The sequence below is a fragment of the Vicia villosa genome, linkage group LG7 (genome assembly GCF_029867415.1).
Source record: "Vicia villosa cultivar HV-30 ecotype Madison, WI linkage group LG7, Vvil1.0, whole genome shotgun sequence".
NCBI lineage: Eukaryota > Viridiplantae > Streptophyta > Magnoliopsida > Fabales > Fabaceae > Vicia > Vicia villosa.
This window is the reverse complement of record NC_081186.1, coordinates 85819512-85963690: the sequence shown is the minus strand read 5'-3', so window position 1 is coordinate 85963690 and position 144179 is coordinate 85819512. Positions and strand designations below refer to the sequence as shown.

The 144179-nt window shown below is 34.1% G+C and overlaps 12 protein-coding genes, 2 long non-coding RNA genes and 1 pseudogene across 29 annotated transcripts; 12 read left to right on the top strand and 3 right to left on the bottom strand.

Annotated features, from left to right (window-relative positions):
• Window positions 1–13480: 13480 nt before the first annotated feature.
• LOC131617695 (glycine-rich protein DC7.1-like) lies at window positions 13481–17754 on the top strand. 4 transcript variants are annotated; one of them, XR_009288658.1, is made up of 2 exons: window positions 13481–13727; window positions 14921–15845. XR_009288658.1 is itself a non-coding variant. In XM_058888958.1 (2 exons), exons 1-2 carry the CDS (start codon window positions 13616–13618, stop codon window positions 16207–16209), a joined length of 471 nt encoding a protein of 156 aa, XP_058744941.1. In that variant the 5' UTR covers window positions 13482–13615; the 3' UTR covers window positions 16210–17754. The 4 variants fall into 4 exon arrangements, 3 of the variants coding, with proteins under 3 accessions (XP_058744941.1, XP_058744942.1, XP_058744943.1); XM_058888958.1 differs by lacking the exon at window positions 14921–15845 and adding an exon at window positions 15856–17754 and having other exon boundaries at window positions 13482–13732; XM_058888959.1 differs by lacking the exon at window positions 14921–15845 and adding an exon at window positions 14279–14914 and having other exon boundaries at window positions 13494–13732.
• A 5376-nt stretch (window positions 17755–23130) lies between these two features.
• On the top strand, window positions 23131–28682 carry LOC131621062 (receptor-like protein EIX1; annotated as a pseudogene).
• A 3092-nt stretch (window positions 28683–31774) lies between these two features.
• On the bottom strand, window positions 31775–33118 carry LOC131621061 (cold and drought-regulated protein CORA-like). Its single transcript, XM_058892269.1, has 2 exons — window positions 32894–33118; window positions 31775–32068 (listed from the first exon to the last, which is right to left on the bottom strand). Exons 1-2 carry the CDS (start codon window positions 33003–33005, stop codon window positions 31854–31856), a joined length of 327 nt encoding a protein of 108 aa, XP_058748252.1. The 5' UTR covers window positions 33006–33118; the 3' UTR covers window positions 31775–31853.
• A 3111-nt stretch (window positions 33119–36229) lies between these two features.
• LOC131617694 (dormancy-associated protein 2-like) lies at window positions 36230–39309 on the top strand. The gene is made up of 2 exons (XM_058888957.1): window positions 36230–36527; window positions 38950–39309. The coding sequence occupies exons 1-2, from the start codon at window positions 36410–36412 to the stop codon at window positions 39144–39146; spliced, it is 315 nt and encodes a 104-aa protein (XP_058744940.1). The 5' UTR covers window positions 36230–36409; the 3' UTR covers window positions 39147–39309.
• Window positions 39310–52806: 13497 nt separating this feature from the next.
• On the top strand, window positions 52807–58517 carry LOC131619580 (cold and drought-regulated protein CORA-like). The gene is made up of 4 exons (XM_058890666.1): window positions 52807–52987; window positions 53193–53630; window positions 57692–57772; window positions 57869–58517. The coding sequence occupies exons 1-4, from the start codon at window positions 52873–52875 to the stop codon at window positions 58285–58287; spliced, it is 1053 nt and encodes a 350-aa protein (XP_058746649.1). The 5' UTR covers window positions 52807–52872; the 3' UTR covers window positions 58288–58517.
• A 9661-nt stretch (window positions 58518–68178) lies between these two features.
• LOC131617693 (protein MAINTENANCE OF MERISTEMS-like) lies at window positions 68179–69402 on the top strand. Its single transcript, XM_058888956.1, has 2 exons — window positions 68179–68438; window positions 68527–69402. The coding sequence occupies exons 1-2, from the start codon at window positions 68238–68240 to the stop codon at window positions 69277–69279; spliced, it is 954 nt and encodes a 317-aa protein (XP_058744939.1). The 5' UTR covers window positions 68179–68237; the 3' UTR covers window positions 69280–69402.
• A 1037-nt stretch (window positions 69403–70439) lies between these two features.
• Window positions 70440–71377, top strand: LOC131617692 (dormancy-associated protein 2-like). Its single transcript, XM_058888955.1, has 2 exons — window positions 70440–70618; window positions 70759–71377. The coding sequence occupies exons 1-2, from the start codon at window positions 70504–70506 to the stop codon at window positions 71133–71135; spliced, it is 492 nt and encodes a 163-aa protein (XP_058744938.1). The 5' UTR covers window positions 70440–70503; the 3' UTR covers window positions 71136–71377.
• Window positions 71378–83318: 11941 nt separating this feature from the next.
• On the top strand, window positions 83319–84705 carry LOC131617691 (dormancy-associated protein 2-like). Of its 2 annotated transcripts, XM_058888954.1 has the most exons (3): window positions 83319–83447; window positions 84108–84197; window positions 84270–84705. In XM_058888954.1, the coding sequence occupies exons 1-3, from the start codon at window positions 83360–83362 to the stop codon at window positions 84461–84463; spliced, it is 372 nt and encodes a 123-aa protein (XP_058744937.1). In that variant the 5' UTR covers window positions 83319–83359; the 3' UTR covers window positions 84464–84705. The 2 variants fall into 2 exon arrangements, with proteins under 2 accessions (XP_058744937.1, XP_058744936.1); XM_058888953.1 differs by having other exon boundaries at window positions 84108–84705.
• Window positions 84706–90575: 5870 nt separating this feature from the next.
• On the top strand, window positions 90576–91582 carry LOC131617689 (dormancy-associated protein 2-like). The gene is made up of 2 exons (XM_058888952.1): window positions 90576–90763; window positions 90952–91582. The coding sequence occupies exons 1-2, from the start codon at window positions 90649–90651 to the stop codon at window positions 91467–91469; spliced, it is 633 nt and encodes a 210-aa protein (XP_058744935.1). The 5' UTR covers window positions 90576–90648; the 3' UTR covers window positions 91470–91582.
• A 16827-nt stretch (window positions 91583–108409) lies between these two features.
• LOC131621060 (uncharacterized) lies at window positions 108410–118421 on the bottom strand. 2 transcript variants are annotated; one of them, XR_009289435.1, is made up of 6 exons: window positions 118093–118421; window positions 117667–117752; window positions 109885–110007; window positions 108997–109116; window positions 108782–108891; window positions 108410–108687 (listed from the first exon to the last, which is right to left on the bottom strand). It is a non-coding gene; the product is annotated as an uncharacterized LOC131621060 (long non-coding RNA). The 2 variants fall into 2 exon arrangements; XR_009289436.1 differs by having other exon boundaries at window positions 118096–118421.
• On the bottom strand, window positions 110726–115533 carry LOC131621058 (uncharacterized). 11 transcript variants are annotated; one of them, XR_009289430.1, is made up of 8 exons: window positions 115486–115533; window positions 114827–115250; window positions 114138–114344; window positions 113879–114052; window positions 112766–113503; window positions 111950–112263; window positions 111644–111720; window positions 110728–111047 (listed from the first exon to the last, which is right to left on the bottom strand). It is a non-coding gene; the product is annotated as an uncharacterized LOC131621058 (long non-coding RNA). The 11 variants fall into 11 exon arrangements; XR_009289432.1 differs by lacking the exon at window positions 113879–114052 and having other exon boundaries at window positions 110734–111047; window positions 112766–113047; window positions 113354–113503; XR_009289426.1 differs by lacking the exon at window positions 113879–114052 and having other exon boundaries at window positions 110778–111047; window positions 111950–112047; window positions 112208–112263.
• A 1432-nt stretch (window positions 118422–119853) lies between the features above and the next one.
• LOC131619579 (uncharacterized) lies at window positions 119854–120877 on the top strand. Its single transcript, XM_058890665.1, has 2 exons — window positions 119854–120040; window positions 120612–120877. Exons 1-2 carry the CDS (start codon window positions 119926–119928, stop codon window positions 120875–120877), a joined length of 381 nt encoding a protein of 126 aa, XP_058746648.1. The 5' UTR covers window positions 119854–119925.
• Window positions 120878–132589: 11712 nt separating this feature from the next.
• Window positions 132590–133848, top strand: LOC131617687 (uncharacterized). The gene is made up of 2 exons (XM_058888950.1): window positions 132590–132776; window positions 133349–133848. The coding sequence occupies exons 1-2, from the start codon at window positions 132662–132664 to the stop codon at window positions 133615–133617; spliced, it is 384 nt and encodes a 127-aa protein (XP_058744933.1). The 5' UTR covers window positions 132590–132661; the 3' UTR covers window positions 133618–133848.
• A 1194-nt stretch (window positions 133849–135042) lies between these two features.
• LOC131619578 (peptidyl-prolyl cis-trans isomerase FKBP65-like) lies at window positions 135043–137169 on the top strand. The gene has a single exon (XM_058890664.1). The coding sequence runs from the start codon at window positions 135043–135045 to the stop codon at window positions 137167–137169; it is 2127 nt and encodes a 708-aa protein (XP_058746647.1).
• A 1110-nt stretch (window positions 137170–138279) lies between these two features.
• On the top strand, window positions 138280–140406 carry LOC131619577 (peptidyl-prolyl cis-trans isomerase FKBP65-like). The gene has a single exon (XM_058890663.1). It carries the CDS (start codon window positions 138280–138282, stop codon window positions 140404–140406), a length of 2127 nt encoding a protein of 708 aa, XP_058746646.1.
• Window positions 140407–144179: the final 3773 nt, after the last annotated feature.

The following is a 144179-nucleotide window of genomic DNA, read 5'->3' as shown; positions in this document are numbered from 1 at the left end:
CCACCACACCGAGCTTAAGTGATCCTTTGGTTTGTTGTTGGCACCGTAAAAAGCCCTTAGATTCACATCCGCATACCTCGCCTTCAACACACGGTACCACAAAGGATTAGAAGCACCTAGAATTCTCCAATTCCATTTCAATAGAAGTGCTTTATTGAAGTCTTCCAACCTTCTAAATCCAAGCCCCCCCTTCTCTACCGGTAAGCATAAGTTATTCCAACTCACCCAATGAATTTTCCTTTTCTCCTCCGAACCTCCCCAAAGGAAATTGCTTTGCAATTTATTAAGATGATCCACCACTTTCTTTGGAGCTTTGTAGAATGAGAGAGTAAAAATCGCCAAGCTACTCAAAACCGATTTAAGAAGAGTAATTCTACCCCCAAAACTAAGCCACCGACCTTTCCACGAAAATAATCTCCTCCTAACATTATCCAAGAGAGGCTTCCAAGAGGAAATTCTTCTCGGATTTATTCCTACATAAATGCCGAGGAATTTGAACTCCTTATCTTCCACCCTACAATCAAGAAAATTGGTTGCCACATCCATAAAGTGGGAATTGATATTAAAACCGATCAATTTACTCTTATGGAAATTAATCCCTAAACCCGATACCATTTCAAAACCCCTTAGAACCGCTTTAATAGCCCAAAGATGGTTCCAACTCCCATCTCCTATTAAGAGGGTGTCATCCGCAAATTGGAGAATATCAACAAAACATCTCCCATTTACATTAATCCCAACAAAATCACCATTCTCGACCGCTTTACCAACCATAGCCTTTAAGCCCTCCGCTTTACCAGACTTTATCTAATAGAATAAAATTTTATTGTTGTTATAAATTTCTACGAAATTCTTCTATAATAATTTATTTTTATAAATATAAGTTTGTGTGCAATTTACTTAGTATAATTATTTCTTTTTAAAATATATCTTTTTTTAAACAAAAAATTATTTTAAAATATTAAAATTAAAAATATTAATATATAAAAGATATTTTTGAAATATTTACATAAAAAATTAGCATTAATTTATTGATCAAGTTTTTAAATTCTTAAAAAATTATAAGTATTTTAAATAAACGACAGAGTTGTTTTAAATAAAATTTCACTTAGAACAAAAAATAATTAAAAACGGCCCCTCAAAACTTATATAAATTTCTAAAAACTATGCTAATTTATTTTTATTAAATATAAGTTTATTTACTATTCACTTGATATATTTATTTTAATTCTTAGAATATATATTTTTATTAAAAAGATAAATTTAGATTAAACTACAAAAATCAAAAATATTATTCTATAAATTATACTTTGATATTTTAACATGCAATATTACCGCATTAAATTTTTTGATTAGTTTTTAATCTTATATAAAAAAGCATAAGTGTTTATAATAAACAAAGGAGATACTTCAAATTAAATTTCAGTTCAAACAAAACGTAATTGAAAACGGGACGTCCCTCCAGGCTAAAAGCAATGCATATAGAAACCCACTTCACCAATCTTCAGTGTTGTCAATGTATGACTGAAAAATCAATTAATTGAGGGACACCTAATGACCTGTCTATTTCTCACATCTCTATTATTTAATGTTCAATTATTTAGTCATGTTTGCCCCCTTATATATTCATGAAAATTCCCATAAAAGTTAGGGCAGTCGCTACAACTTGTGTTTTAAAATCTAAAGCAATCAAATCGATCATACCATGAAGTGAAGGGTATATGACAGATTTGAAAGGTTAAATGATTGAATACGTGATTGATTAAAAGGAAATTAGTGTGGTACGGCCGATTCATCGGTCAAATCAGTAAACTAGTGAATTTATTTGAATCGACGACTTGTAACTTTATTTGTGTTGTATGATTTATTGGATGAAAAGGACAATGAAGGTTTCATTATTCGACAAGCACACAATGATATTAGTAGAAGCTATTGGAATAAAGGTGCATGGTGGGTGTGTATGTGGTGTTAGTCAGGGTATCGACCCGAGACAATACTTTGGATCATCTTAAATGACTGAAGTATTGTGCATGAAACAAATGGAAGACCTCTTTAATAAAAAATGTGAAGTAAAAATTAGCCAGGGAGCGATATAAAATAGAAGATCGTGCGATTGCAATATGTATAAGTTTTGTTTTGGAATTTTCTTTATTGTTTATCTGATTAAAATTATGTGTTGTGTATTGATGTTGTTTGTAGACTTAATAATATGTGTTGTGTGTGGTTGCCGTTTTTATGATGCAAAGATTGATAGTGATGTTCAATAATCAAAAGTAAGTATTGTGTTATCGTATCCACAGAGACTGATGTAATACTAATGTCGTTCAATAGTCAATATGACTTTAAGTGAAGCTTGTGATATGTTTTGATTAGGAAAAAGTAAAGGAATATAAAAACGATAAATGATAAAGTATCAAAGATATGAAACCTTGTTGGAATTAGATTTCGTTAACCTAATGCATACGTATCTACTAGATCAGTTATATAGAATCTACTTTTTAATCAATATTTTAGTGTATCGCTCACCAACATCGTTTATGTCTAAACCTTGCTGAGAAGTCAACCGTATTGTTTATCGACGATTTCTCTGTTAATTGAACAATAAGGTAGCATTAAGTAACGATACTCGTAAATAATATTAGATCCAAATGTATTTCTAAAATTTAGCTTCTAATAGATAATTACCCTATATTGAGATTTAAAGAGTATTTCTCAATCACAGTTTAAATCAATAAATTAAATAATTGAAATAAGGATAATATCAATATCAATGAATAGTTGATTCATATATAACTAATACCAAAAGAAATACATATTGAAGGTGCGGGAAACACAAAAAGTGGAGGATTTGAATTGGGTTGCACCAAATATAATCTTTTTTGCAACTAAAAAACAAGGTTAACAAATGAATAAAAATAAATGAACATAATTATTTTTATCTTGGTTCATTGTTAACGAAGTTACTTCAGTCCATCCACCAAGGTGATTTTGCCTTCTCAATTAGGACTTAATCCACTTTAATCAAACTGATTACAGACAACCACACTAACTGCAACCAATTCCTTCTTGAGACTCCTAACTAGCTCCTAGCCTTCTCAAGGAAACAAACAACCACAATAAGTTCCCGATCAACCATGCTGAAAATTCCAACAAGTTCAGCTGATCCTTATCGTGAAACCATCATGACTGCAGCCACATTCTTCTCAAGGCTTATGACTAGCACCTAGTCCACTAAGCAAACAGTCAACTAAGTTGATCAAATGTGTGTATTACAAATATGCTTCTAATAAGGATATTACACAATATTTAAGTACAGCAACACAAAAGTGTTGTTAAGCAAGATACGAACAAAAGCTGCTTGCTTAAAATACAAAACTATACAAATATTTCTCTAACAGAGTTTTTGCAGCACTATGATGCAGTTTTGTAGAAGTGAATCGTTGATCTCAAATTCTTCCAATGGAGGGTAGAATATGAAATGCAATGTACAACTGTAAAGTCCCCAACGGTTATGGTTGTAATGGTAGATAACAAGTACAGGTTGGACTATCCTTACGCCACCCTATAAGAGTAGAGGTCACACTTTACGTTAATACTTTTATGCTCACCATTACACGTAAGTCGTACTTGATATTCTATGTCTTCAAAGGCTTCTAATTGTATGTTGATTGAAGCATGTGGTAGATGATCAAAACATGAATCTTCAAACCTAAGTATTTGAGTCTTCAGAGCTTGTTCAGCAGAACCTTTGTCTTCAGCATCTTCAAAACATGGGACACAAAAGTAAACCTTTATAAGGCCTCCAAAGTTTCCCTTACAAAGTCATGATTAAAAGCTCTTCTACTAACATTTCTTGAAACCGTTGCATAAGTAGCATTCCAGAATCATAAATTCCTTTGTAACACAACACTAGTATTCTTCTAGAGTGTTGAGTTTAAAATCTGATGATGTCACACGCCTTCTTACCAAAGTCAGAATGTATACGGAAGTATCCACACACTAGAAAGAAAAACTTTAGTATATAACTGTTCCTTAAGATAACATGTAAAGTTATCATCAAAACCTAAGACCAGATGCATAATCATTCTTGTTCTTACACATATGGTTTCAGTCAATTATATATGTACATCCTTAATTTGTGGTTCAGTTAAACAAAAACTTAGATTGGGGTTTTGTTTGAATATTGGTAATAAGAAATACGTAGAATAAAGCAAAATATACAAATGGCTTTTTAACAGATATGAGGAACATGCTAGGGTAAAGTGTATGATTTGCCCTATAACAATCTTGAGTACAAATTTCTTCAACAAGTTCAAAATACTAATTACTGGACCGTTAGGTTATTTCCCCAATTCCTCAACAGGAAAACCTTTGAGAATTCAATCCTAATCCCAATGTCCTTCGAGATTAGTGATGAATCCAAGCATTTATTTTATGAAGAATTAATCGGTAACTATATGCTATCACTATTCCTAGGCAATATCTACTATAGTATAATCGTACAAAAACGCTAATAACCGTGGTCTAGCTAATTGTTAATAGTATATCAATCCTCATTAGTCCGACAGAGAAAGCCTTATAAACCTTGTACGATCAAATTTCGTATGAAAACATTAAATTAAAAAAATCTGAAATCAAAGTTTTTCAAGTCCCAAGGTGTGCAACACGGCCCGTGCCAGCTTACACGGCCACCCGTGTTGCACCACTGCTTTCCATAATTTCTGAATCTTCGTCCCAGCCTTCCTCCTGACACGGCCCGTGTCAGGAATCACGAACAACCTGAAGCATGCTTTTTTCACTTACTCTAAAACTCTGAGTTTTGCACTGATTTGTCATGATTTATTCATTTGATCCTAAAAATTGTAAAACACACAACCAACACATAAAATGGAGAAGAATACAATAAAACCTTTAACAAAATAAAGTAAAGACAACTAAAACCAATGGTAAATAAAGGTGCAAAAAACAACTGGTCAACATCGACCACCTATAAACGGTCATAGTCTAATTGTCGGGTTACTCCTCAGATTTAGAAATGTCTAATAATGGCATGTTCAGTATAAAGGATTGATTGAATAGTCATGAAGTCGTTGCAGATAATTACTAAGCCTGTTACAAATGGTTAAATATACAGTTACGTTTATTATGGCCATAAAAATCTATAAAATTATGACTATTCATAGGGGACAAAGGGGTACATTATAAAAGGGTCCTTGAGACCATATGAAAGGGGGTTGAGACAGAGACGCATGAATAACCCAAAAAGGAAGGTACGTAAAACCTTCACCCTCCTTCTAACCCCCCCCCCCCCCAAAGCCAAAACTGTTAAAGTCTAAGCTGATTAATATTGGGGAGGCTATCCAAAAATGTTTTTCTGGAACATTTGGCACCCATCGTGGGGTTCCGGTAATACTCTCTCGGGCCACACATCGCAATATCAAAGAATCAGTCATGAAATTGGAGCTCAGTGTTTGAGCAAAAGAGGAAATCCTTGAAATCTTTCCATACTTTGATTATTGTTAATGTTTTGGCCAGTTGGTTCAAGTAACCAAGGAACATTCTGTCGTGAGTGTTTTCCTGAGGTTTTGTTTGAACTCAGAGATTGTGTGTCTAGTTTCACTTACTTCTCAAGAGAGAGGTATTAAGCAGACCACATAGGCCTATTTGAACAAACTCACATATAATCCATTGCCTAAGAGATAGGGTACTCTGATAAAACTACAACGTAAGATCTCTCCGAGGGGCTAAGCATTAAAATAAGATTATTGTAACGCCTCTCTCCTTATATTATGGTACTGTGTGAAACCGGTGGCAAGTCGGTGTCAATTCTTATGGTGTATTAATTTGATGTATTAATTTAGTAAGCAGGACATTTGGAAAAAGACTCCACAAATACTAAACTTTATGTCTTGTATGAAGATATTGTAGGAAAATTTTATGTTTTTGATCTTGAAATCATGATTTTTACGGTGTTCTAATTTCTATAATAAATAGTAAAAATATACCCGGGTCGATATCGGTGATTCTTGTTTCAATTGTTGATTCTAGAATCGAATTGTTCTTTTCTCTCTTTCTTCTTCCTTTAATTTGTATCTTTATTGATGAGATACTTTCTACGTGTTTATGACATATGAGAAGGAATGAGAAAAGTTCGTGTTGCTTTCTTAATTGTGCCTTTTTATTGGCATTTTATTCCAACGGTCGAACTCATTTCCAAGAGTCATGTCCCTATAGTCATGATGAAAAAGAAGAGGGATTTAAATTTTTATTTTATATTTCAAAATAAAAATCCTATTGGCTTGATTATCCATCAACCTAAGTAATCATCACATTAAGGTATCTTTTATTTAAAGCCAAACTTTTAATTACAGGAGTCATATTTAATGGATTAATAAAATAAGCCACCAGTCTCCCACTTGACCCATGTGACAACTTGATGTTTCAATATTATACTATAACTGTGCACCATTCATTGAAATCATCAAGTCATTATGTTTGATGAACTAAAATGATCGGATCATGACGTCCACAAATTATTCATCAACTTGATTTCTTCCACGTATCACGAATCAATCCAATTCAAATAACTTTAAGGGATACAATAATGTGTTTGTCATGTCTTTTAAATAAGAACACCTTTGTCATCACATATTTACAATAATGTATTCAATATAATATGGATAACAAAACTAAGCAGAAACATAACCTCAATTGAATTCACAAGTGTCATACAATACGAACATTAAGCTTTTCATGTATATATATATAGGGACGTATCAAATGAGAACTTTGGTTATTATGAATTGAAGGTGGAGAAAAACACAAGAAAGGGGGGGGGGGGGTTTGAATTGTGTTCTTTCATATTTTTATTTCTCTTTCAATAAATCTTTTTCTTTCTTCATGTATCTCATCTTCTGGATATGCTTAGATTATTGTTGCGGAAGCACGACATAACCAATGAGATATACATTCAATTTAACTTCTTAAATTCATCAGAACTTTTGACTTAGTCTAGTACAGTTTTGAAGATAATTAGTGAGAATGTTCTGAGTTAAATGAAAGGTACAGAAGGTAAATGACACATTCATTTTTATCATGATTCACCTTCTCAACAAGGCTACCTCCAGTCCACCCTCCTCAGGTGATTTTTCCTCTCTCAAACGAGGACTTAATCCACTATAACCAAACTGATTACAATTGCCCGATCAGCTGTTGTGACTAACTTCCTACACAAGCTACCCGCGAGTGACTAACCCTAGATGATGAACCGTTCAGTGATATCAGCAAGATATAACGTTCATCAACCTAGTAACTCCTGCACAAGCCAACTGCACGTGACTAACCCTGCACAAGCCAACTGATTATGACTAACCCTAGATAATAAATCGTTCAGTGATCTCCACGATATATAATGTTTATTGACCTAGTTCCCTCCAAGAATCTAAACAGATCTCAAGGACTTCTCAAGTATCCATAACAGAAGATACCCAAGGAACAACCATTGTTTCAAAATTGTTCTTATGGAGATTACTAGTGTGCTTCTTAATTAAGCAGATGTTCTCCTATTCTAAGTACATATGTTTACGATACACTGACTAGAAGTCACTTTTGGTGCCCAAACAATCTATCAAAAGTTTCCTAAGATATCACACAATACGAGCAACAACTCTATGTGTTTTACATATTATTACAAGAATTGAAACGTATTCTTACAGTCTTCTTTTCTTCAACTTCTGGATGTGATCTTCATCTTCTTCTGAAAGCAGATTAAGAGCAGCAACTCTTATTTCAGGTTGCTTCTTTCAGTTTGGTCTTCTCTTGTTTGAGTAAGGAAATTAGAGCTTCAACTCTTGAATATAATTCCTTCTTGTAAGACCATATTCTTTTCTTCTTTATTACCGGATATGGAGCAACAACTCTCATGTTGATCATAAAGCTTGTTACAGCTGATAACACATTTAATGATCATAAGTCAACATGAAACACTATCGAGCAACAACTCATTGTATTCAGTTTCTCTAGTCATTCAACGTGAGGAATATATGAATTGATCAAGTATTTGTGGATTTCTTATAACTCCATTGGAGCATACTACAGAACATGCAGGATTTTCTTTTTCACTCTTTTTAATTTTCTTTTCATAGGCTTATGTGTGTATTTCTGTTGAATGTAGTATAGGGCAAGCAACAAAAAAAAAAGATTTGGAAATATTGATCCGGGATTTATCGTCCTCAGAGATGGAGAGATGCCATTCAACAGTTTCTACGGTTTCGAGCTTGGGTTTGAATGAGCAAAAAGTAAACAAAGATATAGACAGGAAAAGAATAAACACATTCTTAGAAGAGAAAGAACTTATCAGGAATGTAAATATATTCACTCTTCACAAACATACACTTACCAACCCGTTATACTCAACCTACGATACTCATCTATGTCATCACGTATCTCTCACATAAGCGTCCATCTCTGGAGCACAAACGAGGTCATCTCACAACTAAGGTTATCTCTAACGCAAAGTCGCGAGAACATCCGTGTTCTCGCGTCGACGGTCTCTCGCGCGCCGCTCAAACACGAAAGCATTAAGTACGGATACCCACAGTGAATGCTAGCTCTAAATTTATCTCTAGAGTTCAGAACCAATAGATTATCATCCTAGATAAAGATTCAAGGAGTTTATCTCTAAAGCAACTCAAATCTCCAGCACAGAGCAAAAATCCAGAACAATATCAACACAGATTTATAAAGCAAGTTAAATATAACATTATAATCGGTAAATATACATAAGATTCGAGTAACTATACAAACAAACCCAACACAAAGAAATACACAGAGAATAAAGAAGATAAACCAAACATCTCGCGGGTTGTCAGCTCCGGTTGATGAGAAATCCACCTCCGATCTTCCAAGTGCATGACCCGGTGTTGTTTTCTAAGCTAATCTTGATCTAAGAATGAAAATGATGGAGTTGGAACCAAAAACTCTCCAAAACCATACCCTAGAAATGTTACAAATGAAGAAATATAAAGACAATTTCTGCTACGGCCGCTTAGCGGCCAAACCTCGCTGAGCGGACTACACGTATTACAAAAATATCTAGAACAGTAAACAGGGCTCCGCTTAGCGGCCAGAGCTGTCGCTTAGCGGCCAGGAAAATTAGTTCGCCACTGGAAAGGGCGCTTACACGCCGCTGAGCGGCCCTTGCTGCACACAACTTCTTCCTTTGGCCTCCAAACTTGCTCCAAAATGTCTTTTAACCTCCTAATGCTTCCCACAATGCATAAAACCTACAAAAAACATAAGAAAAGCTTATAAATACTATATAAAACATATGAAAACTAAATAATGTGAATATATACACAAAAGTGGGGATTTTATTACAAAAACGGAATGAATAGAATCGATAAGTGCCACAATGATATACTCAAAATAACAATATTTTGGCACTTATCAATTTCAACATAATTGTTTCCTCACACACTTTGTGTATGTTTCCTCTAATGGAGTAGCTTAATTAATCTTATGCTTGTTTTCTTGCTCATGCTGTCTCACTCTCATCTTTCCTTCATTCGTACTCTCACACGACTTCTATCATAGTTTTTCTCTTTTTTTATAGAAGTCTGTTATTACCGTTGGAATATTACCGTTTGAACTATATTTGAACATAGCATTTAATGCTTGCTGTAGACCGAATGATGACACACCTATTTCCAAGGCGAATCTTATCTGGTAGCGTGTCTTCCTTGTTTTCCTTCTTTCAAGACAGTTTCTCTTGGTATCATGTTTTTCTCTATTTTGTCAAGATATAGACGATAATAAATGTCATTATTATGTCTTTGCATTGAGTATTGTGATTGCTTGCATGTGATTTAATTGGAGCAATTTATGCTGTTCTTTAAAGCTTTTGAATACAAAGTTAAAACTTTTTTGTTGTGAACGTTGATGTTATTTATACTTCTGAGGAAGCTTAATATTATTTGTAATGTCAAGCCTTTGCTTCTATAATGACTTCTGATCTTCTGTCACTGGTTGTTGAATTTTTGTTGTATGTTCAGAACTTCTGATCATTTACTCATGTGATCTTCTTGTTGTAATGAGACTTCATGTATCTGATATTTTAGTTTAATTCCTTGAAGCTGGTCTGAATTTTTTTAAGATGCCGTCGTATACGGTTTATAGCATGATATCTGCATACTCAATGAAAGCATTAGTAGTAAAATTGTTACTTCAAAACATATATGCTTGTTATCATCAAAACTAGATTCTGAACGAAGATTCTCAATCTTGTTCTAACATGAATCATATTGAAGTAAATACGCAGCGGTCATTAATGTGTACATCCATAATGATAATAATATTTTACTATAATTTAACATTGACCTAATCATCCATGAGAGTACATTATGCTTTCTATCAACAACATTTTGTTGTGGTGTGTCAAGCAAAGTATATTGTTCACATTTATCAAAATTTTTGCGAAATTTTATAAATGGACCTAGACATTATCCTCTCTAATCATGTTCAAAGACAACCTATTGGACCTTTCATCTTTTGTAATATCCTTTGTAATGGTTGCATGTTTGTCATCGATTATTAATGTCATGTCTAAGTTCATAACACCATACTAGTAACTGCAAGGATTTAAAACACACTCATACCATAATGCTTTGAATAAATTTCATGGAGTCAAACTAATCATCTTTAAACATGTATCTAAATTTACCTTTGGATGATGCATACATACATTTTAATAAAATTCTAATGATTCTACTTTATTAGACAATAAAATCACTTAAAGCATGCATGTATATAAGCAACAAGTTTGTTAACATGTACTTTAATTTCTTTAATTATAAGTCATGATCCAACTTTGGATCATCTATATATATGTCTTGTAATAATAAGTCTTATTGAATCCAATATGATATTTGCATAACATCTCAATCTAACTTCAACCGTAGAGTTTGAAATCATAAATTTTAATTAATTTGATCAATTTGGTGATTAAAAAATTTAAACTTAAATAATTTCAAATTAGACGATACACTTTTCACTTCAAAAATTGAAATTCATAATTAAAATTCAATTGTAAAATTAAATAAATTTCTTTTTTAAATTTTTTTTCTATTTTTAATTCTTTTTTCTAATTTTACTCTCTATGGTTCTATTTTTTTCCCCTTTTTAATAGTTAATCTTTGAATGAAATATATTTAAAAAATTTAAGTTTTTTCATTCAACATATACTTAATATCAAATTATTTTGACAACAAAAAAGATAGATCACTAGCTAATTAAAATATTATACTCTTTAGCCAATAACATGTGCGAACCTTTTAACAAAGTTATTTTTGTATTTAGAGACAAGCCTACCATATTTCTTGTAAAAATATTGAAATTCTATATGACAAATAGAATTGTTATATTTTGGGACTTTATGTCTAAAAATGAGGAAATTATTGGCCAAAGAAATTGTTATTTTAATTAGTTAGTAATTTATCTTTTTTTGTTGTCAAAAATAATTTTCCATTAGAAATATGTTGAATCAAAATATTTAAGATTTTCAAGATATTACATTCAAAGCTTAACTATTAAATAGAGAGAAAAAAAAAAAGAGAAAAAGTAACGAAAAAGAATAAATTTTTCTACATGTCATTAAAAGGACTATCAAAAGTAAAAGGTGACAAATTTAAGGGTAAAAATCAAATAATTAAAACTTGGGGATCAAAATCAAACAATTAAAAAACAAGAGGGACCAAAATCAATCAATTAAAATATTTAGGAGACAAAACAACATTTCAACCTAAAAAAGAATGCATTAAGAGAGTATTAGGGTAAGGGTAGGGTTGTTTTGGATCTGGTCCGGATATTTGCTCTTCCGAGTACTGGACCGAAATAGTAAATCGGGACCAGACTGAAATAGTGATGGACTTTTTTTTCGACCGAAATCAGACCGATACTTTTGGATACTTACCTGGTACTTGATCCGAACCGGACCGAAATTAGAGATAGGGATAAATTATCAATTCTCAATTCTATTGGATACTTGGTTCTCTTCTATTGTTGGATATCGAGCAAAAAGTTATCCATTTTCTAAACGAATAGCATTTCGGTCGGAGCATCGGTCCGGTTCTATTGAACAGGTTCCCGGGTGGTCTCGAATAAACCCACCCAAATACATCCCTATTTAGAAAGAAAGGAAAGGAAAAAACATAACACAAAAAATTAATGAAAACACCTAAGCAGATATAAAATACAATGCTTTTTAGAAGATTAATCTCTAAGACTATGTTTAGAAGATTTAATACAACAGAAAATAAAAATCGTAACTTTTAGGCCGCATATTCCATGATTAGACAATCGAGGGCTAAAGACTTACGCTACGATTTTCATATATCTAACCACAGGTTTTCGAAGTTGCTAAACTATTTTTGTTGTAGTGCTCATTCGTTGTTTATAACTTTGGACGAGAGATGGATACAAATGCTAGATCAGTAAAATGCATTTGTAGTCTCTATTCTTTGAAATGACTCCTATTAATTTATCATATTTAAAAAAAAAATCTCCATTTAATAGTAATTAAATTGACCAAATCACACTTGTTTGGCACTAGCATGACATAGCATGGCAAATAAGAGAAATACTCGCATGGATACAAACCTAAATTCATATATTTAGGCACAGTCAATAAAAAGTGAGAAAATTGATATTTGTTAAATATTTAATTTAGTTTTTAATTGCTATTGTAGGGATAGTTGGTTTAATGGAGGAGAGAGATAATTTTATTTTAATTTTTTTTGATTAATAAAAAAATATGATTGATTGTGTGTAAATCTATGTGTTATGGTTGTGTCCATATAATAATTTTCCATCGAATAACAACCCCTTTTTCATTTCATAGCCTCCTATCTTTGGAAAGAGAAATACTTGCATGGAAACGAACCTAAATCTAATTTTTTAGGCACAACCAATGAAAAGAGAGAGAATATAAATTTATTTAATATTAATCTCGTTTTTAATTGGCATCATGGGGGTGGTTGAGATAAAAGAGGAGAGAGACAATTTAATTTTTAATTTTTAATTAATAAAAAAAATATGATTGGTTGTGTGTAAGTACAGGTGGTATGGTTGTGTCCATCTAAGTATTTTCCGGAAAGAGAAATACTTATATGAACACAACCATAACACCTGGATTTACACACAACCAATCACAATTTTTTTATTAATTAAAAGATTAAAATAAAATTGTCCTCCTCTTCTATTAAACCAACCACCCCCATGATGCTAATTAAAAAAGAAATTAAATTTTTAATAAATTTCAATTTTCTCACTTTTTATTGGTTGTTCCTAAAAGCATGGATTTAAGTTTCCATGCAAGTATTTCTCCTTATTTACTTCTCAAAACCAATCAACATCAAAAAAACAACTATTTACTTCAAATTTTAAAGATAAGATGGAATTAATACAGACTAGCTACCATCCCAACTACCAAGTAAAGGTTCCATAATGCTTCCTCCTTCCTCCATTGTATATAAACAACACTTTCTTACTATTTTTTCTCAAACTTAACTACCAAATATCCCTTTTGAATCGATTTGTGAAGTTTATACTCTTGACTACAATGGATTCGAAAAAAGCCATCCTCCTTTTTAGTATATTGGTCATGGTTCTTCATATCTTCTCAATGGTGTCCGCACGGAACTTATCTGGGACATCCACTAATATTAAAGAGGGTGAGGTAGCTATACATTAATTTTCTTACTTTTGGTTTAAAATATATATTTTACATGAGCAATTTTGGTAAGTTTATATTAATTTTTCTTACCCCAACATCTTTTTGATCAAAACATAATACAATCAATAAGTACAACTCAATCTGTGGTTAAAAAGACATATGCAGAAGTCTGAGCTTGAATGATATTTCTACTTTTCCTCACTTAAAAGTTTGGGCGTCTAATTTGATATAATAAAATTTACTCTTCAATACATGATTCCAAACATAATATGTATATGTATGATATTTAATAAGTTATTCAGTGGAGTGACATATATCATGTTACTAAGTGAAATTGAGAAGATATCTAATATAAGAAGGGACACAATTAGAAGTTCCTTAAACAATTTATGACTAAGACATGAATCATTTTTACTGTCATGTATAATTGTAATAATTTGTTTTAAAGATTTTATAATTGTAATAACAGAGACATGAATCATGAAACAAGTGGATATCTATACTGTAAAATTAATCTAATATGTATGTTCATATAATGTTTATTATCAGAAGTTGGTGGTAGTCATGGTGGTGGTGGAGGTGGTTATGGTGGTCACCGAGTCGGTGGTGGTTACCATGGTGGTGGCAGATATGGGAGAAGAAGGAATCGAGGTAGTTACTGCCACAACGGCTGTTGTGATGGGTTATATGCCAATGGTTGCGGAAGGTGTTGCTCATATACTCGTAAAGTTAATGGTGTACATATGTAATAGTGATATTTCAGAAGTGGAAATCTTGTTTAAATGCATCATCATTATAAAATGTTATTGTGAAAAATCAAAGAATTCAATAACCACCGTAGGATAAAAAATATTCAGAACTAATTCTATTTTAAAATGACATATACCTCTTCTCATTTGAATAAATTTGATATGTACCAAGGATAAAAATCCGTTCTTAATAATCCAGAAACCGTTGGTAAAGATAAAAAAAATCTAGGGTTAATAGTAATTCACCCCTTTAATGTTAGCGAATTTTGCTTTTTCCCCTCCCTACCTTTTGGCAACGGTTTTTTCAGAAAAACCGTTGCCAAAATCTGCCTTTGGCAATGGTGGGGAGTAAACCGAAACACGTTCATATTACAGGGGGTAAACTACTATTAACCCAAAAATCTATATAAAAAGATGTCCAGCTGACCAATAGCATCTACAGGGTTCGGGAAGGCGTAACACACAAACGCGTCCAGCTGCCCGTTAACCTCGAGGACCCTCCTCCTTGTAAGGTTCCTTCACCTTCAATCCTTCGAGTATCATGGAGTCTACGCGCTTCCGAAAACAACGTGTCCCTCCTGGAACTTCGGAGCGGTTGACCCAGGATGGAGACCACGTGCTAGACTCCACCACACTCATGGATCCTGGTAGTCCATGTTCTGGGCTTCCACAACAAGACCAGAACGAGGATCTGGCCCAGCACTGGGGCTATAAATACCCTCTTTCACTAGAGGGTCAGGTATTCATTATTCATACTCTCACTCTCTTGTACTCACGCTCCTTTGCTCTCTTTCTCACGTTGTCATCAGAGTACCTTGCAGGTGCACCCCCTCATTCCCTTAAATTAAATAAATTGCAAGTCAAGATAATCCATTCTGATCAGGTAGTATCAGTGGCACCGTGTGTGGGAATATTTTGCTTCCCCATCCTCTCTTACCACAAGATCAAAGTGAATTCCAATCAACTTACTGATCATCATGGCTAACAATGACAATGTTAACGCAAACGGAGACCCGTTCCACCTCAAGGAATTTATATAGAAAAACCAGCACACACAAAGAAAAATAACCCAATGCCTTGGAGTAAATTCCAAGGACTTCCAAAATATCCACAAAAAAATAATCAAGGTATCAAGGTCTTAGTCCAATAGTCCATCCTCCAAGCTTAGGGCATAGGAACTAAAGTCTCAGTCCACATTAATTTTTTTATGGTTCTGATAAGTGCCAAAATGTTGTTATTTTGAGTATATAATTGTGGCACTTATCAATTCTATTCATTCCGTTTTTGTAATAAAATCCCCACTTTTGTGTATATATTCACATTATCTAGTTTTCATATGTTTTATATACCGTTTATAGTTTTCCTTTGTTTTTATAGGTATTGATGCTTATTGGAGCCTCGAGGAATAAAGTGTCGAAGGCACGGCTCCGATTGCGCGATTTTGGATCAAATAAGCAAGATTTGTGCAGAGAGGTCCGCTTAGCGGCGTCTAAGCGCGCTTTTCAGTGGCGAACCAATTTTCCTGGCCGCTATGCAGCAGCTCTGGCCGCTAAGCAGAGCCCTGTTTACTGTTCTAGATATTTTTGTAATACGTGTAGTCCGCTCAGCGAGGTTTGGCCGCTAAGCGGCCGTAGCAGAAATTGTGTTTATATTTCTTCATTTGTAACATTTCTAGGGTATGGTTTTGGAGAGTTTTTGGTTCCAACTCCATTATTTTCATTCTTAGAGTAGGATTGGCTTAGAAAACAACACCGGGTCATGCACTTGGAAGATCAGAGGTGGATTTCTCATCAACCGGAGCTGACAACCCGCAAGATGTTTGGTTTATCTCTTCTATTCTTTGTGTATTTCTTTGTGTTGGTTTTGTTAGTATATTTACTTGAATCTTATGTATATTTACCGATTATAATGTTATATTTAACTTGCTTTACAAATCCGTGTTGTTGTTATCCTGGATTTTTGCTCTATGCTGGGGGTTTGGGTTGCTTTAGAGATAAACTTCTAGAATCCTTATCTAGGATGATAATCTGTTGGTTCTGAACTCTAGAGATAGATTTAGAGCTAGCATTCACTGTGGGTATCTGTACTTAATGCTTTCATGTTTGAGCGGCGCGCGAGAGATCGCCGACGCGAGAATACGGATGTTCTCGCGACTTCGCGTTAGAGATAACCTTAGTTGTGAGATTATCTCGTTTGTACTCCAGAGATGGACGCTTATGTGAGAGATACGTGATGACATATATGAGTATCGTAGGTTTAGTATAACGGGTTGGTAAGTGTATGTTTGTGAAGAGTGAATATATTTACATTCCTGATAAGTTATTTCTCTTCTAAGAATGTGTTTATTCTTTTCTTGTCCATATCTTTGTTTACCTTTCGTTCATTCAAACCCAAGCTCTAAACTGTAGAAACTGTTGAATGGCATCTCTCCATCTCTGAGGACGATAATTTCCGGATCAATATTTCCAAATCTTTTTTGTTGCTTGCCCTATACTGCATTCAACAAAATGGCGCCGCTGCCGGGGATGGTTGTGAATTGCATCGCAATAGTTTTCGTGGTTTTGAGCTTTGTATATATATCGTATATATTGTATAGTTTCACTTGTATATATATTTACTTGTACATGGTTACTTGTTTATGTTCACCATATAGATTTACTTGTATATGTTTGCATACAAGTATACTTTTGTTGGTGAATGTTGGTGAAACACTTTGAGATCGGACTAGTTCGTTATTCAAAATCTTCACTTTTCAACTTGTGAATCCAACATTCACCAGCTTTTCTATTTTTTTATGATAATAGTTGTTTGTGTTCCATACTTGTGCATATGTGTTGGTTTGTGTACATAATTGTATACTTGCGTTTTCTTTTATGTTCGTATAATTGTTGTATATATTTGTACCCGTAACGTTTGTTGAGTGGTTGGTTAGGACACTTTCTTTAGGCTTGTGCGGTGAGACGTCACCATGGCATGATTGGAGGAAGCTACTTTCCAAACACCGAAACAATAAAGGCGTCGAGCTAACGACGTAAAACAAGCGCTTGTTGGGAAGCACCCCAACGGTTGTAAATGTTGTTTATAATTAGGATTAAGAAGTATTTATGTGAAGTGGAGGAAAGTTGGAACAACTGTTTCTGTTTTGATTTTTCAGGTTTTTCTGTCATCCGCTAAGCGAGCCTAGCTCCGCTAAGCGATGACAGTAAAATTTTGTTTTCTTGCTTTGTACCAGTGGGATTCCTATTCCACTTGGTTCACTCCTTTTTCCCACTTTCACCAAGGCTATTTAGTAGTAGATACTAGTTTTATTTTTCTAATTCTTTTATTGGTTGTTTGTACTCAAATTTTGTTCGGTAATTCGAAGATTTTTGAGGTGATTTTCCAAAGCTTGAGTGTTTCAACTTGCGGATGTATGGTAGGATAATGTTTTTGAAGTGTATAATTCAAGGTACTCATTTATCGCTTTCTATAGCATAGCATGTTTAGGAAACTTTTCATTTGTACAATTATCATGCCATTCATTCTTTTGCATTACTTGCTTATTGATTGAATCACTTTAGTTCCCAAACCATAAATGTGAGGAAGCTTTCCATTATTCACATATGCTGGAGGCCACAATCATTGTTTTAACTGGATTTTATTATGCTTAATCTTTTGTTTGTGTTGATTTTATGAAAGCATGAAAAGGATCAAGGCATTTTGTTTCATTTTGAGCACAACCACCATAACCAAATAGTCAATTCACCTTGTGAGTGTGTGATCATTTGTTAACCCTTTTGAGCCTTTTTGTCAATGTCCATGTTGTTTTTGCTAAATGCTTATCTTTGAGTGTTTAGTTGTCATTTTTGCATGGATGATTGATTCTTTGTTTTCTTGAACCCTCAACCATGATTTTTAGTATGAATTCTTACCTTGCCTTAGAAGTAGGGAGTATTCACATGATGATGTGGTTGAATTCAAGTTGGGGAGAAAATGGTTGCTACTTATGTGGTTGTTGCTATGAGGTTGAAAAGAAAGAAAAAAATGTGAAAAGAAAAGAAAAGAAAAAGAAAGAAAGAAAAATGAAAAAGTTTTGAAAAACAAAAAGAAAAGAGAAGCTAATAATTGTGCTAATAAGTATTGTGATTGGTTTGAGAAACTTGTGGTTAAGGAAGAAGTTTAATCGATATTTTGTTGCTTAGGACTTTGGTGGATTGATCACTCACTTAGGTTTTAGCAAGTTTTTGTTTGATTAGCCTTAAGAAATATCCCTTGTTTGTTAACCAAGCCACATTACAACCTTGAAAAGTCCTTGTGATTCTTGCTTTTGTATCTTCAATGTGATTTTTGGATGAATGTATAATTTAATCTTTTGTATGCAAGATTGTTGGATGAGTGTTAAAAGTCCTTCACCTTTGTGTGTTCTTCATCCATTGATGAATTTTCGCTAGGTGTGATTCATGATGTGAGCATGTATTGTGTTATAATGTTTTGCATGATTTTTGTACTTAGGACTCGTTTCGTTTACATGTTGTCGTTGTAGGATAGTGGTAAGTATTTACTTAGTTTATACGTTTTTGTATTGAGCCATACATTTGTTTTTGGTTTTCTGAACTTGTTGATTCACAATTCTTTGGTTTATTACTTTTGATTCTTTGATTTATTTGACATTGTTTGAGAACAAACAAAGTTTTAAGTTGGGGAGAGTTTGATAAGTGCCAAAATGTTGTTATTTTGAGTATATAATTGTGGCACTTATCGATTCTATTCATTCCGTTTTTGTAATAAAATCCCCACTTTTGTGTATATATTCACATTATTTAGTTTTCATATGTTTTATATACCGTTTAATAGTTTTTCCTTTGTTTTTATAGGTATTCATGCTTATTGGAGGCTCGAGGAATAAAGTGTCGAAGGCACGGCTCCGATTGCGCGATTTTGGATCAAATAAGCAAGATTTATGCAGAGAGGTCCGCTTAGCGGCGTCTAAGCGCGCTTTTCAGTGGCGAACCAATTTTCCTGGCCGCTAAGCGGCAGCTCTGGCCGCTAAGCGGAGCCCTGTTTACTGTTCTAGATATTTTTGTAATACGTGTAGTCCGCTCAGCGAGGTTTGGCCGCTAAGCGGCCGTAGCAGAAATTGTGTTTATATTTCTTCATTTGTAACATTTCTAGGGTATGGTTTTGGAGAGTTTTTGGTTCCAACTCCATTATTTTCATTCTTAGAGTAGGGTTGGCTTAGAAAACAACACCGGGTCATGCACTTGGAAGATCGGAGGTGGATTTCTCATCAACCGGAGCTGACAACTCGCAAGATGTTTGGTTTATCTCTTCTATTCTTTGTGTATTTCTTTGTGTTGGTTTTGTTAGTATATTTACTTGAATCTTATGTATATTTACCGATTATAATGTTATGTTTAACTTGCTTAACAAATCCGTGTTGATGTTATCCTGGATTTTTGCTCTATGCTGGGGGTTTGGGTTGCTTTAGAGATAAACTTCTAGAATCCTTATCTAGGATGATAATCTGTTGGTTCTGAACTCTAGAGATAGATTTAGAGCTAGCATTCACTGTGGGTATCTGTACTTAATGCTTTCGTGTTTGAGCGACGCGCGAGAGATCGCCGACGCGAGAATACGGATGTTCTCGCGACTTCGCGTTAGAGATAACCTTAGTTGTGAGATTATCTCGTTTGTACTCCAGAGATGGACGCTTATGTGAGAGATACGTGATGACATAGATGAGTATCGTAGGTTGAGTATAACGGGTTGGTAAGTGTATGTTTGTGAAGAGTGAATCTATTTACATTCCTGATAAGTTATTTCTCTTCTAAGAATGTGTTTATTCTTTTCTTGTCCATTTCTTTGTTTACCTTTCGTTCATTCAAACCCAAGCTCTAAACTTTAGAAACTTTTGAATGGCATCTCTCCATCTCTGAGGACGATAATTCCCGGATCAATATTTCCAAATCTTTTTTGTTGCTTGCCCTATACTGCATTCAACAGGTTCAAGTTAATTATTAATGTCTTAAGAACAAAATAAAATATCAAATGGACAAAGGAAAAAGCGCATGAGCATAAACATAGGTCCAAATGGACAAAGGGAAAATGTACATAAACATAAACATGATAATGAATGAGAAATAGTAGAATGTTAGAAGTTATTAGCCAACATGAATGATCAATAATGATTGACTAATGGACTTTAGGTCAAAGTTTATGAAAACTCATTACAGGTTTCGTAAGACCAAAGTCTCCGCACAATAAGTTTTCAAAGTTATTGAGCCAATTGTCAAATGATAAACCATCATCGAGCTTAAAAACATAGGTTTAAGCCACAAATGATCATTTTCCGATACGGGACATTTTCTGATATGGGACTGTAGCGGGGAAAAATTGAGATCAAAGCCATGGATTGACTTGACTCATTATTTTAGTGAAAATCGCCACCGCGCTTTATTGTTTCCAAAGGAAATGGGAAAAAAGCAAAATAAACCCTAAGAAGTTTTTAAAACAAAAACAACAATAAGTAGAGACTCTAGGTATGGGTGTTGATTACGTAAGGGGAAGGTGTTAGCTCCCCATACATCTGTGGTACTCCACATGAACTTTTTTGTAAATTTGTGTGTATAAAGAAATTGTGTGCAAAAAGAAGAAGAGTTTGTTTTTTAAAATTATGCTCGATAAGACATAACATCTTCTGCCTACATACCTCCTGAGTACAATGGAGAATTCAGAGCAACTGTAGTTCCACTTAAAAAGGGAAACAAAATGTATTTTAAAAATTGAATTAACATTGTCATTATGGGGGAAAATACTTAGCCAATTGCCTTGAACTTGAGAACAAATGAATTCTTTGCATCACAAATGAAAGAAACGCTCCAACTTGGATAACTCAATAAGTATGTCACTAACTCTCTTAATTGGAAAAGAATCCTTTGTATCAATCAATGTCAATACTTAGGGGAATTACATTTCCACCATACCAATTACTTGACTTTTCTTGACCAAATTTCCAACAAAAGTCAACATTTATGGAAATTGACCTGACTTTGACAAAAATACTCAAAAGTCAACACTTTGACTTTTTCAGTCCAGATGTGATTCCTGATTAATCACTCTTCAATTCAACTTCAAACAAATCATCAACCGAATTGAATCACTGAATACATCCATATGGAACATTACCACACCTCATAAACTCAATAAAGAAGCATCACAATACACAACAAATGGTTGTGCCGGAACAGAAAAAATCAAAATACGAGCGATTGTCAACCTTCTCTTAAGCTGTTGAAAAATAGCTTCACACTATGAAGTCCAAATAAAAGATTGACCCTTCCTAATCAACTGCGTCAACGACAAAGATAACTTAGAAAATCCTTCAATGAACTTCCAATAATAACATGCTAAACCAAGAAAACTTATAATCTCAACAACAGATTTTAGAGATTCTCATTGAGATACAACCTCAATCTTCGATGGATCAACAATAATACCACCACTAGATATCACATGACCAAGAAAACTCATTGCCTTCAACCAAAACTCACACTTAGAAAACTTAGTGTACAAATACTTCTCATTTATCACAGACAACACAATCTTCAAGTGCTCAGCATGATCCTGTTCACTCTTGGAATAGATCAAAATATGATCAATAACACAACAACAAACTTGTCCAAATACTAATGAAAAATCCTATTCATGTATTCCATAAATACACCAGGTGAATTAGTTATACCGAATGGAATCACAAAACACTCATAGTGAGCATACCTCGTTCTAAAAACAATCTTTTGAATATCTTCAGCTTTCACACAAATCTGATGATACCCAGACCTCGAATCAATCTTACTGAATTTAAAACTTATGGTTGAAAAAGAGATTGATTGTCAAATTAAAAAGCTCAGATATGATAATGTACCCAAGTATACAGTAGGAGAATTTAAAACTTTTTATGAGCAATCTGGTATCGAACATCAATTTACTGTTCCTTACACTCCTCAACAAAATGGAGTGAGTTAAAGGAAGAACAAAACAGACATGGAGATGGCTCGATGTTATGTCCTTGTTCCAAATGTGAAAAAAGATAAATTGGGAACTAATTATGTTGTTTATATATTTTTGGGGTATAGTAGAAACTCCAACAGGCATCGAATTTATAATTTGGAGACCAAAAAAATTCTAGTTAGCATAGATGTGAAGTTTGATGAGTTCTCTAAATGGAATTGGTAGAATAGTCAAGTCGAAGGTTCACGTAAGGTATTTCCAACCCGAGGTACTATAATCTTGGATGATATTGATGCCACGTGCAATATAGCTACATTTGAGCCTATATGGTATTTTGAAACTGCTAATGTTGAGGGATGGAAAGCTGCCATGCATGAGGAGATGAAGATGACACTACTACAATTTTAACATAAAATAGCACTAATTTAATAATGCTTTTTAATAAAGTGCAATTTGAAATATCACACCGAAACTTATAATAGCATTTATTTTTTTGGCGCTATTATAAGGTGCTAAAAAAATTTACAAAAATATAAAACAGGAGTTTAATAGCGTTTTATGTGAATGCACTATTATCGAAGCACTATTTCAATTTCACTTTTTGAGAAACTGATATGTTAAAGGTTTTTAATAAAATTAAATTAAATTAAAAGCACAAATTTTCTCCATTTTGTGGAGCCCTCCTCGAACTCCCAAACCTAAGAAAACACTACTTCACGAACTCTCATCAAACACGCCTTCTTCCCCTCATCTATCTCAAATACGTCTTCCATCTTCTAACACAAATTCTTCTTCCCCAAGACTCAGAACCCATCTTCTTCCCTCAATGAATTCACTTAAAAACCCCAAAATTATCCTTGTCCCCGTCAGGACCGACCTAATCAAAGCAGAAGCCCCGTTCTAATTTAAAAAATGGGCCAAAATCTAAAATATAAATACAACTATAATAATTTAAAAAGACACATAAAAAATAAAATTATATATTAATCAATAATGTATTTAATTATAATTATTTTGAATTTTGATCTATCTCAATTTTTGTATGTGTTAAGTTTTTATCATAGTATTTTTTTTTTAATTTATTGAATTTTTACTATAAATTTTATTTATTTAGATTTATATTTATGGAAAAAAATTGGATCTTTTAAAAATTTGGGGCCTCCCAAAATTTGGGGCTCTATGCTGTAGCACTTCCAGCACATGCATAGGACCGACCCTGATTATCCAAACATCTCTCTTGGAAGGAACATGAGAGTTCTCAGCATCAGTTGATCAACCTCCACGATCAGACTATGGTAACAAGCAGACTATCCAGAATAAGACTGCTTCTCCCAAACCTTCAAGACACAAGGATGCCCTTCAATCCTTGCAAGAACAAATGTTCCATCATGTGAGGACACCGCATAACTGAAACTCAAGCTTAAGGAGAACCTTCCCATACATATGACAGGGAGGAAATAAACATACTTCCTTTCTTAAGAACCATGATCCTTTTTTCCTTAAACGTATACCAACTCCTCATTTCTCCAGATAAATTCTGAAATGCTGATTCTAGGTAGTTTGGAAGGCATTTCATTACTGTAGGCATAAATCAACCACTTGCCTTAGGTTGACACATCTCTATTACAGTCCACCTCTTGGATGTATCCTCCAATTCAACAGAACAAGAATTTCATGTTCTCATAGACTTGATAGATTATATCAAGTTTGAGTAAACAACCTCCATCCTGTTTGAAGGAAACACCAGTCAAGCATACTGAGAAACATAAATTCTTAATATAGTGATGTCAAGACATTATATCCGACATCTCTTTAAGACACTTCAACTTTAGATCAAGAATTCATCTTCACCACTGCTAGGAATACCTTGAAAATCAATCATTCTCCCCCCTAATAGCAGTACAAACTGTGGTTAATGTACACCTACACAAATCATCTCTGTTCCAGCTCCATCATAACCTGTTCTGATTGAATAAGATCACACAATTGATCACTTTATTCTTTCAGATAGCAGAGATAATCTCTTTGACATTAGAGCCTGACCACCATATGCATGAATATGTCAAAATCTTGAAAACACCTAATCCTATTTTCTTAGCCGCTCAATTTTGACATTATCCTTATCAGACCTGGCGGAAAATCTGAATTATAAAAGAGGTGTCATGTTTTCAAAGGCTGTACGTACCATTCAAGAATTCATTTTCTTCTATGGGTCCTCTCCACAAGAAAAAATTGGCACTGCATTTAAAGCGACGACTAATTAAGTCTTTATATTTATTATTCTTGTTTCTGAATGTTAGAAGTAATAACAAATTGAGTTTTTATCACTTTGGCAGAGCAAAAATGAAGAAAATGAATACTGTTGTATGTATTCTCAAGTTAGTTGGAGCATTCTTTGTGCTGTTGCAGTGTGACCCTGCTTGTGGTGGTTGCATGGAAAATGAGAGAAAGGCTCTCAGTGAGGTGAAGGCAAGCTTGGTGTTGGATGATACTTCCCTTTTGTCTACTTGGGATAATAAGAGTGATTGCTGTGATTGGGAAGGAATCGTATGTAACAATCAAACTGGCCATGTTGAAAAGCTTGTTCTAAATGCTCCTCAGTTTGGTTTTGCTCCTTTTCGAGGAGAGATCAACATATCATTGATGAAATTGCGGTATTTAAAGCATCTGGACCTCAGTTGGAGTATTTTTTCCAGCCATACCTTCCCAAAAGTAACTTGAGAATACTAGTCCTCCAATCGGTATTCTTTGGTGGAAGAATTCCAACAGATCTTTTTCGTCTTTCTCACTTGCAATATCTTGATCTTTCACGGAATGGCCTCGAGGGTGAAATTCCTCATCAACTTGAAAATCTCTCTCATTTGCAATATCTTGATCTGAGTAATAATAGTCTTGTTGGAACTATTCCTCGTGAACTTGGATATCTCTCTCATTTGCAGTACCTTGATATGAGTTCAAATAATCTAGTTGGAACCATTCCTCATCATCTTGGAAGCCTTTCAAATGTACAGAAGCTTCATCTTGGAGATAATGACGGACTCACAGTTAATGGAGGAGAATGGATTTCAAATCTCACTCTTTTAACACATCTTGACTTGAGTGACGTGCAAAATATTAATTCTTTTGATGCATGGCTACAAATGATCGGTAAGTTTCCAAAAATAGAAGAATTGAAGCTATCTTATTGTGATCTTTCTGATATTTCTCTACCTGATTCAATATCAAATATTTCTAAGTCTCTTAGAATTCTTGATATTGGGGGAAATAACTTCTTGTCATCAAAAATATTTGAATGGGTGTTTAATGCCACCTCCAATTTGATCGAGCTTGATCTTAGCTATAACTTCTTCGAAGGCCCCATACCATATGATTTTGGCAACATCGGAAATCCTCTTGAACGACTTGACTTATCTCATAATGACCTGCATGGTGGGACTCTAGAACCCTTCAGAAACATATGTACCTTACAGTCATTACACCTTGAGTCTACCAATTTGAGTAAAGACATTTCAACTCTTCTGAAATCGTTTGGCTGTGCAAGTCATTCACTCCAGGACTTATCGTTAAAAGGTAACCAAATTACTGGAACATTTCCTGACCTTTCAATATTTCCATGTCTAATAGCAATTGACCTTTCAAATAATTTGTTGAGTGGAAAAGTCTCCGACGGTGACATAAATTTTCCATCTCAATTAGAGTCTTTAATAAGTGGATTCAATTTTTTAGAAGGTGGAATTCCAGTATCATTTGGTAACCTATGTTCATTAAGGTCACTAGACATGTCAAATAACAAGTTGAGTGAAGATATTACGTTGATAGTTTATAAGTTATCTGCTGGTTGTACAAAGTACTCACTGCAAGAGTTAGATTTGACTAGAAACCAAATTATTGGCACTCTACCTGACATGTCAGGGTTCTTATCTTTAGTACATTTGTACCTATCTCACAATCTAATAAGTGGGAGAATACTAGAAAATTCTACTTTCCCCCGTAAATTAGAGAGCCTCTACTTAGATTACAATAGTTTTCATGGTGTGATAACTGAATCCCATTTTAGCAGCATGTCCTTGCTTAGGTATCTACACTTAACTCACAGTTCACTGGCCTTGAAATTTAGTGAAAATTGGGTGCCACCTTTTCAGTTAACTACCTTATTGTTAGGTTCTTGTGGTTTAGGGCCTAGTTTTCCCAAATGGCTGCATAGTCAAAAATATTTGGAAAACTTGGACATTTCTGATGCTGGAATCTCAGATGTTGTTCCAGTGTGGTTTTGGACTCAATCGACAAATGTAGTTTCTATGAACATTTCATACAATAATCTTACTGGCACAATTCCAAATTTGCCCATAAGATTTTCTGAATATTTTCAAGGAATTATGCATTCAAATCACTTTGTAGGTTCCATACCACAATTTTTCCAGACCGCAACATTGCTAAAATTGTCCATGAACAAATTTTCAGAAATTCACTTGTTCTTGTGTACCAACACTACAGTGAATAGATTACACATATTGGATCTTTCAAAGAATCATTTATCCAAGAAAATTCCTGACTGTTGGAGTCATTTTGAAGCATTGGAATTTCTAGATTTGAGTGACAACGCTTTGTCTGGGGAAGTACCATCATCAATGGGATCATTACTTGAACTTAAGGCGTTGATATTGCGCAACAATGGTTTATCAGGGAAGTTACCTTTCTCCTTCAAAAGTTGCACAAAATTGTTCATGTTAGATCTTGGTTACAACAGATTTTCAGGACCCATACCAAATTGGTTAGGGCAAGAATTGAAAATGCTAAGCTTACGAAGAAACCAATTCTATGGAAGTCTACCAAAAAGTCTCTGTCACTTAACAAACATTCAGTTGTTTGATCTCTCAGAAAACAATCTATCAGGTCATATTTTCAAATGCTTGAAAAATTTCTCTGCAATGTCTCAAAGTGTTTCCTCAAATAGCTTGGTACCAAACTTTTTAAATTACTCTGTTGTATATCAAGTGCCCCTAGCTTATCAAGTTTATGATTTGACCGCATTGTTGATGTGGAAAGGTGTACAACGGTTATTCAAGAATGATAAGCTTATTTTGAGGAGCATTGATCTATCAAGTAATCAATTGACGGGAAACATTCCAGAAGAAATTGGAAAGTTGATAGAATTAGTGTCTTTGAATTTATCAAACAACAATTTGACTGGAGAAATTACTTCAAATATTGGAAGCTTGAGATTACTTGAATTTCTTGACTTGTCAAGAAACCATTTATCTGGTTTGATACCACGTTCTCTATCTCAAATTGACCGTCTTTCCATGTTGAACCTGTCCGACAACCAATTGTCTGGAAGAATTCCAATTGGCACACAATTACAAATTTTTGATGTCTCAAGTTATGAAGGAAAAGTTGATCTTTGTGGAAAACCACTAGACAAAAAATGTCCGGGAGAGGAAGAAGGTGTACAGAAGAAGCCGAAAACACCTGAAGAAAGTAGTCCAGAAGATAAAACACCAATTTATTGGGGTACATCTGTGGGATTTATCACAGGATTTTGGGGACTCTTGGGATCATTGATGCTCATCAAGACTTGGAGACGTGTATATGTCATGTTCTTAAACAACATAATTGACACAGTGTCCATGTTTATGATGTTGAATGCAATTAAACTTCAAAAGTGTCTTAGAGGCTTACAGGTAACTGTTTCTGTCCCCTCTTTCAGTATTGCCTTTATGCACCCAAACCATGAATTACAAATATATAAATTTTGTGTTCAATAAGATAAGATTAAAGTTACAAAATAACTGCTACGTCAAAACAGATACATTTTGTGTCTAAACAAAATATTCATATATGATGTTACCGTATTATTTTCAAGGTCAAATATATATTTCATTTTTTCTATTTATTATACTCCACTGTATATCAAGCATGTCTTTTGATGAATTTGTACTTTCAACAGGAAAAGTTTGTGTAAGCAACTCCACTACAACCATATTAGACAATTCGGTCAAGAAATGTAGGAGAACAAGTAACTGTTATTATTAGACAGAAATAAAGGAGTTCAGTAGTTCATAGTTCTCTGCTATATATCAATAATTTGAATAATAAATTTGTAAAGGATATCTGTTGTGAGAATAATTATAAGCATGTCATAATGATGTCCCTATTACTGTTGCTTCACTTTTCTTGTATTGTTGTATGAAAGTTATTTCAAGAATAAGTATAATAATTCAAAGATGTACTCTTTATACCTCTTTATTTTTTTGGTATATATATATATATATATATATATATATATATATATATATATATATATATATATATATATATATTTTGATTTTGATATACTGTGCTATTTAAAAATATTATAATTCAAAATATCACAAAACTACTGAAATGAAGAAACAGTGTTGTTATGATTACGAATTTTATCAATGCTTCTTGATAGATTTGAATTTCCGGATAGATTTATAATTCAGTATTGCAGCCGCCACTATAATTTTGAATTTCCGGATAGATTTATAATTTTGCAGATATCGTGTATTCAATGCTTGAATAAGGAATGAAATAAGCTTGATTATATGTAAATAATGTATATAATGTTTAGCCTTTTTATTAGCTGAGTGACACTCACAAAGATGGTTTTATCATTCAATATAATATAACTTTTTTTATAAGCACCAATGCATTAACTCGAGCTCAATCCATGTACACCCTCCATTCTTATTTATAAGAAAATTTTGTCTTTTTTTATTTATTGAATAAATAATGTATTTAGACTATATGTGGGTTAGATACATCAATTATTCAATAAATGAAAATTTGCTTATAAATAAGAATGGAGGGAGTATATATTTTTTATGTGAGTATAACAATGGAATATATATTTCATGTCAAGAACGGAAGGGTGTGTTTGTAGTCTTTGTGAAGGTGCCATGGAGTGAGATTCTCAATTATTTGTCACTTGTGATATTATTTTTAGGGTTAAATATGTTAGAGGTCCTATAAAAATTTTCATCAAACAATGGTCCTCGTAATATTTTCCGTCCCTATTTTTGGTCCCTCCCGTTAGATTCCACTAACGGAGGCTTACGTGGCACGCCACGTGTTACGCCATGTCAATTAAAGTCAACACTAATGGATGTGCATGTGGATGTGCATGTGACGTGCATGCGAATTTTCCCTGGTTAGGTTTACGTTGTAATAATGGATCTTTAACTTAGCCTCCCTCTTGAACTGAGACACCACTACCTGGGATTCTATTTGTATTTGAAAGATCAATAACATATAATTTACAAATTTTTCTAAGTGTTGAGGAATAGAACCATCAAATTAATTTGAAGAAAGATCTAAGTGAGTTAAATTTGACAGCCTTACTAAGGACAAGGGAATAGATCCAAGGAGTAAGTTTGAACCAATATTAAGGTACTTAAGATTTTCAAGTTGCCCTAACCAACCTTGAAATAAGGTTCCGAAAATTCCAGGGAATTGGACCACCGAGTTCATTGGTTGAAAGCTTCATTGTGAGAATTTTTTTTTTTTTTTTGAGAATTTTTTTTCCAGTTATTTAAAGGGGGTTTAAAACCCCCGCAATCTGCCTCTTTTTCTTTAGTTATACATTTGTCTGACGTGGTGAGACATGTGGCATGCCACATAAGCCTCCGTTAGAGCAATCTAACGGGAGGGACTAAAATTCGTGACGGAAAATTTTGTGAGGACCAAAATTCGACGAAATTTTTTGTAAGGACTAAAAGTGAAAAGTGTCATATTTATAGGGACTAAAAACTTATTTAACCCTTATTATTATTATGTGGTGTATGATATTTAGGTTGTTGGGTTGGACTTTTGTTATAACAGAGGATATCTTTTCGCGGTTTAAGTCCTTTTGTGTTTCAGGAGTGACGATTAATTTAAAAGTGAGATTTTTGATGGTCCGGGACGAAATTTATATTTTATTGTTGTCGCATATATACATTTTGCAAATTTTATGCAACTGCAAGAAGTTGTTTTTGTAGATAAAAAAAAGAGTCACTACAACATTTCTTTGACAACAACTGAAAAGTATTGTTAGAATTGAAAAAAAAACATTACCTAAAAGAATATGGGACATTTCCAGACCCTCTCTCCCCATACTACCATCCTCACTTCCCACACTACCATAGAAGCTACATGACTCATCTCCACACTATACAAAATTTTTCTTATACTAACGGACACCTTTAGTGATTGTAAAGAATGTAAAAAAGCGTTGGTATAGACAATAATTAGATATCTAAATTACAAGCCAACAACTAGTACGTAGGGTATGAAATAAAGGCGCCCATTTCCTCCCTAATAACAAATAAAAAAACAACTCTTCATTTTTAACACCTGAGCAAACACTCATTTCTCCATAACCGATCTTCTTTTTCCTTTAACATAACGCTCCTTCTGCCGCCTCTCCCCGACTTTAGGTAACTTTCTTTCTTCTTTTCGATCTGTTTTGTTTTTACCGTCGCCATCTTTGTATTGTGATGTAGGGTTTTAGTTTCATTCGTTGTTGATATATATTTGTTTCATGCCTATCTTATGCTTGAAGAAATGCTTGAACTTGGTGTGGTTTGTTAATGGAAATTGTGTTGTTGCGGTGTTTTGAATTTGAATATGGATTTATATATTTGATTGTTTTGTAAAATTTTTGAAATGTTTAGTGAAGCTCAAATTTCTATTAGTATCTTCGGAAAGATTTCCTCTACTGATGGATTTGATTTTTGTTTTAAGAAAAATCCCGGAAGACTTTTAAACCTAGAAATCAATGATAATCAGTTGTTATTTCGTACAGGATAAAATTGTGCATAATAACTTATACAATTTTCTAATTTGCAGCATATTACTAAGCTTCGGATGATACTATTGCTGCCTTTGACAAAATTGCAATGCCAATTGATGTCCAGGATAGTAAGTTTTATTATTCTTTTCAAGATTGGTGATTTTTTTTTTACAATACCATCCCAGTGATTTACAAACATTAAACCCTGTCAATTTTGTATTCCAATTTTTGTTCAACCACTACAAAATTGTCGTTGAAAAAAGAGATTGGGATGGAAAATTGTCGTTGGTATAAGAATTATAGTTGACAGAAGCAAACAGCTGTTGGTAAAGTTTTTTTTTTGTCTTTACCAACAGTTTTTGGAACATTAACAACATATATTTGTTGTTAGTAAATGTCAAATTTCTTGTAGTGAGAAGAGGTATATGTCATGTAAAAATAGAATTAGTTCTGAATGTTTTTGATCCTACAGTGGTTATTTCATTTTTCACAAATAACAACTTATAATGATGATGCATTTAAACAAGATTTCCACTTCAGAAATATCACTATTACATATGTACATCATCAACCTTACCTTACGAGTATATTAGCAACACCTTCCGCAACTATTGTAATAAAACCCATCACAACAGCCGTTGTGGCAGTAACTATCTCGATTCCCACTTCTCCTATAGCTGCTACCGCCATGGTAACCACCACCACCTTGGTGACCACCACCACCATGGTAACCACCACTATGGTTACCACCACCATAATAACCATATTTGGCATCATTTATTTTATTTGACTTTTCAACAACTTCTGATAATAAACATTATATGAATATACATATTAGATGAATTTTACAGTATAGATATCCAATTGTTTCATAATTCATGTCTCTAATTATTACAATTATAAAATCTTTAAAAAATTTTTTTACAACTATACATGACAGTAAAAATGATTCTTGTCTAGTCATAAATTGTTTAAGGAACTTCTAATTGTGTCCCTTCTTATATTTGATATCTTCTCAATTTCACTTAATAACATGAGATATTTCACTCCACTGAATAACTCATTAAATATAAAATATACACATAATATGTTTGTAATCATTCATTGAAGAGTAAATTTATTTATATCAAATTAGACGCCTAAACTTTTAAGTGAGGAAAAGTAGAAATATCATTCAAGCTCAAACTTCTGCACAAGTTTTAAAAAACGGTCGCGGTCGCGTCACGTAAAGATTTTTGCGATTTCGGTCGGTACAGGTGTATTGCGGTCGTCGCGGTGTGAATTAACCATAAATTTATTCTTCAAAATATAAAACAGTGATAACGTATCGGTTTCAGCATCTTTCAAAACCGTTTTGTCGCGGCCGTTTTCGCGGTCGCGGACCGTTTTAAAACCCTGCTTGTGCATAAGACTTTTTAACCATAAATTGAGTTGTACTTATTGAACAAGAGTTAATATACTTGAAAGCTTTTTGTCAGACAGTGTCAAAGTAGTTTCAAACACATTGTATTATGTTTTGATAAAAAAATGTTGGGGTAAGAAAAATTAATATAAACTTACCAAAAGTGCTCATGAAAAATATATATATTTTAAACCAAAAATGAGAAAATTAATGTATAACTACCTTACCCTCTTTAATATTAGTTGATGTCCCAAATAAGTTCCGCGCGGACACCAGCGAGAAGATATGAAGAATCATGACCAATATACCAAAAAGAAGGATTGCTTTTTTTGAATCCATTGTAGTCAAGAGTATAAAACTTCACAAATCGATTAAAAAAATATATTTGGTAGTTAAGTTTGAGAAAAAATAGAAAGAAAGTGTAGTGTATATAGAATGGAGGAAGGAGGAATAATTATGCAACCTGTACTTGGTAGTTGGGATGGTAGCTAGTTTGTATTAATTCCATTTTATCTTTAAAGGGTTAAATAAGTTTTTAGTCCCCATAAATATGGCAACTTTCAATTTTAGTCCCTACAAAAATTTTCTTCAAACAATGGTCCTCGCAATATTTTCCGTCCCTATTTTTAGTCCCTCCCGTTAAATTTCACTAACGGAGGCTTACGTGGCACGCCACGTGTAACGCCACGTCAATTAAAGTCAATATTAATTAAAAATAGATAGATTGCGGGGGTTTTAAACCCCCTTTAAATAACTTAAAAAACCAGAAATTTTCAGGAGCAATTAATCAAACAATAGTGATAATACAGTAAGCACTATATATATATATATATATATATATATATATATATATATATATATATATATATATATATATATATATATATATATATATATATATATATATATATATATATATATATATATATGTAGTTTTATCTCACAACTTTGTGAAACTATATATCATTTCATAAAACATTTTGCTCATAATTAGGTGGTGTGCATTTGCGAGAAAACTTCATCAGTCATGATTTTACGAATTAGGAATGTTCAAATTGGTTAAGTTTGGAACTGAAAGGATAGGGAGAGGGAGTGTGATTGTCCCCTACTTTATGTTCATCAATTAAAATATATTAACATGCATGTTTTATGCTCTCCCTAATGATTGAGTATTTTCATTGATTTTAATTGGTTCTTATAGCAGTATATGATTCTTACAGATATTTATTTATATTCAACTTGAGTGTGAGAATTTATTGTTGAACAATTGACTCATTCAGAATATATTCATATTTTCAATCATCTCACCACCAATTACATTAGACCACAAAGCATAATTATGTGTTCATAATTATGTACTTCATTAGTTTGTATATCTTTTGATAGCAGTGGTGTCAGTTTATTCAACATTAACTCTTGGTAGATGGTTTGGGAATTTGGATAAGTTTGTTTCAATGATTGGGAAGGCAGATAAATACTCTCTATTTTTTATAATATGTTCTAAACATTATTTAGCTATAGGTGACAAGTATGATGTGGAATTGATTTGATGTTGCTCTTAGTTTGTTTTGCTACTGATAGATTCAGGTGTTTTGGATTGTTTCCTTGTGGTTTAGTTTTTCTTCTAGATAACATGTTGTAAATAGCATGCATAGCACAATTGACGAGGTTTATAGAGTATAAAGCATTGTCAATTCCCCATTTTCAATATTTGTCTTTGCGGTTTCATATGTTGAGTGCATTTGAGTCTGTTTGTAGGTTCAATCCTTCAAATTTATACCATTAGTATACCAATTTGCTTCTAGAATGGGTAGCACAAATGATGGTCAATGACCTTTTAATTTGCAGGTTATGGTTTCCCTACACTCTAAATGTTTTCCATATTTTGTTTCCCTTATGTGATGTATCATAAACATGTACCATGCAGTTTGTTTTGGTTTCTCTTGTGAAGAAAATGGGATCATATAATGATTTTCAAATTTAAGATTATATTTTCACTTTTTTTCTTTCAATTTTTAATTAATTATCTATATGCTATTTTTTTTTCAAATAAATAGTAGTATATTAATGTTATTTGGCTTAACAAACTTGACTAAATATAGTCGTAGTTGGTATTGAAACTCACTACTATCTTTTGTCTTTTGCTATTATTGTTTTCATGATTCAATGGTTAAATAAAGCCAACATTCTATTAATATTGTGTTCTAATATTTCATTTGTTGACATAGAATCCAGTCATCTATTAATTGTATTTACTTTCTTACATTTGTTTTTTGGTTTAGAAAATAAAGTGAAGAAGACATTTCTTATATAAAAAGGAAATAGACATTTCAAAATAAGAAGATTAAAAAAAAAGTTACGGTTCTTTTTACTGTTCTTTATATGTGATTGTTTTTTTAAGTTATTTTAAGGGGGTTTAAAACCCCCGCAATATGTCACTTTTTCTTTAGAGTTAACCTGAACTGACGTGGCATGACACATGGCATGCCATGTAAGCCTCCGTTAGTTGAATTTAACGGTAGGGACCAAAAATAGAGACGGAAAATATTGCGAGGACCATTGTTTGAAGAAAAATTTTGTAGGGACTAAAATTGAAAGTTGCAATATTTATAGGGACCCCTAACATATTTAACCCATCTTTAAAATTTGAAGTAAATAGTTGATTTTTGATGTTGATTGGTTTTGAGAAGTAAAGATAGGAGGCTATATGAAATAAAAAATGCATTTTTATTCGCTATGTTATGTTTGCAATTGCCAAACAAGTGTGATTTGCTCTATTTTATTATTATTATTATTATTATTATTATTATTATTATTATTATTATTATTATTATTATTATTATTATTATTATTATTAATTATTATTAAATTGAGTCTATTTAAAAAAAATGATAAATTCATAGGAGTCATTTCAAAGAATAGACTCTACTGATGCATTTTACTGATCTAGCATTTGTATCTATCTCTCAATCCAAAGTTATAAACAACGTATGAACCAACAAAAATAGTTTAGCAACTACGAAAACCTGTGGTTAGATATATGAATATCGTAGCCTAAGTCTTTAGCCCTAGGTTATCTAATCGTAAAATAAAAGTCAAATATTTTTAACAAATTAACAGTGTAAATTTTTTTTTACTGTCAACGAGTAAAACGTTATTTTTTTTTGTTAGGGGTCTATTTTTCTGTTTGTTTGGGGCCTCTAGAAAATCAGGACAGGCCCTGAGTATGCGGCCGTTCCCTATTCCAAAAGTTACGATTTTTAAATCTTGATCGTATTTAATTTCCTAAACATAACCTTAGTGATTAATCTTCTAAGAAGGATTGTATTTAAATTAAGTATATCGATTAATTTTCTGTGTTATGTTTTTTCCTTTCTTTTTTATTAGGTTTGAATACTCCTAATACTTACTTGAATGTATTTTTTTTATTAAACCCTAATTATACATATTTCGTAGTATTTTTAATGTACAATTATTATTAAAAAAAAGGTACAATTATTATGCTCTCCGTCACTTTCAGGTATTAGCAAGTAGACAAAGCATATACACTAATTGTTCTCCTTCATTATTTCAAAGCCTCCTATCTTTACTACTTCAAATCAATCAAGATCAACAAACAACTATTTATCTCACATTTCAAAGATAAGATTGAATTTAATACAGATTAGCTCCTTCCCAACTACCAACTAAAGGTTCCTTACTAATTCCTCCTTCCCTCCATTGCATAGAGAGCAAATAGAAGAATGAATTCGAGAAAATCAATCGTCATCCTTGGCCTGTTGTCCTTGGTTCTTTTTATCTCTTCACAGGTGTCAGCTAGGAACTTATTCGAGACTTCCACTTATTCCAAAGATGGTCAGGGTCAGTTAGCTATTTACATCGTTTTTTAACTTAAGCTTTTAACTTAAGTTAGAAAATAAATTTATGTTACGTTCTTTTGTAACCTTGGTTGAGAACTTGGGTTCTTTTTTAAATATATCATTTCTTAAAAAAAATTAGATTGAAAATATATTTTTTTAACTCTTTATTTATTTTTTTTTAATATATATTTAATTGAAAATATATTTTTTAAAATAAATGTTAAATAATAATTTATAATTGATTTATTTTTCAATTAGTACTATTATTAGTTCATATTTATATGTATTAATTAAAATTTCATACTAAATAAAAAAATTTTAAAATTTTAAATGTAAAGTCTTTTGTGCAATTCCATTTGTATTAAAAAAAAATTGAAAGCTTCCAACCTACTTCAAATCAATCAAGATCAACAAACAACTATTTACTTTACATTTCAAAGATAAAAAGAATGAATTCGAGAAAACCAATCGCCATCCTTGGCCTGCGTTTGCCCATGGTCCTTTTTATCTCATCACATGTGTCAGCTAGAAACTTATTCGAAACTAGGGATGCTCGTGGATGGTTTTTGTCTATAACCAATTCATATACATATATTATCCGTATGGTATAATCGGATTTTAAAATCAATTATTATAACCGTATTTATTTTTTAAAATCGATTATATTCATAACCAAATTTTATAATTGGTTTTTATTTAATAATCGGTTTTTAATTTGATAATTCCATTTTAATTTTTTTTAAATTATTAAATCATTTTTATAAAAAGATGATAACATTTTATTTAATTATAAAGAACTATAAATTATTAAAAAAAATTGAAGTGAAAAATCATATTCAATGTAAGGCAACATAAAAAAAACTTAAATAAAAAAATTAAAATTTAATGATTAACATTGTTAGTTCATTGAATTTAATAGCATGCGCTGCTTTAGTCAAAGAGAAATGCTAGTTTTACACTCAAACCTACACCTACACCTTCTATTATACCATAAATCAGTACTTTTTATTTTTTTAATAATTTTTTCTCTTACATTAAAATCTGTGCAAGACTGAATCTTTTGTATTTATAAGACTATTTACAATGGTTTCCAAATTCAACACCCTACTTTTTCACTTTTTATACTCCACATCATCTTCTCTCTCTTCCACCTAATAATTCAACACACATTCAACTTTTACTCACTACAATAGTTTTGTTTAATAAAATTCAACACCCTACTTTACCACCATTCACAACACACTAAAAATTCAAATAGTCACAACAACCAATAGGATTTTGCAAAATATTGTATGTGGCCCCCACTCTCATTCATTCAACATGTTGAATTCTTTCAACACAAAGTAATCCACATCATATTAAACAAGCTATTAAACATACCATTGCATGAATTCAACAGTTCAAAAAAATTTTCAACACCCCCATTGTACATAGTCTAAGGTGTAAATTGGATAGGTGTAAAAATGTGGTGTAAGGATAGCACAACTCTTAGTCAAATGGTCAAATGGTTCTGTGTATCAAATATTTATCTTAATTTTATAATTTTATATAAGTAATATGTTGTTTTCAAAAACGAATCTTGAGAATTAAATGAAATTAGATAAAGATGGATACTATTTTATCATTTTTAATTTCAAAATGAAAAAATGCAAGTAAAGAAATTCATATATTTTTGTTTTTTGGAAGAGAAAAAAGATTATTTTTCAAAAAAAATTTAAGAAATAAATTTTAAACTGTTTTTCTTTGTGAAAATATTTTTAAAAAATTAACTTTTTTATTTTATTTTCAAAGAATAGACCAATTTAATTTTTATTTTGGATATGAATAAATTCAATAACCAGTTAATTTGAACACCCATATTCCAGACTTTCACTTATTCCAAAGATGGTCAGTAGCTATTGACATCGTTTTTTAACTTAAACTTTTAATTTTTTTTCATGGTTGATATAGTGTATAGATTAAATTATATATCATTTAAAAATATAAGTTAGAAAATAAATTTATGTTAGGTTCATTTTTATATAAATTTTTATTTTAGCTTTATAATTATTCAAGTTACTGCATTATATATATATATATATATATATATATATATATATATATATATATATATATATATATATATATATATATATATATATATATATATATATATATATATATATATATATATATATATATATATATATATATATATATATATATATATATATATATATATATATATATATATATATATATATATATATATATATATATATATATATATATATATAGACTTAATATTAGTATATGATATTTAGAATTACAAGTTATTTAAACAAATTCTGAGAAAGAAACATAAGTAAAGTTCTATATCATTATAATGTTGGAAATTTCTTTCTTAATCCATTTTACTAAATCACATAATGTTTTATTTTCAGAAGTTGTCGAAAAGTCACATGAAATAAACAAATCCAAATATGTCGAGGGAGGCAACAGTCAAGGTGGAAGTGGACATGTAGGTGTTGATTGCGAAGAATGTTGCTTTGGGTCTCATATTGGTGGGCATTGCAGAAGTTGTTGTAGATATGCTGGTGAGGCTGTTGCTGTGAAAACTAAGGACAACACTCGTAACTAATAATCTTATCACCGCACATGATGCACTACTTATGTAAGAAACTTGATGAATAAATAATGTTCGGTTACTTAAACAAGTACTAGTATTTAATATATATATATAGTAATCAACATGTTTGTCTGTTTTTTTTAAGGCAAAAGAAAATGTATACTATTAGGGATAGAAAAATAAATCAAAAGAGTAGCAAAACCTGCCCAAGTCATAGCCCAACAGAGTAGAAAAATGTACTAGACTAAAAACATAACAACCAACATTAAGAACAGATCAACTACAAAACTCCAGAGAGTCCACAAACACCAACAACACCCCTTAAGTGCGAAGAACAATTTCTATCCTCTAGCCTAATAGTATAGCACCACTAGAGCTCAGTAACAAGAATCTATTTGTCACAACAAGCCACTGGAAAAAAAAGAAGACCACTCCACCGAAATAGATCAAAGCCACATAAAATCGTTATTGCCCAAGCCGTTGATAAGATTCCCTGACCAGCTAGAGAAAGGACAAGAGGGATTCAAGCAAGGTTGTCAAAATCACAATCTTGCATAAGATTGGGAAGGAATGGTAAGATTGTAAAGTATAAGATCGCAAATAAGATCGAAAGATCCTACTCAATTATTTTTGTAAGATCGAGACGGGCAGCAAGATTGCAAAACATAAGATCGTAACATAAATTGTAAGATACTACTTAAATGGAAAATAATACTACATATTTTGAGGTATTTCAACATGATATTTTCGTAGGCAAGTGTTTTCGTGGAAAAATGGTTATCGTTGAACCAAAATTGTTACGACTTTGTATCTTGTCATCCTTCTCAGCTTACAATTGTTTGAGCACAACGAAACAAGATGAAGATGATAGAAGAGAGAAAAACTCTAACTAACTTTTACTCAACTGAAAACAGTTACAAATGAATGATTCTCCAATCTACTATCTTATGCTATCAATTACAACGCAAAATGCTATATATACTAAACCCATATTGGGCCAAACTAATCAAAACCCAACACAAGGCCCAACAAACTAATCAGTTAAAACACTTTGAATGTGTAATTACACTTCAATACATTCCCTTAATTCACATTCAGAGCTAAAATCAACAACACTAATTTCATCCCTAAAATTGATGAAGTGTTCAGTCTTGATAGCTTTCGTCAGAACATCTGCAAGTTGCTTTTATGTGCTAAAGTGTAGAACTTCTAGCACTCCATTATGGACTTGATTCCTAGCAAGCCTTATAGTTGATTTGTTGTCAATCATCAACTTTACAGGCTTCTTCACCTTGATCTTCAGATCTTACATCAAATTCAGCAACCACATAGCTTGACACACACACTAAGCATCTGCAATGTATTCAACTTTACACACTGACAACGCAGTAACAGGTTGCTTCTTGGAGCAACAAGAAATGGGACTTCCCATATATTTGAAGAAATATCCATAAGTACTTCTTCTGTCACCTCTAACGCCATACCAGTCAGAGTCTGAATAGCACAACAGTTCTGTCTTACATTCAACACCATAAGGGAACAAAACTCCACGCGTTAGAGTCCTATTAATATACCTCGAAATCATAAATGCATCTTGGTAATGACCACTTCGGTTTGTTCATAAACCTACTCACCATTCCAACTACCTATAACATATGTCAGGTATGGTATTATAGAGATATCTTAGCTAGTCTACCAACTATTTAAATGTTATAGCATCTACATCATCACCCTTAGCATCAGATCCAACTTGCAATTTTTCATCTTGAATCTCTTCAGAAGATCAAGTTTATACTTCAGCTGATACAGAATGATACCCTTCTTAGAATACAAAATCTTTATCCCTAGAAAGTAAACCAACTTTCCTAGGTCAGACAACTCAAATTCATTCATCAGCACCTTCTCAAACTTGACTATCTAGTTAGAACAACTCTCTGTCAGCAATATGTCATCAACATAAAGAAACACTAGAATCATATTGCCTCCAAAAGTATGCTGAACATAAAATCCATATTCCATCTCACATTTCTGAACCCCTGTTTCTTGATAAACGAATCATTTTTCAAGTTCAACGCTCTAGGCGTTTGCTTCAATCCATACAAGGGTTTATGCAACTTGTACACCATCCCTTCTTGATTCTTTTTCACAAATCCATATGGCTGCGACATATAGACTTCTTCTTGTAAAGTACCGTTTAGAAATGCAGATTTAACATCCCGATGTATCATAGACCAATTCCTATTAGTAGCTATAGCAATCACCAACCCAATTGTTTCATTTCTAGCTACAGGTGCAAACACCTCAAAGTAATCTAGCCCAGATTTCTGAAGAAAACCTCTAGCTACTAACCTTGCTATGTGATTCCCAATAGATCAATCTGGCTTTAACTTCACCTTGAAAATACTTCTGACGCAAATGGCTTTCTTCTTCTTTGGAAGCTCAGTCAACTCCTAAGTCTTGTTTCTTTCTATCGCCTCAAGTTCTTCTTTCATGGCGTTCAACCAGACTTTCTTCTTGAGTGCTTCTTTTGTATTCACAGGTTCAGAGTCTACTAACATGGCACACTAAATAACTTGGCCTTCAAAGTCTATTTCAGTATCGCGTAACATGTCAAACTCTGCAAACCTTCTGGGTATTTGTATCATCCTCTATGGTCTCTGAACTTGTTCTGAATCTTTTACATAATCTAGAACTGTGTTAGCTTCTAGACCACCTATAGAAACACTACCTTCAGAATTACAAGCTTTAAAAGCATGATCACTTCTAGAAGATTGACCTCCAGGGTCTAGACCACCTTCAGAATCTTCATTAGAATTATCTTCAGAGTCGTCTTCAGAATCTAATTCACCTTCAGACGCTTGACCTCCTTTAGAGGCTTGACCACCAGATTCTAGATCATCATCAGAATCTGTATCAGAATCAGATTCACCTTTAGAATCAGAATTATCTTCTGACTCTAATTCGTTTTCAGAGTCTCCTTATAACTCTGACTCAACTTTAGAATCTCAGATTCTGAACCATCTTCAGAAGTTACCTCAAGTATTAACACTACACCAGACTTTGATTGATATTTTATTCAATCCCATGCTTATGTGTCCTTCACAATGACATCTCTGTTAAATTCCACCTTCTTAGAGGTTGGAAAATAAAGCTTATAAGTACTTATACTATGGTACCCGACCAGTAATATTACTTTACTTCTATCATCTAGCTTATTTCTCTTCGCATATGGAACATGTTTATAACATATAAAACCTAATACCCTAAGATAACTCACATTTTTCTTATATCTAGTCCACTTCTCAAAAGGAACAAAATCCCATCAGCTTCTTAGTTGGACACATGTTCAGCACATACGTTGCAGTGGCAACCTTATAACGTGTGAGGTAGTTTCTTCTCCTTCAGCATGCTCCTTGTCATATCAAGAAAAGTATGATTTCTTCTTTCAGCAAGACCGTTGTGTTGTGGAGTATACGGAGTAGTCATTTCATGCTCAACTCCATTTTCTAAACTCTGTAGATTTATACTCACCTCCATCATCAGTTATGAGAATCTTCAACTTCTAACCACTATGTCTTTCTTCCTTCACCTTGAACTTATGAAACTCAATAAATACCTCTTGACTAAACTTGATGAGTGCTACCCATGTCACTCTTGTGAACTCATCCACAGATGACACAAAATTCTTGTTTCCTCCAAGTGAAGGTTTTGGGAATGGCCCACACACATTAGAATTCATAACTCCCATGGCATGCTTTGCTCTTTGATACACTTATAATGCAAATGGCGATCCAGGTTTCTTACCTTTCATGCATATATCACATGACTTCTTAGGCTTCACAATCTTTTGAATGCCATGTACCTGCTTCTTAGAACTCAGAGGCCCCAAGCTTCTGAAGATCAGATGCCCCAATCTCTTATTCCACAACTCACCGTCACCTTTAACGCTTGTTGCAATAAGGAATTTAGTTTCACTTGTCTCCATATACACCTTGAATGTTTTGTTGTTTCTCTACTCAGATTGCATAATCAGCTTCTAATCAGAATCATACAACTTTAAGAGATTGTCCTTCATAGTAACTGAGAAACATTTCTCAACTAGCCAACCAACACTCATCATATTGCTCTTCATGCCAGGAACATACCGAACATCTTTGACCGAAACAGTCTTACCATTCTTCACCTTGAATTTGGCATTCCCATTCCTTCAACGTTAAGGAAATTATCATCAGCATATCTGATCTTTGTCCTCTTTCTGGAGTCAAAGTCTATCAACCATTGTTTGTTTTAAGATATATGATTTGAGCAGCCATTATCCATATACCACCATAATGACAATTCACTATTATCAAATTCAAAAGCCTAAATATCAGAGATATATCATCAGACTCTCTAGCTATATTTTCTTCTTCTGACTTCTTCCTTTATTGACCAACACTCAAAAGCATAATGGTCAAAATTCTTATAGCAGTAACATCAAATTTTCTTCTTGTTAGGCTTCTCCCTTCTCTTCTGATTTTTTTTCTCATTAGAGTTGGATGCTTCTAACTTATGAGAATCACCATATCTCTTATAGGCTTCAGACGAGGAAGCCTTCTGACTCTTCCTACCAGAAGACGCCCTCAAAGCCTACTCTACCCCTCTCTCAGAGGTTCTCTTAGTTAGACACGACTCATATGCTTCTAGACTACTTTGCAATTCTTCAATTCTCATGGTGCTCAGATCCTTAGAATTTTCAATAGCTACAACAATGTAATAAAACTGAGTAGTAAGTGATATCTTCTCAATAATTACTTGTTTTGAGAGTGTTTCTCCACAGGCTTTCATCTCATTAGTAATCAGAATCACTCTGGAGATGTACTCAGGTAACTTCTCATTATTATTCAGGTTGAGATTCTCATACTACTTAGGTAGACTCTAAAGCTTAACCTTATTCACTGACGTGTCACTGCCATAGCAGTGTACCATTGTGTCCCATGCAGCCTTCACCGTCGTCGAATTCACTACTACGAATAACCTATTTAACAACAGTTGGAAAATACAAATAATAATGCGATCAAGGGGTTGTTATGTAGAGTGTTGTCCTAAATTCGTTACTTACAATCACTCTCCTAGGACCATTATTTTATTCTAGAAAGCGTGCGAGATATCACAACTGTTAGTTAATCCATCCGTTATGATAGACCTAAAGGTTCTAGATTCGATTCTCAGCAGCGATATTTTGGAATATAAATTACAATTAATCACGGTTACATTAGATAACTATTATGGTAAGTGCCCATAGTTTATTATATACTACGTAGATTGCTTGTTTTTCCATACACCTTATTAAAGAAATACAACCATTCAAATTGATGAAGAAGTATATAATATGAGAATTAAACTATTCTTGAAAACCAACTTTAAAAAATCACTATTTTCTGAATTGGATGCCTCTCATTATTCATTTCCTGCTCTGTAACACATAAAATATGATTTAATGGTATGATTCCTTCATTCCGTCAATTCCTTCGATTCTAGTTTAATTGTACAACATCAATTTATTGGCTAGGTCTACCTCATTGTTGTCACTTATGATAACTTATCATCATAACAATCACGATGATAAGTGACGACAATGAGGTAGACCCAACCAATAATTAGATTTTATTCAAATTAAACTATAAGAGAAGATACTGATGTATTGAAGGAATCAGGTCATTCAGTCGCATTCTAAATGCTAAAGTGCGTGAAATGAATGATGAGACACATGCAATTTAGAAAACATTGATTTATATAAGTTGGTTTTCAAAAAAAAACTTAATTTTCAAATTATAAGTTTCTATGTCAATTTAAAAGAATGAATTTCTAGTGAAAGGTTAATGAAACAAACAATCTACATAGAATATAATAAGCTATACTTCATCTAATATCAACCTGTATGAGAATTTAAAGAATAAAACATTGGTAAGTCACAAGAAGCCTCTTTCTTGTGACTTAGCAATGTCTTATTCTTGTTTTTAGGATTTTTTTGAACAACAACAACAACATAACAAATACATGCAACAACATAAAAAAACATACATTTTAGAAATAAAACACTAACATCGTACAACATCACAAGATATATTCAATTGTTTCAAGAACACACCTTTTATTGAAAATGATCGTGGAACTGGATCAAATTACGAAGTTCATCTAGTTTATAAAGCTATGAAAAAGAAATATAAGGTAGATGAAGTTTCCACAATAACTTCATACTTCTTATATTTTTTAATAGCTACGCAGACCATATGTACGATAGTCACGCGTGCGCTTTGATAAGGTGGTGAGGAGGAATCTGAAAAAAATTCATGTCAATAAACATTTATCTACAACAATATATAACATAACCAAAGCTAATGATGATGAAGAAGAGAAAAAATCTTATGAAAATCATGTGAAACATAACAACAACAACATACACGAAAGCGAGAGAATAAGGAAGAACAAAAATACCTTCATGTATGAAGAACAAGATTGATTGTTATTCGCTTATATATAGGTAAATTTTTTCACATTAATTTTCATTACCAAATGTGGTGATAGGTCTATATATATATATATATATATATGTGTGTGTGTGTGTGTGTGTGTGTGTGTGTGTGTGTGTGTGTGTGTGTGTGTGTGTGTGTGTGTGTGTGTGTGTGTGTGTGTGTGTGTGTGTGTGTGTGTGTGTGTGTGTGTGTGTGTGTGTGTGTGTGTGTGTGTGTGTGTGTGTGTGTGTGTGTGTGTGTGTGTGTGTGTGTGTGTGTGTGTGTGTGTGTGTGTGTGTGTGTGTGTGTGTGTGTGTGTGTGTGTGTGTGTGTGTGTGTGTGTGTGTGTGTGTGTGTGTGTGTGTGTGTGTGTGTGTGTGTGTGTGTGTGTGTGTGTGTGTGTGTGTGTGTGTGTGTGTGTGTGTGTGTGTGTGTGTGTGTGTGTGTGTGTGTGTGTGTGTGTGTGTGTGTGTGTGTGTGTGTGTGTGTGTGTGTGTGTGTGTGTGTGTGTGTGTGTGTGTGTGTGTGTGTGTGTGTGTGTGTGTGTGTGTGTGTGTGTGTGTGTGTGTGTGTGTGTGTGTGTGTGTGTGTGTGTGTGTGTGTGTGTGTGTGTGTGTGTGTGTGTGTGTGTGTGTGTGTGTGTGTGTGTGTGTGTGTGTGTGTGTGTGTGTGTCACAACGGTTGTACAAAACAACCATAGTGTTATTTCTTTTATTCATTTTTAAAACTAAATAAAAGAAAAAAGGCGCTCCTTAACGTCAAAGGAATAAAAAATTTAAGGCGCCAAGGTTCGAACCCATGAAAGCTTGATTTTATCACTATGGTGAGCATAACAATTGTTATTATATCCTAACAATTTTTAATTTAAAAAAATGTTAGAGCCTGAGAGTTGAGATGTCACCACGGTGGTTGGAAGAACTGTGGTGTCTTTGGAGTTGTTGTTTGAGCATTTTATAGTAGAGATTAGAGATCTTCTCAAACACATTCTCATCCTTACACTGATGGATTTAGAACAACGCTTTCTAGTCCTTCTTCCTCGTTTCTCGTTGCATGTTTCTTTGCACTTCCGTAGCATCGGTAACAACCACCGTGTAACCGCCGTTGACGAGATGAAGCACATCTTCTGGATGAGAAGCTTTATACTTGAAATAATTTTTGGGTTGAGTTATAGCTTCTGAACCATGTTAGACTTCTTTAGAATTTACAGGTTCTGGGTGAGCTTCAGAAGTTGGGTCAACTTCTGGTTCACCAGCTTCTGAATTCTTAGCTTCTAAAGGTCCAATTAATGGATGACCTATAAAAACCTGAATATCAACAAAACTTTCAACAGGCTCTGACATATTATAATCAGGTTCTTTATCAACAAATTTTACATGTATAGACTCTTCAACCATTTTGGTTTCAGATTTATACACCCTGTATGGCTTACAGAGCTCAAAGTATCCTAAAAAGATACCCTTCTGAGTCTTGGCATCAAATTTCTTTAGATAGAATTTATTATTCAGAATGTAATATGTACATCTAAACTGATGAAAATAAGATATGCTAGGCTTTCTTCCTTTAAATAATTCATACAATGTTTTTGTTCAAAATTGGTCTGATATGGATCATGTTATGAACATAACAAGATGTATTAATAGCTTATGCCCACAAGTATTTTGGAAAATGATTTTCCTGGATCATGGTCCTAGCCTTTTCTTGTAAAGACCTATTCTTTCTTTCTACAACTCCATTTTGCTGTGGAGTTCTAGGAGAAGAGTACTCATGGATAATTTCATGTTTTTCACAAAAACCTTCAAATGGCTCATTTTCAAACTCACCACAATGTTCACTTCTAACTTTTAAAATCTTTGATTCCTTTCCAAACTATATTTGTATACAAAAGATGATCAATACTTCATATGATTAATCTTTATTTCTAAGAAATTTAACCCAAGTCTAGCTGCTAAAGTCATTAGTAATGACTATTCCATATTTCTTCTCATTGATTGAAGCAGTCCCAACAAGACCAAACAAGTCAATGTGAAGCAGTTCTAAGGGTCTAGAGATAGATACAAGGTTTTTAGTAACGAGATATTCATGCTACTTACGTCTTTTATTCCTAATCCACCTTCTTCTTTAGAATTACAAACATTATGCTAACTAACCCAGCTTATGCCTCTTCCTCCTTCCATTCCTTTCCAAAGGAAGTTTCTTTGAATGCTTATGATATCCTTTATCACCTTCTTTGGGGCTCGGTAAAACAAGAGCGAATACAAAGGAATTGCGTTTAACACCGAATTGATCAACACCACTCTACCTCATATTGAAATAAATCTCCCTCTCCAATTATCCACTCTCCTCCTTATATCTTTAATAACTTCTGTCCATATTGTCGTCTTCCTCGGACTATCACCCACTATAACACCCAAAAACTTGAAGGGAGAGACTCCTATACCGCAAGACATAAACGTTGATGACATTTGCAGATTAGCATCACAAAGATTAATCCCATATATATTACTTTTGCTAAAATTAATCTTGAGACCAGCCATGAGTTCAAATCCCCTTAGAATGGACTTCAAACTCAACAAATTTTGTTCATCTCCATCACCCAATATTATGGTGTCGTCAGCAAAGTGCAGGATGTCGAAAAAATCATGGTCCCCGAAAGAAAATCCCTTATACTCCTCAAGTCTGGATGCTTTCTCCATAAGGCAAGTCAGACCCTCTATAACTATTACAAACAGCAGTGGAGATAGGGGATCTTCTTGGCGGAGACCACATTCGACTATGAAGTCTTTCGTACAGCTTCCATTCACTAAGATGACCATAGAACTCATAAACACAGTGGCTTCCATCCAGCTTAACCAATTTTTCCCGAATCCCATCTTCTTCAAGACATATTTCAAGAAGTCCCAGTTGACACAGTCGTATGCTTTCTCGAAATCTACTTTTAAGACTAAGCACTTTGAGCCTCCTCTCTTTGCCATGCCCATCACTTTGTTAACCATCAAAATACCATCCAAAATGTTGCGGTCTTTTATGAAAGCTCTATGTTTTGCTGATATTAAAAGCCCAATAAACTCCTTAAGGCGGCCAACAAGATGTTTAGAGAGAATCTTATGGAGGCTCCCTACCAAACAAATTGACCGATACTCTGACAAGGATTGAGGATTTAGAACTTTTGGAATTAGAGTTATAAAGGATGAGGTGCAAGCCTTTATTAGTTTTGCCTTCTCATATAAATCCGCCACAAAATTCTGAATGTCATCTTTTAGCATTTTCAAATGATTTTTGAAGAAAGCCAATGTGTACCCATCAAGACCTGGAGTTTTTCTAATTTCACAATTCTAAACTGCATCTTTTATCTCCTCAACAGTGAAGGGGCGCTCCAAACTCGCAGCCATATCAAACTCTAGTTTCTTGAATGTGATACCAGCTAGGACAGGTCTTTCCTTGCAGGGCTCGCTAATGAAACTTTTAAAATTATCTCTCACAAAAGATTTAATTTCTTCAACTCCCTCCACTGTGCCTGCATTTGTCTCCACCATGTTTATTGATTTCCTTTTAACTCTCTCTTTAAGCAAACTTTGAAAACACCCTGAATTGAGATCTCCTTCCTTGAACCAGCTTTGTCCCGATTTCTGTCTTAGCAAACCTCCTTTCATCTCTAATTTTTCCTGATTTCATCAGCTGCTACTCTTCTGGCCTCAACAGCTTCAGTTATATTACCCCTGCATTCGCAACCGAAAATTGATCCAATTCATGTTTTTCATCAATCTTTTATTCGATACTCAAGTCTATCCAACCATAGACCTCCTTATTCCACTCCTTCAGATTCAACTTAAGCTTTTTCAGTTTTTCATACAACACAAAATCTCCCCTACCTGTGACAGATAACTGACTCCATTCCTTCTTCACAAAGGAATAAAACTCCTTATTCTTACACCATCTGTTATTAAACCTGAATGGTTTTTGCCCTCAGTCTTTGCCTCCGGTCTTCAGCCACAATGGACAATTGTCAGATAATTCTCTCTTGCCCACCACTTGACAGTCGAATCTCCAAAGCGAAATCAAATTTTATATGAGTAAAAAAAGATCCAATCTACTCATAGCTTGAACATTGCCACTGAACCAAGTAAAACACCCTCTAACACTTTGAAGATCAACAATCTCCTTTTCTTCCACGAAATTCAGGAAGTCGACACTCTCCCTACCGTTTCTGCATCCAGAGACCCTTATTCTTTCCTCGTTGAATAACGTCGAATTGAAATCTCCACCTATGCACCATTCCTCACCCACATCCTTCTTCTTCAGCTTAATCAAATTTCTCCAGATATCTCGTCTCAAAACAAAATTACAGGGGGCATAGACATTTATGAAATTAATAAAAGTACCTCTATGATGAGCCTTAACCCCTACAAATCCCACTCCTTTGAAACTATGAATAAGATTCAAGGAATTACTTCTCCACATAATCACCAATCCTCATGCAGCACCAATAGAATCCATATGCGTCCACTCCACTTCCTTATCACCCCAAAGGTCTTCTTCCAAGTTCGAGTCAAATTTTGAAATCTTTGTTTCCTGGAGAAAAAAAAATCAACCTTACTAGCTTGATTCATGTACCCAATCCTTTTCCTCTTGAGCCGAGTCCCTCCTCCCCTAATATTCAGAGTGACGATTATCATTTCAAACAACTTGATTTCTCCATCCTTGCTATCATTCCCTCCTTGTCTCTATTCTCCAGCTATTCTATTTCCTTCTGAATGAATTATTCCCTTCCTTCATATTCAATTCCCAATCTTTCCATAGTTTCCTTCAACTTCGATGCCACTGAGTGCTCCTTGCTAATAAGCAGTCTCCTTTTACAGCGATATATATTTGATTCCGTCATAGAATCACAGCAGAGAACCATTCCACCTGGGAAATTGTCGTCTTCTTCTTTACTAATCAGCGATTTTGGATTTTTCCTCAAACAATTGGGGCCAATTTTAGGGTTTAGGCAGGCGAAATAGGATTTTTTTTATTTCAACATTTTATGTATTTTTCCCCAGATCCATTACTTCTCCCATCTTCTTTAGTTTGGACCTTAAACTCTTAGACTTAGTACAAGCCTTGTCGAAGGACAACATGCCTAAGGATAAAGGGCCCACTATGGCCATCCCTTTGTCATAATCACTACCGCATTTCTCCCCTCTAGTAATGCATCTCGCAGGATAAGTTAACATCCTAGGGCTGACAGTTGTCTCACCCGCAGACTCTATAGTCTTGGGAGAAGATCCCGCCGAATTCAACCCCAAAAAACACCTTGTACCTTCTGTACCTTCCTTAAACTTTTGAAGGTCCTTCGAATTACCCTTTGGTTTCAGATTCACCAAAACCATTGGATACTCTTCTATATTCTGTTCTTGGTTCCTCTCCTTCGTTGCCGAATCTCCCCTTTCATCCAAATCTCCTTCCGTCTCTAGCACAAAATCGAACACACTGCCTTCGTGTTCCTTGTCTGATTCATTAACAGACTCTTTTGTGGATGAATCAATCATCACCTGGTATTTACTACAGCCCCTCTTATTACAACGTGTCCCCTTTGCCTGCCTTATATCTTCTGAGTGGTAGATGTTAAAGAACACCTCATCTATATTTACTTTAACTTCTTCATTGATCAAGACTTTCATTTTTGAACGAACGAGAATTCTGGCCACATCCATGCAAACTCTACTCTTTGTTCTTTTATCCTCATGAATGAAAACTCCCAACGGTTGAGCGATGAAGGTAAAAAAGTTGTTTGTCCATGCGTGTCCTGGGATTCCCATAACCTTTATCCACACTAACCTTTCTTGATCAACCTCTCTAGGAGACCATCTCCTAACATTCTTGAATCGATCCTCTAGCCACTTGCTACCTCCCTCCACCATCTCTTCTAAAATACCTTCTTAATTCTCCTCTAGTAAACATAGATTAGATCCGAGTGGTGTTGCAGTTATCAAAAAGAAGCCCTCACCATGGAACTGATCTTGCATAGTAGCTGCCATCCCCGGTATAGCAACTTCTCCCACATAAGCTTTTTCTAATCTATTATTTTCTCCTTCATCAGTCGTAAATTCTCTAACTACCATGGAAATATCACCCTTCAGCATTTGCGAATGAGATTCCCTTGACAACATTAGAGTCACCTTTCGCTTCCACCATGTTGTAAACCGGAAAAATTTTGGTTTTACCTCTGTCCAAACCTTTCTGAAGACCTGTGTTCTTTCTATTAGTGTTCTTCCTCTCAAACTTTGGCAGATTAGCAAAGATTTTCTTTCCATCATGAAATAGATTGTCCAATTTCATTTCTAACAACTTCTCGTCCCCTACGTTAAAAAAACGGACAAACCATACTTCTTCCCCCATCTGGTCCTTTTGCCTTCCACTTGTCGTCAAACTCTGTTACGAAGTAAGTCGTTGTTGGCTTACCTCCACCTGCTTCTTCTCCCCTCCTAACACCTCCTTCCCAGCTTCCTCTTGGTTTGATAATCTTCTTCTTGCACACTGTCTTGGTCCAGCCTCCTTCCCCTCCTTTGTTCATGGTCATCTTGGTAGTAGCACGATTCAAGAGTTAGAGAGAGAGCTCTCTCTAACATTTTTTTATCTCTCTATAATTTTATAAAGTATTTTTTGTAAATGAAAGTTGAGAGGTGAGAGATGCCACATCAACAGATGGTTGACATAGAAAAAAAATTTATGTGGCAAAATTTTAGATACGGAAAATGTAGAGGGAGTCTGTTTTAATATAAACAATAGATTAATATTATTTTACATTGAAAAAAGTATAATAAACTCATAGTGGAAGAGGAAAGATCAAAAGAAATTAATCTTGAGATCTATTAACCAAACTTTACTAAACTTGCTGCAGCAGTTCTCTTTAAAAAGTTTAGACTGACCACTTGGATTACACTCTATTGATATACTTTTTTGACAAATAATTTGAATAGTGTGGGGATTATATGGAATATGTATCTCACAATATCTACACGAGATACCAAGTAGACATAGGACGGACAACTACTCCGCTGCGTCATATTTCATAGCCTCCAATTTGTAACACTCTAATTTAATAAATTCATACCAGCTACTTTCTCAACCACCAAATAAAGCTTCCTTATACATCCTTCTTCCCTCCATCATATATAGTTCACACTTTCTTACATTTTTCTCATCTTTTACTACAACACTATCCAATTGAATCAATTTCTGTATTTTACTAGTGATATTGAGCAATGGATTCAAAAAATGCAGTATTCCTCATCCTAGCCCTCTTGGCTATTATTCTTCTTACCTCCTCTGAGGTGTCAGCAAGAGACTTAACTGAGACTTCCTCTAATACCAAAAAAGGTAAGATACATTATTTTTCTATGTTTAGTAACAAAATATAGATTTTCATAGGAATTGTTATTATAATCTTTTTATTTAACTACTTCAAACTCATGTTAATATATGATTTTAACGTTAGATTTTTTTTTTTTTTGGTTAACTATGTAAACACGTGGATATTCCATAAAGAAAATTAATATAAATTTACATTATATTATATTTACAGAGGTAAATGATGTCGAAAATGGTAATGGAGAAGACGGTGATAATGGAAATGATGAGTATCCGGATATTGGTGATATTGGTGATATTGGTGAAAATGGTGATCATGGTGATGAGTATCCGGTTATTGGTGATGGATTCGCGGGTAATGGTCGGGGTTATAATGGTGGTTACCCTGGTTATGGTTGGCGTTATAATGATGGTTACCCTGGTATTGGTTGGGATGGTGGTTACCCTGGTAATGGTGGGAGCTACCATGGTGGTTATTATCCAGGTCATGGTGGTTATTTTGGTGGTCATCATGGTCATGATGATGTTTATTTTGGTGGCTATGGCGACGGTTACTTGGGTCATGGTGGCTTCTATTATGGTGGTGGTTTTCCAAGTAACCGTGGTCACAGTGGTGAAATTGTTGATGCGGAAAATAAAGACAACACTCATAACTAATAATGATATCATCGTTTATGATACACTTTCTTAATACTAAATTTCAGGAATAAATAATGTTGTGTGTATATTTGGAATGGTTTCAATTGTTTTTGTTATTATTATCTATCTTGTTACTTTATAGTATTGTTATTTCACTAGTGGAAACCGTGTGTAAATACATCTTCACTGTGTATATGTGATGATGAGTTTAATTTTGAACAAAAGTAGTGAGTTGTTATCTTATGTATTATATAATAAAAGTTATAAATTTTAATTAGTAATTTATCTCCTTTTAAATATATATTCATATATATGAGGTTGTCTAATAAAATCCACATAGAGAAATCAATAACTTTAAAAGATATAGTTATTTTACTAAATTATTCTCATTAACTACCACATAATTTCACATTTATTAAAAATGAAATGTAATAATACAAAGTTACACAAACATTAACGCCTTTTTGTGTGTCAAATTTACAAAGCTTACCCTTGAATTGGTAATTTAAATCATATAAAATATCTCTGCCAAAATTATCAAATTCCAAAACTAATATGTGATTGAGACCCATCAATATTAAAATACCTTATGGGATTTTCTTGAGCCTCATTAACCTCGATGACTTTCAAAAACATATCAAGATAGTACGAAATATCTAAAACTATTGTTTTCTTTTTTATAAGTAAATGATTCAAATGGGGTACTTCAACCAAAATACAAAGATAGTCTAAACGACTCTCACTGACTAAATTATTTTAGATAATCAAGTGGACATTTGCACCACTCATAGAAATTACAACGAAGCATACTTTTGATACCTAGAGCCAGCCACCTCCAAGAGAATGATTTAATCCTAATAACTAAAGCATCAACATCTAGTATTCCTTCGTTTAAAACCACCTCATTCCCCGCTGTCCAAATACACCACTACACAACCAAGCCAATAATCCAAATCATATATTTTCTCACTTTTCCTTGAAATCCAAGTATACATAACATAAAGTTTTTGCAAAATCGTGGGCAATATGAATTTGCTTCTGCATCTAAAGCAACACCCCCTACAAGGCAATTACCGAACCCATTCCAAGACCACCCTCCATTAGACCACATCCCGCTTCAGCAACAGAAATGTTATTACCTGCATTAGCCAAGAAACCTAGAGGGAACAATTCAGCCAATAATTTCGGATCCAACCAACACGCCGTCCAAAAAGAAACATCAGTCTCTTCGCCTATTTTAATTGAGAGCAATTGTTTTAACCCAAACTAGCCCGGTGTCTCCTTAATAGCAATTATATCGTGCCACCACAACGGTTATTTCTCCTTCCAACTTCTAACATCATTGAACCACCTTTCTCTGTCTAGCTTCTCGTTTCTTCCTTTCAGAATATCAACCCAAATGGCCCTTTCACCCACTAAAATTCTCCGCACCCACTTACTAACTAGCACCTTGTTGAAACAACCAACATCCTTCACTCCCAACCCTCCTATTGTTTTGATTTACAAAATTTACTCCAACTAATCCATGCAACGCAACACTTCTCATTTGTTCCTTTCCATAAGAAGTTCCTCTGAATACTTGTTATTTCCTGAATTACTTTCACATGAGTTATGTAGAATGATAAATAGAAAAACAAGTATGTTAGACAATATCGAATTGATCAACATCACCCTTCCTCCCATAGACAAAAATCTTCCTTTCCAAAAAGGAAATCTTGCTTTACTGATTGATGTCACCGGATTCTAGAAATTCACTCTCCTATAATTTCCCTTAACCTTTATACCAGGAAACTTGAATGGGAAGACATCCACCTTGCAAGCCAAGAAGTGGGACGCCTCCTGTAAAAAATGATCATCAAACCCGACTCCAAATAATTTGCTCTTATACATATTGATCCTCAATTCAGGTGTCATCTCAAACCCCCTAAATATAGCTTTTATAGCCCATAGAATTTCCCATGATCTCTCCCCCACTATTATAGTATCGTCTGCAAATTGTAAAAAATCATAGCCAGCCCCTGACCTCCGCTTAAATTGATTAAACACTCCTTTTTCCACAGCCATTTGCACAAATCCTGCTAACCCCTCACCCATAATAGTAAACAAATACGAGGATAACAGATCCCTCTACCGAGGGCCTCTTTCCACCAAGAATTGATATATGGACTTTACTTAGGACGAATAGTTGCCAAAGAGTTAAGGCTAAGTACCTCGAGGAAAAAGACTCTAATTCAGGTTATTTTCATGCTTCAATTAATATTAGGATTAGAAGAAATTAAATTTCAACTCTTAAGGTTGTGGATGTATAAATAGACGAAGTGGAGGACATTAGGTGAGAGGTGGTTAATCATTTTTCCGAGTGGTTTTAAGAATCGTCTGATGTTAGGCCAAAGCTTAGCAGAGTTCTTTTATTAACCTTATCCGAGGAGGATAATCAAGCCTAGTCATCTATCTTCTTGATTGAGGAGATTGATATGGTGGTGTCCCAAGGTGATGGGAATAAGAGTTCGGTTTCTGATGATTTTAATTTTTCTTTCTTTAAAAAATTCTGGAGCATGTTGAAGATTTATGTGAGAACTATGTTTTATGAGTTTTAATCCTTCGCTTCTTTCCCTCGTTATTTTATTTCCTTTTTGTGATCCTTTTAATTAGGTTAAGAACCCCTGTTCATTGGGATATTTTTGTCCTGTGTTTATGGTAGTATCCCTGTATAAGTTGGTTACCAAGGTTTTAGTTAAGAGACTAGGATTAGTTGTGGACAAGCTTATTTCTTCTAATTGGTCAGCCTTACTTAAAGGAAGATTGTTGGTTGATGGAGATGTGGCGATTAATAAAGTGATTGACTTGGCTAAATGTACAAGAAAAGCTTTGTAAATATAACTTTTGTCTAAGAGATGTTTTGCATGATGTCAAAAAAAAATTGAATTAGCTTTTCTGTACATTGAATGTGTCTCTGAGTACATGTGTGCACCATCGCATTAAAAACATTAGGAATCATTTAAAACAAGCTTGAAATTGACCCAAAACTATGAAAAGCAGTTCCTGCATAAAAAGGCACTGCATATGTCGACACATACATTCTTCAGGCCGACACATGCAACTCAATATTAAAGCTTGTAGCTTATATTTCATTTAGGCAGGAACATACACCTTTCAGGCCGACACATACTATAAGTTTACATATCACGTGTCGGCACATACAAAGTGAGGTCCTTGGTAGTTATATACAATATTAGTATTAGTAATGTAAGTTTACATATCATGTGTCGGCACATAAAGAGAAATGTACTATGTGAAAAATAGTGACTCTAAACCAATTGAATAAAAAACATAAAATAGAGTATTAGTAATTCGAAGTAATGTCCTTGGTAGTTATATTCTCTTGGTTTTGGTCAAAACCGAGGATATAGGTTCTATATTTAAAAAAAAAAAAAAAATCAAACATGACGTTTCCAAAACATATAACTCGGTTTGTGATTTGTCGGGACGAAAGTTTTGTTATGATATATATATATATATATATATATATATATATATATATATATATATATATATATATATATATATATATATATATATATATTATTTGTCTATGAAAACAAGAAGAAGAAAAGTTGAAAAAAGAATTATCTTGAGATTTATGAACCAAAATTTTGTAAACTTTTTAGCTCCACAACTGTACTCTTTCAAAACTTTAGAGTGACCACTTCGATTACTCTATTGATATACTTTTTTGAGAGATAGTATGAATAGTATGGTATGGGAAATATTTGAACGTATCTAACTATCCGCATCAGATAGCAAGGAGACATAGGAGGGACAACACTTCCGCTGTGTCTATATTTCATAGCCTTCAATTTTTAATACTCTAATTGATTTTATTCATACTAGCTTCTTTCCCAACCACCAAGTAAAGGTTATTTATTGATCCTCCTTCACACCATTATATATAGTTCACACTTTCTTACTTATTTTCTCATCGTTTTGTACCACATTATCCAATTGAAACAATTTCTGTAGTTTACTAGTGATATTGAACAATGGATTCAAAAAATGCAATATTACTCATCCTAGGGCTCTTGGCTATGGTTGTTATTATATCACCAGAGGTGTCAGCAAGGGACTTGATTGAGACTTCTTCTAATACCAAAAAAGGTGAGCTATATATTAATTTTATTTTTAATGGTGAGATTTTATTTTTGTTAAACATGGTAAGATTAATATAAAATTACACAATATTCTATTTTTCAGGGGTAAATGATGTCAAATATGGTAATGGAGGCTATAGTGACAGTGGTAGCGGTGGTTACAACAATGGTTATCCGGATAATGGTGGTGGTGGCTACCCGGGTAATGGTGGTGCTTACAATGGTGATCAAGGTGATGATTATGCAGATAATGGTGATTATTTCTCTGGTAATAATGGGGGTTATAATGGTGGTTACCCTAATAATGGAGGGAGCTACACAGGTGGTTTTTATCCTGGCCATCGTGGAGTTTATATTGGTGGTCACCATGGTCATCATGGTGTTTATTTTGGTGGATATGGTGGTGGTAGCTTGGGTCATGGTGGTGTTTATATGGGTGGTTATGGTGGTGGTTTCGTAGGTAATGATGGTCACAAAGATGATGTTGTTGCAGTGCATACTAAAGACAACACTCGTAACTAATAATCATATAATCTTTTATAATATATTTGCTTTTAATAATAAATATCATGAAAAAATAATGTTGTGTGGAGATCTTGAAAGGTTTTCCTTGTCATCAAATTTTTGTAGCAATTGTCTATTTTGTTGTCACTATATAGTATTGTTACTTTGCTATGTATACATCATTACTATGCATATGTGATGATGAGTTTAATTTTGAATAAAAGTGGTGAAGTTGTTATCCTTTGTATCATGTAAGAAAATAATTAACTTTATTTAGTATTTTGTCTCCATTTAAATTTATATTCATGTAAACAATGTTGTATAAGAAAAACCAACTATTAAAGAAAAACAAGCTCTCATTAAAAATTATATATTTTTGTTATAGTTTTAAACATATGTTTACAAGACAACACTAATTAATAATTTCTTTAAGGTGAATACTTCGGTACCTCAACCAATTAAAAAGTATAATTCAATGCAACCCATTTTATTTTAATTTATTTTAAAAAAATAAAAATTTAAAACAATTTTTACTATAAATACTAGTACCCAACTCAAATTCACAAGTATTAAAGAATTTCACTTTCTCTAATGCAGGTTAGTAAGAGTTAAAATGAATAACTTTTCTATAAGAATTAAGTATATCTTCTTCACGAGTCTCTCTTTTTTACAAATCATTGTAATTTTATGAGATGGGACATAACCCCTCCCCCTTGAAGCATGAGGCTTAGAGGGGATAGACGCTCAAGGAGAAACTCATTGAGATAATTCGACTATTGTAATTTTTTGCGATGTACACAACTCCCTAAGTACGAGATCACTACTGTAAATAATATATTTCATGGTGAAACTTTCACCTAAGCTAGAAAAAACGAGGTATTGTGCCTTGGTGTGTCATATTTTTTTTATAATAATAAAACAACATATTCCCTCGGTTTTTAAGAAGTAACCAAGGGAATATGGTGTTGATGTTGTTGTTATTGCATTTTTTCTCATTTGATAGATTGCAAGTGCACAAAATCAAACTTGATTGCTTCAAAGATTTATTGTATATTTCCTTTCTTCAAAGAAACTGACCTTTAAAAAATAGTAAATTTGAATGCAAAGTTTTGACATTGAAACATCATTCTTTTATAAGTTGGAACTTAAATAGAGAATAGAGCTTCAACTTACACAAAAAGGGAGCTTAATCTTTGAAAAGATTTATTGTATACAATTTATCTTAATATTCTATGTAGGCAATGTAATATTTCAAAAAAAAAAAATAGTAAAAAAATTATTCACATCGATTTTAATCCAAAATCGAGGTGATATTTTAAAGGAGGTGATAATTTATCTCGATTTTATAGTTAAACTGTGGGGTCTAATAATAATATTTTACTGTAAAAACACTCGTTAAACAGATCTTACCCTAATCCTTAATAATATGAAGCTGCCCCAAAGAGAGGAAATATTTACCATTGTTACAACATATTTCTCGGATGGATTGCAAGTGCAGAAAATAAAAATTTTCATTGGCCCTGGAAAGAGATCTCTAGCATCTTGCATGAGACCTCTAACATCTAAATCTTGATATCAGCGAAAATTTGTTGCATACAATGTATTATTAATATTCTGTGAAAACAATGTAATTAAAAAAAAGCGCATTGACCTCGGTGATTTGTCATAATGGAGGTGATAATTAAGCATTTTTTCTACACTATATACACCGACCTTAATAAATATTTTCCTTCTATTTAATGATTAACAACACCCAAGACGTTACCATTAGTGATCTGCGTTAAACCTACAAGACATCCATTATAAAATCATGATGAATATTGAAAATCTAACCTAAATGAAACATATAAAGTGCTTGAAACCTAAGGACGCTTGGAAAAGTTCTCTATGATGGATTGCAAGAGCAGAAAATTTTCTCGGTTCAAGGTTTATTTTCTTAAATATCTATTCGAACCGAAAATGATTTGATTTTTGATATTAATTATCTTACCCTTTTTCATCAGAAACAATTTAATTTAAGATCCAACAAGATCTTCCCCAAATTTAATATTTCAAAGATCTAAAATCTAAATCTTGAGGGAATTTATTTTTTATCTAAATTCCTAGAAAATTTGATTTTTATCTTGAACTCTAGGGAATTTGAATTTTATATTTATTTTAACATTCTGTGTAAAAAATATAATATTGGATAAACAATGTATTATTTTGGATAAACAATGTTACAACTTTAAAATAAAAAATGATAATCATACCCCTTGATGCTTTGAATAAACCAATATAAAAGATATGCTAGTTTTGAAAATAATAAAAGTTCAACGGTTGGGGTTTAAACCCATGTGCATATAGTTATACCTCCTCAGTTTTTTAATCACATAGGTGTTAAGTGAAACTTTGCATGACGCCATTCATTACCTTGCTACTTTAGCCGAGGTAAAACACATTTCACATTCGAGGTTAAAAGCGTAATTCGTTGTAGTGGACATATAGGGGTGTGATGCTTAAGGACAAAGTTATTTAAACAATACAACCATTGTACATGACAAAATTTTAAATCCGACAATCTTAATTTTCTTGAATGTACATAGTATCCCAGGCATGAGGCTCTAGAGGTGAGATACTTAAGGAGAAAGTCATTTGGCCAATTTGGTATTGAAAAAAAATTATGAATGTTGTTTTATAATTATATATTTTAGGAGAATTTATTTTAGGCTTTAAGGTAAAAAAAATACTTCCTAAAAATGGCTTGAGCCAACGCTTATCAATAAAAGCGCTTCGTAAAGGTGACTTGAGCTAAATAAAATCATTTTGTTAAGTGTATATAAGACTATGCTTATTAGCATAAAGTGTTGTCTACTGATAACTTATACCAGTGTTTTTATCATAAAGCGCTTCCTAATGATTACGTACGCCAGCGCTTTAAGCAGAAAGCACTACCAAATGAAAGGTTATATACTAGCGTTTTTATCAGAGAGTGTTGCCTAAAGAAGACTTATGCCTACGTTCTTGATAGAAAGAGTTATCTAAAGTATACTTAAGCCAGTACTTCTAACAAGAAGTGTTGCCTTAAGTGCACTTAAGCCAACGCTTCTAACACTACAACAAAACGTGCAAACAACAATGTCGTGTTTCCAACGTATTCATATAGGCCATAGTGATAGGTTAAAATTTTTCGTGCCAAATGAGTTGTTGTATTTATAAACAATAATTTAAAGACTGTTGATTTTAAACACCGCAGTAAAAAATAATGTGTAGCACGCTTCAATTCCCACCTACTATATTTTTCTATTTTTAGAGTACATTAAGCGTGTGTAACCTATCTCCATTATTTAAATAAAAATTGTAAATGAGTTAACAACAGTTAATACGCCAACTGTTGTTAGAGGACTTAAGTTTCCATTGCGGTTTATTTCTCCAATCGTGATTAAATGTTTTACTGATAAATTAAAACAAAACTTATTTCGTATTTCTTTCATAAGACGACCTAGATGAACAATTGAGCCAGAGACGATAGAGGTGGAATAATCTTTAATCTCTTTGTATCCATTAATTTGGAGATCAAATCTTCACCCTCTTTGTTCATTTATTTCTTCATCTTTTGAGTACGATACTGTTCAACATCTTCATTCGTTTTTCTTGGTTTATGTTGTATATGCTCAAATCTTCACCCTATTCGTTCATTTACTTCTTCAGCTTTGAAGTACGAAACTCTTCAATACCTCCATTCCTTACATGTATAAGATTCTTCAGCTTCGAAGTAAGGTACTCTTCAATATCTTCATTCCTTTTTTCTTTGTATATATGCTTTAGTTAGTATAAGAGTACATTTTTCATATGCTTTAGGTTTAGATTTTGGTGTGTCATTCCCATTATTATACGTGTATAAATTTTAGACGTTGCTATAGATCATAGTTAGATGAAAACCGATAGATTAGGTCCGATTTATGAGAAATGAGTTCTTGAATTCCTTGAATACGCTGATAAACATCTTCCCGACAATAATGGTATATTTTATTGTTCTTGTGTTGTTTGCGCAAATATCAATAAGGGTACAAAGAAAGAAATATCCCATCACCTTTGTTTTGATGGTATATGCCAAAATTATATAATATAGATGTGGCATGGTAAGGTGGATAACGAGGAAAGTCGGGTGCCACAAAGTCAAAGAGTGGATGAAGATGAATATAAGGAGGATCTACTAGAAGATATGTTCCGTGATATTGAGGAATCTTCTTTTAAGAATTCTCATATTTATGATACCTTGTGTAGTGATAAAGACACCCCTTTATATAAGGGATGCATAATTTTACAAGATTATCGGTGGTGTTAAAGTTTTTTAATCTGAAGGCAAAAAATGGATGGTCGAATAAAAGTTTCACGGAATTACTTCTTACCAGAAGATAATAAATTGCAAGATCGTTACTATGAGGCCGTGAAGATATTGTGTCCAATGGGTCTCAAAATACATGTTTGCCCTAATGATTGCATATTATACAAGAAAGAGTATGAAGACTTGTATCAATGTCCAAAATATGGTTTGTCCCGTTACAAGCTGAAGACCAACAATGGTGATGAAAATGACTATGACAGTGTTAGTAGGAAACATCCTCCTGCTAAAGTAATATGGTACTTGCCAATAATTTCACGATTTAAGAGACTTTTTTCTATTTCGAATAACATAAAGAATCTTAGATCGCATGCATATGAAAGGACTCGTGATGGAAACATTCGCCATGTAGCTTATTCGTTGCAATGAAAGAAAATTGATTTGTTGTTTCTGGATATTGGAGTTAAGCCAAGAAACCTTAGGATTTGGCTTGCCACCAATGGAATGAACCCGTTTGGTAATTTGAGCACTAATCATTATTCGTGGCTTGTTTTTCTCACTATTTACAACTTATCTCCTTGGTTGTGTATGAAGCTCAAGTATATACTGTTAAGTATGATGATTTTTGGACCATAAAAACTTGGTAACGACATAGATGTTTATATAAGTCCAGTAATTGATTATTTACGACTCTTGTGGGATGAAGGTGTTGAAGTTGATGATGCATATTCTAGGGTAAATTTTTAAGATGCGTGCCATGTTATTTTGCACAATCAACGATTTTCCAGCTTACGGTAACTTGGTTGGATATAGTGTCAAAGGACATAAAGTGTGTCCTATTTGTGAAGATAGTACTTATTATCACCAACTTGAGTTTGTAAAAAAGACCGTTTACCTTGGGCATAAAAAATTTCTAAAACCCGATCATCTTTATCGTAGATTGCAGAAGGCTTTTAATGGAGAGCAAGAGTTTGATGAGACTCCTAAACTTTTAAACGGGGATGAAGTTTATCAATGGCAGAAACACATTAATGTTGTCTTCAGGAAGAGAGAAAAAGGGGCAGTTGTGAAAAATATATTGAAAAAGAGGTCCATCTTCTTTGATCTTTGATATTTGTCAAGTCTTAATGTTAGACATTGTTTTGATGTGATGCATGTTAAAAAAAAATTGTGTGATAGTTTGATTGGCACACTTCTAAATATTTTAGGCTAGACTAAAGATAGTAAGACTTCCCGTCTTTATATGGAGGAGATAGGTATACGAAAACAGTTGGCTCCAATAGATAAAGGAAAAAAAGTTATCTGTCTCCAGCATGTCACAATCTATCTAAAAAGGAAAAGAAAATTTTCTGCGAGTGTTTGCAAGGTATTAAAGTTCCGAAGGTTACTCATCAAACATCAATAAACTTATATCAATGAAAGATCTCAAGTTAATTGGTTTAAAATTTCATGATTGTCATGTATTGATGCAACAACTTCTAACAGTGGATATCCGCGGGATCCTACCAAAGAATGTGAGAGTAACTATAATGAGATTGTGCTTATTCTTCAATGCCAAATGTAATAAAGTTCTTGATTTCAAAAGTTAGATGAATTAGAAGATGAGGCTGCCATAATCTAGTGTCAATTGAGGATGTATTTTTCTCCATCATTTTTTGACATTATGGTTCACTTACTTGTTTATCTAGTTAGAGAAATAAGATTTTATGGTCCAATTTATTTAATATAGATGTATCCAATAGAATGATATATGAAGATCTTTAAACGATATACAAAGAGGATAACAAGAGATTCATATATTAGTTTAATAAAAGTGTATATACTGATCGTAGCGCATCTGAGATACTTAAATTATTTTCGTACGAGCCAAAATTTTGTGTCATTACTTGGACTGCATATGACATTGGTCATTATACCTTTTATACGAAATCAAAAGATGATCGTAGTATAATGCAGAATAGTGGGGTTATGGTTGAAGCTGAATCTATGTATTTCTCTAGTTCGAAAGATAAAAATCTTGTATTGACAACTATCGCATTTTATGGTATCATTGATGATATTTGAGAGATTAATTATGTTATTTTTAAAGTGGCTTTATTTAAATGCAAGTGGGTTCCTAATAATAGTAATGGTGTACACATTGATAACTTAGGATTCACCTGGATCGACCTTAGCAAGACATCTTTTATGACTGAACCATTCATTATGGCTTCTCATAGAAAACAAGTTTTCTCTGTTACCAATCCATCAGACATATCGGGGAAATGGTCAATCATTCCCCAAGGAAAACACATTCCTCTTAGTGATGGATGTCTTGATATTTTGTCCACACATTCCTCTTGTTCTGATAAATTTTAGGATGTTTGTTATGGTACAATTGAATATGATACAATTGTGTGATATTATGAATATGATACAATTAATATTATTCTGAAAACTTTATCACAAACGTGAGTTTTATTTTCTACTGTGATATGGTGCAAAATAATACATGTTAAAAAATGGGATTAATTATAAAAGCATGATAATATTTGTTAATTAAGAGAAAATTTGACAATTGTTATAGTGATAACCGTTAAAATATCTCGCATGCTATCCAGAAAAAAATCAAAACGACGCAACTGGGAATAAAACCTAGGACCATTAAATTTATCACAACGGTCTTTTGGAAAACCGTTGTGATAGGAAGCACGCTTTCCAATTTATTACAATGGCTACTGGGTCGTGATTGTAAGTATCATATATTCAACGACACTCTACATAACAATGCCTAGGCCCGCGTTGTTATATATCTTTCCCAACCGTTGTAAATTAGGTTTTCCGTAATAGTGTAACAAAAAGCGTTGTCTAAAGTGCACTTAAGCGCGCTTTTAACAAAAAGCATTACCTAAAGTATACTTAAGCCAACGCATTTAAGAAAAAGCACTACCTAAAGTTCACTTATACCAGTGCTTTTAGTAAAAAGTGCTGCCTAAAGTGAATTTAAGCAAGCGCTTTTAACAGAAAGCACTGACTAAAGTACACTTAAGCCATCATTTTTAACAAAAAGCGTTGCCTAAGAATTACCTATGCTAGCGCTCTTACACTAAAAAAAGCACTGCATATACCTGTAGCAGTGCTAGAAGGAAAATGCTTATTAGTAAGAAAGTATGAATGCAAGAAAGGCAAGAATTAAATCTCAGCCACTCATTACTACCACCACCCCATGATCTCTATTAAAAAAGAAATTAAATTTAAAATTAATTTAAAATTATCCTCTAAAACAATGACAAGTGTTCATTCTTGCATTTCTTATTCAAATCATTCTTATTATATAGCATTACTCGCGCTAGAATAGACAACGCTTAAAAGAGCCGCCTAACGTTAAAAAAAGGAATTGTCTAAAGTCTTATTTGGCATAGTGCAAACAAAGCACCTTCTTCATCTTCTCCATTAAACAAATCAGACTTGAACAAAGAAAAGAAAGGAGGAAGGAACCCAAATGAAACTAGAATAAAAAAACTCGAACAAAGCTCGAATAGAGAAACTTGAAACTCATACCACTAATGTTTTTGGCTCTCTCTTTACGTTTCTGGCACGTATATACTCTCTTCATGATAGTAACAGTAATGTTGTTATTGTTGTTGTTAAGATATTTAAGATTTAATATTTTTTTTTTGGACTACATATTTAATGTTGTCGGATAATTGTGGCATTCACGTCAAATGATTGTTATAGGATTGATTTAAGGGAGCATGTTGTTAGTTAGTCAATCTTAGTTTGCTAAGAAGTTCGCTATATGTCAGGTTATGTAGTTACAACTAACTTCTATATGGTTACCACTACTTTTGTATGTGATTACTACTCGTTGTGAATGTGGGTACCCTAATTCTATATGTGATTACTATTTGTTCCGTAAGAGATTACCACTAGTTTTATACGTGGTTACTGGGAACTCTGTATGTCGTTATTAGCCAAAATAACTAAGTTAGTAGTATGAGAGAAATTCTTTGGCCACCTCCCTATCTTCTAGTCCACCTCTGGTGAAAACCCCATTATACCCCTGACTTCAGAAATGAACTTCCGAAATGCATGAAAAAGGTGTTTTCGGAAGTTCATCTCCGAAAGCGCCTTTTTTTTTGAAAAAAATGTCTTATTTCGGAAGTTCATTTCCGAAACTACAATTTCGGAAATGAACTTCCGAAATAAAACGCGTTATGCAGATTAAGCAGAACTCTCCCCCTCCCCCAAATCATTTACCCTAATCATCATCAAACACTTCCATAGGCGAAATTTCTGCAGAAGCAAGTGTGAAGTAGCCAAACTCTTCTTCCAAACTCAACCAAACTCATCATTAAACACTAATTGGTAAGTTTATCATTGTTTTTTCAAGTTTTAGATCTATTTGATTAAACTATATTAGGGTGTTTAGAATCTGAAAAAATGACATTAAGATAGCTTAGTACTGATATTAGGATGTTTAGTAGGCAAAAAAATGGATTTGGTTTAGGTTTTTGGGTCTGCCATTGGAGGTTGCAGAGAAGCTCTGCGTGGGGGTGTTTCGGAAGTTCATTTCCGAAAACACCTCCATCCCAGTTTTCGGAAATGAACTTCCAAACTGTACCAGAAGTTAATTTTTTTTTTGTTTTTTCATTTGTCTCGCATATTAATCGATTTCGATTGTTTACAGGATCATGTCAGACCAGCCAACACGCATCAGACAGGGGAGAGAGTCCCAGACTGCGTCGGCTAGACGCGAGCGGGCGGCGGCGCAGCTGGCGTCGACCCAGGGACAGGGGCAGGGACGGGGACGCCGTGTCCGCGTTCCACAGGACTTGGTGGAGAGTTCATCTGCTTCAGGCTCTAGGAGTAGGCTGGCTCGGGTATCTTCTTCCCGCCAGCGAGAGGAGGAGGATGAGAATGAGGAGGAGGAGGAGGTCATACCGGATGTTGACCCTCCAGTCGGGGAGGAGGAGGAGCAGGAGGAGCAGGAGGTGGATAGCTTTCCGGGAGGGCCTTTTGACACTTCCCTGCTGATTCACTACCAGGATCACGTCGCTCGGCGGATCTGGGAAGGAGAGGTATTTTTTTAACTTAGCCGTTTATTTGTCACCATTTTTTATAATTTTACCGTTTATTTCTCGCTTATTTGTTTTTTTTATAACAGGAGAGAGAGCCGCTGAAAATGGTGAACCACGCCCGCAAGATTTTCGGTCTGTTTAAACCAGCAGCTGAGTGGTTTAACGACCATGTGCGAGGTTCAGGGCTCAGCGGGCTCTGCATGACGGGGTATACCACCATCAGCACCGGCATGCAGGGGGCATTTGTGGAGCGCTGGCACAAGGAGACGTCCTCTTTCCACTTGCCGGTTGGGGAGATGACGATCACCTTGCATGACGTGCAGTGTCTTCCCAACCTGCCGATTAGGGGGCCGCTGTTGACCCACTCTAAGATCCAGAGGGTGGAGGCCATTGAGTGGATGACGCTCTACTTGGGCATGGAGCACGAGGTTGCTCACTTTGAGTGTGCCACGACATCTGGGCCTCATATCCGGTTCACCACACTGAGCACTTATTTTGAGCACCACCTGGACGCGGCTGCCGAGGCTGAGGGTGACGAGCTGTTCACAGAGTATCACCGCGGCTGCGCTCTCCGGTGCTGGTACATGCATGTGGTAGGCGCTGCATGCTTTGTGGACAAGAGCGCCAGGTACGTCGACGTGACCTACCTCCGCTATTTCATGGACCTGGATACCGTTCACCAGTGGAACTGGGGGGCAGCTACTCTGGCATATCTCTACCAGAAGCTGAATGAGGCCTCCAACTGGAGGACGAGGCAGCTGGTCGGATCCTGCACTCTGCTTACGGTACGTTTGATTTTAACACATTCTCGTATTTATTTTTTTATTTATGTTTCGTATTTATTTTTAATACATTATCGTATTTGTGTTTCAGAGCTGGATCATCTCCTACTTCTCCCGCATCCACGGCTTCCACATCGATCCTGCGTACGTTGACGCCATGCCCAGGGCCGCCAGATACGACCTCCAGAGGGGGAACGATGCGGTGGGACCATACCGCCTGTACCTGGACCGCACGATGCACGACGACGTCACCTGGAGGCCGTTCGCCGACTATGCTCAGGTTGTCCCCTTCGACGGGGTTGCTCTATATTCAGGCTGGTTGGCATGCGGGACCGGCATCATGGTCCGGTATCTCCCGGAGCGGTGCATGCGGCAGTTTGGGTTCGTGCAGATCATACTCAGGTCACCCTTCGAGGCTGCTCCTGACACAGTGACCAGAGTGCAGCTCACTGCCATATGGGAGGAGTGGCAGCATCATGTGGTACCGGAGGAGTACCGTCGCATGCGGGTCACCCAGGACTGGCACAGTGTGGAGGGGTACGTCACATGGTTCTACCGGGTGTCCCATCCTCTCTTGAGACCCGACGTTCCCGGCGCTCCTAGGCCAGCACACGAGGAGATCCTGGAGAACCGGCAGGCGGAGGATGACCACGCCATCGATCTCCTTCCGATCTGCCAGCGGATAGAGATGCTTGGGCGGGACGCGTTGCATCGAGGTGTCATTCATCAGGGCGGACCAGAGGCAGTCGCCGTGATGGAGATGATCGTCACTGATGCGGGCCGTGCGGCGGGGTACAGGCGGCAGAGGAGGGCCCAGGGTGAGCGGGTTAGGCACACCCAGTAGTGGTGGGGTTTATTCATTTTTTGATTTTGGATTGTATATTTAGCACACTATTTTTATTTATTTCGGTTTGTATATAATATTTTCATATTAGTATTTTTTTTTGTTTATTTATCATATTAGTGTTTTCAGTCTATCTATTGTTTATTTTATTTGCCGGTAACGTTTAATTAAAATGCGGTTGCGTTTAAGAAAAAACATAAAAAAAAAACACAGTTTCTGCATAATTCGGAAATGAACTTCCGAATTCACCCCCCATGAGGTGTTTTCGGATGTTCATCTCCGAACGCACCCCCCATGAGGTGTTTTCGGAGATGAACTTCCGAATCAAGGAAATTTTTTTAAAAAAAAAAGCGCTTCGGAAGTTCATTTCCGAAGCAGAAGTAGTTTGGAAATTTCGCTGGGGGTGACCCCCCATAGGGAGGTGGGTAAAGAAATTTTCGTAGTATGATCATAATGTAACTCATATTTGTAAAATTACCAAAGCATAATTGAATATAATCCTCATTTTAATCTTCTCAATTCTCTCTTTACTTTATCTTCTCCTTATTTCTGAAGACTAAGAAAACTATTGCGCTAACAAACATATATCTTCTCAAAACTCATACACATATTACACAATATTTTCTTAACTATGTATGTTTGATGAGGAGCATGTTATGTATTGTATTTTCCTTTATTTTATATTTTTCCTAGTATTGTAGTTCTTAATTTATCCTTTTAAGTAACGTTTAATGAAATATTAAGCTACAGCATAGGAATAAAACCGAGAAAAATGTTGGAAGAAATATTAACCTACAGCTTAAGAAAAAAATTGAAAAAATAAATAATGTTGGGAAGAATTCAAGTTAACTTTCACAAACAGCTGTCCACTATGAAAAGATTAGACTTGGCAACATGTACTACACTCAAAATAGTGTGGGGATAATTTGGTATGTATCTAAGTATCTGCATGAGATGGCACATAGACATAGGACGGCCAATAAATGCAATGCTTCAATATTTCCCAGTCTTTGATCTTACTATTCAAAATGTATATCAAGATTCAATTTACTTCACAATTTTAAGATAAGAGATTGAATTAATAAATACCAGCTACCAAATAAAGTTCCGTATTGATCACTCCTTCCCCTCATTATATATATAGCACACACTTTCTTACTATTTTTCTCATCGTTTACCACAACATTCTGCAACTGATTCAATTTGTCTAGTTCAATTTTTAAAATGGATTCGAAAAGATTAGTAATCCATATCATAGGGCTGTTGGCTTGGGTTGTTCTTATCTCCTCAAAGGTGTCAGCTAGGGTCTTCACTGAGACTTTCTCTAACACCAAAAAGGGTGAGTTATACAGTATTTTTCTTAATGTTAGAGATTTAATTTTTTATTTAGAAATACAAGTGAATGTCAAAAACCATAAAGTAGAATTAATAAAAATTTATACTATATTGTATTTTATTTATACTATATTGTATTTTCAGATGTTGATAATATAAATGAAAATAAAGTCAGTTATGGAAATGTAGGCTACGGAAATTTTGGTGGTGTTTATCCAGGTAATGGCGGTTACCTGGATAATGGTGATGGATATTATGAAGGTTACCCCAATAATGGTGGGTTTTATCAGGGTAATGGTGGTTATGGCGGAGGTTATCCGATTAATGGTGGTGGTTACCCTGGTAATGGTGGCTATGGTGGTGGTTACCCGGGTAATTTTGGAGGAAACAATGGTAATGATTTGCTCGGTAACATTGGTGGTATTATTGGTGGTATTGTGGGTAATATTGGTGGTCTTCTTGGAGGTCGCCGTGGGGGTGCCGCAGTTGTTGGGCAAGCTAAGGACAACACTCGTAACTAATAGTATTATAATTTAAGATACACCTTCATAGTAATAAATCTCATAAATAAAATAATGCTGGTAGATTATGATAGGATTTTATTGTCAACAATCTTTGTTGTTATTTTCAATCTTGCAGAAATATAGTATTAAGATTTTTATGTGAAATCATGTATAAATACATCATCACTGTGTATATGTGATGATGATTTATTTTTCAACAAATGAAAGTGTGGAATGCATTATCATGTGATATATAAAAACCGCTGTTGCTTTGTAACAAAAAACTAATATTTATTGTAGTTGCTACTTAGCGATCATGTTATAACCATTAGGTGAATTCAGTTTTATGTATAAATATGAGGAAAACAAAGACAAATTTAAAAATGTAAGCAACCTCCTTTATTTGCCTTTTTTCAAAGGTGAGTGACCACAAGTACCACGTCAATATAGCATATAAAAAAGATTATTGTTTGCTTTCATTTTTAAAAAAAAGTTGTTGATCTTTAAATATCAACATCTTGTTTATATTGATGCATAAAAACAAATAATGAGAATAACTTCACATTTTTCCTCAATTTTGTCCTTTTTTTATCCCAATATACATACTATTCTATATGTTTAATCATATTTTTTTCTCTTATTTTGAACAATTAATGTCATGGTATGTTCCAATATGACAAAAATGTGCAATTGAGTTGGTGACAATAAATGCATTGAAATAGTCCAAATAGAAAGTGGAGTATTAACTGAGCATTTATAAAGACCTTGATGCATTGAACTCAACAAAAGGACTAGATAGGATAAAGTGTCACATGGACTAGTGTGATAGTCTCAAACATTATGCCACTTGTCTCAGCCATACAAACCTTAGTGGGCATAGGTGTAGAGGCGCTTGTAGGCATGAGGATTATTGCTCTTGATTTTTTGGTCTCTACTAAAATTTTGAATTTTGAATTTAAGAATATGCAACACTTCATAAAGTGGTGCATATGGTGACTATAGATGAACCATTACAAACTTATGCTGAAAAAGTGTTGTTTCATCAAGAGTTAAAAACCAGTGAAACAATACATGCATGACCTATAAATACATTATTCAGAATTAGAAAATCATTCATTGAATTCGTGCATCCTCTTCATTATGCCAGACACTCTGCCTTGCATTCAATTTTTTCGCCAGTCTTTTGCAGAATCGATTAAGAGGCTAAATTAGCATGGGTATTCTTGCATTCCAAACTCTAAGATAATTAAGAGAGTGATTGAAATACTTTTAATAAAAGTGACTCCATTCAAGATTCATACCTGGATCCATTTATCTTTACCGAAATTTTTAACAATCTTAAAAGTATTTACACAATTGCTTCAAACGCTATAGTTTCAAGCATCAAAGTGATGAGAGGAACTTGTCAAGTTGGATCGCTTTGATGGAACCAACTACACTAAATGGCAAGACAAGATGACATTCCTATTGATTGCCCTGAAGGTTCATTATGTCTTAGATCCTGACATAACACTGATTCCTTAACCAACAGAGAATGACTCTGAAGAACTCAAGAAGGAGCGCAAGAAACATAAGGAGGAAGAACTGCTATGTTGTGGACTTATTCTGAATACGCTGTCTGATCGTCTAGACGATCTATATATGGATAATCCGTCTGCAAAATAAATCTCGAAAGCACTCGAGTTTAAATTCAAAGCCGGGGGGGAAGGTACAAAGAAGTTTTTAATTTCTAAATATTTTGTGGAAAACCACGACACTATGCTCGAGATTGTAGGCACCACAAGAGCTTTTATATCAGAACATACTGCGTGTAATCTCGATCATAGTGTCCAGGATTTCCACAAACAAAACATCCGCTTTTCGAACCATTCTGACTGATGCAATTCCTTAACTTGTTATGTTCCTTTTTTATTCAAGTTGACTCTTTCTTCCATCGTGTTTCTTCTTTCCTTTGGCGGTCACGTCATTGGCTTTTGAAAGACCCCCATATTCTTATTTCTCCCTGTACTTCGATTCCCCCTCGATTCGAAGATGTTATTGGATTTTATCCAAAGAGATGTCCTCAGAACTGTGCAACAACTTCTTTTTATAGCCTTTCCAAGAAGGTGGTAATTTTGCAATGATTGCACAAACTTGAAAGGTATCAGGGATGTCTATTTTCACAGCTTTTATTTTATTCACAAGGACTTGGAACTCGTACACTTGGGGAAGAATGGGCTTGGAGTCTATAAATTTAAAATAAAAATATTTAGAAATTCAAAACTTCTCCGTACCTTCTTCTTCTGCCTTGAATTTAAATTCAAGTGCTTTACAGATTTATGTTCCAGACGGATTATCTGTATAGAGGTTTTAGAGAAGATCACACAATGTATTTAGAATATGTCCACGACATAGCAGATCGTCCTTGTTACATTTCTTGAACTCCTTCTTGAGTTCTTTAGAGTCATTCTCTGTTGGTTCGGGAAACGGTGTTAAGTTAGGATCTAAGATATAGTGAAATTTTAGAGTATCTGGTGTAGTTGGTTCCATTAAAGCCATCCAACATGACAAGGTCCTGGTCATAACTTTGATGCGTGAAACTGCAGTGTCTGAAGCCAATGTGTAAATACTTTAAAGACTTTTAGAAATTTTGATAAAGTTCAATAGATCCATCTATGAATCGTGAATGGAGTCACTTTCATTAAAATTATTTCAAACACTCTCTTAATTGTCTTAGAGTTTGGAAAGCAAGAATATACAACATAATTCAACCTCTCAATCGATTCTGCACAAGACTGGTGTAGAAATCCAATGCAATGAAGAGTGTGTAAAATAATGAAGAAGAATTACGAATTGACTAAATTATTTTCGAATTCTGAATATTATATTTAGAGACCATGCATGTGTTGTTTCATAGGTTTGTAACTATTGATGAAATGACACCTTTTCAACATAAGATTGCAATGGTTCGCCTATGGTTATATCATGCCCCACTTCATGAAGGGTTGTATATTTTGAATTCGAAATTCAAATTTTCAGTAGTACGAGACATATTTAAATGCAACTTCCACTGGTAGATGTTTAGTGCAAAATCTAACCAAAATTTCCTTCATACTGATTAAAGGCAAATTTCAATGGTGGATGTTTAGTGCAAAAATAGATCAAAATTCCTTGTGACACATTTGAAAGGAATTTCCACTTTTGTCTATGGAACACTTATCCTCTTTAACTTTGTCATATTTAAACACACATGAGCATTAATTGTTCATTAATTTCCAATATTGTTTTTCTAGTGCGAGGGATATCTATCAAAATTTTCTCATTGATATTCGTGGCTACAATGGACGGCAGCCATGAATCCCAAATTTTTGTCGATTAGGAAAGTTCATGTTGCACCATGTATGCATATCTGCTTATCAAGTTGAATTTTATAAAGAGAAGTGACCTGCCCTCGGGGCTTTGTTGACTTAATGGTCACCATCTAATTTTGCAACTGTTTTACTTTGAGGTTGTAGTGGTTCTAACCATTTCCAGCTCTAATTTACGATAGTTTGTCAACTATTACACAAGATAATTGCCAACTATCACAAATAATAGAAATTTGCCTTTAATCGGTCAGAAGGAAATTTTGGTCAATTTTTGCACTAAACCGTTCTATTTTTTTTAGAGTTCTATTATTTGTTCACAATTATTTAGGACAGTTTATATTTTTGTAAAGTTAAGTTTAAAACTAGAACTCTCAAATGGCTAACAAGATTATGGAATTGAAAAAATATTATTTGGCACGGATACTATACTATAAGGGTGGGCAATTTTCCGCTTGTGGTTTAGGCCCTGCTTTTTGTATCTCTTTTTGAGACCTTTTGGTCAATAATATATCTCTTGCTTTCTGGAAAAAAAAAAAAAAAAACTATAAGGGTGGAATTGAAAAAAAAAAAAAAGATTATAGAAGAAAATAGAACTCTCCCAAATGGCAAGGGTGAATTACCTCTAACTCTTAATTTAATGTTTGTGTAGTATTTCAATTTTAAAGAAGAAAATATTGTAGAGGTTTTGAAAACCATCTAAAAATAATTTCAGTTAGAGAAACTTTTATAGTGAATTTTTTAAAGTTTCAGTCCCAGTCCTTTAAGTATGAACAAAAATGGTGTGTGTTTTGAGAAGACAGAGAAATTAACTCTTTAAAATTAGTTTTACTCTAAAGAAAAAAAAAAATGGATTGATTTTCTCAATTATGTTGAAAATTCACGAAAGTCAAAACCGTCACAATTTGCAACCTGCTATAGTTGTGTGTTTACTATCAAATCCAAGGCCACAACTCAACCATTTTTTTAGTGGGTGATTTTTGAAGATGGAGCTCAGACTAAACTACTGACATTATAGTTATAGTTGTTGAGTGAAGATCCGTTTAGGAAGACGTTTTTTTAAAACAGATTTATAGCATTTTTTCATTAATGTAAGTGCCATGTTGATTTGAAGATTGCCTTTTGCAAAGTTTTTCTTTTTAACCCTATAAAATTCTTAATATATATTTAAAAGATTTGATTTTTCACTAAATATTAACAAGGCTTTCTTAAAAATAAAAAATATTTGATAGCAAATAATAATATAAAAAAAAAAAATCAAACTAATGTATACAGCTGCACTCTATAAAAACTTTAGAGTGGACCATCTGCACCACTCTCTATATAGTGCGGGGATTATATAGAAATCGAATTCCTTCTTTGTCTTGCCTTAATAGAATCATGAAAAAAACTTGTGTTTCTATCCCCTTCATGCATCCACAATTGCCTAGATTTCAACCTAAGCATACATTCTTTCACTTGTAACAAATTCCAAAACTCCTTAGAAGCCTCTCTCCTCTTATCCACCACCTCTTTCACCATATCACCATTAACCTCCAACAACCTATCATCCAACTCTTTAATGTTGTCCACCTCCTCTTTGACCTTCAAATCAATCCCACCGAAAACCTCCCTATTCCACTCACGAAGGCGGCCTTTCAAACTTTTGAGTTTTTCAAACAAAACAAAATCCCCTCTTCCATTGAAACTTAACTTCCCCCATTCCTCCTTAATAAAAGACTTGAACTCACTATGCTTGAACCACGCATTATTAAATTTAAAAGGTTTAGGCCCCCAATCCATCACCCCTATGTTCAAACGAATAGGCGCGTGATCCGATATATCTCTTTTCTCAATTCTTTGGTCCACCACCCCCCATAAATCAAGTAGTCTCCTTGAAACCAAGAATCTATCAAGTCTACTCATGGCCTTCCCGTTATCTTTAAACCACGTGTACTTCCCTCCCACACAAGGAATATCCACCAAGTTCATGTTTTCCATGAATTCGCGGAACTCCAACATACCTCGAGAAAAAGATAGAGGACCTACACCGAACCTCTCTTCCCTTCTCACAATTTCGTTAAAATCTCCAACTACACACCACTCTTCATTAACACTCCTCCTTTTTCTCTCCAATAAAGACCTCCAAACATGCCTTCTTTCCAACGAGCAACACGGAGCATACACGTTCACGATATTATAACACTCACCTTTCCAAAAGAAATTAACACCCACAAACCCTTTTCCTCTAAAACTATAATTAAGGGATAACAAATCCTTCCTCCAAAGAATCACCATACCACCTGCCACTCCTAAAGAATTTGAGGCAGTCCACTCCACCCCACAATTACCCCAAAAACTCTTAGCAAAGGACTCGTTAAAACTAGCAATTTTTGTTTCTTGAATGAGACATACATCAATATTGAAAGATTGAATCAGAAAACTCACTCTCTTCCTTTTCAAAAGAGAACCCCCACCTCGGATATTATAAGATAGCAAATTCATGGACACAAATTTAAATCCTTCTTCCTTTCTACTGTGCACATCTTATCTTTATTTTCTAACATCTCTACCAATTTAATACTCATACTATCTTCAACCACCCCTGTTACACCTAACTTAGAAATTGAGTTCCAAAGTTTCTTCCCCACCTCAGAATGCGGATTATTAAGCAATCTATGATTACATTGCATAATATCCGAATCAGAAATAGAGTTGCAAGTAAAAGACTCACCGTTGGAGAACGACTCTTCTTTCTTCTTAATCTTGTCCGTCTTGTCCGTCGAGCTGGAAAGAACATTCGAAGAACCTCCATTCCTGGGCGCGATACAGGCAAAAAAGGAGGGCGCAACCTCCATTCTGTTTCCCAGTTCTAGCACCGGCTTTTTCTTTTTCTGTTTAACCAATGCTTTTGACTTTTTCCTACTTATGTTTCTACAGGCCAAATCAAATGAAATTGGGCCTTTTTTCCCCACTTTATTAACCATCGGCCCACTTCCACGATTATTAGAAAAGACAACCTTTTTCCCTGGCCCACAAACATTAAAAAAATCCACCAAGGAGTTATCCAAAACCGGTCCACAGCACCCATCAGAGTTTTGACCTTCCACCTCTTCAACAGATTCCCTCACCTTGGTCCCACTGTCATTAATGCTACCAGATGCGCCAGCTGTACCTTTTCTATCCAAAACCGTGTACCCTCTTTCCTCAGTAACGTCTCTAAGCAAAGAAGCATTTAATGATTCTGAAAAAGGGTTCACTGTTCCATGCATATCCTTAAGATGGTAACCAACACCTGCTACCTTTCCACCCCTATCCTGCTTCTCTCCCTCAATACGTGAAAGGAAGCTACAATCCGCCGAACTGTCAGGCGGCGTGCTCATACGGACAACATTCTCATCATGCACCTTCTCCAACACCGGTTCTGAACAGTTCACGGCGGCAGCCTCCTCCATACCGGTTCTATCTACTTCCCCAACCAACTCATCCGTATCAGCTCCATAGGTAGATGCATAGGACTCTGAATCAGCATCATCAATGTTATTGCACCCCACTGCAGCTGTCTTCAAAGAAGGATCTTCTCTTACTCTGATTAAAAACGAAACACCGTCGATCACGGCTTTGATCATAACATTAATAAGCTCCGTTCTCCCAGATTTTATAAGAATTCTAGCCTCATCCATACATAACCGGGCCTCCGTAATCTCATCACAACTAACGTAAACACCATAAGAATCCACCAGCATCTTGAAGAAATTCTCACACCACACATGACATGGTATGCCTGAAATACGCAGCCACAAGAACCTCTCCCTATCCACATCCTCAGGGCTCCACGGTTTAATAGAACTGAATAAAGTTTCCCACCACTCTCTGCGCTCCTCTAAAAACACCTCCACATCACCAATCACCAAATCCTCCAGTAGACACAAGTTAGGGCCTAACACAGTAACTCTGATAGTGAAAAGTCCTTCTTCATGAAACATCTTCTTTAAGTTTAAGACACCTCCAGACTCCTTAACAACACCTATAAACTCCTTGTTATACCTCTCCCTCTCCTCTATTGAACTGGAAAAAGTGACAAACTTACTCCCACAATCTTCATGCGCTCTTACATCAGCTGCACTTTTGTTGTTTAATACATCTACAAAAGACCTCTTATCCACCCATGCCCTAGCACAGTGACCAGAGGATCCTCCTTCTCTTGAACCACCCGCGGGCACTCTTCTTGCCTTTACGAACTTCCCTCCGTGGTCTTCAGTCTCCCTCCTCGGACGTTGAAATCTTGGCAAGTTCGCATGTAATTTTCTACCGTCCAGCATCAAATTATCTAACTTGGTAGCCATCATGTTCACGTCTTTGACATCTAGAAATCGAACGAAGCCAAATCTCCTCCCCCGTTTATCCTTTCTTGGAGGAATAACAACTTCATCAACCTCCCCCAGATCTTTAAACTCAAACAACAAATCCCTAGCCCTCCATTTTAAACCAAACTCCGTAAAGAAGAATGTCGAAGTCGAAGCATCCACAGCTGAAACCTTTCTCAAACCACCCCCAGCAATATCCCATCTCTCCGCTCCATCCCTCCTATGAATGTTTCTCCCCACCTTAGTCCATCCTGCCTCATGCGCAGCCGTAGACCTCAACACCATGAGCGATCAGCAACTACAAATGGACATAAGCTGACTAAAAATGGGAGCTTCTCTCTCTAAGTTTCTCTCTCTAGATTAGTAGTACATGAAAGCAACAATTAATGTCATGGTATGTTCCAATATGACAAAAATGTGCAATTGAGTTGGTGACAATAAATGCATTGAAATAGTCCAAATAGAAAGTGGAGTACTAACTGAGCATTTATAAAGACCTTGATGCATTGAACTCAACAAAAGGACTAAAGAGGATAAAGTGTCACATGGACTAGTGTGATAGTCCCAAACATTATGCCACTTGTCTCAGCCATACAAACCTTAGTGGGCATAGGTGTAGAGGTGCTTGTAGGCATGAGGATTATTGCTCTTGATTTTTTGGTCTCTACTAAAATTTTGAATTTTGAATTTAAGAATATGCAACACTTCATGAAGTGGTGCATATGGTGACTATAGATGAACCATTACAAACTTATGCTGAAAAAGTGTTGTTTCATCAAGAGTTAAAAACTAGTGAAACAACACATGCATGACCTATAAATACATTATTCAGAATTCGAAAATCATTCATTGAATTCGTGCATCCTCTTCATTATGCCAGACACTCTGTCTTGCATTCAATTTCTTCACCAGTCTTTTGCTGAATCGATTAAGAGGCTAAATTAGCATGGGTATTCTTGCATTCCAAACTCTAAGATAATTAAGAGAGTGATTGAAATACTTTTAATAAAAGTGACTCCATTCACGATTCATACCTGGATCCATTTATCTTTACCGAAACTTTTAACAATCTTAAAAGTATTTACACAATGGCTTCAAACGCTATAGTTTCAAGCATCAAAGTGATGAGAGGAACTTGTCAAGTTGGATCGCTTTGATGGAACCAACTACACTAAATGGCAAGACAAGATGATATTCTTATTGATTGCCCTGAAGGTTCATTATGTCTTAGATCCTGACTTAACACTGATTCCATAACCAACAGAGAATGACTCTGAAGAACTCAAGAAGGAGCGCAAGAAACATAAGGAGGACGAACTGCTATGTTGTGGACTTATTCTGAACTGCTATGTTGTGGACTTATTCTAAATATTTTTTGGAAAACCATGACACTATGCTCGAGATTGTAGGCACCACAAGAGCTTTTATATCGGAACATAGTGCGTGTAATCTCGATCATAGTTTCCGGGATTTCCACAAACAAAACATCCGTTTTTCGAACCATTCTGACTGATGTAATTCCTGAACTTGTTATGTTACTTTTTTATTCAAGATGACTCTTCCTTCCATCATGTTTCTTCTTTCCTTTGGCGGTCACGTCATTGGCTTTTGAAAGACCCCCATATTCTTATTTCTCCCTCTACTTCGATTCCTCCTCGATTCGAAGATGTTATTGGATTTTATCCAAAGAGATGTCCTCAGAACTGTGCAACAACTTCTTTTTATAGCCTTTCCAAGAAGGCGGTAATTTTGCAATGATTGCACAAATTTGAAAGGTATCAGGGATGTCTATTTTCACAGCTTTTATTTTATTCACAAGGACTTGGAACTCGTACACTTGGGGAAGAATGGGCTTATAAATTTAAAATAAAAATATTTAGAAATTCAAAACTTCTCCGTACCTTCCTCTTCGACCTTGAATTTAAATTCAAGTGCTTTACAGATTTATGTCCCAGACGGATTATCTGTATAGAGGTTTTAGAGAAGATCACACAATGTATTCAGAATATGTCCACGACATAGCAGATCGTCCTTCTTACATTTCTTGAACTCCTTCTTGAGTTCTTTAGAGTCATTCTCTGTTGGTTCAAGAAACGGAGTTAAGTTAGGATCTAAGATATAGTGAAATTTTAGTGTATCTGGTGTAGTTGGTTCCATTAAAGCCATCCAACATGACAAGGTCCTGGTTCATAAGTTTGTTGCGTGAAACTGCAGTGTCTGAAGCCAATGTGTAAATACTTTAAAGACTTTTAGAAATTTTGATAAAGTTAAATGGATCCATCTATGAATCGTGAATGGAGTCACTTTCATTAAAATTATTTCAAACACTCTCTTAATTGTCTTAGAGTTTGGAAAGCAAGAATACACAACATAATTCAGCCTCTCAATCGATTCTGCACAAGACAGGTGCAGAAATCCAATGCAATGAAGAGTGTGTAAAATAATGAAGAAGATTTACGAATTGACTAAATTATTTTCGAATTCTGAATAATATATTTAGAGGCCATGCATGTGTTGTTTCATAGTTTTGCAACTATTGATGAAATGACACCTTTTCAACATAAGATTGCAATAGTTCGCCTATGGTTATATCATGCCCCACTTCATGAAGGGTTGTATATTTTGAATTCGAAATTCAAATTTTCAGTAGTACGAGACATATTTAAATGCAACTTCCACTGGTAGATGTTTAGTGCAAAATCTAACCAAAATTTCCTTCATACTGATTAAAGGTAAATTTCAATGGTGGATGTTTAGTGCAAAAATAGATCAAAATTCCTTGTGACACATTTGAAAGGAATTTCCACTTTTGTCTATGGAACACTTATCCTCTTTAACTTTGTCATATTTAAACACACATGAGCATTAATTGTTCATTAATTTCCAATATTTTTTTTCTAGTGCGAGGGATATCTATCAAAATTTTCTCATTGATATTTGTGGCTACAATGGACGGCAGCCATGAATCCCAAATTTTTTTCGATTAGGAAAGTTCATGTTGCACCATGTATGCATATCTGCTTATCAAGTTGAATTTTAGAAAGAGAAGTGACCTGCCCTCGAGGCTTTGTTGAGTTAATGGTCACCATCTAATTTCGCAACTGTTTTACTTTGAGGTTGTAGTGGTTCTAACCATTTCTAGCTCTAATTTGCGATAGTTTGCCAACTATTACACGATAGTTTGCCAACTATCACAAATAATAGAAATTTGCCTTTAGTCAGTAAGAAGGAAATTTTGGTTAATTTTTGCACTAAACCGTTCTATTTATTTAGAGTTCTATTATTTGTTCACAATTATTTAGGACGGTTTATATTTTTGTAAAGTCAAGTTTAAAACTAGAACTTTCTCAAATGGCTAACAAGATTATGGAATTAAAAAAAAATTATTTGGCACGGGTACTATACTATAAGGGTGGGCAATTTTCCGCTTGTGGTTTAGGCTCCGCTTTTTGTATCTCTTTTTGAGACCTTTCGGTCAGTAATATATCTCTTACTTTCTGGAAAAAAAAAACTGTAAGGGTGGAATTGAAAGAAAAAAAAAGATTATTGAAGAAAATAGAACTCTCCCAAAAGGGAAGGGGGGATTACTTCTAACTCTTAATTGGCAAGGGGGAATTACCTCTAACTCTTAATTTAATGTTTGTGTAGTAATTGCTATTTTAAAGAAGAAAATATTGTAGAGGTTTTAAAAACCATCTAAAAATAATTTCAGTTGGAGAAACTTTTATAGTGAATTTTTTAAAGTTTCAGTCCCAGTCCTTTAAGTATGAACAAAAATGGTCTGTGTTTTGAGAAGACAGAAAAATTAACTCTTTAAAATTAGTTTTACTCTAAAGAAAAAAAAATGGATTGAGTTGAAAATTCACGAAAGTCAAAACCGTCACAATTTGCAACCTGCGATAGTTGTGTGTTTACTATCAAATCCAAGGCCACAACTCAACCATTTTTTTAGTGGGTGATTTTTGAAGAAGGAGCTCAGACTAAACTACTGACATTATAGTTCTAGTTGTTGAGTGAAGATCCGTTTAGGAAGAAGTTTTTTTAAAACAGATTTATAGCACTTTTTCATTAAAGTAAATGCGATGTTAATTTGAAGATTGCCTTTTGCAAAGTTTTTCTTTTTAATCCTATACAATTCTTAATATATATTTAAAAGATTTGATTTTTCACTAAATATTAACAAGGCTTTATGAAGAAAAAAAATTAATAGCAAATAATAATATAAAAAAAGGTTCATTAAAAATAAATCAACTAATGTATACAGCTGCACTCTATCAAAACTTTAGAGTGGACCAGCTGCACCACTCTCTAAATAGTGCGGGGATTATTTGGTAAGTATCTCACTATCTGCATGAGTTCGCACGTAGACTTAGGACGGCCATTAAAATGAATATCAAGATTATTGATCACTTCACAACAACCAAATAAATATTCTGTACTATTGATCACTCCTCCCTTACATTATATATAGCACACACTTTCTTACTAGTTTTCTCATCCTTTACAACATCATTCTGCAAGTGAATTAATTTCGCTATCTTACTTTTTAAAAATGGAATTGAAAAAAGCAATAATCCTCATTCCAGTCCTTTTGGCTATGGTTCTTCTTATTTCTTCAAAGGTGTCAGCCAGGAGCTTAAGTAAGACTTTCTCTAATACCAAAATGTGTGAGCTATTCATTATTTTTCTTAATTAATACAGTGTGTTTACAATCCATTTTCAAACTATCTTGCATTGTTTCTGAACAGATTTATTCTTTAATATGATTATATATTCATTACCGTATGTTTTGTGGTAAATAAATATGAGAAAATATGCGATGTTCTGACAGTGTCAAAAAATTTTAGACTGCCAACCAACCATGACCATGTATCCCACCAAGTAATACTGTTATTTTTAAATTACTGAGATGACAAGGCAGAATGATATATTCTCATTGGATGACAGTGTAAAATTTTTTTACACTGTCAGTGCCTCTCCATCAAACCCAATAAATATTATTTCAAATGAACTGATTTGGTAAATTCTAATTTTTATTAAAAATTTGTTTATTAGAAGTCTTGTTTATAGCTGAAAACATACCAAAAAACAATTTGAGCTGAAAAATGGATTTAAATTTAAGAACTATATTTTGAGTTAAAAATTACAAATTCCAATTTGTATTATAAAGCTATATCAATTCTTATGAAAAAATTGTAGATGATTTTTTAAATGCTGGAGAATTTTTTGTTATCTAAACAAGTGTATTTTAACTCCCATGAAATTCAATGAATATAATTTAAATAATATCATATTTGCAGAGGTTGTTGAAGAGATAAATGAAATAAATAAAGCCAGTTATGTTAATGGAGGCTACAGAGGTTATCCGAATAATGGTGGTGGTTATCCAGGTAATGGTGGTGGTCACGTTAGTAGTTATTATCCCGGTATTGGTCACGGTTATGGTCATAGTTATTATCCAGGTATTGGTCGTTATGGTGGTGGTTATCCGATTAATCGGGGTTTTGTTGGTGGATACAATGGTGGTGTTGTACCGGGTAATATTGGTGGTACTATAAGTGATATTCGTAGTTATATTGGTGGCTATATAAATGATCGCTTGAGGAATGGTGGTCACGTTGGTGTGCAAACTGAGGACAGCAACACTCGTAACTAATAGCCATATATATCATCGTTTATGATACATTTTCTTCTTGATAAATTTCATCAATAAATAATGTTTGTGTGTATATCAAGAGAGAATTTATCTTTGTTGTTGTTATCTATCTTGTCGTTTATAGTATTGATATTTCACTACTACTAGAAATCATGTATAAATACATCACTCTATATGAGAGGATGAATTTAAATTTGGAATAGAAGTGTTGAATGTATTATTATCATGTCATTTATAGATCATTGTTGTTCTACGTGTTTCATTCTTTTAAATTATATCCTTACTAGTGTCGTGCACACACGCGTAAAAATATAAGTGACATCTTTAATTAATACTAATTTTATTTTCTTTTTGATAATATGGAGGGCCTGAGCCCAAAGAACAAAAAAACTAAAATACAAACAATCCTAGGGTACAAAACACTCTTAGAATCATATCAAAGATATCAGCAAGCCAGCAAGGCAAATCCATAAAGAAGACATAACCCACCCTTAGCGCTTTTCCATGCAACGCCAAACGATTAGCACAACCATTTAATTCTCGATAGATATGATGAATCTCCACCTCCTCCAACTTGCTCATCCAATTGTGAATTTGACGAACCAAGTTGCTACTAGCCAGCTTATTCTTGCTAAGATTATTACTAATATCCACTGCATCCTTTGAATCTGACTCAATAATCACCTTATTGTAACCCCTTTCCACGACCAAGTTCAGACCGTCGTGGATGCCCCACAACTCAGCCATCAGTGGACTGCTGCTTCCCACACCTCTAGCAAACCCTCCACACCACTTTCCAGCCTCATCTATAACAATTTCCCCACAACCATAACCTCCATCATTAGAGTGAGCTCCATCCACATTTATTTTGACATAGTCTATATCAGGTAAGCTCCACCTAAGCATTCTCTCAACCTTGTTCCCTTCCATGACAAACTTATTGCATGCAGTTACCATGTAAAGTTGCATTCTAGGAGCAATCTCACCAAGCATATCACATGGTCTACAAAATTTATCATCATGCCTTGCTCTACTGCGCCAGTCCCAGATAGCATGATAGGCAGTGGCCCAAAACTTAGTCCAATCACATTCAACAATTCCACGAGCAGAGACTTAGTAGTTTCGACATTGAGCTTTAACCAATTCTGCAAATCAAGCTTATAGAAATCTTGTACAAGTGATTTTTAGTAAAGTGATTTCTTAAAATCATTTGTGTAAATACACATCCATTACAAAATCTAAAATTCAACTTATACACAAATGATTTTTAGTAAAGTGATTTTTTTTCCTAGGGTGTGTTTGTTTGATGGATTAAAATTGTAAGCTCGGAAATATCATTCCTAGATATATTATTGTCTGGAACTTTATTCCTATTAATATGTTTGGAAAATAAATCAAATTCCCGGGAATATTCTTATGTTTTATTTTAATTAAATTTAAAAAAAAAATAAAAATTAAATAATAAATGTGTTAAAATAATGTAAAAGTGGAAAGTTATGGTTGGTTATTTTAAGTTCCCATGGGATGTAAGATCCCCATCCTTTCACATGAGAATAAAAATGAAAAAGTTTATGAACAAATTATATTCCTGTAAATAAAAAGTACCCGAATATAATTTAATAAAACTTGAAACAAACAATGGAATATGTGAATTCCAATGTCACATTCCGAGGAATAATGTTTGTATCCCTGAAACTTAACACCCCTAGTCATCTTTTCACTTATTTTTACACTACAAAAAAACGGGTCAAATTGTGGTTGTTATTTTGAGGCGGCTTTAAGAAACCTCTTTAAATTAGAATAAAAAGTGACTTTTCCTATTTTATGGATAAATATGAAACCATTTAAATGAGGTTTTAAACCCCTGTAATCCGATGAAATTTCTCTCTAATTATAGTCATTTCTGATGTTTTTTTAATCATGAATTTAATTTATTTTTGGCGCCAAATTTTTTTTGGGATAGGCGCGAATAATTTAAACATATAAGTTTTAATTATTTATTTTTAATATTAATATTAATTATAATTTATAATATTAGTTATAAATATAATATATTTCGGTATATATCAAATTACTAATTAAGAAGAATAACAACAGTCTGTCTCTTTTATTCATCGTGTGAATGCTCAAAACCCTCACCTTCTCACAAATCACAACCACCATCTCACTTCTACTAACCGTCGACTTTTCACCGTTCGTCCACTGCTCACAACAACATTCTTATTCTCTTCGGTTGTCTTCCTTATATTAAGGTTAGATTCCTCTTCTTTATCTCTTCTCTAATAGATATTTAGGGTTTCTCTCAATCCTAACACTCTTGCATGCCAAACCCTCATACAAATCTGACCTTATCTCCCCTTTTCTGAATGAAATCATTACAGAACATTAAGAGGATTTGATTTTAATGATAAATAGATTTGGGATTTGATTTAGGAGTTTAGGGTTTAATAGTTAAGTGTAGTTAATGTTCACTATAATTTGAACTTGAATTACTCTGAGAAGTAATACTCTATAGGATAAGGAATATGTAATTTCATTTGATTTTAATTTGGTTTTATTTAATTTCGTTAAGAAATTGGTGTCTTTTCAGTTTGGAAAATATGAAAAAAAACGATGGAACTGAGCAGATTTCAAATGCCATATCTCTATGATCCCATTGATGTTAGGGAATTTGAGAGATTTGCTATGAAAGGGTCTTATTGGGTGGACATTCTTCAATTTGCTGATGATAATTTAACAGTGGGAGAAGGTACTTGGAAACATATTTGGGCGATTAAGAAGGTGTAACGGGCTTTTGAACTTGTTTCGGGTCTTGGAATAAATTACCACAAAAGTAAGTCCATAGACATTAATTCTAGCAACACGTTTTTGGAATCCGCGTCTTTATTCCTTTCTTGTAAGGTGGAAGAGAGTAACTTTTATTTTCTTGGCATTCCTATTGGTTTTAATCCAAGGAAGGAGTCAACTTGGAATCCTCTTTTGCTCAAGATGAAGAATCGTTGGACGGGTTGGAAAAATTGTTTTCTCAATTTGGGAAGTAGGAGCACTCTTTTGAAGTCGATTTAAACTATTTAACCATATTCACTATGTATTTCTACAAAATACTGATGAAGATGGTGAAAGAGTTTACTAGGCTTCAAAGTAACTTCTTATGGGGGAGTGGAGGAAAAGAGGAAGATTTATTGGGTTAGTTTGAAGGATTTTAATTTACCTTTCGAGAAAGGGGGTTAGGAGAGTTAAAAATATTCCGTTGTTTAACTTAGCACTCCTTAACAAATGGAGATGGAGAATTCTTCAAAGTAAAGAATCCCTTTGGTATAATATTTTGAAAACTCGGTATGGTGATTTATCTACTCATCTTTTTTATGGAGGAGTAGCCAAAAAAGATTCCTTTTCTAATTCTTCTTGGTGGAGGGACATTTTAAAAATTTTGGAAATTCTCTTTTAATGATACAAATGTTGCTTGTAGTAGGTTTGTTACTCCTAATGGTTTTACTACTCCTTTTTGCGAAGCCAAGTGGTTTGACGGTATTATTTTGAAGGAGACATATCCGGAAATATTCTTGGCCTCTTGTTTTAAGTGAGTTTCGGTGGCAGATATGGGAGGGTGGTTTGAAGGAGATTGGAAATGGGGTGATTTCGGCCTATCCACGGAGGTCTTGGAAAATTCGGCTCTTATGTCCGATTTTTTATCCTTTCGAGACCTATTGGAGGGTTATCGAGGAATGTCAGAAGTTAAAGACTTGGTAGAGTGGACCTTTAACTCGGATGTGGAGTTTTCAGTTGCCTCGTGTTATGCATTCGATGCTAGTTTCTACATTCTCTTTGGAACTTCTAACAACTACGACGAGGCCATTTGACTAGTGTGGAAATCGGATGTGCCTTTTAAGATTAAGGCTTTTGGTTGGAGATTTCTTGTTAATAGACTTCCAACAAATGAACTTTTGGTTTAGAGGTATTTCTTTCCCTTTAAATTATTTAAAGTGCATCTTTTGTTGAATTGATTTGGAGAATCGAGATCATTCATTTTTTAATTTCTATGTGGTAAAAAATATGGAGGGAGATAGCTTTTTAGGTTGGAAGATTGGATAAGGCGAAGGATGAGTGTTCGTCGATTTTATGGGTTGACACTCGATTTTTCGAATACAAAAGGTTAAAAATAGTAAGCTAGGAGTTGTTTGGCTCGCCACTTCATAGACTTTATGGTTATTAAAGAATGGAGTTTGTTTTCGGAATGAGGATTGGAACATTAACAACACAGTGTGGAACATAAAGTTTTTGGTTTGGAAGTGGTCTTTTTGCGGAGAAATTACACACTCCAATTATTCTTTTTACGAGTTTAGCAAGGATCCTTTGTTATTCCTCCTGTAATCTTAATTGATTTGTAATATCTCTTTTTTGTCAGATTTTCCCGTTTCTATGTGTAATCGGATTGGAGAACACTTAGTTCTCTCTTTTATAATATCTTGTTTACATTAAAAAAACTCTCTCTTATATTTTTTTATTGTTTTTTAGTTCTTAATGGTGTTGAAGCGGTAAAGAGACAAGCAACAAAATTTTTGGAAATATATATCCGGGAATTTATCGTGTCCATAGAGATTAGTGCTACCGGACTGTCATTCAACGGTTTCCGCAGTTATGAGTTTGGATTGAATTTGTTAAAAATATAAACGGAAAAGTAAATATGAACATAAAAAGAATACATTCTTTGGAAAGAAATAACTTATCAGGCATGTAAATACACTCACTCCTCAAAAACTTATACATATCACTCCGTTGCATTCAACTTATAATACTCGTCAAAATCACTACAAACCTCTCAGATCAATATCCATTTTTGCAATACCGACGAGAGTTCAACCATATTGCTCTTTCGATGATGTCTCAACTGATCGAATAACACAAAGGCTTTAAACTCCGATAATATGTGGACGTTAACCCCAGACCTATCTCTAAAATCTAAATCTAACAAATATCCCCCTAATCAAGACTTGTGATGTCTATTTCTACATCAACACAAATCCAAAGCATTTAAGCAAAAAGATTAAGGAAACACCGACAAAGATTTGTAAAGAAAACTTTATACAACAATAGAGTAACAAATATACATAGGTTCAAAGTAAACTTACAAAAAAAAACCCAACAAAAGAGAAATACACAAAGAAAAATGAAGAAGAACCAAACATCTCACAGGTTGTCAGCTCCGATTGATGAGAAATCCGACTTCGGATCATCCGTATGCAAGCTCCATTGTTGTTTTCTAAGCTATCTAGACCAAAAACTGAAGGTTGATAGAGTTGGGAACAAATACCACAAAACCATAACCTAAAAAAATCTATTTTTTCGCTATTTAGTATAATTGTCATAACTTGAGAACCATAACTCTGATATGGGCCAGATTCGAAGCGTTGGAAAGCTTATTTAATTTCCTATCTATCAATGGATAAAAATCAACCAAATTGATGATTTCTTATTCTTTTATTTTGAGCTTTATTCGTTAAGGAGTTGTTCAAAATTGCGCGTTTGAAACCGTGTCTTCGACACTTTGTTGCTCATGCTCTAAATACGCATCAATACTTACAAAAGGACACTAAAACTGTCAAACAATATAAAAATATATGAAAATACAACTATTCACATAGTATACGGATTTACAAACAAAACGGAGAATTATTCAAACGGTATTAATAAAAAGTATCGATAAGTAAAACAAATTATATACACAAAATAACGATACTTTTGCACTTATCAAATATATTCTATCAAATAACATATTTTGGACAATTTACTCAAATTTTAAGACTAAATATGGAAAGAAAATTCATGTTAAAAGAAATCTACTAAATTAGACTAACGTATACAGCTGTACTCTATCTAAACTTTAGGATGGACCACCTGTACCACTCTCTAATTAGTACGGGCATTATTGGGCATGCATCTCAGTATCTGCATGAGATTGCACTTAGACATATAGGACGGCCAATAAAATTAATAACAAGATGAATAAAACAACTATTCACTTCACAATATTAAGATATAAGAATTGAAATACAAATACCAAATAAAGGTTCCGTACTTATCACTCCATCCATTCATTATATATATCACACACTTTCTTACAAGTTTTCTCATCGTTTACCACAACATTCTCCATCTGAATCATCTAGTCTAGTTCAATATTTAAAATGGATTCGAAAAAATCAATAATCCTCATCCTTGGCCTTATGGCAATGGTTCTTCTTTTCTCTTTAGAAGTGTCAGCTAGAGTCTTCACTGAGACTTCCTCTAATAGCAAAATGGGTGAGCTATTCATTATTTTTCTTAATTAATACATAATTATTTTTTTTTCATGAGCATTTTATAGGAGTTTAATATATTTCTGTTCTAATTAACCATATTTTTCTTTTACTTATAAATTTTTTCTTCCTAGCAAATTAACAACCATATAATACAATTAATATAAATTTAATATAATATCATATTTGCAGATAATGTTGACAAGATAAATGGAATGAATAAAAACAGTTATATTAACCGAGGCTTCAGAGGTTATCCGTATAATGGTGGTGGCTATTATCCGGGTATTGGTGGTGGTTATTATGGTGGCTATCCAGGTAATGCTGGCGGTAATATTGGTGGTTATTATCCGGGTATTGGTGGTGGCTACCCTGGTAATTTAGGTGGTTATTATCCAGGTATTGGTAGTGGATACTATGGTATTGGTGGTTATCGAGGTGGTTATCCAATGAATGGTGGTAGCTACCTTGGTATTGGTGGTGGCGCTGTTCCGGGTATTATTGGAGGTGTTGTTCCAGGTAATGCTGGTGGATACAATGGTGGTGGTGTTGTTCCGGGTATGGATGGTGGTGTTGTTCCAGGTATTGGTGGTGGTGTTCCGGGTGGTATTATGGGTAATGTTCGGAGTTATATTGGTGGTTATATTAATGGTCGCATGAGTAATGGTGATCAAGCTGGTGGGAAAACTAAAGACAACACTCGTAACTAATAGGCCATATATATCATCGTTTATGACACACTTTCTTCCTAATAAATTTCATGAATAAATAATGTTGTTTATAGATCAAGAGAGGATATGAAATACATCAACCTTTGTTGTTATTATCTATCTTTCTCTTTTATAGTATTGATGTTTCACTAGTGAAAATCATGTATAAATACATCATCACTATGAATTTTGATGATGTGTTCAAATTTGAAGAAAAGTGTTGAATGTACTATCATATGATATATAGATCATTGTTATCAAGTGTTTTCTTTCCTTTTTAATTTATATCCTTATGAATCAGATTATCTCAAAAAATAAACCTATTAAAAATATATAATTCTCTTTCTTAATATAAATTCTGTAGAAAATTTGTATGCATGTTAAAAAAACTTTGTATTTAGAGAAGGAAAAAAATTTATTTTATTGATTATTCTCATCACTGTCAATGGAAGACTTTGACATGCGAGAAAGAGCATTTTCCAGAAGAAAGGAAAAATTTGTAATCAATATTGATTGTTAATTCTGTTGGTATTTGAGGTAGTAGTGATAGTTTAGAATCTAGTTGGATAGTGTGAAGAGCTCTGGTTGATAGTTGAAAGATAGTAGCAAGTAGTGTGTGAGCTAGTATCGGAGCATGACAACACATAAGTAATCAATTTGTTGTAGGAGGAGAGTAATAGTAGAATGAAGCCTCCAATGTTATTGATATTGGACCTTAAAGGCGTAAAGGCTTGAATACAATTACACATATGCTTATCTATTTATAGGTGCTTGAGGATGTTTCTAGAATAGAACTATCTAGGCTTTTGTGGTCTTTTCTACATTACATTGACATAGAACTTTCTAGACTATAAGTAAATCTAAGAATTATTGACACAATCTAGAAACATGTAGCAACTTTAGACTATTCTAGTTTTCTCTAAACATTGTCATATATTTTTGCTAGAATGTTCTAGAAATGTGCATCAATTTCAACACTCCTCCTTGATGCATATTTCGGTAACTTCAAGTGTAGTCCATAGCTGTCCAAATGTGAATTTGTGAAACTATCTCCTCCTCCATTAATACTCTTATGTAATATATTCTATTTTGAAAAGCATTATCTTCACCGCGATTCAATTTTGTCACACTACTTGTAACAATGATTGTTATTAAACTATATCTCATCATTTTCACTCCTTAGTTGCGTTTGTGATCTTCCTTGTTGGTCTTGTTAAAGACTTCTAACATGTTGTCTAGTTGCGTGTGAATCTCCTTGTCATCACTCTTGCTTCTTAGTTACTATGGGTCTCCTTGTCGTTCTTGTAGAAGAATTTTGACAGGGACTCATTCTTGCTCTAGTAGTTGCATTTGTCTTCTTAGGCTTGTACTCAAGTTGAGCCTCAGAGGCCACAGGTCTCAATTTTTTTATCGCCTGGACTTGTGCTCTATCTGAACTCGAGCCTTATTTGCCATTGGTTTACTACATTAGTTGAACTTGAAATTAAGAGGGTCGGAATGTTAGGTTACCTGAACTCCTCTCTCTTTCATTTTTTGTTTTGGGTTTTAACTCAAACAGAGTCGGGCCGTGTAGCTACCTGTACTCCTTTGTGTTTGAGTCAAAGACCTCATTTTCTAGTTTTAATAGAATTGTTGGTGACAAGAAGAAATAGTTTGCTACGCCCTGTGAATGACCGAACGTAGCTCTGATACCACTGTTGGTATTTGAGGTAGTAGTGATAGTTTAGAATCTAGTTGGATAGTGTGAAGAGCTCTGGTTGATAGTTGAAAGATAGTAGCAAGTAGTGTGTGAGCTAGTATCGGAGCATGACAACACATAAGTAATCAATTTGTTGTAGGAGGAGAGTAATAGTAGAATGAAGCCTCCAATGTTATTGATATTGGACCTTAAAGGCTTAAAGGCTTGAATACAATTACACATATGCTTATCTATTTATAGGTGCTTGAGGATGTTTCTAGAATAGAACTATCTAGGCTTTTGTGGTCTTTTCTACATTACATTGACATAGAACTTTCTAGACTATAAGTAAATCTAAGAATTATTGACACAATCTAGAAACATGTAGCAACTTTAGACTATTCTAGTTTTCTCTAAACATTGTCATATATTTTTGCTAGAATGTTCTAGAAATGTGCATCAATTTCAACAAATTCATACAAAAGAGAAGCTAAATATATAGAGCATTGATCCAATATAACTGTAACTAATTGAAACAGAAAAACTAATTGAATCAAGAGCAGGAGAGTAAGGGTTTTAGCTAGTGCATATGCCAACTGGTTGCTGCTTGGCACTGGAAGCACGTGAATGAGCTTATATATTTTGAATCTTATCTCTTATAATACGGCATTCAATGTATATGTGTTTTCTTTTTTCATGGAATTTAGGATTGTGTGCTAAGTAAATGGAGCTTGTATATAGATATTATTGGACCTTGTATACCTGAGATGGTTTAGTAGAAGCATAGTCACGGGAGAGTCTTGTATATCTCTTAATTGTTGTTTACTGCTGTATTTTTTATATTTTATTAAAAGACATACAACAATGGTTATTGAACCATATTCTATATGTTAAAGAGCATGAAATAAACGATGAGACACATACAATTCGGAAAACATTGATTGATATAGCTTGGTTTTCAAATTCATCTTAATTTTCAGATTATAAATTTCTATGTCAATTAAATGAATGTATTTTCATTAAAAGGTTAATGAAATAAACAATCTACATAGTATATAATAAACTAAACTCTATCTACTGTCAACCTGTATAATAATTTAAAGAATAAAACACTGCTAAGTCACAAGAAGCCTTTTTCTTGTGACTTAGCAATATTTTGTTCTTGTCTAGAGAACATTTATCAACAACAACAAAACAAAAAATACATGCAACAAAATAAAAAACAAACATTTTAGCAACAATACACTAAACATACAACATCACAAGATATATTAATTAAACTGTTTCAAGAACACACCTTTTATTGAAAATAATCGTAGAACTGTAACAAATTATGAAGTTCATCTAATTAGTGATGCTATGAAAAAGAAATACAAGGTGGATAAAGTTTCCACAATAACTACATACTTGTATTTTTTTCCATAGCAATATAAATCATATGTACCATAGCTAAAGTAAGCGCTTGGTTAAGGTGGTGAAGACGAATCTAAAAAATGAAAACATTCAACAAATGAAAATATGAGAACCCATTTTTAACAAGAAACATAAACGAAATCGGAGCATAATTTAATGAACGAACTTCAAGGTAGCGAATGGTGGAGACGAATATGAATGTTGCAGTATGTGTGAAGAGTCACTACAAGAAAGTTGTTGATTAGCCGCGTGAATTTTCTAGGTGACAAACACCTCGCAAAATATTGCAGTTGCGGGATGCGTTCCACCTCGCAACCCAGATTTCTTAAAAAATATATATAAATGCTTTTCCCTCTCGCAACGGAGGGAGGGAAGTTTGAAATTTTGGAAAAAAAAGTTGTAGAGTGTTAAACACCCCGCAATAGTGTTTTAAAAAAATTATTGAAAAAAATGTTACATTTACTCAGAAGTCAGAGTAGCAGGTGACCTTTTGTTGATTTTACTGACACAAAAGTTGCGAAGTAGAAATCACCCCGCAAGTCTCAAAGCCTTTTTACGTTGCAAGGTGAGGACCACTTCGCAAGGTTTTTTTTAAAATTTTGGAGAAAAATAAATCTGGCAATTAATAATGGTTCAGACTGGTAGGTATATGTGTCAGACACGGAGGTTGCGGGGTGAGAAGCACGTCGCAAGTGTCAATAACAATAAAATTTGCTAGGTATTTTTCACCTCGCAAATTTATTTAATATTTCCTTTTCATCTCCATCTCCCATGTTCTCATTCTTTCTATTCTTTCACTCTCTGCCTCTATTCACTCAAGAAAAATTAAATTTTCACAAAACCGTTAATCCAACAGGATCCTCACAAGCTGCATTTCCATGCCTTCCCACAACTTGCAATCTTTCTTTTCAAGCCTTCTCACAAGGTACAATTGTTTGTTTCTTTTTACGGTTTCGGCATTTGGGGATTCTTGTTCGTTCCTTTCTAGTGAACTTTGTTTTGCAATTGAGATTTCTCTTCCATGGTTTATGCGATTTGAGTTTAAGATTTCGGCGTTATGCCTTTGCAGTGTTGGACGTGGTTTTACAAGCTAAGAATCATATAGGCAGTTCCTATTCATGCTCTTTCTTTCTCCGGCGAACGTTGGAGTTCAGGTATTTTTTCGGAAACAGATTCTCTGACTTTTTTCCGCGAACTACACTCTACCGTTCAATCATTTTTTCAAGTTTAACGTGTTTCCCTCCTCCATGTAAACTAAAAGCTAATGTATTTCTGTTTGTTTTCATTATTGCCTATGCTTCACTTGATCTTGGTGGTTGCTTAATAGGGATGAGTTTGGTTGATGATGACTGATAGTGGGTATCACGTTCATGGCGACGAGTACGGATGTTGAAGAAACAACATTTTGCTTTTTCTTTTTTCTTTCAAAATCACCCAAGTTGTCACATGGCATTTTGTCAACCAATTGATTTATCCAACGACCCAAAACACGTAAACGACAGAGTGCAGTTGGCGGAAAAAAGTCAGAGAATCCATTTCCTATTTTTTCATTTTGAGTTTTGAAATTGAATGTGTATGTATTATTTTGTGCAATTTGAATATGTGAGTTTGGGGCTGATCTGAGGTTTGGTTTTGATGTGTGATTGCAGGTCTTTTCTCTCAGATGGATGTGAAATACGATGGCTCAAGTTGAACTGATACAATAAATTGACATTGGCCTTGAAGTGTTTTGTTGGAAATTTCATTTCAAATAAAAGGTAACTTACTGGTATCAATGTAGGTGTTCATTATTGGCATCAAATACTTCTGCAAAAAAATTACAGAATATATTACAGGGTTCATAAGAGTAATATTTTCAGTTTTCATAATAATACTCAATTCTTATTATGGCCTTTAATTAATATGGTACTAACAATGATGTTCCTAACAACATTCATTTTTCCAAGGCATTTTTACATTTATGAACCAACTCATGAGTTTTATATATATTCTACTCAAAAGAATTAATTCATTAGGATTTAGAAACAACAAAGTTGGTTACTGACAGGCCTGTACAATGTTTGTTCATCAACCATTCCTATCATAAAAAACAAAAAACAGTTCCAGGCTTGTTACAATAAGCATGAGAAATGGTAGTTCAGAATAAAACTCATATTGGATCCAAAAGAATTGAGAAGTAATTGTAACAATGTGGTGTAACTTCCACTTACTAGTGAATTTGAAACCCAATTAGAAGATGATGAAGAAACAACCCTTAACAATTCAATGTCCTGCACCACACGAAATAAGAAGTTGTTGAGTATAACTATTTTTTACTGTTTCAATTCGAGATGACATTTTGGTAGTGTGAAAACAAACCAAAGTCAAATGAAATGATTAAAATATAAGTTATTGGAATTATATTTGTAAAGTAAATCATAAATTATTTGTTTAACTTAGTTAAGAAAAAACAATAATTGTTCTAATAACATTACAATAGACTAAGCTAGGTTTGAAGTTCGATTTGATTTGAGGTGAGAATTAATCAAGCTATGGAACATTGAGTGAAGCTAGTAGAATGTTATAGCATCGGTTTGTTTATGTTTTGAAAAACCAAAAAATTAAAATTAAAATGAATTTGTTTAAAGTGAAAAAATAAAGGTGCTCACCTTAATTTGATTTGTAATTTAGCAGCGGTTGTTGATGTTTTGGCCTTATTTAATGGCTCACTTTTGTAGTAATTCTCTCATTTTTCTTTCAATGTTTTGTTCACCATTTAGTGAAAAAATCAAAACAAATATTAATCACTACCTAGTCATATTCTTACTTGACTTTCAAGATAGTTGCGTTGTGTTGTGTGGTGGGGCATATGAGAGTGAGAGATAAAAATCAATTTTAGCGGAAGAGAGCGTTTTGATAGATTTGAAATTCAAGAATCTAAAGTCTAAGTTGTTTAATAAACACTAGAAATTAACCTTTGAAGTTATTGTATGCAAACTCTATTTACCGTTCGTTTAACATAGAATTTTATAGTTGACGATAATTCCCGAATAGGTCAATTGATTAAATTCATTTCTTATAATGGATACGATATTGTAAACGTGCAATATGGAAAATTACAAGTGCTATCGTAGTTGGATGTACGATCGTATGTATGCTGGGAGACGTGGACTTAAACCACTTTTTAAGGAAGGAGTTAAATTGTTTATTACATGAGCATTTGATCAAGAATGTTGTCGGGCAGAGGGAGGAGTGAGATGTCTGTGTCTTAAATGTGGATGTAGACAGATAATAAGTGATCCGAAAGAAGTAGAAACTCATTTGAAGAGAAAGGGATTTAAGGAAAATTATTGGGTTTGGACATCAAATGGGAAAGAAATGCCGATGAATATGCCAGAGACTAGTAATTTCCAACATGGCTCCAGTAGTCGATCACATATGGAATATGAAGAACAATTTAATCTACACGATGAAATGATTGGCGATGCTTTAGGGGTGAATATGGCCTATGATGAACAACAAGATAGTGATGAGGAAGAGTTGCCGAATGAGAAAGCTCAAAATTTTTACGAGTTATTGAAACAAATAAACACACCATTGTTTGAGGGTTCATCAGTCTCTAAGTTATCTATGTGTGTGAGATTGTTGGCTTCAAAGTCAAACTGGAATGTTCCTGATCAGTGTCTGGAATTCTTTTGTCAGATGATTTTGGATGCGACTCCTACGAAAGACAGTTTTCCTAGAAGTTATTATGACGCGAAGAGGTTGGTTATGAAGTTGGGTTTAGAAGTAAGGAAGAATGATTGTTGCGTTAGAGGTTGCATGTTGTTCTATGACAATGAGTTTGGTACAAACGATGGAGCGTTAGAGGAATGCAAGTTTTGTAACAGTCCAAGGTATGTAGTTCGCACTAAAGCCATTGATAGTAATAAAAAAACGCATAGCAGTGAAATCAACGTTTTATTTGCCAATAATACCAAGGTTGCAGAGATTGTTTGCTTCAATGCACAGTGCAAGTCAAATGACATGGCATCATACAAACAAAACAAGTACAGGCACTATGCGACATCCATCTAATGGTGAGGCATAGAAGCACTTTGATCGGATACATCCTGATTTTGCTGCAGAACCTAGAAATGTCAGACTTGGATTGTGCTCAGATGGTTTTACTACATATGACCAACAGTCGGGAACTGCATATTCTTGTTGGCCGGTTATTGTTACCCCTTACAACCTCCCCCCTGAGATGTGCATGACAAAGCCTAACATGTTTTTGACTTGCCTCATTCCAGGGTCGTCGAGTCCAACAGCAGGAATTGATGTGTATTTACAACCTTTAATTGATGATTTAAAGAGGTTGTGGATTGGAGAATGTACTTATGACATATCTCGTAAACAAAACTTTAACATGAGAGCTGCTTTGGTGTGGACTATTAACAATTTTCCCGCATATGCCATGTTGTCTGGTTGGGGTACACATGGTAAAATGGGATTTCCTCATTGCATGGATGAGACGAAGGCGTTTACATTGGATAAAGGAGGAAAAAGTTCGTGGTTTGACTGTCATCGTAGATTCCTACCAAAAAACCACACACTTAGAAAAAAAACAAGAATGATTTCAGAAAAGGTGTAAAAGTAACAGATCTGCCTCCCCCCCCCCCCCCCCGGTTTGTCATTAGTTGAAGTATGGAACATGGTTCGTGATCTACCAAAATTTACAAACAATGGAAAAGCGATCTGAATTACAGGATATAGGGACAAACACAATTGGACTAAAAGAAGTATTTTTTGGGACCTTCCATATTGGAAAGATAACTTATTGCGACATAATCGTGATGTTATGCATAAAGAAAAAAATAGATAATGTATTTAACACAGTGATGGATGTCCAAGGCAAGACAAAAGATAATGAAAATGCTAGAAAAGACAAGGAACTGTTGTGTAATTGAAAAGATTTAGAGTTAAAGACTCTACCAAATGGGAAGCTATTAAAACCCAAAGCTACTTATAGTCTAACTCCACAAGAAGCCAAGCTTGTTTGCCGATGGTTAAATGAATTGAGAATCCCCGATGGTTATGCTTCTAACTTGGCAAGGTGTGCTAACGCCAACAGTGGGAAGGTGACTGGAATGAAAAGTCATGATTTCCATGTTTTCATGGAACGATTGCTTCCAATTGCCTTCAGCTCATTGCCAACACAAGTGCTCAATCCACTAACTGAAATTAGTCAATTTTTTAGAGATATTTGTGCATCAATTTTAAGAGTCGATGACCTAATTAAGTTGGACCAAGACATTCCTCTCATTCTATGCAAGTTGGAACAAATTTTTCCACCTGGTTTTTTTGATTCAATGGAACATCTTCCTGTGCATCTTGCATATGAAGCTTTTCTTGGTGGACCTGTTCAATATAGGTGGATATATCCTTTTGAAAGATTCATGGGTGATTCAAAGAGATTAGTGAAAAATAAGGCTAAAGTTGAGGGTTCGATATGTGCATATTATTTGCATCGGGAAATATCACATTTTTGCTCTCATTATTTCAATCACATGATGTTAATTCCAAGAATCACAAGGAATGAAGTTAATGTTACATAAAGAAGTCAATTAATCTTATCCGTCTTCAGACTTCCTGGTTGTAGTTCTGGAAAGACGAATGTGCACTGGCTGATCGAAAAGGAATTGCAATCTGCTCATGTTCATATATTGATTAATTGCGTTGAAGTTAAACTATACATTGAGTAAGTATACCAAGTGAATATTTATTTTGAACACATTGGGTTTAAACTTATTACCTTCTAACTTACTTTTAATGTGTTTCGATATAGGTTATATAATAACTTCCATTATGAACTCACCGGTGAACAAGCAGCAACCATTGACATACATGCTTATTTTCCATCATGGTTTAAGCAACAATTGGCATGTAATGTCGAATCATCTCCACAACTACTCCATTTGAGAAACTTGGCTGAAGGCCTTATTAAACGTGCAAACAAATGGCACACATACTTTGTAAACGGATATAAATTTCACACTGATGAATGGACAGAAGGAAAGAAAACCATAAATAGTGGCGTATTTGTAAAAGGAGTTACAGATGGTGGTGAAGACGACTTCTATGGTGTTATCATGCACATTTACGAGTTGGAATACAATTATTTGGACTCGGAAAACAAAGTTGTCTTGTTTTATTGTGATTGGTATGATCCATCTGCTAGAAGCACAAAAATAAATAAAAAATATAACACCGTAGAGATTAAAATGGATTGAAGGTACAAGCATTATGATCGTTTCACCATGGCACATCTTGTCAGGCAAGTTTATTACGTCCCTTATCCTTCAATTCACCGAGATAAGCGTGATTGGTGTGTTGCAATCAAGTCAAAACCAATAGGCCATATTGAAAATGATGAACTTGTAGAAGACCTTGCTTATCAAGTAAATGAAATGTCACAAAATAATCATGTGATTGAAGTTGAACAACTTGCAAGTTTGTGTGATAACGAAGTTGAGGGTCAGCATGTTGACGCGGCTATATTGTTGCAATCAAATAATGTCGATGAAGATGACGAAGAGTCAGAATTTGAAGATAATTTTGAATCAAATGAAGATAATGAAGATTTTGAATGATGATGCATCTAGTATTTTAATGAAGCTCTTAATATATATTGTAATGAATCTAGTAATAAATCTAATATTTTAATATGTAGATGCCTTTAATATGTTTAGACTTTTAATACATATTATAATGAATCTAGTATTTTAATGATGCTTTTGTTGTCCTTTAATATGTTCAAACTAAATATACATATTGTTTATCTTAATGATGCATATTGTTTATTAAATATGTTATAATCAAATTCTTTTAATTAGGTAAAATGCCTCCACGTCTTGAGGATAAAGGTAAGAGTGCTAAGAAAGTTCGTCGCCCAAGGCTACATGTAGTTGAGGTTCATACAAATCCTATGTATTGCCCTTTGCCTCAGACTAGTCAAGCGGTTCAGCAGACTACACCTCAGAGGACTACACCTCAGCAGGCTTAGTCTAGTCAGGGGGCTCAGCATTCTACACCTCAGCAGACTATGCCACATCCGACTATGCCTCAGTCTATGAGCACAGATCCATCTCATAGATATTATATTTCACTACTCACTTCAAAGAATGTTCCACCAGGATTTTTAATACCCGACATGCATCATGTGGGTTCTAGCATCCCATATCACCCACCTGGATCCTCCTCATTCCATCAGCCTGAGGGATCTAGCATCCCACATCCTCCACGTCGGTCCTCGTCATCCCACAACTCCAGGGGCTCAGGCACCTCACATTCCCCACATAGATATTCGACATCCCATCACCATCAGGAGCATGTTGATCATATATTGCCCGATCAGAAGGAGGAGGAGGAGGAGGAGGAGGAGGAGGTGGAGGAGGAGGACATTGAGGACGTGGATGTGGTTGCGATGGAGTATACACATGAGAAGCAGGATGGAAGATGGGTTATTAAACCTGTTGGAAACTCGTAAGTTTCTTTCTTATATATTATTTAGCTATGCACTTGTTTCTATTTTTTAAAATTTAATTAATACTTATTCAAATTTTGGTATTTAGTTTTGTGCGAAGTAGGCCTGCTGCAGTTAGCATAAAGGAAATTATCCAAGAGTTGTATAAAGCATCTTGGAAGACTTTCGGACAACTTATAAAGAAGGATCATGATTTATATAAACGTTGGTTCGACAAATTTCGGGTAGAATTAATATTTTATTTAAGTAATTAATTTTCTTCTTCTATATTTTCTCTAAGCAACCAGTAAATACCAGTAAGAAACTGCATATATCTACTGTTAACACTTGATAACGATTGGAAAGATAGTATTATATGTGTTGATAACTATTAGTTCACCCACTGCCACCCACTGCATATATTTAACGATTTCATATATCTAATGTTAACACTTGATAACTATTGATTATCTGTGAAACATTATTTTAGTTCACACTGTGCTACAGCTCAGTAGGGTAACATTATCTCTGACTTTGTTGCCTATTTACCATATATCTGCACATACATTATACCTCGATAAACTACTACTAATTTCAAGAAAGATACAATGCAATAAATAAGAGAATTTCTCTATTGACCCCCCTATGGGGGTGACCCCCAGCGAAAACCCCAACTTGCCCCTGCTTCGGAGATGCATCTGCGAAGTACTTTTTTTCTAAATTTTCCCAGACTTCAGAAGTGCACTTCCGAAAACACCAAATGGGGGGCGTTTAATTTCGGAGATGCACTTCTAAAAACACCTTTTTCACATTTTGGGGGGTTTCGGAAATGCACTTTTGAATTATGCAGAAATTGTGTTTTTTTTTATGTTTTTCTTAACAGTCCCGTATTTTTAATTAAACGAAAACGCCAAATAAAATAAATGACATATCAACAGAAAATACTAATATAATAAATAAAATCCAAATAATATATACAAGCCGAATAAAATAGTAATAGTGTGCGAAATACAAGCCGAATACAAGAAAAATAATCCGGAACCCCTACTGTGTATGCCTAACCCTCTCTCCCTGGGACCTCATATGCCTCATGTATGCCGCCGCACGGCCAGCATCACCGACTATCCTCTCCACCACGGCGATTGCCTCTAGACCGCCCTGATCAATGATACCTCGCTCCAACGCGTCCCGCCCAAGCATCTCTATCCGCTGGCATATCGGAAGGAGATCAATGGCATGGTCATCCTCGGCCTGCTGGTTCTCCAGGATCTCCTCGTATGCTGGCCTAGGAGCGCCGGGAGCGTCAGCTATCATCAGAGGATGTGACACCCGATAGAAATATGTGTCGTACCCCTCTACACAATGCCAGTCCTAGGTGACCTGCATGCGACGATACTCCTCCGGGACCACATGACGCTCCCAGTCCGCAAATATGGCAGTGAGCTCCACTCGGGTAAGTGTGTCGGGAGAAGCCTCAAATGGAGACCTCAGTATCATCTGCACATGTCCAAATTGCCGCATGCACCGCTCAGGGAGATACATCACCATGGTGTTAGTCCCGCATGCCAACCAACCATAATATAACGCGATGCGATCAAAGGCGACAACAACAGTGTAGTTACTGAATTCCCTCCAACGAATGTCATCGTGAGCTGTGCGGTCGAGGTACCCCCGATATGGTCCCACTTCATTGTCCCCCCTTTGGAGAACGTATCGGGAGGCCCTGGGCATGGCTTCCTCGTACGCAGGATCAATGTGGAAGTCGTGGATGCGGGGGAAGTAGGAGATGATCTAGCCCTGAAACACAAACACGATAATGTATTAAAAATAAATACTAACCATAAATAAATGTGAAACAATTAAAATGAAACGTACCGTCAGGAGTGTGGCGGATCCGGTCAACTGCCTGGTCCTCAAGTTGGAGGCCTCATTCAGCTTCTGGTATAGGTATACCAGAATAGCTGACCCCCAGTTCCACTGGTGAATGGTAGTCAAGTTCATGAAGTAGCGGAGGTAGGTCACGTCGACGTATCTTGCACTCTTGTCCACAAAGAGTGCAGTGCCTACTAAAAACATGAACCAACACCGAAGAGCGCAGGCACAATGATACTCCATAAATAGGTCGTTATCCGCATCCTCGGATTCGGCCGCCGCCACCAAGTGGTGCTCATAATAATTGCTCAATGTGGAGAACCAGATATGAGGCCCATTTGTCGTCCGGCACTCAAAATCAGCCATATCTGGGTCCATACCTAGATAGATCGTCATCCAGTCGATCGCATCGACCCTCTGGATCTGGGAATGGTTCAGCAGCATCCCCCTAATCAGCAATTGGAGAAGACACTGCACATCGTGCAAGGTGATCGTCATCTCCCCAACCGGTAAGTGGAAAGAAGACGTCTCCCGATGTCACCGCTCCACAAAGGCCCCCTGCATGCCGTGGCTGATGGTAGTATACCCGGTCATGCACAACCCACCAAGCCCAAAAGCAGTCACCGCATCATTAAACCATTGCGCCTCTGGTTTAAAGAGACCAAAAATCTTCCGTGCGTGGTTCACCATTTTTAAAGTCGGCCTTTCCTGTTACAAAAAAAACAAAAAACATTGTTAATTAGACCGTTAAGAGAATGTGGAATAAAAAGCTAAATAAATAACGGTTAAATAATAAAGTCGGATAAATTATAAAAAATACGTCTCCATCCCAGACACGTCGAGCGACGTGCTAGTGGTAGGAAATCAGCACGGTCGTGTCCCTAGGCCCTCCCGGGTAGCCCTCCTCGTCCTCCTCCTCCTCCTCCCTGTGTGGAGGATCAGCATCAGGTATCTCCTCCTCCGCCTCCTGGAATCTCACCTTCTCCTCCTCTCGTACCTCCTCCTGAAGGGAAGAAGATACCCGAGTCAGCCGACTCCTCTATCCAGACGAGGAACCAGGCTCATCAGTATGTACGGGTGCTCGTACTCCACCCCGTCCCCGCGTTGATGCAAGCTGCGCCGCATGCTCGCGTCTATCCGACGCTATCTGTGTCTCTCTCCCCTGTGTGATACGTGCTGGGTTGCCTGCCATATTCCTGAAACAATTGAAATCCATAAGAATGTGAAACAATTAAAAAAACAAAAAAAAAAACACTTCTGGACACTTTTCGGAAGTTCATTTCCGAAACTGGTCAGGGACGTGTTTTCGGAAATGAACTACCAAAACACACCTACAAACACCATTTCTGCAGGTTCCATGGCAGAGCCCAAAACAGACTTCAAAGTAAGTTTTTATCCTTCTTAACAACCTAAAGACTACTAACAACCTACGCCTATATCATTTTTCTAATTTCTAACAACCCTAACATGCATTTCAGTCATGGATCTAAAGCTTTAGAAACTTACAAATTGAAGGTGATTGAGATGCTTTTGAATGTAGTAGAACAAGTAGATGGAGCCTTTGATGTAGCCTTGGAATTCCACTCAATATGACTGCACTCACCAAAACTGATGAATTCCAGACAATATGACTTCACTCACCAAAAGATTCTTAAACGTATAGTCACTAAACAAATCGAATCCAAAGGAAATGTAAAAAATGGATTCCAGCACTGACATGTTTTCTATCTGCTAACTAACAACCTTACATACACATTCTGAGTAAGGAAATAGAAAAACTCACGGATACGAAAATTCAGCCACACATCGTTACATATAGGTGGTCTCCATTTAGATTCCATGCACTTCTATGTTTGTTTGTGTGTTGCATCAGTGTGTGTTGCATTAGTGAGTGCAATTGTGATGAATTCCATGCACTTTTATGGCTAGTCTGTTTGTAACAACAAGTGTAATTCTGTGTTTGTTTGTGTTGCATTTTTGGCTTATTTTGTTATTTTAATGTATTGTTATTATTCCAAATCATGAGTGTTTTTTTAAGTATTGATTTAGAAGGTATTAAGTTGAATTAAGTATGTTATTAGAATGTATTATTATTATTCCAAATCATGAGTGCAGTTCTATACATTTTATTTCATTTAATTGCCTTCACCTATTTCATTTAATTTATTTACGTATGTGTAGGCGGAGTACTAAAGGTGCAGTTTTTAGCTAAACATCCTGAGTTAGGTGGTCCACGGGGACGATATCCTCTTGATCCAGCTATTGATCAATATTTGTGGTTGAAAACAAGTAAAGGAAGGAATAGAAATGGAAAACTATATGCTACTGGACCTTTAGCTGGCAACTACAAAAAAAGGGATAGGTATTCTTTATTTAGGAGAATTGCAGACGGGGAAGGGTCTTCACGTCCTCCGACATTAACCCCTGAAATAACTGAAACAATTAGACAACTAGCTCAGAGTGAAGCAGCACGTGAAAATGAAACATTGAGAAAAAGACAAATGGAGTTGGAGGAAGCATTGAGACTTTCACAAGAGCAAATAATGCTTACACAACAACAAATTCAACAACAAGTGCAACAACAAATACAACAACAAATACAACAAATGCAACAATTATTTCAACAACAATATGGTGGTGGTGGATTTAGAGCGGATGGTAACCAAGGAATGGTAGACGAGAATGATGAAGAAAACGAAAATAACGCGGACGTCTCAAATCCCGAGTGAATATTATTTTGAATTTAAATGTTTTAGATTAATTATGAATTTCTTTATATTAAGTATGAATTTATTTATATTAAGTATGAATTTAAATTTTTAGAATTAATTATAATTTTAGTATTTTTAAAATTTTTTGAATTTAAATTATTTATTATATTTATATTATTCTAAATATTAATTTTAATATTTAGAATAATATAAATATAATTTTTTTGTTATATATGTTGCTATTTGCGATGTGAAAGTATCATGGTATCTTAAAATATTTGCCAGGTGAATTTCACCTTGCAAGTTTCTGAATATTCAAATATTGTTAGGTGAAAATCACCCCGCAAGTCAACTGTACCACCTGCTCTGACCCAACTGTGCACATGGAACTAAGTTGTCTGTAACTCTAGGAAAACGTGTTTGCGGGGCGCTTTGTACCTGGCAACATTGCGGGGTGATAGTCACCTGGCAAAGTTGCGGGATGCGTATCCCCTTGCAAAATGTTGCGACTAACATTTTTGAAGGGTGAGCGTGTCACCTCGCAAGTATGACGTTGCAGGGTGGTATTTGGCTTTGCGGGGTGTTATGCACCTGGCAACCTTGAGTTTTTTTTGTAGTGAGTGTCATGGATGTTATGGTTATGTTTTGAGAGAAAAGAGTGTCAAAAGACCAGAACAAATGTTAAAAGGTAATTGGAAAGGGAATGGGCATTCGTTTATGCGCATCATCCATCCATTGCTCTTCATTAGACAACCATCAACCATCCTTTGCTTATCAATAACTTGAACTATACACTTGCTACCAATATCATCACCATGTATCATCCCCTTAACCATACAACGCCATAATTTGCAAGGAAACACAACAAACTTCAACCATGAGCATCATCATATTGTTATGGCTATTGGTTGTTATGGTTATGTTTTCTACGGATTCATCAAATAATTTCAGCAAAATTTCTGCAAAACCCTAAAGTTTTCCCTCTCTTTTCTAACCGATTCTCAGACGCTTCACTTTTCCAAAAGAACAAACAAACTCTATAAAGCAACCTATTGACTCATTATAATGGCTCTACCGTTTTCCAAATGTTACGCTGTCGAAGTTGAAACCAAACCCCAAAACCATGATACTAACTTCTAAGCATCAATAACATCTAGAAAAAGAGTAGAAAGAAGAGAGCAAGTGAAGAGTAAAGAGAGATCAAAAGAGAGAGGTGGAAAGCATACCATCTTCATCGCCGTCAAAGTTTGCGCTGGACGTTACTCCGGTCAGGTACCTTTTAAGTTTCTTTTTGCCATTCTCTTGTTACAGTATTGTGCTTGATATGTTGGTTTAAACCCCTATGGTATTTTTTAATTAGTTCGCATGAGGGTTGTGGTTTAATTTGGATATTGCACTAGTGCAGAAAGTACTTTTTACATCGGGCGAAAAGTACTTTTTACATCGGTTCTGGGCCCGATGTAAAGCCAGGCGATGTAATAAGTCTGAGACATTTTACATCGAGCCGAGGCCCGATGTGAAAAATCAACATAGCACATCGGTTATATTCAGATGTCTGATGTGAAAAATAATGCAATTTTTTTAAAAAAAATATACGCAACTTTTTACATCGGTTTTTAAATGCGCCCGATGTAATATACTGTTTTTACATCGGTTTTCATAATACCCGATGTAATATATTTTCTACTTTTAAACATATAATGGTTGTTTTTACTATTTCTCCTATTTTAACCTATAATTTTTTTTAACTAATTTTTCATAAAAGATTCAAATACCACACAGACCAAAACTATGTTGCTATTTTACACATTTTTCCCACAGCACACATTTTTCATATATATTCGTCAAAATAAACAAAAAGTATTAATCTAGGATACACAAGATAACAACACAACAAATATCCAACCATTTAAGTCCTTTCGCGCACTTGAAAAACCAACATGCAATACATCCACGAGAAACATAAAGTTATTCTTTATATAACTCAAAGAAACATTTTGCCCAACAGAGTCGCAAATCATACAAATCTTCTTGTGTTAATTCTGTAGGATCATCAAATACCTACAATACGTAAATAACAATAGAGTTATTCTTTGAAAATTCATATTAAGTTGCAAAACGCAAAGTAAATAACAAATTAAAGTTATTTTATTACCTGCATCCAAGATTCAGTTATATTTGACAGAGACAATATTCAACATAGCAGGGTCCATAAATCCATACACTTTTGATGTGGAATTATCAATACATACATGATGAATATACCTGAATAATTTTAAAATAAACATTAGATTCGAAGTGATGAGAGATATAACCTGTTAATAGATATTGAAAGTAATAAAAAAGAAAATATATGACCCTTGATTTTACCATTGATTATCATAGCATACTATCAAATCAAAACTCTGGACAATGACCCGGCACTATCCACAATTGCCTGTGCCAAAGAAAGATCAGCTTCTGCTGCAGCTCGAAGAGCGTCCCAAATCTCTAGCATGTGGAAAAGCATATGTGAATTTCAACTTATTTAAATCAATTAAGATGGAAATCAAACAAGTGGAATGATAGGAGCACAAAATTAATTTGTGGGGATAAAATACAATGGCTGCAACTTTATTATTTATGGGAAGATTTCATTATTTGATAAAATCGTTTTCGAGAACAAAAACATAATGGTTGATTACTTGTTTTTTTCATTTTCTTTTTTTCAATTTTTCACTACAAAAAGTGAGAGTCTGGCTTCACAAGGAACAGTGATCCTAAGGAAATGATTATTCATTCTTTCGTACTTGTCGATGTGCCAATGGAAGCCAATTTTCACCTTTGTAGTGAAAAGAACTTGATCCAATTTATAGTTAACACAACAAATATTCTTGCAAATGATAAATATAATAGAGCTTGGATCCCTTTTTTGTTATCTCCAAGAGACTAAACAACAACAACTAAGGCTTATCCGATTAATTATCATTACTATATAGTTCTAGATACTTAGTGAAATCTAAGCCTTTTGCAAAATGAAGAATCAGAGTATGAAATTCTAGACTATCATTCTGTATCCGAGGCATCATATTCAATAAATGAAAGAATGGATAAAACCTTTTGATTATGATTTGCAAAAACAAAAGTAAAAAAGTCTGAAAGTGAACTAAATTATAGACACATAATTTCCATTTAAACCCCTAATATTCTAAGAAAATTTAATCAGGAATAGCGCTTAAAAGGATCCAAATAAGGTAAGTTCTCAAGTTGAGATAATACCTTTCCGTCCACCATAGTGAGGAGCTGTGTCCCGAAACTCATCGCGCAGTTGTATTAGCTGAGTCCTTGTTATAGGCTGAGGATGCTTCCAAGGCTTAGGCTTTCGGATCTTTTATACAGTCCCTGTCAAAATCATTTCACATTTCACTAGTACAAAAATGTTAATTTACACCCGTTTTTAATTAAATTTACACCCATTATTTTTAATAAAAATCGGGTGTATATCCACCGGGTGAGAAATGTCTAACGAATTTACACCCGTTTTTAAAACGGGTGTAAATACGTTCGTAATTACTCCCTATTTTAAAAATATCGGGTGTAAATACGTTCTACGTTACACCCTATTTTAACAAAAATCGGGTGTAATTGAACGTAATTACGTTTTTAATTACACCCTATTTTAACAAAAATCGGGTGTAATTGAACGTAATTACGTTTTTAATTACACCCTATTTTGACAAAAATCGGGTGTAATTACGTTTTTAATTAGACCCTGTTTTAATAAAAATCGGGTGTAATTGGGCGTAATTACGTTTTTAATTACACCCTGTTTTAATAAAAATCGGGTGTAATTGGGCATAATTATGTTTTTAATTACACCCTATTTTAATAAAAATCGGGTGTAATTGGGCGTAATTACGTTTTAATTACACCCTATTTTAATAAAAATCGGGTGTAATTGGACTTAATTATGTTTTAATTACACCCTATTTTAATAAAAATCGGGTGTATATATGTTATTAATTACACCCTATTTTAATAAAAATCGGGTGTAAATACGTCATTTATGAATGAACAATTATATCCATTTACACCCTATTTCTTATACACTATTTAGTTATATTTCATTTTCAGTCATAATATTGCAAATACTATAAAATCATACACATAAAAATCATATTTTAACTAAGTCAAAATATTTTTAATATTAACCAAAAAGTATACAAAATCATGTGCAGTCATAATATTTCAAGTACTATAAAATCATACACATAAAAATTATATTTTAACTAAGTCATAACACTTTCTTCATATATAATTTTACATCATGCTTGACGGTTAGCTTCGGTGTTCTCTAGTCCAATTGAATCCAACCGCTTTCCACATATAGCATTGGATTCATCCATGGCCAAAATACCACGCCTTAGAGAAGCAATTGTTTTCTGTATGAAAAAAAACAAGACACAAGAAATTATTACAAAAAAGTGTTATTATAAGAAAGTGTTTTCAAAATATCTGTTGTTGGTAATAATTGTCTTTCCCATATTTTGCAACCCATAATGCTCCTACATTTCACATTAGGCAAAGAAAGGAGAGGGAGTGTCCGATTATTATAAATGCATTGCTTATTCAAGTTGTTTCCCATATCCCTCTATGCTACCCCATGCATATGTCTCAAATGTGATTGCCAAGCTACTAAAGTGGATAGTGTTGAATCTCATTGGAATTAGAAGCCCACCCTTTTAGTATGAACTTAATTAAAAATATTCACACTAGATATGGTTGTAAAGTCTTACATACAATTGTCTTCTTTTTTTCAAACTTGATTTTATTTTAAAATAAAAATAAATATTGAGTTTTATTTTTATATAAACACATGCCCATGAGTTGAAAATATCTAATTCTACCAATATAAGCCACATGTCTAATTGAATTTATAAATAAGACAACGACTACTGAGTGAATCAAAATTAAAGAAATACTACTTAGTGAAGTCTTTAATATATTAATATTAATATTAATATATAAACAAACAAACCAGAGTTTCGAGGTAATAAACAAATCTTCACGTTTCACTACGCCATCATCAAACAGTTTCTTTAATATAGAATCAATCTGCAACACAAGAAATAAATGAATCATTTCCAAGAAAGTAAGTCAAAGACTCGTGAGTGAATCAAAATTAAAGAAATGGAATATTGTTTTTGAAGTGCTGAATTATTGAAGTGCATGAGTGAGATTCATTAAGACATTTGAACAGACAACTACTATATGAAATGCTAAATTACATTGTTAAACCAATAAATCCCTATTTTCCACTCTCAGCTTGATAAAGTGAACTTACAAGATGCTAAACTGTTGAAACAGTGAATCTTCAACGACGACCGGAGCAGAGGGAACCGTGATTGAGTGTGGCTAGGGATCAACAGTGGAATCGCAAATCTGCAAGATGGGAAGTCACTCGTTTATGGAAGCATTCAAAAGACAATTGAAAATTGAAGTAAACGGGCTTTCTGTGGAACAAACAAAATAATTTATTATCATAATATAAAATACTTGAACCAAGAGAAAGTATTTAAATTAGTGTTAATTTTAGAAATACCTATTCACAAGCTTACCCTGTGCTACAAGCTTCACTTATCATACTAACGGAATCTGCTGTGACAACAAATGCATCAGCCCAAGCTAGAATAAATAAAGGTCTAGTAATTTTAACATGTAGCTTTAGGTTTAAAAGAAGGAAAAAAAACCTAAATGATGAATCCTAACACGACATGCATTAACATGGTTAGCTACATTATTTATTTGTTATCTCATATTTGAAAATTGAAATTAGTTTAACTTAGATGAAATAGTGAAGGAGAATACACACAGGTGCAATTTCTCTTATATTCATATATTCAAAGCTAGGCAATACCAACAGAGATTGAATGCTAACTGGCACTATAGTTAAGAACCAAAAACACACAAGTGCAATCTTTTTAAACTATGAACTTTTACTTATGCAGTCCAAACATTAACTTTCACAATTTTAGCTTTTAAACGTGATATATATGTACCTTTATTGATTTACATATGTACCTTCTACACCTAAAAATTATGATTTTTATACTATCAAAAAGTTTCTTTGCAGTCCAAAGGTCCTTCTAAAGTAACTTACAGTCTGTCTTCGAGGTTCGTGCTAATACAAATAAGTTCTTCCTGCATCTTTTCAAGCCTCTTTCCTTCTTAGCAAGTACAACAATTAACCTATTCAAATGTAGAGCATAGTTACCGATGGATAGGGCCATTTGTAATGACGGTTCCACCAATCGAGTAGTTGTTGACGAGCTTCCTTTGGTAACTTTCCATTCTTTTTCTTCTTCAAGAACTCCTTCTTGAGACTGCCGAGATATCCACTATACTTGCGCAACAGCTGCACTTTTTAATTCTTGATCTTCGCCTTGAGTATCGAAGTTTTTTTTAATTGACAATAGCATTTATTTCAAAACTAATAATAGAGTTTCAGAAAGCAAAATTTCAAATTCAATAATATGAAATACAAGTAATGTCCTAGCCTTTTTGTTTTAGTATTGATCATGAGAAATGTAAAATATACTCCTGGCATGGTAAATTCAAAACAAACACTAATCAATCATTAGACCAATAAATATACTTTTTGAGGAGTCTTCTCAATAAAGTAAAATCATAGTTTCTCCGTCAAAGCAACAAGCTACTTATGGCCATATCATATGCACATTATACATACCACATGACTATCAGGAGGATCACGTGGAGTTATCCAACTTCGAATAAGCCGGGGAACTTGTTCTTGTCCTTGTGGAGTCAGAGGATAATAGTCATGCTTAGGTGCAATCACCATGTCGAACCTATTCAAATGCAATCTTGGATGTTGTATCTGGCCATTAGACATGAACAATGAAAAATAAGATTAAAAATAACATGAAGCTTAGAGCAAATACATGGGTGCAATAACACAGTGCCATTTAACAATGAAATTTAAAACAAAATATAGAAACTCCAACATTTATTAAAAAAGAGCACATACATAAGTTTTATTACATTTTGGATTAAAGAGAAGACATGTATCATTTAATGCTGATTTGGTTCATGAGTAATTAAGTCTAGGACAAACATGTCCTCCTGAAGAACTATAGGACATGAGCTAACTGAAGAACAATTATAGACGCATCGCGGTCTGATGCACAAACAAGGAAGCCCTTGTTACATTCAAAACTGAAACAAAAACTTAAAAAGAAGATTAATTCTTCACCAAAGAGAAGTGCACAGAACAATAATCTGCGAATTGAACAAAGTGCTACAAGTGCTGGAAGCTAAGGATGGATCACACAAGACATTATAGATGATACGCGTCCTTCCGTTACTTCCGTTTGATGGACTAAAACTGCCGTCGTTTACACTGCTTCTAACCGACCAACTCATCTTCCTGAAAAGGAATAAAAAGGATTCAATGTTGCGAGAAACGTTCACACTTCTCTCATTATCATAAGCATAAACTGCTACTAACTTACTTGAAACCGACGAATAGACCCGGTTGAGCAAAACTATAGGAGAAGCAGCATTTCTTCTGGCCGAATTCGGTTTTGTAAAAGAATGCAGCGAGACCAACTTCAGAAACTCTTGAACTTATACAATCAAGCGAGGATATAACTTTCGCACATGTCATACAATTGGATAACATCATTCTAAGTCGGAAACTGTATGTAAAGTCTTCACTCCTAGAGAATGGAGATAATATATAACATAAGAAACAACAATATGCACAATACTCTCGGATGCTAAGAATGACTACGGTACAAGTGCAACCGCAAACAACTAAAATGCCTGAGCTAAAATAAAATGCCCGAGCCCCGAGCATTTTAGTTGTTCGCGGTTACACAAGCTCATAGCAGCAGAACCAACAAACATAACATAGCAACTAATTCAATTTCTACCAAACAGTTCCTTAAATGTTCAAATCTATTTTACTCATCTCTACATTTTGTTACAATTCTGTGACTCTAAATATATAAAACTTAAGAAACCCATCTGGGTTATGTCAATTGTTCAATAAAAACAACATATTAAGATACCCAAATGATAAAAAAGTGAAATTTAGAATGAAGTGAAACGGAAAAGAATGAAACAAGATGGAAACAGAAAAGGGTTGTTTTGGAAAAATGAAGATAAGGGTGGGAATTGAAGTTAGAAGAAAGCTTACTGTGTATTAGTGGGAAGTTGGAGAAAAAAGGGGTTGATTTTGGATGAAGTTATTGTTCCTCTTTTCTATATCTCACAGAATGGAAATGATAAAGGAAAAGAAAGTGCCTTTGAATTACTTCGTCTTTTGAGAGATGCAGAGTATGTTGAGAATGAAAATAACAGGCCCTCTCAACCAATTACCAACAACACTTTTGAAGATTCCAACAGTCACACAGAAGGAAATAGATCATCAAAAAGATCACAATTTCTGAAGAAACTAGGATTGTTAACCTAGCAGGTCTACCCCTCGCCGCCGTACCGAAAGTTTGACCCATCGTACCAAGACCTCATTTCAATACTTCTTCCAAACAGAATAATTTCAATGAAAGTAAGTGTACAATTGGTTTAGATTGAAGTGACAGTGCAGATGGTTTAACTCCAATCTGTAATACAAACAAAATATGCTTAAAGAATTGAATGAACATGAATGAAGTTGTTGAAGCGTTCTTGATGCAGTCGCATATGTGAATTTAATTCACTCCGCAATTGCGGTTGCAAAGGCGACCGCATCAACAATATTAGCGAACTGCAATTTAAATCGTCATTTACATTACAATCAAACAATGCATATGGTTTAAATCCAATCTGTAACCCAAACACAAGATAACATTCACATACCATGGCTTCGAGATATCAAAGTCGTTCCCTGCACATTTCCTCTCTAGCCTGCAAATCAAACAGCAAATTTCAGTACCCACCAAACTTTTATTCAATTTATTGGACATTTAACAAAATGGGTCCAGTTTTTAATGATAAAATGAAGCACCCATTTTCCAATTATGTGAGGAAATTCAACAAACACATAGAGAGCATTGTTTAGAGAGAGGATTACATTGTTGTAGAGAGGCTTGGAGATGAGAGATCCATCGGGAGCCAAGCAGTGGCGCTCTAGCTGATCGACGACATGTGCTACATCGGCGGAGAGATTTTGGCTGTGCAAACCCTTAAACATTGATGGAAACGGTGTCATTTTTTGTTACATGATGGTTTCAGTGTTGGTTGGTGGCTCCGAGTCGAAGATGAAGAGAATCGGAGTGGAAGTTAGGATCTCAATTCTCAAACTACGAAAGCATGATAGAAAATTTGAGGAATGGAACAACAAGACTGTGGTTCGGATAGTGTGGTCGAATAGGACGGGTGGCGATGGTTCGGGAAATAATGGATTGGCGGCGGAATCAGACGGTGGTGGCGGTTCGGGTTGTGACGAGGTGATGGAATCAGAAGGTGGAGGTGTTTCGGGTTGTGAAGAATGATTCATGGTGGATGTGGAATTGGAGTTTGAAACATTTGGAGTTGATACAGTGAAATTAAGAGCATAAAAATGGTAATTAGGGTTCAATGAAAGAAGAAAGAGAAATATAAATATTAACTTATACTATTTTACAAATAAAAATTAAATTTATTTCTTTTTCTATTTACGCCCGTTATCGAAAAAAGAGGGAGTAATAAATACTTGATTATAATTTTTTTTTAATTTACACCCGTTTTTAAAAAATAGGGTGTCCATAGTTACTTGTCAATATTAAAAATGAGACTTTATTTACAAATTTGCCATCTTGTGTCTTATTTACACCCGTTTTTAGTATAATGGGTGTAAATTTATAAATTGTATTGTCATTTTTGCACTAGTGTTTATGTTAACAACAACCGAAATTATACTTTATTCAAGAGCTAAAGCACTGGTATCAGAAACAAGCCACAAAAAATTGATTCACCTTAAGAAAAAAATGAATGAAAAATCTAACCACAAACAACTAAAACAACAACAATAACAAGGACCATCTTTATCATTATCAATGTCATCAACACATACAAAAAAGTAGAATCCAATCCAGAAAATTTTCAAGAATTTTCAATCACAAAGATATAAAGCTACTTAACAATCATTAATCTCACCAAATTATTTCCCCTCCTAATTAATCTCATCGAAGAGGAACGGCGGTGGAATTGAAGAGAGAAAATAACAAAATGAAATTATACGCAATGATAAAAATGACTAAAACAAATGGGTATTAGTAAGTAAATTGCTGATGAATAAATCCCGTGACAATGGACAACCTAGTAGAAACTTTACTCGAAGAAGAAGTTTGAGACAAGGGGCCCTTTATCCCCTATATTTGTTTTCTTTATGCTAACTTTTAGTTACATTTACTTCACAGTGAAGATAAAGAAAAGAACATCCACAACATTCAATAGGGGAATCTCCCTTAGTAGCTGAACAAAATCAATATGATGACTCTACAACCTCTTCACAGAGGAAGAAAGTTCATATAGTGGCTGCACATTGATAAAAACGGTTACATTTATTACCATATTTCAAGAGATGATACAACTATTCATACTACATTTTAGATGATTAGTCATTGACAAAGAACAACACATCATAAAGTTTGAGGATTTATCAAAATATTATGTTATTTCTACACAGCATTATATTTTGAACAACACACCAAGTCTATAATTGTAGTTTTTCTTTGCTTGTGATGTAACAAAGTTTAGTTTACCAAAGTATAACAAGCAGATAGTGCAAATCCATAATAAAAGCACCATGAAGCATTTCTTCACTTAGGTAAATTTTTAATTCCTCAATGTTAATTAATAAATAAAAATAATTAAATCTTCTGGAGAAGAGAACGACAAAATACAAAGATCAGAGTTTTCGTGGACAACCTTGGCTGAGGTACAGAGTCTAACCAGTCTAATCAATCTCGAAAAAATTATACAGTATTTTCAAATCTATAACAAATACCTATAAGTCAATGTTCGAATCAGCCAAATAAAATAACAAGTTTCACTCACATGAATTGGTTTCCTGCAATTCTCTTCTCTGCTTCTCTAACACATCCCAAAACCACTGGCTTTCCATTGTCATCACGATAGGCACCCTTTCATAATTTGGAAATAAAACAGAAATTCAAGTTACATGATGATCCATTCCAAATAAATAAATACTAAATCAAATCAAGAAAATCACAATTTAGTTTGGATGCAAATATAATCTTCAAAAAATAAATCTGAAATGTACAAATCTAAATCGGAATAGAGAAATAAATGAAATTCAATTAATAAAAATGATATATATAGCTAGAAAAACAGTGTTGCTCTGTTCTGGTGATTAGATTTGATAATTTCATTTCAATCTCTTTCTGAATCGAATTGGGCGTGACAAAAACATGCAGAAAAAAGATCTGAAGCAGGGAAAGAACGAAAAGATGGAGAACTTACTACCCCGACATTGATTTCGTTTGGCTCTGATCAGCTAGAAAAGCTTCGTTGACTCCGAGGATTGGACCTTGGGATCCTGTTCGATGTTTCTGAACCACGAAGACATGAGCCTAGCTCCGGTTGAGGAATTTTCCGTTGAGAACATTGCGAATAGCCATGAGAGTATGGATACAGAATAGACAAGTAAGAGAAGAATTGAGCTGAACTCGGAACTCAACCAGGAAAACGCAAAAAAGCCATCGTGGGGAGGTCATGTTGGCGCAGTGAGGCAGAAGAAGAAAGAAATGATTTCAAGATTTAGGGTTTTGGTTTAAACTGAGGAAGGGGAAGAATTTCACATCGGTTAAATAAAAGATCCGATGGAAAGGAGATATATAACAAAACTGCCCCTGTGTATTATTTTTTCATTAATGGGTTTTTTACATTGGTGCAAATTTAGACCCGATGTGAAATCCTTTATAATAAAATTTCATTCTATTTACCAAACTGCCATCGTGTTTTATTTTTTTATTATTGGATTTTTTACATCGGTGAAAATTTAGACCCGATGTGAAATCCGTTATAATGAAATTTCATTTATTTACCAAACTGCCACCGTGTTATATTTTTCCCTAAATCAAATATTTTTTACATCATTGGAAATAAAAGTCTGATGTAAAATTCTTTGATAAATATTTTTTACATCATTTATCTTAAAACCTGATGTAAAATCCTTTGACCAAATGTCTTATTTTTAGTAGTGTTGGTTGGTTAGGGCTTTTGGTTTTGAAACCCCGATCCAGGCCATTTTAGGGGGATTTAAGGATTTTGGTGGCCAGATTTGTGATCTACGACTGAAAAAAGGGGGTTGTGTTAAGAGTTCTCTGTTTAGGGGGAGTGGTCACGAGAGAAAACTGATGCGCATAAGTTGATGATATGTTAAGGTTTTCTTTAGAGAGAAACGGTTGTTATGAACTGGGCGATATTTACTTTCGTTTATATATTTAAAAAATATCACTTTCATCACGGTTGAGGAGACGAACCCTGATGATATATTGCGTAATGAAATTTTATAAAGAAGTGCTAGTGTTTAACCGTTTAAAAAATTTAAATTAAAAAATAAAATATATCACAATAGTTGAACAAAACGACCGTAGTGATATCCCTTTTTTATTTAAAAATAAATAAATAAAGAAAAGGTGCGCCTTAACGTTGAGGTTTGAATCCATGAAAGTTTGATTGTATCATTAAGGTTAGGTCATTAACTGGTTAGAGATGAACCGTGGTGACTTGGATATTGTTGTGTGCGTGTTTTGTAATAGTATTCTATATCCACAATAGTTTTTTAGACGCTTTAGTTATTGCAATATATTTGAACTTGGTAGTAAATAAGCATCTCTATAGACAAGTTTAGTCAATTTTACCCTAGATGTGTTATCTCCATAGTAAATTTTTCCTTATATTTTTTCGTTGTTTTTTATTTCTTGTTAATTTATCTTCTCAAATAACATTTTTTTGGGGTTATTTGCCCACGTTTTAAGAATGTTGATGGAAAAAAAATTAACGTTGTAAGAATTCTAGTAAATTAAACTAATGTAGAGTTGCATTCTATCAAAACTTTATAGACTACCTGTACCACTCTCAAAATAGTGCGGGGATTATTTGGTATTTATCTCTGCATGAGATACCACGTAGACATAGGACGTCCATTAAAATCAATATCAAGATGTATAAATGTTCCGTATTGATCACTCCTTCCATTCATTATATATATCACACACTTTCTTTCTAGTTTTCTCATCGTTTACCACAGCATTCTGCAACTGAATCAATTTGTCAAGTTTAATATTTTAAATGGAATCGAAAAAAGCAATAATCCTCATCCTTGGCCTTATGGCTATGGTTCTTGTTTTCTCCTTTGAGGTGTCAGCTAGAGTCCTCACTGAACCATCCTCCAATACCAAAATGGGTGAGAGCTATTCATTTTTTTTCTTAATTAATAGGGAAAAGCTATATGTACACCAGTTATGACATATACACCATAGTAGTATACATAAAATCTATTAATTTTATTTTTTTATTAAATTATCTTGTCTTGGTTTCTGTGCAAGTAACAATTTGTTTGTTTTGTTATTTACGGTGTAGCTACGGTGTTGAAAAGGGCAGTGTAAGAGTAGCATAGCTCTAATTAATACCCTTACATATTTTTTCATGAGCATTTTATAGGAATTTAATATCATTCCTTTCTAATTAATTATAGAGTTTAAAGATAATGCACTGTCAGTGTAAAATAGTTTTATACATACAACCAATTAAAATGCTTTAATTTGCCATATAATTTCAGTTTTTTAAAATTAAAAATAAGATTTATTCTGATGCATGTTTTTCATTGGTTGACAGTGTAAAAATATTTTACACTGACAGTGCATTTCCTTTTTTTCCTTAATTATATGTCTTATTTAGTTATAAATTTTTTCTTCCTGGTAAACGTACGCCCATATAATACAATTAATATAAATTTATAAAAAATATATTTGCAGAATATGTTGAAAAGCTGAATGATGACTACGGAGGTTATCCGATGAATGGTGGTCTGGGTAATTCTCTGCCTACTGGTGGTGGTCTTGGTAATCCTCTGTCTACTGGCGGTGGTCTTGCTCAGAGTTTTTTGCGTGATCGTCCTAGTGTTGGTGGTATTCGTAATTCTCTGTCTAATGACTTTGATCTTCTTCTGGAATTTTTGCGTGATCGTCAGGGCCGGCCCGAAGCAGGTGCAACCTGCTCTAATGCACAGGGCCCCCAATAAAAAGGGCCCATTTTTATCAAACAAATACTTTTAAAGAATCTGAAAAAATTTAAACTAGTTATAATGGGCCCTACATGAACTTTGTAGGAATTTAAAAAATTTTAAACTGATCACTAATGGCCCCACATGGACTTTGCAGGAGAATTTTAGTTCGTTCAAGCGTGAGACACTTATTTATAGTGTATCCTTCCTTTAGACAATTTCAAGTATCCGATGTGGGACTTTTTCTTCTTTTTCTCTATACTTGTTCTCTTTAGATATAACAAAGGAAGTAAAATTACATTGGTTTACTGAAAAATAGAATTTCTTGATTTTATTAACATCACTACTATAAAGCTCTTTAGCATTTGAATTTTTAAACAATTAATTTTCAAAATTGATTATAATAACAGTTTCACTGAATGGGGTATAGTCTTAGTCTTGATGGAAAACTTTTCTTATACTACATGATAACTCGTAATTATTGTTTCAAATATCTCATTCATTGTACATGAATTTGCTCATGTTGTAGTTAGAATAAAAAATCATTCATAGTTTTTGTTTTGCTTTTTAAAAGTCGTTATTATTTTGCGGTATAACATGAGTAAATTAACATTGACTTAGAATTATACTTTTGCTAATTTTATGAAATTCAACTTATTAGAATTATACTTCTAATAACCAGATATTTAATTTTCTAATACTAACTTCTTTCTAGTTTCTCATTATTTACCCAAACCCTTCTTTACTTTAATTTTTTTATTATTTCTTCTTTGATTTAATCTTCAAATGGTTATATTTTTAAATATTTGTATGATGTTTTGTCCCTGGTGCAAGAGCAAGAGTTCCAAATTTAGGGAAATCTCAAATTTTAAAAGATCAGATTTTTTTATAAGTATTAATAGAAATAAAAAAATATTATAATAAAAAATAAATAAATTAAAAAAATGCTATGAAAAAAACTCAATATATAAAAAAATGAGATTGGTCAAAAATTCATAATTAAATTTATCTTTAATTAATATATAATTATATTTTTAATGTGTCTTTTTTATTTTTTTAATTATATATATTTTAAATTTAGGTCCATTTTTAAAATCAAAACCGGGCCTCCAGATTAATTGGACCGGCCCTGGTGATCGTCCTAGTCTTGGTGGTCTTGTTGGCAGGAAAACTAAAATAGACAACACTCGTAACTAATAGCCATGTCACCTTTTATGACACACTTATCTTAATAATAAATTTCATCAATAAATAATGTTGTGTGTAGATCAAGAGAGGGTTTGATAGACAACCATCTTTGTTGTTATTATATCTATCTTTCCGTTTTAGAGTATTGATATTTCACTCGTGGAAATCATGTATAAGTACATCATCGCTATGTATAATTGATGATGAGTTTAAATTTAAATAAATGTGCTTATAATATAACTACAAAATTCACGTGATATTATATATATATATATATATATAGGGGTGGCAAAACGGGCCGGGGCCCGCCGGGCCGCCCGCGCACCCGCCAAAAATTGGCGGGTTGGGTTGGGATTTTACGCTCGCCGCTCGCCAAAGCCCGCCCCGCCAAAACCCACCGCCCGCCATACTCGCCCCGCCAAAGCCCGCCGCTCGCCAAAACCCGCTCCTCCTCCAAAACTCACTCTTTTTTTAGTTAATTTTAGTAATTGCAATTCTTGATGGTTTATTTTATGCATTCATTTATAAATATATGTAATATTTTTTAGAGTAAATTTGTTAAAAAATTACTTCTATAAAAAATTGTTTTAAAAAATAAGTGAAAAGTTTAATTAAAAGGTAAAAAAAACATATTAATCTATTAAAAATATATAAATAAAAATAGGCGGGTAAGCCCGCCGTCCGCCAACCCGCCATCTTGGCGGGGCGGGCATGATTTTGATGCCCATTTTACTTGGCGGGCATGCCCGCCCCGCTTGTTTTTTGGCGGGCATAAGGCGGAGCGGGCGGCGGGCGGGGCGGGCGGCCCGTTTTGCCACCCCTCTATATATATATATATATATATATATATATATATATATATATATATATATATATATATATATATATATGTGTGTGTGTTTTTTTTTTTTCTTTCTTTTATAGTTTATATCCTTATGAATTCAATTGTCTAATAAAATACACCTGTTATAAAAATATACTTCTCATTCCTAATATGAATTTTGTAGAAAATTTGCACACATGCATATTAAAAAACATATTATTTAAGAGAAGGAAAATAGTTATTTTATTGAATTGTTCTCACGAATTCTTGAAATATTTTTTGATGGCTTCTAGAGAGGCTTCAATTAAAACCACATCAATGGAACCTTTCACAACTAGATCAAAATTATTAGGAAAAAACAATCCAATATACACCCAAACTTAGTTAGTTCAGTGGTGTTTAATGCTGAATTTATTTGGAGGATTATGATTCGAGTCTCGGCAACTCTGATTTAGAATGGGTTGAAATCACTTGATATCGAAATTGACTCCAAACCAGATTAATTGGTCCAATTGACCGAATATTTTTTTGAACCAAAAAATAAAGTAAAATAAAATAACCAATACGCAATGCCACACACAACCTGAACTCAAGAAAGTGGCTCTTGTAAGGTTGAGTGTTGTTAACAGGAGCCTCAAAGTTTTAAAGTCTAGTACATTATATTTTTACATTTTTAAACATAAGATCAATACCATGTTATTATATTGTTTTTGATTTTTTTATTTCTCGATGGAATGAGGATTAAGGCAAGGAAAGGTTTAATGGCCTTAATGGATAAAGTGGTAACTCAAGATGATTTTCATAGTTTCCAAGTAAGGAGGAGACCATTGACATATTGCAATATGTGAATGACACCATCGTATTAGGAGACGGAAGCCACGAGAATCTTTGGAGTTTGAAGTCTATTTTGAGAGGATTTGAACTCATGTCGGAGTTAAAAGTTAATCTTTGCAATAGTTATATGTACGAGATTAATATGGAAGATTGCAATTTAGAAGCGGCTTTTACTTTTCTTTAGTGCAATATAGATGTGCTGCCTTTCAAGTTTATAGGCGTTATGGTGGGAGATAGTCCTCGTAGATGCATCATGTGGAAAAACGTCATCAGTAATTGTAGGAGGAAGCTTCCAACTTGGAGAGGAAGATATCTTTCATTGGGTGGTAGGGCCGTCTTGATCAATTCAGTCTTGAATGCTATTCCGGTCCATGCACTTTCCTTTTACAAAATTTCGTACAAGGTTTTGAAAGAAATTCGAAAAATTCAGAGTAGGGGTGGCAAAACGGGCCGCCTGCCCCGCCCGCTGCCCGCCCCGCCTTAAGCCCGCCAAAAAACGAGCGGGGCGGGCATACCCGCCAAGTGAAATGGGCATAAAAATCATGCCCGCCCCGCCTAGATGGCGGGTTGGCGGGCGGCGGGCTTGCCCGCCTATTTTTATTTATATTTTTTTTCATTTTTTTAATCGATTAATAAGTTTTTTTTACCTTTTAATTAAACTTTTCACTTATTTTTTAAAACAATTTTTTATAAAAGCAACTTTTTAGCAATTTTTACTTTAAAAAATATTACATATATTTACAAATAAATATATATAAAATAAACCATCAAGAATTGTATTACTAGAATTAACTAAAAAAGAGGGAATTTTGGAGGATGAGCGGGCTTTGGCGGGCGGCGGGCATTAGCGGGGTGAGCTATGGCGGACGGAGGGTTTTGGCGGGGCGGACTTTGGCGAGCGGCGGGCCTAAAATCTCAACCCAACCCGCCATTTTTTGGCGGGTGCGCGGGCCGGGCCGGCGGGCCACAACCCGTTTTGCCACCCCTAATTCAGAGCAGATTTTATGGAAAGGAAATGATAGTTTTAGATCCATCCATTGGGTTAGTTAGAAGGAGGTTTGCAAGTCGAAGGAAGAAGGAGGTTTAGGTATCAAAGACTTAGAGGTTTTTAACAGGACCTTGCTATCAAAATGGAGGTGGAGGATTTTAAAAGAAAAGGAAACAATTTGGAATGGGATAGTGCGACATATATACATTTCTCCTTAACTTAAATTGTTATCTAGCAATTTCAGATATATAAAAGAGGAGATTCTATTTGGTGGAGAGATCTCATTTTGCTTGATAGCAAAATAGAGAACCCTGTTCAATCTTTTTCTAACTATATATATTTCTTGCAGGTTGAAAGACGGTGATCGAAAATCTTTTTGGTTCTGCAATGGGTTGGGCAACAAACTGCTAAAAGAAGCCTTTCCGGAATTATTTACGGTGGCTGAAGATAGTTACATGAGCGTGGAAGAAGCGGGATACCGGGAGTAAGGCAAGTGGCGCTGGAATTTTAGGTCGATCTTCGGGAAAATTGGTGAATCAGATAGCAAGATCATGGAGTAGTTTCTAGATCTGTTTGCAGAAGAAGTTCCAGCGGAGGAAGGCGAGGACGAATTCTTTTGGAACCAAGAGAACGATGAGGATTTTTCTGTTAAATAGTGCTTTAAAGTTTTAGTCAATAGGGAACCTATAGAGTGGATTACCTTGAATATGAGGGTGGTGTTAACTTAATAATGGAAAGTAAGAGCTCCGTCTAATATTCTTATGTTTAGTTGGAGGTTTGTCCTAAATAGGCTTCCGAATAGAGATAATTTGTTCGTTACAAGAGCCGTGTCAACGAAATTATAGCAGATTTGTGTTCTCTATCCAGGAAATGAGGAGACTAGAAATCATCTCTTTCAAGAGTGTCTTTTTAGTAGGAGAATTTGGTCATTTGTTCGAACGTGGATGGAGAGTTTTCAGCAGGTAACGGTGAACGATTTGGTGGATTTTCTGAACTGCTTTCATAAGGCCAAGAAGAAGGAAGATAGAGAGGTGGTGTTTGTTATTTAGTTGGCAGTATCTTGGTCCATTTGGTCACTTAGAAATGCAGTGATTTTTAAAGAAGAGACTATTAATTTTGAAGAATTAATCTCAATCATCAAATTCTTTTCATGGAAATGGACTAATATTGAAAGATCTTCTTATTTTATTATGAACTAGTGGGATACCCGTGCTATCGCACGGGGCCGTTTGGGTTTAATATTACGTGGATAAGATCTATCTTATAAAGTTATTCCGTATATATTTAAACAATACACATTTTAATTGGATGACTATCGGAAAAAAAAAATTAAACATGTAGTATGTTAAATAAAATATATGAATAAAATATATATACATATATATTGTTTAAAATTATAAGTATAACGTGTATGAATTTGGTCATTAAAAACAATGCATATAAGAATTATAATAATTGATAAATAAATAAAATAGACAGTTTTGTTATGGAAAAAAATAATTAAAAATAATAATTGGAAGATACTCTTTCTAATTAAATACAAATTTACTATCAACATCTTTTACGATTAAACATAATAATTGGAAAATTTTAAAATTAAATTAATGTATTATTTACTTGTAAGATTTTAATTAGTAAACACAATAATTGAAAATATAAATACGTTCACATCTACCCGTGAATTCAGATCAGTTAACAAACCTCAGTTAATTTTTCTATCATAATTGTCTCATGTTCTTTTATAAAAAAAAAAATATATTTATAAAATTTTATAGCATAAATGATAACGTTTAATCATAAAAAACATTAACATTTTTTGATAAATTAATATTTTTATATAATTTACTATATTTAAATAATACTTTTAATTATATTTAGTATATTACTATAATTTTAAAAAGAAAAATAAATGTAATAATAACAACCTCGTAAATTTTGAATACTAAAATTAAAATTATATTTAAAAAATTAAATGCTTAAACATTAAAGTAAAATTTTGAATATCAATTTCAGAATACAAAATATATAAATTTATTATATATAATGCCTTTTTAAATTATAAATATAAAAATAAATGATGAATAAAAAGTTATAAATATGGATTAAAAAGGTATGTATAGATTAAAAAAATAAAATAAAAATCTATGTTAAATTAATTCGAAAATAAAAAATTCTGAAAATTTCATAATTTACATTTTATTCTCATTTATACAAATAATTGTATAAATAGATAAACTTATTACTTTCATAAAATTATTTGTAACTTTTACCCGTTTATAAAAACAATTATAGCTTATTCAGTTTATAAAATTAACTATATTAATAAATTTTTATCTTTTATCATTATTTTTCATGATTACCATTTATCATATGACCATTATTATTGTAGTTATCATTTAACTACCTTTAAGATTTTAGAAAAAATAAAAATTTGAATTCAAAGTCCACTTTTCATCTCCCGTACGACCTTTACAAATTAGTTACATTGAGCACTAAAAATTTAGTTTTATTAGTTATCATAAATTGCATTTTTATTGTTAATATTAATTGTATGATGAATAAAATAAATAACTTAAGAATATTAATTCCACCAATATAACTTACTTCAAAAAAAAATAAAACTCAACTTTAATATTGAAATAAAATTAAAAATACATCTTTTCCCGTATTTAAAAAGAATGTCGTTTTAAAAAATTGGATCGACAATATACATTAAAAAATAAAGTAACACTTACTTTTAATTTATGATAAAATAATTTTTTAACTTTTATATTATAAAAAATTTAGTTTAAAATTTTTATTTTGTTTTAGTATTTTTATGACTTTGAAGATTAAAAAATGTTAAATTTTATAATTTAATATTTGAATGTGGGCACCAACTATAATTTATAAATTGGTTCACTAATTGAGGCCAAACTTTTTAAAGTAGATGGTAATTTTTCTAATTTAAACGTGTTTCATATTCTTATTAATTTTCTCATAAAAATCCTCACATTAAAAAATATATTTTATTTCGAAAAAAGAATCTCTAATTTTTAATTTGTATAAATGATTAAAATAAAACTAATTTGTAGTATTAAAAACCTAAGGACCAATATATGTTATAAAATATCACATTAAAATAAATAAGTAATAAATTGTAATTACAATATTAAATGATATTTTAACCTTTATCATAGATGTTATAATTTAATTGCATTTAAGATCTAAACTATTAAAAATTGAAATTGAAACTTTAAAAACTACATTAAAAATTTGCATTTATTAAATGATAATTTGACCATTATTATATTATTAATTATTTGAATTTGCATTGAAAATTAAGTGAATTATTCATCAATATGGTAATTTAAATTTATTATTTTTTTAAAAATGCTATATGGAAAAATTTAAATTTCCTCAATAAATGAATAAAATATTTATTGTAGTAATAAGGGATATGTACAAATATCATAAAATGATTGATTTATAAAAATATTTATTGATAACTTATTTCCGTTTATAAAATAATTATATCAACAATAGACTTTTTCCAATTTATAAAAATATTTGTAACTTATTTTCATTTATTAATATAATTGTATCAACAATAGTATTTTCCGTTTTATAAAAATATTTATAACATATTTCTGTTTATAAAAAATTTATTATTAAAAATTATTAAAGGATTTTCATTAATTTTTTAAAAAATATTTATTCTTCATACAAAAACATGTTGTGGCTTTTAGTTGATTATTAACAAAAAAATAAATAACATAATAATAAATGTATATATAAATATATAAATAAAAATAACATTTTCAAATTGAGATCAGGTAAACAAAATCATTACATTAACTCATTATTTAATCATATTTTTGTATTTATTAAATTTCAACTTATTAATTAATAACTAATTCTTATTTATCATGAATACAAAGTTTAAAAAAATAATTGATGAATGATAAAACAGAGAAAACCACTAATACGCGCGTATAAAAACATCTTAAATGTGTAAATTTTGGAATACAAAACATATAAATTTATTATCTATATTACTTTTATCTTTTAATTGTTTTAGTCCCTCATGATACCCCTTCATCAGAATATTTGATTTACAGTATATTGATGTTAAATTATTAATTATTATATAAAACAAACAAACATTTTTATTTAGTTCGGTTAATATTAACTTTTCTACGTAATTAAAAACAAACCAAATTATAATTAATGTTATAATTTAATTTAGTTTAGTTTAATTTAGTTTATATTTAATATTGGTTTATAATTCAAAAATAAACTAACGTTTTTATATAATATTGAATTTAATTTAATTTAATAACAATAAACAATATAATTAATATATTATTTTAAAAATTCAAAATAGTTATAAAAACAATGTTTATTTTCCGTTACCTATAAATTAGAACCCGTAAATGATTAAGGAAATAATATATTATTATAATAATTAAGAAAAAATTGTTTATTACTAATTTATTTCGGAAAAAAATAATTTTTTTAAATTATGAAAAAATTTATTATTAAAAATTATGAAAAAAGTAAGAAAAAGCTTATTATTTAAAAAAACTTATTATTAAGAGAAAAATCAAAGAAATGTAAATTAGATATCACGTGTTTTTTAAGTATTAGAGTTTATCTTGTTTTTATTAGATAGATTTTTTTGTATATTTATTATTATTATTTTTATTAAAAAAATTAAAAATCAGATACACGTTCTCAATTTTGGTGAGTAAACAAATCAATCTTTCCAAAAACAACACAAAACCATCATATCTTCATCATCAATTCCAAATCATTATAATTTTTACACAAAACCTTTCCAAAAGCGGAGTCATTAAGAAGAATGGAAAAGTTTAAGAAAGTATTATTGTAATCAATATTATGATTATATTTTAATAAATTGGAATTTTAATACATTTATTATATTTTAATAAGAGTTTTAATTATAGTTAATATTTTACTAAAATTTTAAAAGAAAAACTTACAAAAATTTAATAACAACAACCATATAATATTTTGAATACTAAAACTAAAATGATATCGCGCGGGATACCGTCGGGATTGACACTACTTAGATGGGAATTAAAACAAAAAGAACATTGTTAAAGTAAATAAAACGGTACAAACTTGAAAAGAAAAAGAGACTGAAAAGTAACTCTCTTCTCTCTTTAATCTCACGTGGAACCATGGCATAGGGAAGAGGTACTACTTGCTTTCATTAGACCTCTAAATTTGTGATTCAAAGAAAAATAAGAATGGAGTAGAAGAAGAGATATATTGAAAAATCATCACAAACTTTCACCAAATGGATCATCAAGTATTAAAATCCAAGAAAGAAAATTAAAACATTTTTTTTTGATATATTTTTTAATATAAAATAATAGCAAAAATTAATACTAATATATTTTTTTGTATTTTTGAAAATATGAAGTTAAAACAAAATTAAAGGGAAATAAGTACTAAAAAAAAGTATATGGGCTAAAGGATAAAAACAAAAATAGATAGGGGTGTAACTTGAAGCAATTTGTTGGGTAGAGTGAGAAGAATTCGTTGGGCTTCAAAGGCTGGCCCAAGATCCATTAGAAACTAAGCCATAGGAGGTGTATTCCGCAAGACAGGGTGCATAGGAGAAATCGGATGGGTTTTGAATGCTCAAGGCCCATACCACAAATGAGAGGCTAAATTCGGAGCTGATAAAGTAGCAATCCGCAGCCGTCGACGGTGGAAGAACTATCCGTCTCCACCGTCTACCACTAACAAACCTTCAAACTCACTTCTAAAACCGTTCTAAAAACCCTATCCTAACCACATGCATACGATTTCTAAGCAATCAAAGCATAAAAACTGAAAACAAATGGAAAGAGTGAACTTACGAGTAAGATTCTGAGAAGGAAAACAAAGGTTAATGATGAGAAGAAAATAAATCTGAAATGTACAAATCTAAATCGGAATAGAGAAATAAATGAAATTCAATTAATAAAAATGATATATATAGCTAGAAAAACAGTGTTGCTCTGTTCTGGTGATTAGATTTGATAATTTCATTTCAATCTCTTTCTGAATCGAATTGGGCGTGACAAAAACATGCAGAAAAAAGATCTGAAGCAGGGAAAGAACGAAAAGATGGAGAACTTACTACCCCGACATTGATTTCGTTTGGCTCTGATCAGCTAGAAAAGCTTCGTTGACTCCGAGGATTGGACCTTGGGATCCTGTTCGATGTTTCTGAACCACGAAGACATGAGCCTAGCTCCGGTTGAGGAATTTTCCGTTGAGAACATTGCGAATAGCCATGAGAGTATGGATACAGAATAGACAAGTAAGAGAAGAATTGAGCTGAACTCGGAACTCAACCAGGAAAACGCAAAAAAGCCATCGTGGGGAGGTCATGTTGGCGCAGTGAGGCAGAAGAAGAAAGAAATGATTTCAAGATTTAGGGTTTTGGTTTAAACTGAGGAAGGGGAAGAATTTCACATCGGTTAAATAAAAGATCCGATGGAAAGGAGATATATAACAAAACTGCCCCTGTGTATTATTTTTTCATTAATGGGTTTTTTACATTGGTGCAAATTTAGACCCGATGTGAAATCCTTTATAATAAAATTTCATTCTATTTACCAAACTGCCATCGTGTTTTATTTTTTTATTATTGGATTTTTTACATCGGTGAAAATTTAGACCCGATGTGAAATCCGTTATAATGAAATTTCATTTATTTACCAAACTGCCACCGTGTTATATTTTTCCCTAAATCAAATATTTTTTACATCATTGGAAATAAAAGTCTGATGTAAAATTCTTTGATAAATATTTTTTACATCATTTATCTTAAAACCTGATGTAAAATCCTTTGACCAAATGTCTTATTTTTAGTAGTGTTGGTTGGTTAGGGCTTTTGGTTTTGAAACCCCGATCCAGGCCATTTTAGGGGGATTTAAGGATTTTGGTGGCCAGATTTGTGATCTACGACTGAAAAAAGGGGGTTGTGTTAAGAGTTCTCTGTTTAGGGGGAGTGGTCACGAGAGAAAACTGATGCGCATAAGTTGATGATATGTTAAGGTTTTCTTTAGAGAGAAACGGTTGTTATGAACTGGGCGATATTTACTTTCGTTTATATATTTAAAAAATATCACTTTCATCACGGTTGAGGAGACGAACCGTGATGATATATTGCGTAATGAAATTTTATAAAGAAGTGCTAGTGTTTAACCGTTTAAAAAATTTAAATTAAAAAATAAAATATATCACAATAGTTGAACAAAACGACCGTAGTGATATCCCTTTTTTATTTAAAAATAAATAAATAAAGAAAAGGTGTGCCTTAACGCTGAGGTTTGAATCCATGAAAGTTTGATTGTATCATTAAGGTTAGGTCATTAACTGGTTAGAGATGAACCGTGGTGACTTGGATATTGTTGTGTGCGTGTTTTGTAATAGTATTCTATATCCACAATAGTTTTTTAGACGCTTTAGTTATTGCAATATATTTGAACTTGGTAGTAAATAAGCATCTCTATAGACAAGTTTAGTCAATTTTACCCTAGATGTGTTATCTCCATAGTAAATTTTTCCTTATATTTTTTCGTTGTTTTTTATTTCTTGTTAATTTATCTTCTCAAATAACATTTTTTTGGGGTTATTTGCCCACGTTTTAAGAATGTTGATGGAAAAAAAATTAACGTTGTAAGAATTCTAGTAAATTAAACTAATGTAGAGTTGCACTCTATCAAAACTTTATAGACTACCTGTACCACTCTCAAAATAGTGCGGGGATTATTTGGTATTTATCTCTGCATGAGATACCACGTAGACATAGGACGTCCATTAAAATCAATATCAAGATGTATAAATGTTCCGTATTGATCACTCCTTCCATTCATTATATATATCACACACTTTCTTTCTAGTTTTCTCATCGTTTACCACAGCATTCTGCAACTGAATCAATTTGTCAAGTTTAATATTTTAAATGGAATCGAAAAAAGCAATAATCCTCATCCTTGGCCTTATGGCTATGGTTCTTGTTTTCTCCTTTGAGGTGTCAGCTAGAGTCCTCACTGAACCATCCTCCAATACCAAAATGGGTGAGAGCTATTCATTTTTTTTTCTTAATTAATAGGGAAAAGCTATATGTACACCAGTTATGACATATACACCATAGTAGTATACATAAAATCTATTAATTTTATTTTTTTATTAAATTATCTTGTCTTGGTTTCTGTGCAAGTAACAATTTGTTTGTTTTGTTATTTACGGTGTAGCTACGGTGTTGAAAAGGGCAGTGTAAGAGTAGCATAGCTCTAATTAATACCCTTACATATTTTTTCATGAGCATTTTATAGGAATTTAATATCATTCCTTTCTAATTAATTATAGAGTTTAAAGATAATGCACTGTCAGTGTAAAATAGTTTTATACATACAACCAATTAAAATGCTTTAATTTGCCATATAATTTCAGTTTTTTAAAATTAAAAATAAGATTTATTCTGATGCATGTTTTTCATTGGTTGACAGTGTAAAAATACTTTACACTGACAGTGCATTTCCTTTTTTTCCTTAATTATATGTCTTATTTAGTTATAAATTTTTTCTTCCTGGTAAACGTACGCCCATATAATACAATTAATATAAATTTATAAAAAATATATTTGCAGAATATGTTGAAAAGCTGAATGATGACTACGGAGGTTATCCGATGAATGGTGGTCTGGGTAATTCTCTGCCTACTGGTGGTGGTCTTGGTAATCCTCTGTCTACTGGCGGTGGTCTTGCTCAGAGTTTTTTGCGTGATCGTCCTAGTGTTGGTGGTATTCGTAATTCTCTGTCTAATGACTTTGATCTTCTTCTGGAATTTTTGCGTGATCGTCCTAGTCTTGGTGGTCTTGTTGGCAGGAAAACTAAAATAGACAACACTCGTAACTAATAGCCATGTCACCTTTTATGACACACTTATCTTAATAATAAATTTCATCAATAAATAATGTTGTGTGTAGATCAAGAGAGGGTTTGATAGACAACCATCTTTGTTGTTATTATATCTATCTTTCCGTTTTAGAGTATTGATATTTCACTCGTGGAAATCATGTATAAGTACATCATCGCTATGTATAATTGATGATGAGTTTAAATTTAAATAAATGTGCTTATAATATAACTACAAAATTCACGTGATATATATATATATATATATATATATATATATATATATATATATATATATATATATATATATATATATATATATATATATATATATGTGTGTGTGTGTGATAGAGGAGTATATTCATATTTATATTAATATAGTTATTAGTATTGTTATTGGATTCTAGTAGTATTTGGGCCTTTAATTAGTTATTGGGCTTTTAGTTACTATCCACTTCTTCTACTATATATGTAATCATTGAGAGGTGAGAAAAAGGAATCAATGAAATCAAAAGTTATCTTTATTTTAATTTCCTTTACAATTAATGTTCTTCCCCTTTTAGTTAGAAAACCCTAGTTCATAGTCTTGATAGGAAAATCTTCCTATCAATTGGTGCTTTCATCTTGAACTTCAACCCTTCCTTCCATGGCTTATCCATATTATCATTCTTACACTCCATACATTCCACATCAGCAACACATAATTTCTACTTCACCTCAACAATCATCTTCTACCTTTCAAGAACATTCAAGTTACCATAGCCACCAACCACAATCTCAAGACACCACTCCTACCACACCATCCTTTCCATCATTTCCATGGGAACTCTTTACACCTTACTACACTCATGGATCATCATCACCAAGTTTGTATCCAAATCATGGATATTCACCACATAGTCATTACTCATATCCATGGAGCATTCCTCCATTTTGTCCCACTAACACAACTCTTAATATTACTTCACAAAGTTTAGGTTTTAATGGTTATCCACCCTTTTCTCCACAACTATACACATCTCATACACCACCTTTACCAAGGGTGTCACCAGTCCCAAATCCAATAGATCTCGTAAAAAAGAAACCACGCAAGTTGTGTTTACGGGTAGCCTTCTTATTATCAGTTAGAAATGAGAAACACAAAATAAGAAAGAGAATGATGAACAGAAAAAGAGTTTCCGAACAACAAACTCTGACGAAAATTACGGCAACACACCCGACCATTTCACCAGCGTCATCTTCGATGATATTTGCGGCAATAACTGACGAGATCCGGGTCGGTGAATCCTATCAACTTCCGACAAAGACAATCTCAGATTTTGAAATGGAAGTGGATCTGTGGTCGATTCGGAAACACAACAAGGATGAAGATGCCTCAATGCAATTGCTGCCGCCATTGCTGCTGAAACCAACCAGTAAAGTAACAATGGCAGTATTAACAGAAATAGAAGAAGACAAACTCGGCGAAGAACCAGGTGAGGAAATTGAATCAACACCACCTCAAAAGGTTGGCGAAAAGAGACAATTCACTGCCAATTCACCCATAAAAAAGAAGCTCCTCAAACGTGGACTCGGTTGGGAAACCCCCAATTTCAACGATCATGTTACTGTTCATTACGTTGGAACTTTGCTGGACGGAACAATGTTGGGCTCCACTAGGGTTTCGGATTCTCCCGTCACATTTACTCTTGGCCAAAGTGAAGTGTATGCTGGATTGGATGATGGGATTGTCACCATGAAGAAGGGAGAGGTAGCATTGTTTACATTACCTGCTGCTGAGTCTGAAGGCATTCTGCGAGACGCTAACTCGGTTGTGCAATTTGAGGTGGAACTCGTTTCTTGGATCACTGTAGTGGATGTTTGCAAAGATGGTGGAATTATCAAGGAAATTATGGAGAAGGGTAAAGGGAGTGATCGGCCCGGTGATCTTGATGAAGTTCTTGTGAAGTATCGGGTGGCACTAGTAGATGGTACTGTTGTTGCAGAAACACCGGAATGCGGAGTTGAATTCTATGTGAACGATGGTCATCTTCTTCCTAGATTGCCAAAAGTGATCATGACTATGACCAGGGGAGAGAAGGCCGAATTAATTTTTCAACCTCAATATGCCTTTGGAGAGACAGGGAGAGAAGCTAGCAGTGGGTTCCATTCAATTCCCCCAGACTCAATGCTCTATGTTAACATTGAATTGGTGTCCTTCAAGCCTGTCATAAATGTAACTGGTGACTCTATGGTGATTAAGAAAATTTTGAAAGAATGGGAGGGTGCTTACACAGCCAACAAGGGTGAAAATGTTACTGTCAGTTACACGGCTATGCTAGAAGAGGGCACTGTATTGGAGAAAAGAGGAATTGATGAAATACAACCCTTGAAATTCGTAACTGACGAGGAACAAGTAATTACTGGTCTAGACCAAGCAGTGGCGACAATGAAAAAGGGCGAGAAGGCCATAATTAGCATACATCCTGATTATGCATTTGGAAATATGGAATGTGAGAGCATGAGACACGAAATTCGTACTTCAACTAACGCCATGACCTCAGTTCCCAAGCTATTGAAGTTTATGCGTCCCCATTATGGTACTCTTAAGGCATATTATGAAACTATGACGGCGAGTTTGAAGGAACCAATGTCTATGGCCTTGTCAACTGTAGGGGAGGATGGAAAACCCTTGGCTCGGGTTGTATTGCTAAAAGGCCTTGACAAAGATGAATTTGTGTGGTTCACGAATTACGGCAAGGAGGGATTTGCTGCTAGTTCTTATGCATCAGGATTTGGAGCAATATATCTATCTGTCAGCGGCATGTTGCTGTATTTGTTATCATTTGCTCTTGGTGCTGGCCCGGTTCTTTGTCTCCTCATGTCCGAAATATTACCTGGCAAGATCAGAACCGAAGCAATGACGATTTGTTTGGTTGTGCATTGGGTGATAAACTTCTTTGTTGGTCTATTCTTTTTGCGTTTGCTGGAACAAATGGGGGCACAACTCTTGTACGATATTTTCGGTGCATTTTGTTTGCTGGCTGTGGGTTGCAAGAGTGAAATTTGCATATGGTCTACTTCATATCCCGGAAACACAACATCTGCTAGATCCGGCACTATATCCTATGTAGGAAGTTTATTTAAAGGCTCTGGAATTCGGTATCTCCTGGTTGCTTTTCTTCGAAGTCAAAATGGAGAACATGTTAGCGGCCTTACTTGGAGTCCGGATGGAAGATACTTAGCTTCTGCTTCATACGAGAGCTCTTCTTTCATTGTGTGGTATGTTTCTCAAGGTGTGGGGTCACCTATTCGACGAGGATTAGGAGGCATATCAATGTTAAAATGGTCACCCACTGGAGATTACTTCTTTGCTTCAAAATTTGATAGAACATTTTATCTTTGGAAAACAATCACTTGGACATCAGAGCAATGGTCATCAACTAGCAGTGGTTTTGTCAAGTGTGCAACATGGGATCCAGATGGGCGTATGGTACTGCTCGCCTTTTATAAATTTTCTGTTATGATTGCTCAATTTAAGCAATGGGATCCGGGAGTAATTTTAGAACCTTGAGGACAAGGTTCAAGTGAACCCCGCGGCAATGATAGAGGAGTATATTCATATTTATATTAATATAGTTATTAGTATTGTTATTGGATTCTAGTAGTATTTGGGCCTTTAATTAGTTATTGGGCTTTTAGTTACTATCCACTTCTTCTACTATATATGTAATCATTGAGAGGTGAGAAAAAGGAATCAATGAAATCAAAAGTTATCTTTATTTTAATTTCCTTTACAATTAATGTTCTTCCCCTTTTAGTTAGAAAACCCTAGTTCATAGTCTTGATAGGAAAATCTTCCTATCAATTGGTGCTTTCATCTTGAACTTCAACCCTTCCTTCCATGGCTTATCCATATTATCATTCTTACACTCCATACATTCCACATCAGCAACACATAATTTCTACTTCACCTCAACAATCATCTTCTACCTTTCAAGAACATTCAAGTTACCATAGCCACCAACCACAATCTCAAGACACCACTCCTACCACACCATCCTTTCCATCATTTCCATGGGAACTCTTTACACCTTACTACACTCATGGATCATCATCACCAAGTTTGTATCCAAATCATGGATATTCACCACATAGTCATTACTCATATCCATGGAGCATTCCTCCATTTTGTCCCACTAACACAACTCTTAATATTACTTCACAAAGTTTAGGTTTTAATGGTTATCCACCCTTTTCTCCACAACTATACACATCTCATACACCACCTTTACCAAGGGTGTCACCAGTCCCAAATCCAATAGATCTCGTAAAAAAGAAACCACGCAAGTTGTGTTTACGGGTAGCCTTCTTATTATCAGTTAGAAATGAGAAACACAAAATAAGAAAGAGAATGATGAACAGAAAAAGAGTTTCCGAACAACAAACTCTGACGAAAATTACGGCAACACACCCGACCATTTCACCAGCGTCATCTTCGATGATATTTGCGGCAATAACTGACGAGATCCGGGTCGGTGAATCCTATCAACTTCCGACAAAGACAATCTCAGATTTTGAAATGGAAGTGGATCTGTGGTCGATTCGGAAACACAACAAGGATGAAGATGCCTCAATGCAATTGCTGCCGCCATTGCTGCTGAAACCAACCAGTAAAGTAACAATGGCAGTATTAACAGAAATAGAAGAAGACAAACTCGGCGAAGAACCAGGTGAGGAAATTGAATCAACACCACCTCAAAAGGTTGGCGAAAAGAGACAATTCACTGCCAATTCACCCATAAAAAAGAAGCTCCTCAAACGTGGACTCGGTTGGGAAACCCCCAATTTCAACGATCATGTTACTGTTCATTACGTTGGAACTTTGCTGGACGGAACAATGTTGGGCTCCACTAGGGTTTCGGATTCTCCCGTCACATTTACTCTTGGCCAAAGTGAAGTGTATGCTGGATTGGATGATGGGATTGTCACCATGAAGAAGGGAGAGGTAGCATTGTTTACATTACCTGCTGCTGAGTCTGAAGGCATTCTGCGAGACGCTAACTCGGTTGTGCAATTTGAGGTGGAACTCGTTTCTTGGATCACTGTAGTGGATGTTTGCAAAGATGGTGGAATTATCAAGGAAATTATGGAGAAGGGTAAAGGGAGTGATCGGCCCGGTGATCTTGATGAAGTTCTTGTGAAGTATCGGGTGGCACTAGTAGATGGTACTGTTGTTGCAGAAACACCGGAATGCGGAGTTGAATTCTATGTGAACGATGGTCATCTTCTTCCTAGATTGCCAAAAGTGATCATGACTATGACCAGGGGAGAGAAGGCCGAATTAATTTTTCAACCTCAATATGCCTTTGGAGAGACAGGGAGAGAAGCTAGCAGTGGGTTCCATTCAATTCCCCCAGACTCAATGCTCTATGTTAACATTGAATTGGTGTCCTTCAAGCCTGTCATAAATGTAACTGGTGACTCTATGGTGATTAAGAAAATTTTGAAAGAATGGGAGGGTGCTTACACAGCCAACAAGGGTGAAAATGTTACTGTCAGTTACACGGCTATGCTAGAAGAGGGCACTGTATTGGAGAAAAGAGGAATTGATGAAATACAACCCTTGAAATTCGTAACTGACGAGGAACAAGTAATTACTGGTCTAGACCAAGCAGTGGCGACAATGAAAAAGGGCGAGAAGGCCATAATTAGCATACATCCTGATTATGCATTTGGAAATATGGAATGTGAGAGCATGAGACACGAAATTCGTACTTCAACTAACGCCATGACCTCAGTTCCCAAGCTATTGAAGTTTATGCGTCCCCATTATGGTACTCTTAAGGCATATTATGAAACTATGACGGCGAGTTTGAAGGAACCAATGTCTATGGCCTTGTCAACTGTAGGGGAGGATGGAAAACCCTTGGCTCGGGTTGTATTGCTAAAAGGCCTTGACAAAGATGAATTTGTGTGGTTCACGAATTACGGCAAGGAGGGATTTGCTGCTAGTTCTTATGCATCAGGATTTGGAGCAATATATCTATCTGTCAGCGGCATGTTGCTGTATTTGTTATCATTTGCTCTTGGTGCTGGCCCGGTTCTTTGTCTCCTCATGTCCGAAATATTACCTGGCAAGATCAGAACCGAAGCAATGACGATTTGTTTGGTTGTGCATTGGGTGATAAACTTCTTTGTTGGTCTATTCTTTTTGCGTTTGCTGGAACAAATGGGGGCACAACTCTTGTACGATATTTTCGGTGCATTTTGTTTGCTGGCTGTGGGTTGCAAGAGTGAAATTTGCATATGGTCTACTTCATATCCCGGAAACACAACATCTGCTAGATCCGGCACTATATCCTATGTAGGAAGTTTATTTAAAGGCTCTGGAATTCGGTATCTCCTGGTTGCTTTTCTTCGAAGTCAAAATGGAGAACATGTTAGCGGCCTTACTTGGAGTCCGGATGGAAGATACTTAGCTTCTGCTTCATACGAGAGCTCTTCTTTCATTGTGTGGTATGTTTCTCAAGGTGTGGGGTCACCTATTCGACGAGGATTAGGAGGCATATCAATGTTAAAATGGTCACCCACTGGAGATTACTTCTTTGCTTCAAAATTTGATAGAACATTTTATCTTTGGAAAACAATCACTTGGACATCAGAGCAATGGTCATCAACTAGCAGTGGTTTTGTCAAGTGTGCAACATGGGATCCAGATGGGCGTATGGTACTGCTCGCCTTTTATAAATTTTCTGTTATGATTGCTCAATTTAAGCAATGGGATCCGGGAGTAATTTTAGAACCTTGAGGACAAGGTTCAAGTGAACCCCGCGGCAATGATAGAGGAGTATATTCATATTTATATTAATATAGTTATTAGTATTGTTATTGGATTCTAGTAGTATTTGGGCCTTTAATTAGTTATTGGGCTTTTAGTTACTATCCACTTCTTCTACTATATATGTAATCATTGAGAGGTGAGAAAAAGGAATCAATGAAATCAAAAGTTATCTTTATTTTAATTTCCTTTACTTTTAATGTTCTTCCCCTTTTAGTTAGAAAACCCTAGTTCATAGTCTTGATAGGAAAATCTTCCTATCAGTGTGTGTTTTTTTTCTTTCTTTTATAGTTTATATCCTTATGAATTCAATTGTCTAATAAAATACACCTGTTATAAAAATATACTTCTCATTCCTAATATGAATTTTGTAGAAAATTTGCACACATGCATATTAAAAAACATATTATTTAAGAGAAGGAAAATAGTTATTTTATTGAATTGTTCTCACGAATTCTTGAAATATTTTTGATGGCTTCTAGAGAGGCTTCAATTAAAACCACATCAATGGAACCTTTCACAACTAGATCAAAATTATTAGGAAAAAACAATTCAATATACACCCAAACTTAGTTAGTTCAGTGGTGTTTAATGCTGAATTTATTTGGAGGATTATGATTCGAGTCTCGGCAACTCTGATTTAGAATGGGTTGAAATCACTTGATATCGAAATTGACTCCAAACCAGATTAATTGGTCCAATTGACCGAATATTTTTTTGAACCAAAAAATAAAGTAAAATAAAATAAACCAATACGCAATGCCACACACAACCTGAACTCAAGAAAGTGGCTCTTGTAAGGTTGAGTGTTGTTAACAGGAGCCTCAAAGTTTTAAAGTCTAGTACATTATATTTTTACATTTTTAAACATAAGATCAATACCATGTTATTATATTGTTTTTGATTTTTTTATTTCTCGATGGAATGAGGATTAAGGCAAGGAAAGGTTTAATGGCCTTAATGGATAAAGTGGTAACTCAAGATGATTTTCATAGTTTCCAAGTAAGGAGGAGACCATTGACATATTGCAATATGTGAATGACACCATCGTATTAGGAGACAGAAGCCACGAGAATCTTTGGAGTTTGAAGTCTATTTTGAGAGGATTTGAACTCATGTCGGAGTTAAAAGTTAATCTTTGCAATAGTTATATGTACGAGATTAATATGGAAGATTGCAATTTAGAAGCGGCTTTTACTTTTCTTTAGTGCAATATAGCTGTGCTGCCTTTCAAGTTTATAGGCGTTATGGTGGGAGATAGTCCTCGTAGATGCATTATGTGGAAAAACGTCATCAGTAATTGTAGGAGGAAGCTTCCAACTTGGAGAGGAAGATATCTTTCATTGGATGGTAGGGCCGTCTTGATCAATTCAGTCTTGAATGCTATTCCGGTCCATGCACTTTCCTTTTACAAAATTTCGTCCAAGGTTTTGAAAGAAATTCGAAAAATTCAGAGTAGGGGTGGCAAAACGGGCCGCCTGCCCCGCCCGCCGCCGCCCCGCCCGCTGCCCGCCCCGCCTTAAGCCCGCCAAAAAACGAGCGGGGCGGGCATACCCGCCAAGTGAAATGGGCATAAAAATCATGCCCGCCCCGCCTAGATGGCGGGTTGGCGGGCGGCGGGCTTGCCCGCCTATTTTTATTTATATTTTTTTTCATTTTTTTAATCGATTAATAAGTTTTTTTTACCTTTTAATTAAACTTTTCACTTATTTTTTAAAACAATTTTTTATAAAAGCAACTTTTTAGCAATTTTTACTTTAAAAAATATTACATATATTTACAAATAAATATATATAAAATAAACCATCAAGAATTGTATTACTAGAATTAACTAAAAAAGAGGGAATTTTGGAGGATGAGCGGGCTTTGGCGGGCGGCGGGCATTAGCGGGGTGAGCTATGGCGGACGGAGGGTTTTGGCGGGGCGGACTTTGGCGAGCGGCGGGCCTAAAATCTCAACCCAACCCGCCATTTTTTGGCGGGTGCGCGGGCCGGCCCGGCGGGCCACAACCCGTTTTGCCACCCCTAATTCAGAGCAGATTTTATGGAAAGGAAATGATAGTTTTAGATCCATCCATTGGGTTAGTTAGAAGGAGGTTTGCAAGTCGAAGGAAGAAGGAGGTTTAGGTATCAAAGACTTAGAGGTTTTTAACAGGACCTTGCTATCAAAATGGAGGTGGAGGATTTTAAAAGAAAAGGAAACAATTTGGAATGGGATAGTGCGACATATATACATTTCTCCTTAACTTAAATTGTTATCTAGCAATTTCAGATATATAAAAGAGGAGATTCTATTTGGTGGAGAGATCTCATTTTGCTTGATAGCAAAATAGAGAACCCTGTTCAATCTTTTTCTAACTATATATATTTCTTGCAGGTTGAAAGACGGTGATCGAAAATCTTTTTGGTTCTGCAATGGGTTGGGCAACAAACTGCTAAAAGAAGCCTTTCCGGAATTATTTACGGTGGCTGAAGATAGTTACATGAGCGTGGAAGAAGCGGGATACCGGGAGTAAGGCAAGTGGCGCTGGAATTTTAGGTCGATCTTCGGGAAAATTGGTGAATCAGATAGCAAGATCATGGAGTAGTTTCTAGATCTGTTTGCAGAAGAAGTTCCAGCGGAGGAAGGCGAGGACGAATTCTTTTGGAACCAAGAGAACGATGAGGATTTTTCTGTTAAATAGTGCTTTAAAGTTTTAGTCAATAGGGAACCTATAGAGTGGATTACCTTGAATATGAGGGTGGTGTTAACTTAATAATGGAAAGTAAGAGCTCCGTCTAATATTCTTATGTTTAGTTGGAGGTTTGTCCTAAATAGGCTTCCGAATAGAGATAATTTGTTCGTTACAAGAGCCGTGTCAACGAAATTATAGCAGATTTGTGTTCTCTATCCAGGAAATGAGGAGACTAGAAATCATCTCTTTCAAGAGTGTCTTTTTAGTAGGAGAATTTGGTCATTTGTTCGAACGTGGATGGAGAGTTTTCAGCAGGTAACGGTGAACGATTTGGTGGATTTTCTGAACTGCTTTCATAAGGCCAAGAAGAAGGAAGATAGAGAGGTGGTGTTTGTTATTTAGTTGGCAGTATCTTGGTCCATTTGGTCACTTAGAAATGCAGTGATTTTTAAAGAAGAGACTATTAATTTTGAAGAATTAATCTCAATCATCAAATTCTTTTCATGGAAATGGACTAATATTGAAAGATCTTCTTATTTTATTATGAACTAGTGGGATACCCGTGCTATCGCACGGGGCCGTTTGGGTTTAATATTACGTGGATAAGATCTATCTTATAAAGTTATTCCGTATATATTTAAACAATACACATTTTAATTGGATGACTATCGGAAAAAAAAAATTAAACATGTAGTATGTTAAATAAAATATATGAATAAAATATATATACATATATATTGTTTAAAATTATAAGTATAACGTGTATGAATTTGGTCATTAAAAACAATGCATATAAGAATTATAATAATTGATAAATAAATAAAATAGATAGTTTTGTTATGGAAAAAAATAATTAAAAATAATAATTGGAAGATACTCTTTCTAATTAAATGCAAATTTACTATCAACATCTTTTACGATTAAACATAATAATTGGAAAATTTTAAAATTAAATTAATGTATTATTTACTTGTAAGATTTTAATTAGTAAACACAATAATTGAAAATATAAATACGTTCACATCTACCCGTGAATTCAGATCAGTTAACAAACCTCAGTTAATTTTTC

Coding starts and splice junctions, on each gene's coding strand:
- LOC131617692 (XM_058888955.1), top strand. CDS start 70,504: ATGGATTCGAAAAGATTAGTAATCCATATCATAGGGCTGTTGGCTTGG. Junction 70,619..70,758: donor TTTCTCTAACACCAAAAAGG/GTGAGTTATACA, acceptor TTGTATTTTCAG/ATGTTGATAATATAAATGAA.
- LOC131617694 (XM_058888957.1), top strand. CDS start 36,410: ATGAATTCGAGAAAATCAATCGTCATCCTTGGCCTGTTGTCCTTGGTT. Junction 36,528..38,949: donor TTATTCCAAAGATGGTCAGG/GTCAGTTAGCTA, acceptor TTTTATTTTCAG/AAGTTGTCGAAAAGTCACAT.
- LOC131617691 (XM_058888953.1), top strand. CDS start 83,360: ATGGAATTGAAAAAAGCAATAATCCTCATTCCAGTCCTTTTGGCTATG. Junction 83,448..84,107: donor GGTGTCAGCCAGGAGCTTAA/GTAAGACTTTCT, acceptor TCATATTTGCAG/AGGTTGTTGAAGAGATAAAT.
- LOC131619578 (XM_058890664.1), top strand. CDS start 135,043: ATGGCAGTATTAACAGAAATAGAAGAAGACAAACTCGGCGAAGAACCA.
- LOC131621061 (XM_058892269.1), bottom strand. CDS start 33,005: ATGGATTCAAAAAAAGCAATCCTTCTTTTTGGTATATTGGTCATGATT. Junction 32,069..32,893: donor ATCAACTAATATTAAAGAGG/GTAAGGTAGTTA, acceptor GTTTATTATCAG/AAGTTGTTGAAAAGTCAAAT.
- LOC131617689 (XM_058888952.1), top strand. CDS start 90,649: ATGGATTCGAAAAAATCAATAATCCTCATCCTTGGCCTTATGGCAATG. Junction 90,764..90,951: donor TTCCTCTAATAGCAAAATGG/GTGAGCTATTCA, acceptor TCATATTTGCAG/ATAATGTTGACAAGATAAAT.
- LOC131619580 (XM_058890666.1), top strand. CDS start 52,873: ATGGATTCAAAAAATGCAGTATTCCTCATCCTAGCCCTCTTGGCTATT. Junction 53,631..57,691: donor AAATAAAGACAACACTCATA/ACTAATAATGAT, acceptor TACTCATCCTAG/GGCTCTTGGCTATGGTTGTT. Junction 57,773..57,868: donor TTCTTCTAATACCAAAAAAG/GTGAGCTATATA, acceptor TCTATTTTTCAG/GGGTAAATGATGTCAAATAT.
- LOC131617693 (XM_058888956.1), top strand. CDS start 68,238: ATGCATGTGGTAGGCGCTGCATGCTTTGTGGACAAGAGCGCCAGGTAC. Junction 68,439..68,526: donor GATCCTGCACTCTGCTTACG/GTACGTTTGATT, acceptor TTTGTGTTTCAG/AGCTGGATCATCTCCTACTT.
- LOC131617695 (XM_058888958.1), top strand. CDS start 13,616: ATGGATTCGAAAAAAGCCATCCTCCTTTTTAGTATATTGGTCATGGTT. Junction 13,733..15,855: donor CTAATATTAAAGAGGGTGAG/GTAGCTATACAT, acceptor TTGTTTTTATAG/GTATTGATGCTTATTGGAGC.
- LOC131619579 (XM_058890665.1), top strand. CDS start 119,926: ATGGAATCGAAAAAAGCAATAATCCTCATCCTTGGCCTTATGGCTATG. Junction 120,041..120,611: donor ATCCTCCAATACCAAAATGG/GTGAGAGCTATT, acceptor ATATATTTGCAG/AATATGTTGAAAAGCTGAAT.
- LOC131619577 (XM_058890663.1), top strand. CDS start 138,280: ATGGCAGTATTAACAGAAATAGAAGAAGACAAACTCGGCGAAGAACCA.
- LOC131617687 (XM_058888950.1), top strand. CDS start 132,662: ATGGAATCGAAAAAAGCAATAATCCTCATCCTTGGCCTTATGGCTATG. Junction 132,777..133,348: donor ATCCTCCAATACCAAAATGG/GTGAGAGCTATT, acceptor ATATATTTGCAG/AATATGTTGAAAAGCTGAAT.